General features: G+C 39.0%; 2 protein-coding genes across 2 annotated transcripts in view; both read right to left on the reverse strand.

Annotated features, from left to right (window-relative positions):
- Positions 1 to 1174: 1174 nt before the first annotated feature.
- On the reverse strand, positions 1175 to 87965 carry cachd1 (cache domain containing 1; the record flags this gene model as incomplete). Its single annotated transcript, XM_079245309.1, has 27 exons — positions 1175 to 4944; positions 9273 to 9374; positions 9585 to 9662; positions 10523 to 10684; positions 11179 to 11330; positions 11761 to 11877; positions 12713 to 12799; positions 13179 to 13339; positions 13592 to 13708; positions 14008 to 14107; positions 14638 to 14760; positions 15620 to 15730; positions 16508 to 16689; positions 17539 to 17681; positions 17789 to 17957; positions 20872 to 20989; positions 21103 to 21226; positions 22442 to 22591; positions 22682 to 22966; positions 25076 to 25225; positions 25370 to 25586; positions 25677 to 25821; positions 26960 to 27086; positions 33126 to 33232; positions 46305 to 46453; positions 52791 to 52853; positions 87717 to 87965. The coding sequence occupies 27 exons, from the start codon at positions 87963 to 87965 to the stop codon at positions 4700 to 4702; spliced, it is 3933 nt and encodes a 1310-aa protein (XP_079101435.1). The 3' UTR covers positions 1175 to 4699.
- A 21679-nt stretch (positions 87966 to 109644) lies between these two features.
- The window catches only part of ror1 (receptor tyrosine kinase-like orphan receptor 1), a gene marked incomplete at both ends in the record, with an annotated part of 123310 nt that continues 88775 nt past the window's right edge, over positions 109645 to 144179 (reverse strand). Inside the window, 10 exons of the mRNA XM_079245760.1 lie at positions 109645 to 110344; positions 110699 to 111063; positions 112813 to 113040; positions 113679 to 113858; positions 116957 to 117165; positions 117675 to 117920; positions 118182 to 118499; positions 119492 to 119619; positions 140440 to 140473; positions 140708 to 140998. Of these exons, the coding sequence (XP_079101886.1) occupies positions 109645 to 110344; positions 110699 to 111063; positions 112813 to 113040; positions 113679 to 113858; positions 116957 to 117165; positions 117675 to 117920; positions 118182 to 118499; positions 119492 to 119619; positions 140440 to 140473; positions 140708 to 140998 (2699 nt within the window). The remainder of the gene's footprint in view (positions 110345 to 110698; positions 111064 to 112812; positions 113041 to 113678; positions 113859 to 116956; positions 117166 to 117674; positions 117921 to 118181; positions 118500 to 119491; positions 119620 to 140439; positions 140474 to 140707; positions 140999 to 144179) is intronic.

Raw genomic sequence — 144179 nt, forward strand, 5'->3', positions numbered from 1 at the left:
CTCAAAACAAGGCCAACAGGCCTCTGAAGAGCAGCTCTTTGGAGTGTAGGTGACCTAAATGTCCATGCATGAACCAGAGAGAACAACACAGGCTGGACGTGCATCAGACAATATTACTCTGCAGACAGCGAGCGTGAATAGTGGGCCATGTTTTACAGAAAACATGCACAGTCAAAAAGAAAAACCTCCCTTGCTTACGGCGTGCTTGACAGTTTGTGATCATGTCCACCGAAAACAACAAAATGCTTCTGACGATTCATTAAAGCACAATTTTCCAAATCTGGAACAAAACATAAGTGATTTTTTTTTCTTGTGTGAAATCTTCAACGCTTAGCTCAGATAAAACTACCTGCCTCTTAACTGTCACCTCTCACTAATGACATACTAATCACTGCATTGTCTAGTTATCCAAAATGCTCTTATTTCCTCACAATTAAGTGGCAACTTTCTTTTTAATGACTGTTAATCTCCACAGAAGCAGCTTCATACAGTGTTGTTATTTAAATGAAAAGACCTGCAAACAGCCCCCAGCCTGGAGCAGTTTCATTAAGAGTTGTTTTTCCTATTATCTGGCCTCAGAAGCATTGTCTGCTGTCCAATTCTGCACTCGTCTGATGATGAATGTTTTATGTAGTCATTTTACTCAGAAGACCCCAAGACTACCTGATCGCATGAATAATATATCTGATAACATTCAAACAGCGGTAGCTTATGAAGTTGTTTTTTGTTTTTTTTTTGTGCAGCAGAAGTTCAGATGACTCAGTAGGCAGGTTCAATCTCTAGGCTCTTATCTATACACTAAGCTCCATGTGGAGATGCCACTGAACCCCAAGTTGCACCCAGTGGCTGCTGAAAGAGTGCATGATTGGGTGAACATGAAACAAATTAAGCAAAACTGATGTGCAACATAAGCACAGACCGTTTATTAATGAGTTTGTTCTTCATGTTTATTATGCTGATGATGATGATGATGAGCCGAGTTTGTTGAGAGTGTAACAAATGACTAATTATCTCACATACGGCTGTAGTCAAGTATCTAACATATAATATTTTACTGCAGCAGGGACCATAATCGCCACATAAACACCACACAGTTTAAATGTAAAATGGACTTTTATCACATTCACATCGCAATAAATCTCAATTTGATAACTTTTAAATGATACATGGGGGCTGACATACATATGTACCCTCAGTAAATTGATGGCAATTCAGAATGTCCTGTATACATTTATATATTTGCTTACAACAGCTGGTAAATACTGTTTAAAAGCTCTCCAGGGAAAAAAAAGACCCAACACACACACTGCTGAAAAAATATGCATTAAATCCAACAATCCCTTCAGTTAGATTTCTTCCATGTGAAATTAAACTTACTGAAACTGTGTACCGTTAAGTAAAGAAAACAGATCAGACATCTGATGGGGATGCTAGTAAACATTCCTGTAATGTAAGATATGAGTGGCATATTTAACCCTCTTAGTTCAGCAGTAGTAGTACTTTAACATGAACAAGTACTATGACAAAACTGTTTCGTTATAGTACATTTGATGATGTAGACATTGTGTAGGTTGAATTTTTAAAGAGCTCACAAAGCATCGAGAAGACTACATAGTGTGCATGAACACAGCTGAGAGTTTTTTAAGTAGCAACAAAATCCGAGCGCTGCTTACATCTATAATCCACCACGAGGCTGCTGTTTTGGTCATTCCGGTTATGTTGCAGTTCTAAATGAGCTTGTTGCATTTTCATAAACATCTCAAAGACACAATAGATCTTTAAAAACTAAAATTCTCTTTAACATAAAATTGTGTATTCATTTTTAAGAAGTACTGACTTTCATCCAATATGGACCTAAAGAAAAAATAAGCTTAATAAAAAAACAAAACAAAAAGAAAAAAACATCCAAAAGCTTCAAAAATATAGTGACACCATAAACAGACACGTTAACAACCCGAGTATCTGAGCATCGTGAGCATACATCATGTTTTACCAACTTTTTCTTTTTTTCTTTTAAAAAAAAAGGAGTGTACAGAACATTAATAGCTATCTGTGATCCTGTATTCACACTTCTGATGAATCTCTGTAAAACAATAGAGATTTTGGCATCCAGAGGGAAAAAAATAAAATAAAATTTAAAAAAATGGATGCCACGCTGAACAATCAAACCTATAAAAAGCATGCAGGCACGCACGCACGCACGCACACACACACACACACACACACACACACATTGGGTCAAGTTCAGATTCTTCATTAGAATAAAAATAAGTGGATTTGTCAATCATAATAATTTCCTCTATAATTTTCTAATACTATTATGAAAAATAATGCATTCAATGAAAAGGTTCCAGGTGGATAATCACAGTCTCTCGCTCTGACACACACACACACACACACACACACACACACACACACACACACACACACACACACACACACACACACATACACACACTTACTTTAAACTAGACACATGTAGAAAATACATTTTGAGTGGTTAACCACAGAGGAGCCAACAGACCTCTGTGTGATGACAGCAGCATCTCTACCTCTTTTTCTCTCTCTTTGATGAGCTTGAGACTGCATCACAGGCATTGCTGGAAATTCAACTTGTCGTGCACAAAATCCAGCAAACAGCCTTAACACAAGTACAGCATCAGCTGGACCTCGGAGGCAAAAAGGTTGCACTGTCCAGGTTCTTCTACTCGGGGTGTCACTCTGGATCTGCGAAGCCTCTAGCCCCCCAGTTATTCCTACACACCGTTTACCTGGCAGTGACTTTAGTCAGGATTTTTTTTTTTTTTTTTTGCTGGTGTTAGCTTTAGTCTTCTTTCCTCTATCCACAGGAGGCTGGAAGTTTTCAGTGAGAACAAAGTTTCTGCCTCCTGATGCAGAGGACATTTTTTGTTTGTTTTTTTTGTTTTTCCTTCCAAGTTTTATCTGACATAAACACTTAAAACACAGAGAAAAAAAAACCACATCCTCTCAACTGCTTTGACACAAGATGTTATTAAGGCTCTTAATTTTTACTTTTCTTTGATGTCAAAAAACACCTGGATATTTTTGAAGGGAGACTTAGATTTTAGGTCCCTGCTCATCTCCATGACACTCAGCTGGAATTTTACATTATTCATCAGTAAATATAATGAAATGCAACGCAACAGTCCTGCAATGGGAGATCCTAATATTTATCTTTTAGTGCTATTTAAAGTGTCAACTCAAATATTTATTTATAATTTTTGTTGCTAACCACTATTAGACAGATATGTTTTTTTTTATACATGAGAACGAATGCAGCAGGTTATTATGTTGGTGCTGAAACATATTTAAGTTAACAGCAGTGGCAAAACGGGTTTCATGACATTGTTTATGACAGGACTGTTGGATTGGATTTCACATAATGGAAAGGTGTATCTTAAAAATGGGGTGGTGCACACAGAAGTAAATGGGATCCCATGTAGAAGGTGGACAAGATTCTTTTCTCTTGTGATAACACATTAAAATAAAAGAAGAAATAAAATGCAAAAGGGCTGCTGGTTAAGAGTCTTCTGTCTGATGAAAATGCAGACCCAGCTGCTGTAATACGCATGTTGCTAAAGTCCTAAATGAATAGCATTAGTAGGAAAATAACAACTAAAGTAAAAAATAATGAGCTGGAAAATCTGACGCACTGGTTGCAAAACCTTATTAGCAACAGATGCTAACTTATCTGTCTTGAAGCTGTACCTCTTTAATAAATAGTAGAAAAATAATATCTTCCTCTTAAAAGCATTTCCTCTGGCATTTATGTGATGCATTGAAACTTTTTCTTACATTGAAGTTCACAGACATTCATGAAAATGTCCACATTTCTTCCCACAGCGTGTTGTGTGAGACCAGCAGCCTCTACTGTGGATTAAGGGTGCAACTATCAGAGAGGGGGGGGGACACAACTCCGGAGCGTTTATCTGCAGAGCCAAGTAGAGTCACGCTGAAATAGATTTTACATAAGAATCCCACAAGATCCTTTAAAAATCTGAACTCAAGTATATTTACTCTTCACCAGCAATGCCTGACAATTTTCACAGATATGAGGAGTGCTCCCCTCCCTTCCCACCCTTTTCCACAGGTGGGCTTGGCAGGGAAGCTACCTGTTTTTGTGCTGAAGACTTGGTAAAAAGAGATCCACAAGGAGCTCCAACTCTGATTGAATTATCCACTTTAACAGAAAAACAATGAAGAAGAAAGAACTTTGTCCCTGTTCAAAGCTTTTGGGCTCCAGTTGTGTCTTTTCCTCAACAATGACTGATGAATGGGCTCCAACTGAATCATGTTTGCTTCTAGATGTGCTCTTTACTGGTGAGTTTAAATTCCTTCAAAATAGAATATAAAAAAAGAAAAGAAAAAAAAACAACAACAAAAAAAAGTCCCAACTGGTTTGACACACTGGCCCAAGAATGTTTTTATGGTGTGTATCTCCACCAGATTTCAAGTCAGGGTCAAGGTTAAAAGGTTGCCAAGGAGACATAGCAAGACATCATCCAGTTAGGACATAAATTCTGGTGTCCAGGGGACAGTCCAGCTGGGGCGTCCCCCCTCGCAACTGACAGTACACATTGTGCACTGTAACATTAAGCATACAAGCTGTTTTTTATTTTTTAAGAATAGTTTTAAAAAAGTTTAATCCTCATCAGGAAGCTCAACGGTTCCCTGTGGATCAGCATTCTGCATCCACGCTGTGCACCGTCACCGCAGCCTGCAGATGGTGTGTATGCGTGTGTAAAGGGTGGTGATGCGTGTGCCGATAGGGATGAAACTTGTGGCTGAGCAATGCTGCTGTCTGAGGAGGCGTGTCCAGGTCCATGTCATCGTCATGGTTACCGACGTCAACACCTGCCGAGAGTGGGTCGTTGTTTCCTGGTGGATTCTCGCTGTCCTCTTGTGGACTCATGGTGCTGTAGCCTACACACAGGAAAACGAGCAGAGGTTGAAATGACTGGATTTGTGATTTTATCATTCGAACACATAAAACAGCCGTTTGACCTGAAGCATAAGTCATTTCAGGTTGGAAAGCTGGGCCTCAAAACAAGAGCTACCCTGAAATGCACATGAAGCCACAAAGAACACGTTAAAACTGAAATTTAGTGTTCACTTTTTCCTTAGTTTACCTTCTTACAGTTCGTCCCGATGAGTTGTTGTCTTACAAAGGTTGTACGATATTTTCTGTTTCATTTCTTTTACAGGTAGGGCAGCTGGCTGTCTGGTTTTTCTGTTCTGGTTTTAATGGTACAGTTGTTGCTCTTGTTTTCTATCTTTTGTATCTCGATTTTACATGTTACAGAAATAAGGTGATGCAAAGAAAAGGCAGTCTTTTTGTAAATACAAAGATAACTAAACCCTCAAGCCTAAACATTCTCATTTGTTCAGAATTCACATCTTTGTTTTATTCTATCACAATACACCACAAAACATTTGAAGCTCCAGGACTGGTTGTTTATGCAATTTAACATTTACTGTACATGTGTAGTAATGGATGGGCACCAACTTGAACAGAAATGGAAAATCTTTAAAGCTATGATTAAGCAAAGGACATCCTCCAGTCTTATATATACAGTAGAAAAATATTCATGGAACTACGTGCCAAGTCACAGACAAAAAAAAAAAAAAAAAAAAATCACATACATATTCATAATAACTTTTCACCACATTCCACATATGTGTTTAGCCTAAGGAAACAGACACAAGCCAACATGGCTGTTAGGATATAATAACTAGAGCAGTGGGAGGGAAGTGCTGCTGTCACAGAGAAAACGGATCAGTATGTCAGAGAAAAGTAAATAAATGATGAAAAGATCAACACATAAATACGTGCTACCACAACCTTTAAAGTTAAGCTGTTCATTTTTATGTCTTCTTTAGTTTTAATTATAATTCTAATTAATTTTGCTTTAGTTTTCTGCTTAAATGTATAAACTATTGTACTCCCCATTGTAAACCGTCTTTGTTTCGTCACTTTTAAGTCAATAAACTGAATTTGAAACATACATTGTGGCAAAAAAATTTTCCCGCCAGCCAATCTGAAAATAGACTATCTTCCATAATTCTTTTCCCGCCATCTTCTTCACCTTCAGAAAAAAACAAAACAAAAAAAAAAAAAAAAACCACCAGCACGCTTTGCAGTGGAGCATCAATCTGTTATTACTGTTGGAGCACACAGCTCTGCAAACCCTGACAGCTTCTATAATTGCATTTGAAGAAAAATGGTTGTCACTTTATGTGATGATACATTAAACCTCCACATATACTGAACAATGTGATTTGTGTGCATGTGGTTGTGCATGTGGCATGTAAACTGAGGAAATGACAAACCATTTTAACATTTCATGGTTAGAGCAGATGCAAAGCAGGCAAAAAGAACATTTCAGATATCACATTTAAAAAACTTCTGCTCTTCATCTATGTTGTGCTTTCAGTTAAAATTATTTCCCAATAATGTTGTCTTACTTTACTTAACATCTAACAGCTAAATATCTAGGCAGCGGCATAACTTAATTGAATTTTTCCAGTGATATTTTAAAATCTACAACTCAAACTATGTAAAGCTATAAAAAGTCCCCAAGTGTACTAGTCTGCTAGAAAGTTATGTGCACGGTGCTCTGAGACAAACTTCATTGAGAATACACATTCATGATGGGTCTTTTTAATGATGCACATTCATAATGTGACCAATATGCTAAAGATAGGAAAGTATAAATATAAAGAAAAGTAATGCTAAAGTTTTCTTTAAGTGTTAACACCAAGTATGAAAACAAAAAGTATTGCCCCTTTTTATTTTTGTAATGTTATAAACAGAGCCCTCCTTCAGCTTTTTCCTACTGAATATGAGGAAATCCTCTTTTTGCTATTTAACACTGAAACCATTTTCAAGAGTGATCATGAAAATACAATCATTCAAGAACTTTTTCCAATCACGTGTTCCACAAAGGTGATGTTTCACCGCTGTCCTATTGAGACTTAAGTAAAGTATTAGACTTGCCATCATCCAATTTTAACCATTCGTTGTTTACTTTAATGAATACTAAGACTACTGAAAAAGTAATATCTCTTCTATGACCATCGGATGAGGAAGAATAAAAAGTTACTTACTGCATTGGTAACAGTTTACTGGTATTTAATCATTGTAAAACTTTTCCAGTGGAAGGCTTTCATTATTTGTCCTGTTAAAGCCAAGTCAAGACTTTGTTTTTCTTTTATATTTTCGGCCAGCAAGTGTTTGAGTCTCTAAATATAGTCATACTCAGAGGTTGAGTATCTCCCTAAATGATCCACCAAAGATTCACCAGGCTTTGATACCAAACAACAGAAAGCTGCCACAGAAAAATGCAGGCGAAAGAGGGAATGATAGACAGAAGGGATCAAGATATAAAGAGAGGCAGACAGGGATTACTTGAAAGGGAAGGATATGGAGACTTCAAAGAAGTTCCTAACATGGAGGGTGCCAATTTCTGCCAAGTTTATTCCCGTTTCCCCAAAAGAGCCAGTAATTCAGGTAAATCTATTGCAAACCATGTCCTGCTGAAAATATTCAGCTGCTCCAGGAGAGGAAATGTCAAGCTGTGAGCAAATTAGAATATTTTCCCTCTGAAAGAAGGCTAAAAATGTCCAACAAGTATGACGAAAATATCCTTAAAAAGAATTAAACAAGATAAGCCTAAATACTAGAAACAAATCATAGTGAATAAAGTCCATCTCAGAACTACCTAATGACACACTGAAAAAACTCAAATTAAATGACAAAATGTTCTTTTTCACAGGTTTCTTCCATGTGTAGAATGATACCACATCTTGTTAACATGTTCTAGCTTAGCATCCAGACTGACCAAAGGACAATCTGCATACTAAGCTAACGTTTGAAAAGTCTTGCTGGCTTTGCCTAAATGTTAGGATATTTTATTAGAAAGAACAGAAATTCTTCATTTTAATTTTTCATTTTTAAAAAAAAAATAAAAATCCTGTCATTGTGGCTGTAGTGATTAGCTAAACTAAGCTAGTGGGCTAGCTTCATATTGAATAGCAACTTTGAAGTCTCAACTCATGAATTTGCAGAAGTCCCAAATGGACCTATTTCCTCCCAAATGGACCTATTTCATATCTTCTCATTATTTTACCTGAATTTCCTCCTTTATCCATACATTTACATTTCACTCATCTTTTTTTTTTTTTTAAAAAAAAAAAAAAAAACCTGTCCAGCATCTCAGTATACAGAACAGCAATCTGCGTGCCATATTTTTGCCAAACAGATTTGCTCTGTCAAGGGAGACATCTCATGTATATGGCTGCCCTTGATAATCTGAATATTTTTATTATTTTTATTTTGTTTGATTTTTGTTCATTTCTTATCTTTGCATTTTTTTCAGCTCCACACCTTTTCCACACTTGCACATACTGCACAGCATCCCACCTCCTGTTGCACAACATGCAATTCTGTTCTGTTCACTTATCTGTACTCCTTTAAGCAGTTTCTTATAAATAAAACAAACATGAGAGAAAATGCAGACACCAAACAAGAATGTGTGATGACCTTTCCTAAAAACATTGCTTCTGAAACTATAGTTGCACATACAGCATGTAAGGCAGGAAGTGTGACAGATAAAAGGCATGACTACTGAAGTGAATGCCTTTTTTTTCTATTTTAGTTTCACTTTAGCCCACTCTCCTCTCTTCATATTCGCCCTTATCTCTGAAACATCTGTTACAAAACAAGTAGCAAGGATGCTCATTTAGAGGAAGTAAAGCAATGCCATATGTGGGTGGCTGAGAGCCCGTGTGGGTGAAACTGTCCAACCGCACTGAAAATAAGACGTATGAGCAGCCCATCCAGAGTTGCAGACAAAGAGACAAAAAGACCCAGACCTGAGATATAAAGATAAACAAGGCAGGAGCTGAAGGTGAGAACTGAGAGCAAACTGAATCTGAGGTAAAGTTTAAAAGACTGAAAAATAAAAAAAGATTAATCAAGATTTTAAAACCTAATTGTGACAGTGTTACAAAAAAACAAAACTATCAGAAGTCATTTCAGAAGCTTTAAACTTTCAGACACATGTGAAACTGTAAGGAAGAAGCAGGAACTTTATTAGTACTCAGTTTAGCTTTGAGGAAGCATGACGGACCTTACAGATAAAGCTCACCCAGTTCTTCTTCCCACCCCCCCCGCAATGATGATCTTTTGGACATTTCTTGGTAAAACTTCTGGCTTCTGTTCAGCTCTGTACATATGTGATGTGTCTTACCGTGGTCACTCTCTGTTCCAGATCTCCCCCAGTACCTCCGTCTCCGCTCAGGAGTGTGAGTGTGCCTCTCAATCACCGCAGCTATAAATCTGGTATTACTTACTGAAAGTAAAGAAAGCATACTAGTGAGACTCTTAATCTGCAAAGTTATCAAACACCAGTCAAGCAGTCAGTTCTGGGTAACTGGGTTACCCAGCTGGGTTACTCAGAACTGGGTAACTAAAAAAAAAAAAAAAAAAAAAAAAAAAAAAGAGAGAGAAGAAGACTTCTGACTTCTGCAATGTGGTGTAGCATCTTGTAAAAATAACTTACTGATTCCTCTGTCCTCATGACTGTCTTCATCCCTCTCATCTCTTTCATTGTCAAGGTTGGACATTCTCACTGACATTTCTGCAGCACAGTAAAGAGAAGAAGAAGAGGGTGATACGAAAATAAGAAACTTACAATGTAAGATGTGGCAAAAATCACAAGTAAGCTCGAGTTATATTGAATCAAAAACACAAAGACACGGATAGAAAAAGAGGCGTGATGGCAGGACAATGTTGAGCACGGTTAAAAACCGCTTCATCAATAAAGTATTATCACAGTTTAGAATGAGCAATGAGCAGCAGATATGGGCAAATTCACCGCAGTTATGGCTATTGTGGGGATTGTCAAGAGGAGGAACATCAGCCAAGCCAATTAAAGTAGCATCTGCACCTGCCAGCGGCCATCTCATTAAGTAGGCATAAAATATTCACTCTGCAGTGTGATGTGCTCCTACCAGTGGATACCTGTTAGGAAACTGTACTTAACTTGAGATATTATTTGGTTTCATGCAGATGTGTTAGTTTAAAGTTTAAACATGTTTAGCCTTGCATTTTACTATGTACCAATAAATATATGTACTCAACAACTATTGATCTAATGCTAATTCAATCTATCAGCTTGTAGCTGTTTGGCTAAAAGAAACTTATACCAAAGAATTTTACCAAGACAGTATTTTATAGCCAAGATTTTTGAGTAATTACATAAATGTGTTGATCCCACTGTCAGCTATTTAGCTGCAACATCACATGTGTGTACTTTTACAGTACATGTGGGACTATGTTAAAAGCGACGCAAACATTATGGCTCCCAATGTTTTTATGTGCAAGACAACAAAAGATAATCATGAATAAACACAGGCTGTAACTGCATTTAACGGAAAGTTTTGCCATAGATATATTTTTATGAGACATATACACCTGTCCCATCACTCCCAGTCCCACCTTGTGCAGCCAGCGGTGACATGTGCTGATGTGAACGTCTGTGGATCTGGTGTCTGTATGCATACACAGCCAGCACCAGCACCATGATGCATCCCATGATGCCGCCAGCAACTGGACCCACGGGGGCACTCTTGATCATGTTCAAAGATGCCACCTCCTCATCTGCGGAAGACAGTGACATGGAAAGAGGAAAAGCAAAGGCTGGTGAGGGCTTAAGGAGACACAAAGAGTTGGTATCAAACTGCTCATGCTTCGATCCTAACTCTCACTGTGATTCTGATATGTTTTCTACTTCTATTCTCACATTACTGTGAGAATATATTTTTAAAAAAACTAAACGCAGCTTCAGACAGATCACTAGGTGAAGGCGAAGAACACTAACCAAAACCGTTTGAGAATCATGACAACAATAATTTTTTAGTCTTGTGGACCCTGGCAGTAATCCGACATCTATCATATTTTATTAACGCCTGTACACTTCCTTATTCTGCTGGCTGAGAGGTATGCTGCAGTATATTAATGAGAAATCTTTCATAAAGGTGAAATAAATCTAAAACACTGTAAAGTACGGTATAACAAAAGGATGCAAAAAGACTAAAGGAGACACATTTACAAAGAGGGGGCTCTATCCGATTGGCTTCTTTTTTGTAGCTCACCGAGGAGCCCAAGGCTGTCTGCGTAGGGACTCTTTGCACCGACGATGCCCCCAAAACACTCCTTCTGCAGGGCACAGTATGGCTTGTCCAGGTGAGTTTTGCCATCGCTGTCCACCATGCACCACTCACAGTCCAACACACCAAAACAGTCACTGCAAAATAAAGCCATACAGTAAACGACAAAATATTGAGTTTATGATGGGAGGAAATTAACATCTATTTTACATACTGAACGAGAATAGCTGCAAAAAGCATTTCATTCACAGTGAAAAAGTGTTTTGTGCTGCTTTCTCTCTAATCTCATCTGTATCACTGACAAGCACATCCTCATCATGTCAGTAGGACATCTTTTAAACTCAATTTTCCTCATAAATGTTCAAAATACAGAGCGCAAATTCAATACTTTTTCAGGCTGAATTTATTCTACTCAGACAGGAAACTCTTTATACCTTCATGTTTATGTCCACATGGTGGCAGTGTGCCACTGATGTGCAGCAGTTTCAATGCAGGAAATGCTATGTAACAATGCATACCGTATCTGCTTGTACACAGCTCTGTAAGAGTTTGCATTGGTGTTTATACCTGCTGGTGTATCTCTGGCTACAGTGGGTGTTGATACACTGGAGCAAAGTGTCATGCAGACTGGAATCAATCACATTCAGACTGACAGGCTCTTGATGCATCTCACAACTGGGGTTCCTGCACAACAAACCATGAAAGAACAAAGTGAAAACCAGATATGTGCAGAGACATTTTCCTGGTTAAAAAACAAAAGCAGCAGCAGTGTGAAATAGGAATACACTCCACAAAGGCAAATAAGGTAAAAGTGACCAAAAAGAGGAAAAACAAAAGAAGAAATCAAAGCATTAGCAAACAAAGTTATGTCTTCAGAGTGGCAGTAAAAGCGCAGCAACATTTGCTGACACCAAAAGGGAGAAAAATGACAGTGAAACATGATAATTACATGTCTTTCTGAGATAAAGGAGCACTTTGAAACATTGACATGCTGTCAATGGCAGCTGATGGCTGATGAAAGAAGGTGGGTGAAAAAAGACAGAAAAAGAGACTGCGATGGGGATGGACGCAGAGTTTGGAAAAGACTTCGCATAGGTAGTGAGCTAGAGAAAAAAAAAGAATAAAGAAACTCCCCCAAAGATACACACAGGAAGCATTTTTTTTTTTGTAGAATTGTTTGAAGAGACACACACATACACACACCCACACACAACTCAAATCCTGACAAGTGGAGTATGACAGCTAACAGTAAAACAGCACTTAGGAATATTTTCATGCTTGATACTGAACTGAATAAAGACAGATAGAATTAGAATGGCATCTAAAAGAACTCAGGTTGTTAAAGAACCAACAAATTACAAACCTCTCATTTAATATTAAAAAAAAACCTGCAGATCAATTCAGATTTCAAGCTGCAAATTGTTTGATTACCCAGAAGACACAATCTTGATTTAAACATTTGCTGCCTTCATTGAAAGGTGCTAATGCACTTATAGTATGAAGGAGTAGCGACACTAACCTGTTCTCAGCATTGGTGAGGTTCCCTGTGCACTCATTGACTTCCAGAGGGCACTCGCATGGGCATTCACACTCGTTCTGCTCCATTCTGAACAACACAAAAATGCCAAAAAGAAAATAGATAAGTCAGAGAAAAACACTGATTGTAGTTTGTGCAGTCATACTAGACCTAACTTCTCCATTAAAAAGACATTTTTCGGGCCCTGGACAATGTAGAAATTGCAATCAGCCACATAAATAATAGCTATTTTACTAGTTATCTAGCAAGAATTTGAATGAACGTGCAGTTTAAAACATCTACAGAAGCTCTGTTGTGTTATTAACTTATAAACAAGCTACAGCTTAATCAATTTTTAAAGCTTTGGCCTGTGAAAAATGTATCCTTTTCTGAATTTTCAGTAAAGATAACCATGTTTTTATTGTCTCAAATGCTAAATGCCTCTTGAATGTGCAGTTTTAATAACAACCTGTGGCAGTTCAGACAGAGCCGGTCCACCGTGCTGCAGGCACAAAATGCCAGCGAGTCGCATGTCTCATTGACAATACCAGCAAATGCATTGGTGCCAGGGATTCTGGTCAGGCGGTACTTGGAACAGTGGCTGCCATGGACCAGATTGGTAAGGTCTCCCTGAAAGGGAGATGATCATTAGGAAGATCATTTGAAGCCACACATAATCCATATTATTTAGATTCCAAATAACAATGTAAAGGCAGACAACAGCATATTGGAAAATCTTTAAAAAGGCAAAACACTCAAGGTGCAAGACCACCCATCGCCACAAGGTGGCAGTGTTATACTATAAAATGATGATCTTGCACAGCTATAGCAATCTGAACAAGGCTTTTCAACATACAGTACTCCCATGTTTTTCTAGCATACCAATATGCTGGTGTTGAACTTGTAGAAGCGCTGCACCGTGCGGTCACTGAAGCTGTTACAAAGGTTTTTCTTGACAAAGTTAGGGTGGTTGAGGATGTCGTTGGCCACGAGTGGCTCCTTCCAAGAACAAATAAAAAAAACAAAAAAAACAATGGTGATTATTTTCAAAACCTAAAATAAGAGTTAACAGAGGAGGCAGAAGATATATATATATATATATATATACATATATATATATATATATATATATATATATATATATATATATATATATATATATATATATATATATATATATATATATATATATGTGTGTGTGTGTGTGTGTGTGTATATATTTCATTCCCGCTTTAAAGTCTCTTTGGTACAGATATGCAGCTGAGAATGTAATGTTTATTTCTCACTGCATGTTTTACCTTGTGTGTGATGTGCTGCTGCTCTGCAGGGGCATGACCTTTAGGGTCAATTAGAGTGGGATGAGCAACCAGGTAACCGCGGTCCTCCATTATGAAGCACCTGAGTTTTAAACAAATAGGAAGTGTAAACCTTAGATGAAGATCAGATCAGATGTCATAGATCCCTTTTTTTTTTCTTACACCCAGTACTTCAATCAGCTTCATCTCTGGATATATCATGTAGTATTGAGATAATTCTACATCCCACTGCGCCTTCAGTATTTTGGCAAAAACGGCTTCTTTCAGTCTCAACACTCCTTGCAGCTAATTCAGTTTTATATGGCTCTTGAAAACAACAGAGAGAGCATTAAGGATGTCAACAGACAGATATAAAAAGGTGGGGACTGATTAAAAAAAGAGGTTGTGACTCAGTAACAAGAAAACATCTCCAGCAGGAGAGTCATGATAATCAGCTTATGTCTTCTGCCAACATTTTTTCCCCTTCTCCTAAGTCTCTTAGAAACTGTAGCTCTTGCATAGACATTAAGGAGGAAATGGAAAAAATAAAGAGAATGAAAAGGAAGTGGGAGCACTTATCTGGAATAATAAGCAAAACCAAATTATTAAGAATTCCTTCAATCATCTTCCTACCTGATCTTGTTGCCTTTGTCCTGGTTGCAGATGGGTAGCAGGTCCAGTAAGACCTTATAAAAGTAGCGAAGTGTGAAGTCTATACCCATTACTGCAACTGCATAACCAGGGGCCATCTGAGAGCTACAGACAGAAAGAGGAATCGCATGAAGATTAAAAAGCTGAGAAATTGCAAATCTTCTCGGTTGACCTGTTTGAAATCAGTCACATTGCGAAGTTATCCCATAAATAATCCGACTTGTACACAGAACCTTCAGAAACAAAAAACATAAACGTTGAAACAGAGCAGAAAAAAAAGAATAAAATGCCAAAAAACACAGCCCAAACATTAGTCTGCAGGGTCTTTTGAAATCTGTATTCATTACAGACTGTTTGTTATGCTCACTGAGGCGATGAAGAAAAAAAATCTCGACTTATCACACACACCGACACTGTTGTTTGTGTATACACAGAATTCTTGTGCAAACTCTGGTAAACAGTTTGCATTGTACAGCTGTAAGCAGTGCAGCGGACACTGCGGTGAGTTGCATTTTAAGCTCACCGAGCAAGAAACAAATATTTTGATCTCAGCCCAATACTGGAGAAGAAATGTCTCAATCATCTCACTGGCCACTGACCAAACGGCATCTCCATCTGTCATCTGGGGCTTCTACTATCTCAACCCCAGGAGTTGGCCTTGGAGATGGAGATGACTGTGGCCGAGCAGATCATTTGATGGGAGGACATTACATCGTTGATTAAACAGTACTGAAGTAGTATTGGTAAATGTACTGGACGACATGTTGAGATGTTTTCTATCGACATCCTGGCTCACAACAGTATCTACAAAAGGCCGTCATTAAATGCTTTCTGAAGTTTGAAGGTTACTTCTTTTCTAAGAAGGACACTTGGAGCAAAAAATAAATAAATAAATAAAGATTTTCAATCTGGTTTGACAAAACTTCTTCATCCATTTAGGTAAGTATGTACCCGATCTGTTTACCTGGAGGCATGAATAGTGTGACTGATGGTGACAACGTAGCCGGCCCCGCCAACATCCAGGTATGGCCCCGTGAAGGTGATGAGACCAGGGTTAGCTACAGCATGCTGGTACCTACACACACAGTTAGACAATGGCTTGATGAAGCTGAGACCATTTAACACATTTACCACTTCACATTAAACCTGAAAACACTGTTTGCCAAGACCAGGATTTTTATCCATGTTTAGGATTCATGTTTTCCAAACCTAACAGAGCAACAACGCTCTGCATTTAATTCCAGTCATTTCAATTCACACCTGACCCAATTTACACTGTAAATAATGAGCTTATGTAATGTCAAAGGTAATTTCTCAATGAATGTGGTTTATTTTGTTTTAACCTCAGTTGAACCTAGTTCCTAAAATGAACTAAAATGTACCACAGTCTATCCTGATTACAACCAAGAAACTTTTTTTAAAAAGAAAATCCCAAAGAGGAACAGAATTCAGTACAAGACTTGCAGAAATATTCTAAAATTTCCTCCAAATCTTTGTTGTAGGCTTAAAGATGCTATTTTTTTGTTATAGAAGGCTGAAACTGAAAAAACTTCTATTTTAAACTTTAAGTAATGTTGTTTTAAATAAATGTCTAAATAAAAACTAATCGCATTTTCATTTGAAAACTCTAAGCTGTTCAGAAATAGGTAAAGGATTATCCTTATTGCTTCAAACTCCTATCATTCAAAAACCATCCAAAAGTTTATTTTTTAACTCCTCTCAAACACACAGTTGTGCGCACACACACACACACACACACACACACACACACACACACACACACACACACACACACACACACACCTGCACTCTCATCTTCACTACTCCTCACACCCTCCGAAGAAAGCCTCACCATTGTCTGCGGGTCGGGTCGAATGCTTTGTCCATCAATGATCCTGGGTAAATCCGGAGCACCCCGCTGGGCGTTGCTATGTAACGCCGCACAATGTAGCAGTTGAGGCTACACATTTCCATTAGTGTCATCCACTCATCCGTGACGTGACTGGTCGCCATAACTTCGTTCCTGACAGAGGACTGTGGCGAGGACAAGATGGAGGGATGAGGGGAAGTGTGGAAAGAAGCAGAAATAGAAACAAGTGAAACCATCGAGCGGGGTGAGAAAGCCTGAAAAAGTTGCGTTTGCTGTTGGATTGAATGTAAGCTGGCAAAAACTTTTGGCAAGTTCACGTCTTCAGACGAATGAGCGAATCCATCTTTTTTTTTCTTTTCTTTTTTTTTTAAACAGGGAACAAGAGTTTGATGAAAATCCCAAACAGCCGAGCTGAAAGAAAACTGGAATTAGGGCTCGATTAGCTCTTAAAGCCCTGAAAAATCATGTCCTCCAGCCATTCTCATACAAGCCTCCAAAGTTTGAAAGAGGTGATGAGGTCACTGGAGGGGGTCTTTAAGACTAGCCTGGGAATCTGGGCTGGGACTGGGGTTTTCAAACTCTAACACCCCCCCCCCCCCCCCCCCCCAGGACAAGAATGCACACAGAGTGCCAAAACCCACATGGAGATTTGTCCCTTTCTTAAAGATGCAGAACATCCTTTCACTTTTTGGAGTTTCAGCTGCAGCAGCTGAAGCCTGAAGACCTGGACATACTGGTCAGAAATTAGAGCTAAAAAAAAAAAAACTAAAAAAAAAACAAAAAACAAAACAATCTTTCCAACAACCTGTTATATGAAAGTAAGATGTATTCACTGTGTCTAAAAGAGGAAAAAGTGAACGTGTCTTTAACCTCAGCCCAAAATGTGGTATGTGGCATGTGTTGGAAAAGTAAACAGGATTAACCCTTTGGGTTTGAGAGTGTGTGTGTGCCCTCAGGTTGGTCCTTGCTGTGGGCTACTTTGTGTGTGCTGAAAGACTTTTGTTCTTGTGTACCTTGAGGCCCGGGTTGGCTATGAGCCTAGTGTTATCACTCAGGTAGGCAGTGTAGTGCTCCACCATCCGCTTTGTTTCTGGCTGACTGAGGTGCTCATAGGGAGAGGAGAAGCTCCCAGCTGCCAGCATCACTGTGGGAGATTCTGGGAAACAGGCAGAAAAGAGACTCAGAGGCAGAGACCCTGAAAGCAAAAGTTTTTTGGACTAGGTTTGCATCATGTAGTAACCCCCGTTGGTTGCTTTTTCTCACCAACAGTGGCGAGTTGCTTGAAGTGCAGACAGGAGCTGGGCTGACCCAGCAGATCCAAGCGATGGTAGAGCAGCTTGGAACTGGGAGCTGTGTTCAGATTTTTCAGCTGCTTCACTGGGATCTCTGGTTGCACGTACACAATGCACAAAATGAATGACGTGTCCTGGACCTAGAGGACAAAAAGGAGAAGACAGGAATGAATATAAATTTGATATGAATCTTGTTATTGTCATCAAATTTAATTAAAGGACCCGAACCTCTCAGAGGCTCTCAGCTCTGTGCTTCCCTTGAGAAGAATCAAATGGTCAGGCTCCCCAACATATAATTTCATTTTAGAATAAAAGCTGTGGCTTTCAAACAGAATTTATAAAGGATGAAAAAGGTGAATTCATTAAATGCTATTTTCAACCATGAATGAAGACTTGGGTCAAAAAAGCCTTACAAAACCATGAAAACGTTTGTCTGTCCACCAGCTTTAAGTTTTCAGTCTCTGCAGAAACTAGGAACATTGAAACCATTTGACAAGTTAAACCTCTGTTAACTTCCAAATGACTGGAATTGACTTGTGTTTATTTATTTGTTAACAGGGATAAATGTGCAGCTTTAGGTTCATGTAGCTGGTAGGTGCCGTTTGATTAAATCTGCACTCTTTCTAATGGCCAACAGGGGGCGATATTTATTACTTCATGCATTCCACCAGTAAATCCTGGTTTATTGAATTCATATAGTTTTTTTTGCTTGTTTGTTTGTTTTTAGCTGGCTTAAACTATTCCCAAAGATAATATTATGTTTATTATATTAACTGCACTTACTGGTCAGTTTAATTTAAAAAAAAAAAAAAAAATCAGCCAATCACATGGCAGCAACTCGATGCATTTAGACAACTTTCTGAGGTCCAAAATGATCGTCACCATGGTAAAGAAGAAGGAATTAAGTATTTCAGAACTGATGACCGACTGAGATTTGTACAAACAAACAAAGAGAGAATATCCAGTGAGCAGCAGTTATTGGGGGAAACAACACATCGTTGATGTCAGAGACGAATGGGCAGACTGGCTGAATATGATGAAAAGCAACAGTAACTCAAACCACTGATTGAAACCAAGACACACAAATCACAATCTCTGAATGTACAGCACGTCTGACATTGAAGCAGAATAGAGCAGCAGGAGATGTCACTAGGTGCCACTCCTCTCAGATAAGAAGGAAACTGAGGCTACAGTTCACACAGACTCACTAAAACTGGACAGTTCTTATTTCAGCTGCCACAATCGGATGGGTTGGATCAGAACTCGGTGTGTACAATATAAAACCATGACTCCATCCCTCCTCATAGCAATGTTTCAGGATGCTGATGGTATCATGGTGGTCCTTTTTTCCGCAGGTCTTCCTGATTAAGTGCAGTTGTACATGTTGATCTGTCTTTCCTGTTGTCTCCACCCCAACCAGTCGAGGCAGATGGCTGCGACTCCATGAGCCGGGTTCTGCCGGAGGTTTTCTTCCTGTTAAAGGGGAGCTTTTTTCCGTCCCACTGTTGCCGCGTGCATGCTCAGGATGGGGGATTGGATCGAAGGCATGACTCGATGTAATCAGTTCGTTTCTATTATAGGATATGTACAAATATGCTCAAAATGACGTGTATGTTGATTCGTGTATGTAAAGTCCCCTGTGACAACATTGTTGTGAAGTGGCGCTATACAAATAAAGTTGAATTGAATTGAGTGTTTTCTTGGCACACTTTGGCCCCTTTAGTACCACCTGAGCATGGTTTAACCACCATAGTCTACTGGAGTATTGTTGCTGACCATATCCATCCCTTCAGGACCACAGTGCACCATCTTCGGATGGAAACTTCCACAAAGTTCAAATAATCTCGAACAGGTTTCTTGAACATGACAACGATACCACTGTAGTCATCATGGATATACAGCAGACAAATCCGCAGCAACTGTGTGATGCTATCATATCAAGGACCAGTTCTTGATATGATATGGTAACTCATGTGAGTGCATGATTTTGTTGAAAATAAAGTGGATGATAAAGCGGGGTGTGTTTTAGGACAGTGCGATCATGTGAGTCAACAAGTCTTAATGGGTAAGTAGAGTTCTGCCAATGGGTGAAAATTAATGGATGGTCCAGGATGTCCAGCAGGACAGTGGTCTTGGAGGACCAGGGTTACCCCACTCCAATGTCAAAAACATGCAGAGGATGCAAAACGGAAGAGCTGGGGTCACAGTTTTCAGACAGATCCAGAAAACTCCAGTGACTCAAGAATAAATCCTGAACTCGTGTTTGTCAAGTAAATGTGTGTTCCCATTTCAAAAGCACCAAAATAAACTGGACAGTATTTGTACTATAGAAGTATAGAAGAGCGAAGGATGGAAGGAAGGAAGGAAAGAAAGAAAAATATGCCAAATTTACACCAAAGGTGACATGTTTGAACTCAAGTGTCTGGGAAAAAAAAGTCTAAATGTCAAAAAGAGGTTCAAGTAAAATGTCCTAATTAAATGTGATTTCTGTTCTTCTGCCAAAACATCTAAAAGCAGAAAAAAAAAGGCTCTGACAGATGTGTTGTTTCACGTTCTGTTGCCATTGGCTCCTAAAACACGCCATGTCCGGGCCAAGGATGAAAAAACCAGCTGATGGTTGTGGTTTCTTTTATTCCCAGAACTAGTTTAATGTAGGGAAGGTTTGCTGGACATGTAAAGAAAGGAAGCAGAAATTTTTACACTTTTTTTTTGCAGAGAGGTGCAGTAATGATCAGTAATGAGTGTTAAAAGGACAGAAAAGAGGCAAAGTGAAATAAATGACAGAAACTACGACAAAGGCTGTTCAGGAGTTTAACTATGTGAGAACTCTCTCTACTTCGAAGTTAAAATACTTGTACTACTGCTTACTCTGGTGTGCTTGCAGTGAAATGTGAATATTGAATCCCATTGCATCATTTCTTTGTATCACATAACACCTATTTTTCAAAGAGTGGAATCATGCAGGCAAGATGATAGCGGGTTAAGAACTTCTTTAAAGAAGCATTTTGTGCAAATTCTTTCTTTGATGTCTTTAGAGTTTATAGAAACACTTACCAGTTTCCAGGCATAGCTGACATTGTATGCATCCTTGCTGTTGTCTCTGAGTCGGTTGGTGTGCCAAGACAGAGAGGAGTTAACTGGCACAGCTATGACCTGACTGCCCAAAGGGAGGCTGCAAGACATGCACTTTGAATTACAAACCTCAGCAATCAACTTGTGTGCATTCCAGCTTGGAGGATTTCTTGTTTTAATTGTTTTACAACACATCTCCTCATCTTTTCTCACCTGAGGATGTTCTGTCGGACAACGGGGAATCCTGGAATGTTCTCATAGTGGATGATATCTGTGTGTAGGGGAGGCTCAGTCATGAGGTAGGGCCTCGCCAGTGACGGGTGCATCAAGGTGTAACCTGCAGCAAGGTACATAGTCAATAGCTTTAGTGAAGCAACACACAACATAGAAGGATCAGCTAAGATCAGGTTCTGTATTCATGTTTGAAACATCTGCAGGGCTCTTCTAGCAGAGGACATGTCGACTAATAACTAATCATGGCGGCTATTTAGAACCGATACCAGGTGACAACGCCGGTTTGCTTTACTGTGTGTTGCATGTTTTTTCATTTGAAAGTCAGAGAAACAATGGTGGACATCTAATCTAACCTTCAAACTGTTTCAGAAGACTTTGACACACAAGCCTTAAAACGTCAACAGTACGTTTCAAATGTACTAATTTTTGCCACTTGGTTGCATATTTTAACAGTAATTGGCAGCAGATGATTTTAACGCCAGCTAATAGCTTTAATGGGAGTCATTTGTCCGTGTTTATAGAGCTCCAGGACTAATAGGCATGCTGCAGTAATGAGCTACAATTTGATGGCATTTTTATTATAACAGTAAAATGAAAAAGAGACTCATTGAAAGGTGCAGCGAAGAAGCAAAACACAAACCTGCAGACATTTTCCACCTGAACGATTGACAAGCTGAACATTTATTTCAACCTTTTAGGTGAGTCCAAGTCATTCACAATCAAAAGGTTTTACGATTTTCCTCGAACACATTTTGCCTCGCGTCCCTTCACATCAAGCAAACATTGTTTTATATCAGAGTCTCCTACCTTCATTTTCAGCCCTTTTCTCCTCAAAGCTCCTCAGGAACTTGAGCTGTCTTTCCTTTCAGTTTTAGATTTTTAAGTCCTTCTTGTCTTTACCTCTTACAGCTTTATTTTTCTCCCTCATGCACAAAACTCTTGCAAAAGCATAACCTGCAATGCCACTCCTCTCCATGCTGGCACGGCACAACTCTTCCTGCTTAAAACACGAGCAGTTGAGTCAGAATCCTGCTCAGTCGAGGCCAAAGCAAACCTGAACCGGACATGGCCACTAAATGACGTGCCACACAAACGCCAGTACTACACTATAAGGTGGCAATTAATCCTAACAAGGAATGATGGCTGTAGAGGAAGACGAGACAAACAACATAAACAGCATTTCCACTTTTATCTGGAAGAATACCAAATATTTTAAAGGACAAAAAATCTTTTGTATCATCTGGAAGAAAGTCAGTTAAAGACAGACTGAAAGCCTCCTCAGAGTCGTAATATACCTGTGCGCGCCTCTGTAACTGACCTTTGTTGTCAATGAGGAAGGTGTAGGATGCTAGGGAGTCTTGGTAGTAAGTGACATCCTCCAGGATGTAGGCCAGGTTCACATCCACTCCAACGACACCCAGAAGCAGGTTACCAAAGTAACACGGCCGGCTCACGGTCATAATAAATCCTAGTGATTAAGAAAAATAAGATATTTAAAAATCGTTCCTGTCTGAAACTAAAAGTCATTTGACGCCATCTCTGACTGGATCATGCTCACCATCTCCCATCGGGTCAGCGTAGGGCAGGCTGAAGCGGACCAGGTCGATCATACGGTTGGGCAGGTTGATGTAAAAGCGCCCCACCGTCGTCTCCAGGTTGCTCAACTGGTTTAGAACCATCATGCTGCCTTTCATCACCGGCATCATGAACGTTCCCGCAGATCCGGCCGAGGACGCGGCGGAGGAACGCTCTCGGTCAAACATTCGATCGACGCCATACTTCACCGAATTCTGCTCCGCCAGGTCTCTCAGGAAAGCCAGCTCCTTCAAGCCTGTAACTCCCTCTGAGGGAGGAGATGGGAAGAGCGGTACAGAAACTGAGTTACGAATTTTAAAAAAAAGGAAGTCTACTGTTTGATTGAAGGGGGAACATTGGGAACAAATCTGTAACTGATGGCTTGCCGACAGACCAATTGAAGAGGGTAATTGTGCAAATGAAAAGAGGAGGGAGTGGCTGTAAAGGAGCTGAAAGGAGTAAAGAGCTCTTCACTAAAGACTGCATGACTCAAATTCTGATTATAAAAGGCAATATTTTCTCTTTTTCCTCTGGCTGTAAGAAGAGAACAACTTCAAACAGCTCAGAGACAGAAATTACACCCCTGCCACCAAACAAGGACTCAATTCAAAGCAACTCTTGTGATGAGAAGTTTATTTTCACTATAATTAACCTCATGCGCTTCACATGGTCCAACAGCAAAATACTTGCATTAAATTGGATTATAATAAACGCTGCCACATGAAATTTCCCAAAAAAACATATTTCAGCGGCAAAAGCAGAGGCAGAGATCCGCATGCCGACCCTGGCTTGTGGTCCTCTGTGATGATCTCCATAAGCTTCACCCGTCCAGGCCCATGCTCCTACAGAGCCCAGCTGCCATCTGTCAAGCTCAGAGATCATGACATAAATAAATCTCTCATTGGTTTAAAGAAAATATACAGCTCAAACACAAATGCACACTTCAGACTTCATCTTTCCAGGCATCATAGGGTCTTTTAGAGGAAGGATGGAAAAATAGATGGCAGCTCCCTACAGCTGTCACCTGGAACATTTGGCACCACTCAGCCCGCTGGGAAGGACAGGGCAGACTGTCTGCCAGCGTCCAATCACTGAATGGATTACAGCAGAATTCCTTTTTAATACCAAGGCTCTGCTCTTTTCATCATTACGCTGGGCTGTAGAGTAAAGTCCACATTGCCATGGGCGATAGCGTCAAACAAGCACAAAGAGGAAATTCTGCTGAACCTCCAGGTTTCGATTTACTTTCTTATGCCTTTACTTTCTTACCTTGTAATTTCCTTTCATAAGGGAGAGGACATGCTAGCTGTTTATAATATTGTGATATCTAAAGCTTCTCAATATTTTTTAGGGGATTCTTTGTCTTAAAGTCAAATTCATGTTTCTTACTTCTTATTATCTTAATTATTCTGGGGTATAAGCATCATTCTCAACAGAGTCTCTGTCGCAACTACAAAGCCACCCCTAAAACCTGCCACAGATACAGAAGCGCACGCACTTGCACATGAAAATTGGTGTTGTAGTACTGAGAGACTGCTGATCTCCTTGAACAATCGGCACTTCACATTTGGCAGGAGATGCGGTGAATAAGAGTCCCGCACCCACAGCGGGCCTTTCAGCATTGTGCAAAACCATCGGCAACAAAACAAATGTTTTTTTGAATATGCAATGCTAATAAACTCCGAGAACGGGAGATTTCTGCATCCTTTTCATCATCTCTCTTTAAAGAGCCAAGGTCCTCTGTCAGTCACACACCGAGTGAGCAGCACGCCCTTTGAAGTCTCACTCTCCTCTCTCTTAGATGTACCTCATTTCCATTCTCCAATGCAAAAATGATTTGTATTAATGGTGGACTAATGCATGCTCAGCAGGAGAGTGCATGTGTGTTGCAGAGAGAGGTGGGATTTAAAGGAGGCTGATGGACGGAAAAGGACAATGAAAGAGAAAAATAAGAATACAGACCTCAAATTAACACAGACAGACAAAGAGGAAAAAAAAAACCTTTGAGGTTTCAGAGGGCTTTTGTTGCGGTTAGTTGTCTCTTGAGCAAAATGGACAAAGGAACAGAAAATATCTACTGTCGGGATATGAAATGAGCAGAAACATTTCCCAGATAGGCCAAAAAGGAAAAAAAAACTTTTTATTGTAGGTTTAAAAAAAAAATTAAAATTTAGGCAGGGGTATGAACTACAGGGTTGTACGGCCAGGAGAAGATTTTTAATATGCAAGAGTGTGAGCAAAATGCTTCTCCTCCTTTTAAAGTTAAGGAAAAAAATAACTGCTCCGTTTCTTTATAAGTTTGATAACTCCTGGAATTTGTCAATATTTTTTCAACTACAAAGTAAAAAAGTAAAAAACAAATTTATGAGCATCTTACCATTCATGAGAGCATAAGTGAGGATCATGACAGAGTTGTTGAGGTGTCGGTTCTCCTCTCTGACCACACTGAGAGTGGCTCTCTTCTCCTGCTCGGATGACTCTCGAGACGTGATGCCAGATGACAAATAGATGATCACCATGTCCGTTGCTAATAGAGGACATCAGACACGTCAGGCGATATCAGGCAGAGTAATAAAAGCACACACATCGTGTTATTTTCTGTTAAAGGCAGAAGCAAAGCTTGAACTCATCTGGTAAAACAGTCAAAGCAGAAAGACACAGCTTTTCTTACTGGTGCTCTGTTTGCTGAGGCTGCTGGTGTTGCGGAGCAGCTGGAAGGCCTTCTGGAAGCCTGCTGCATGTTGGGTGGCTACATCGGATGCCTTGATGTTGGAGATGAAGGTGGTCATCTTCCTCTTGGTCTCGCTGGTGGCTGGAGACAGTAAACTCTTATAGCACTGGTCTAGAGAGCAGGAGCGAACCGTCTCTGCCACCGACAGAATGGAGATCTGAGGATGAGGAGAAATAAAAGAAAGTTCACACTTTTTCTACTTGATAAAAAAAAAAAATTAAAAAGGAGGTTGATCATTTCCGCAAACCTTGTCGTGTTCATCTATGGCATTAAGGATGACCAAAGCTGAGTCCCGGGCGATCTGAAGCTGGGTGTCAGTTACAGAGGCTCCATGGTCGACCATCACCACAATGTGCTTCGACTGTGGCCGCACTGCAGAGACGTACACAGGCCTGCCAGGATGCACACACAAATATACAGACATGAGCAGGAAAGCGGATTTGGTGGAGGTTTCAATGACTAGCATGCTCAATAGTTGTATAGTTTTGCCATTTTTTTCATCACACACTAAAAATAAATTACTTTTCGAGCTTCAAAGATCATAATAAAATTAGACAAACCACAATCACCACTATATTTTGATAATATTCAATGTAATTAAGGTCTTATCAGATCAAATCCAGGAATGCAAACAGATTTATCATCAACTTTCTGGGGATTAAAATGTATTCCTGTATATTTTTTTTCACCTAATGTGTTTAAGTAAGCTGAGGAGTCAGCCTGTTGATGTCTGACGCCAGACTTATTTACAAGATGGAAATATTTGTTGCCCCAACTCTTTTACTTACCACATCTTCATTTTTCTAAACAAACACTCCTGATGACAGGATGACATGGATTACTCTAAAAATAACTGAATAAATATATATTATTTTAAATTCAGTTAGGATGATCATATGAAGTGTGTGTCAGTCTGTTTTGAAGCACAATAAAGTGTGTGTGGGTGGTCTGCTGGATGAACGGACATCCACACAAGCATACACTTTAGCCTTATTCACATCAGAAACAAGCTAACTAACATGGATGTTTGCCATGATCCTCTGAACAGAAACTAGATTTTAAAAAGAAAAAAAATCCATAAAACACACACAAAAAAGAGACAATGTAGAGCATGGAAAGAACCAAGAGAAGGAAGTCTTTCAGTCGCGGTTTAAAAGAGAAAAAAAAATTCCTACAACACTGGAGGCGTGAAATTCCAACGGACTTTAGTGGTACAAAGCCACATTCCAGCTGAGGGCATGTGTGGTGGTGGTAGTGTGAGAGCAGCATGCCATGAGCATGTCCTCTGAGCCACCCCACAGCAACTGGCAGGGATGGGGGGAGAGGGGTGGGTGAGGGTGAGGAAGAAGAAGGCAGGAACAACTTATTGTAGCTTCAAGCTCAGCCAGTCTGTCTCAGGAGTCTGCCACATGTATATTTGGTAGCAAACTTCATTATTTTGCATCTGCCTAACAGCTGGATGTTTAAAAAATAAAATAAAATAAAATAAAAAAAATCTCATTTTAACAGAGAGATGTTGTTCTGACGTACCGGCTGCGATGCTCATAGTTTGCTTTGCAGTGAAACTTGTGGGCAGGGAAGACGGTGAAGATGCCCTCCTCCGAGCTGAAATACTGCCACTTTATGCCTGGGTTGGACTTCAGGTTGTCAGCCAGCACTGCAGAAGAGCGTACAAAGAAATACATTCATTTCATTAATAATGACAGAAGACAGACGTGTGTTGATGTTGTGCAGGAACCGACGGCTTTTTAATGGATGTCAATGGAAATATGACACGGGGTCAACGAGTCAACAGTGGCTTCATAGTAATAACGTCAGACATTTCTTTCCTGCTTGCTAAGTGGGAAGACTTATTTCGATATAAATGGAGATTGTGAGTTATTAACTAGGAAAAAACAAGAACACAAGAGGAGCAGTGTGCTTCAAAGTTGGCTTCTATGAAAATATAGCATGTGTAGCTCATTAGACGACTTTTCTTTATACAAAAAACAGGTTAACTGCAGCCAATCCTATCACGTCCAGTCCTAAAATAACAGAAATACCTGCCTTTATATGATGCACATGCTAAAACAGGCTTCACAAACATGCTAGTTATAGTTTACAACAAGTGTTTCATTTCTTTAAACCATGGGAGCAGTCCTTTGGCTTTTAATGTTGTCTCAAGAAAAGACTGTTTGACTTGGCCAAATGTGTCAATGATTAAATTCATGGCACTTGTAATTATTAGGTCACTAGAAGCTTCATTGACACACCTAATACTTTGCCATTTGGCTAAATATGTAACTTTTTTTTTCTGTGGCCAAGGACAGGATTTAAAAATGTCTTCCTAATTACATTTACAGTCCAAGCCAGAGACGCAAACAAAATCCTTGTCTGTCAGCGAAAACCCATGTTGCCTCTAAATGTGGTTGTTGGCATCAGGGCATGCCAAATTAATCACCTGCTAAGGAAAACTTGTTTTTACCTTTTCCAACACTGGACCAGTTTTACAAGCTGTTTTTTTCCCCTCCTTTTGGTTAGCACAGAAAAACCCTCAAATGTTCAACCCCCAAAAAGTCAGTAAGACACAAACTTTTAACTCACACAACTTCCAAGCATTATAAGAAAATCACCACCAAAAAGCTGTACTGGTTACATTTACTCTTTATAGGGACACACGCATCACCCATGCATGGTCACTCCATCCATCTCTGGTTCTCATGTAAACAGGAACCACTCAAGTGCATCAACAGCAGGAGGAGGACTGTATAAACATATGTCAGGATACAATGATCTATTCTATCAACAATGTTTAAATCTCAGAAAGAGATGGACGAGGCAAGCGAGAGTAACCCCATGACACCCATTTTTTTTCCCAACTTTACAAGTAATCTGCTTTCATGTATCAGTATAAACCAAGCGGCAACCTCCGGCGGTTAAAAGTGAAACCTATGCGGAAGTGCATAAAACTGCAGTTGCCCCTTCATCCACTAGGGGCTCCAAAAACAGCGCAAATCCCCATAGACTCCCATGTTAAAAAGGCCAACTTCACGGCAGAAATAAACATGTTTACAGCAGAAATAAACATGTTTACAGCCTGGTTCAAAAATCCATTTTCGGTTTATAGGTCAGGTTTACCTTCATGACAACTGTGGGGGAAGTGAATTTTTTTTTTAACTCGCCTGTTTTAAAGTAATTTAATCTCAAAGTTCGGCAAACTTAGGGTTGTGTCCTTTTGATTGACAGGTACCAATCTCTGGCTTCAAGTAAGAATAACGTAGAACAACCACGGTTTTAAGTCGGTTAACAACGTGACTTAGCTTTAGCCCGCTTACCTCCGTTAGCTGGTTAGCTCCAGTTATCTCTGGGTTAGCTCGCTTAGCTTTTAGCTACAGAAAGCTCGGAGTTCGCTCGATGTCAATCATCAGCCATGACGCTCACGACTGCCCTCTCAGCTCCAGCTCTTTGCCCATATTTGTATTTTCCAGGTGAGATGACACGCATGACGCTGCCAACATGGCGACGGTAGGAACCGCCCACCGAGCTTCAATTCAGCTCTTCAGAAACCTACGGGTGACGTCACAGAGGCTCCATCCATCTCTTTATATACAGTATATGGTATCAACACCATGAAGAACAGCTAGAAAACTGCAAGTGTATCCGTATATTTTCCTGCGATAAATCTTTACTTTTATTAGAACTTTATTGAAATAAGTGGTTATTTCTTTCTTTAATTTGGGTGTCATATAATTCCCGTTGCCTGTATCTGGTTAAAAAAAAAAAAAAATGCAGCAGCATGACTCATAACTTGATCCCAGGAAAAGAGATGGTCATACACCAGTACTTAAATTCTTACACAGCTCAAGCACTTCTCAGGCAGAATATGAGCAGGGCACAGTTGTGCTCTAAAACAAATTATTTCCAGCTCATTGTGCGGGGATGGTTCATTGCTGCTGGATGAGCTTCTTGCACAGCAGATGAAGGCCATCCAGCCAGACGCAACTCCCACGAGACGCGCCCTGAACCCGGCAGTGAGTGCAGCGTAGGTCGCTTTCTGTCAAAAGGCAAAATAACTCCCCGTTTATCAAGCTTCACATAGGTCCACACCCCACTTTCAGCTTTCAGTCTGCTCACCAGATTGACTAATTGTTTGTTGATCAAGTCTAATCAATAAGAGATTTGTTTCTATGCCAGTGCTTTGCTACAGCACTTTTACTCCAGTTGTTGCCCATCCAGCAACACTTCCAACAAACCAAATAAAAACGTACATGCTCTCCAAATTGTTTAAAATCCACCTATAATCTTACAATTATACATTTTCTTTAGCTATTTGCACATAATTCATTGATTTGTATTCCATCACTGCTCTCTATTATTGCTTCCTCTATGCCAGGGGCATCAAACTCCAGTCCTCGAGGGCCGGTATCTGGCAGGTTTTTGTTGCTTCCCTCTACCAACACAGCTGATTCAAATCAAGTGAATCCAGCAGCTTCTCGTCAACCTCTTTATGAATTTTGGTTAGGTGTGTTGGAGCATGGAGACAACAAAAACTTGGAGGATAACGGTCCTTGAGGACTGGAGTTTGTCACCTGGGCTCCATTCCATTTTACATTCTATAGGTAACATATCCTATATTTAGGATATGTTACCTAAATATATCCTAAATATATGATATATTTAGGATATATTTAGGAAGTGATAAACACATACATAGTTTTATCCTTGAGGATTGACACATAAAGCAATCCAACCATCACTATTCCAAGCATCAACCAGAAGGAGTTCAGAGGGTAAGTCATCCTGTTGTATAAAAAAAAAAAAAAAAAAACATGAATCTGTTCAGTAAATTTTGTACCAAACCATTTGGTAGATATAGAGATGTGTTATGATAAGTGCAAACTTAGTTTTGATTCTGAGTCAGAAAATCACTAAAGTCACGATAGTTCCCCCCTCTGAGTGTCATGTCTGTAAAACAAAAACAAACAAACACATCTGTTGATATATTTCAGCTTGAGGATGAAGAAACAGTAAAACAACAGACTGAATAATTAAATAATGAGTCTAGGACCTTTTACTGATATATGATGGCTGAATAATAACCATCTGGATTTATGACTACTTAAACAGGCCACAGTTTGTAAGACTGAAAGGTTTAACAGCCAGCTGGAGGTCACATAACACCTCTTCAATAACAGAAACTGCTAAAAATGTTTGAGGAGGAAAGTCTGGAATAAGGAAGGTCTGAGAGAAGAGTAAAGATGAATTAATCTAGTGCTGTAATCAAACTGCACTCGGGCCATTTTCTCTCCCACCAGCTGGTATCAGTACTGATCCCTCCATCTCCGCCATTTTCCCCGTTCTTCTCCAAAAAAGCAAAATGGGTGATGAAAGGGCAGAAGATGGAAGAAACACAATGCAATCTTGACGAAAATCATTCCATTTCAATCAGCTCTCACCCCTCCGTTCTTTCCCTTCATTTATCATTCTCTCCTTCTCAACTATCCCTCACTCTCCCCCCTCCCTCCCATCTGTAGCAGCGTGTTTAGACTGGGCTGAGACAAATGGGAGAGAATGAATATACTGGGAGTTTGGGGGTCAAGGAGGGCTGAGTGTGAGGGACGAGAAGGGGGGAAAGAAGGCGGAGGGGTAACTTGAACTCGCCACGACTGGCTTGTAAGGAAAATAAAAATCCGCCGATGGTGACGTGTTAAGAATGGCAGTCATTATGAATGGCTTGTAGTGGGGGGGGGATACTGGGGGGAAAAAAAACTATATGGTGGGGGTGACTATGGGATGACAGAGGATGAACTGATGATGATGGAAGCTTCACAAAGAAAGAGGAAATATCTAGAACAATGAAAGAGTACAGTGTTCAGCGCACTTCAGATGTGATGCCTTTCAGCTATTCCACCGGGAACCTGCAGTGTTCCTACGAGATTACTGTGCTAAAAGGTCTCAGGTTTTCTGAAATTGTGAGCTTTTATGTGCAAGCAGATTGAAATATTCCACAGTTCAGATTCTATCCAGGAAGGGAAGCAGATCTAGATACTTTTTTTGGCTAAAACTTTGAGTTCAGCTCAACTTAACACTCTTAAATTGGGGGGGGGGGGGGGGGGGGGGATTAAACAGGTCTTAACATATAGGAAACCTTTAATTTTTAACTTATCTTTTCCATTAATTTTTATTATTTGATTAGGATATTCTCCTAATTTAACACTAGATTCTAATTTTATTTAACTTTTTGAAAAAAAAAAAATTTCTAAATAAATTTACAACTCTAACTTCCACCAGAAATAATCAAAAACATAATGCATTGATTTCAGATTCTCATAAACCCATATTTTAATTTGAAGAAGATAAACAACATATCAGGTGTTGAAACTGAGAAATTTTACTTTTTCATAGATAATATCAGCTTTTATGGCAACAAAAGGTTGGAAAGGCAATAAGGATAAAAAATAAAAAAAAAACTGATCAGGCTGACTGGCAACAGGTCTGTAACTTGTCGGAGTTTGATTTCAAGCTCTGCACAAGTCTGCTTATTAAGTCTGATGTCTGCCATCTGGGTTCCAGCAGGGAAACTCCTAACATTTGCAGGACTGCGGGTCTTGAGGACCGGAGATGGCCACCCCTGCCTTAGACCAATAAAAAAACACCCAGCAATGACAGTTCAGGATGGCTGAGCAGATGGGATGGAACAACCTCTCTCTCCTAAAACCCCAGCAACCAGTCTCCTCACTTTCCAGATAATTAGACAGTAGTTAAAAGATAAGGGGGCACTCCCCAGAGGTAAACATCATCCTGTTAAAATTTCTTTTAGAGATGTGGTGCTGCCATCAAATTATATTTTAGCTAATATTTTCCATGAAATGGTCAAACGTCTTTTCAGCATCTGAAATGTAGATTGTGTTCTACTTGGGATAAAATATGAGTCTATGAGACGTGTAAATCACTGCTATCTGGTTTCATTGATATTCTAACACAGTGTCCCAACTAGCTAAACAATAGCAGCAGAACAGGAAAAACCAACAATGGAAAGTTGGCTTTTGCATTGTCTCAGTCAAGTGTTCCATTTTGTTCTTAATTGGACACAGACAGATGTGAGTTTTACAAGGTAATGCTCTGAAATACGTGCATGCCATCTGGAACTTTAAAAAAGAGAAAGCCACCAAATCGTCTATTGCTCTCTCACATGAATGATGAGGATGCTGAGGTAACACACAGCAGTCAATTTGGATTTGAATGTTTTATTATAGTTTTGTAAACTGTTGCAACTTCCATTTCAGATATTGCAGCCTTTAGAAAAGCAATAATAAAACCTACAGTATTTGAGTAAAACGGGGGGGGGGGGGGGGGGGGGGGGGAGGAGTTAAAAGTCAGACAGACTTCGTTTGATCGCTTGACTGTGAAAAAGGCTGAAAAAGGCAGGAAACAAGAAGAAAAAAGGAAGACAGTACTTGAAAGACTTCCAAAAATGTCTCTTTGGATGCACGGACCTTGTTTTAATCTCACATCAATGTCCTCTACTTCATTAAAATTTCAGGAGAGAGAGAGACGGATGAGATAAAGTTGACGTCAGAACTTCCATTATATTGTTGCTTGTTTCATCAACCGTAGAAAAAGAAAAGAAAATCAAAAGGTTCTTTTGCTTTATTCCCAAGCAAATCTCCCTGCACTCTGTAGTCTGTGTGTGTGGGTTTGTGTGTGTTGAACAAACCTGAGTTGAGGTCTCGTCCGGGGTTGAAAGCTCGGCTGTTGACGGTGGGAGAAAGTCTGTCACAGCAGATGGTCTTGGAGACGTTGGTATTGAAGTTTCCATCGAACCTAAACACACACAAACGGCCAACATTTGAGAATTTATAGAGCATGTCCAGCTCATTTGTTGGAGAAGCGGTGCTGGCTTTCAGATTTACCACTCCACCGCTCACTTCCCGTAAAAACCAACCTTGCAGGTTTTAAGCACACCTTTGACTTTATGGCAATGACGTTTTTTTTTTTTAGTAAAAAAACCTTTTCACTCAGATCGACCTGAATAACACAAAAGCCATGAAGTTAATGTAATAACTTGAACCATCTGCTGAAACTAATGAGCCCTGCTTGTTTCATTACAGCTAAACTGTATTACTAACTGTATCATCGATTGCCCAGACCTCAAATTAAAGCGGAGGTTATGGCTTGTGAATAATACTTTCCATGGAAAAACAGCTTGAATTTCTCTCTTAGTACCCAGCCCGCTGAATACATAGTTTGAACACAGTTAAAACAAGAGGCTGCTCGTTTAATTGGATGATTCAAGTCATGTATTTGAGAGACACGACCTCTATTATCAGTCTCCTCATTCCTTCAGTGTCATTTTAGGAACAAAATATTACAACATCAACCAGGGGTGTGCAGATTTTATCTAGGTTTTGAGTTTGGGAGCTTTTTCTAGGGTTTTTGGGAGAGTCCTCAACCGGAAGCTAAACACACTTTCCAGGCAGCAAGGAGGTTAGAAGGTTGTACATCTGAGATGGCAATGAGATACACACTGTGGCTTCCAGTGCTGAACATTTCTATCCAGTTCAACACCAGCCTTTTATTTCAACCTTTCTGCCTCTGTGATCTTATGTTTAATCTCAACAGCAGTTTGTAAAACTTGCAACCTTAATCTGTATCACAGGAATAAAAATGACAGTCATTAAACACATCGTTCAATACCAATGAATCAGCTCTGCTACAGTTAGGCAGTGTGCAGGTGTGCACCATGAATCAAAACAGAAAGGGAAGTCGGATTTTGTGTTTGTTGTTTGGCAAAGTTAAAATCTTGCATGACCCCTCCAGTGTCTGTACTGGTAGAAGTATGCAACTCAGATGGTGCTACAGTTAGCTCTCAGAGTCGGCACTTTAATATGAGCAGCAGGAACTTCTGCAGGAAATACAGGCTGAATTTTGCGTTCTTCATTCAGAGTTCCCTGATAAAAAGGAGCAGTGTGTGAAATCTTTACCTGTAAGGTTTGCACAATGCAAGTTAAGTTCATCACAGACACCATTAATGTCCTGACACACATCATCTGCCAGCATCCAGAAGTGGAAGAAGCTGAATAAGTTAAAAGTCCAGATGTAACACAGCTAGTGACGGGGAAAAATCAATCTCTACATCGTAGTTAAGGATACTTTAGATTTAGGGTAGAAAATCAAGCCAAAGGAGATCCTTTGTGCATGTTTTTGTAAAAAGACTATACTTGAGGCCCTGCGATGGACTGGCGAGCTGTCCAGGGTGTACCCTGCCTGTCGCCCAATGCCAGCTGGGATAGGCTCCAGCTTCCCCGTGACCCTGAATTGGAGTAAAATGAAAGAATGAATGACTATACTTGAGGTTCACAAAGAACTCTGCTACATTTTTACATAGGAAACAGTGGTTAACTGTTTTAGTCATGTTCAACAGTATTATCATTAATTATCAAATATTATACGCGGCTGTAGCTCAGGAGGAAGAGCAGTTGTCCTCCAACTGGAAAGTTGGGGGATCGATTCCACTGAGCCCAAGCTGCCCCCCGATGTGCCTATCGGGATATAAGTGTGTTGGATGAGTGTGTGTGTGAATGTGACAAGTAGTGTAAAGCGCTTTGAGTGGCCTGCATGACTAGAAAAGCGCTATAGAAGTACAAGTCCATTTACCATTTAATGTTCAAGTTAAAACTTTTTGATAAGTCCTATAGCTAAGGATGGTTGGCATCCATTGGTTATGCTGCTATAGGTTTAGACTGCTGAGGGACATTTCCTGATACACTGAGCTTCTTTGTCTCTCTCTTTTATCCCCCCCCTAATAACAGTGTTGCATCATTAACATGTATGTCTCCTGTCTCAGCAGGTCTCCCTGGCCGGGAGTAGCAGTTCCTGTTGTCTGTTGTCTTTCTGTCCTCTTCCCCCCACACAGCAGAGGGAGATGGCTGCCTGTCTTTGCACCGGGTTCTGCTGGAGGTTTCCTTCCTGTTAAAAGGGAGTTTTTTCCTTCCCACTGTCGCCAGTGTGCTTGCTCAGGATGGGAGATTGAGTCGGATCTTCCAACTCAGTCTGTTGGTTTTCTTATATAGGCTGTTATGAATTGACTTTCATTTTGTTTTTTTTCTCTGTCTGTAAATCGTCTTGAGATGACATTGCCGTAATTTGATGCAATATAAATCAAGTTGAATTGAATTGAAAAAAAAAAAATCATCAATTACAAATTTGAAGATAAAAACTATTCATACCAAGTACAGCCAATGTGCCATTACAGCTGAGACACATTTATTTGTAAAGGATAGACTCAATCAGGAACATGACCACTAAACACGCTGGATCATATTCAGGGGCTCATCTACAGCCAAGTCTAGGATTACAGTCAACATATGGCGTTTGAGAAAATGAAAGCGCAAGGAAAATGGAGGGTGGGATCAAAGATGGAAATGAGATAATTGCTGCAAATATTCGCATCAGCCATTCCAAACCCTAAACCAGTACAGAGTGGAGGTCATGGATGAATCCTTCGCTCACTGAGCTCTATTGTATTCAGGCCTATTTGGCAAAATTTTATTTTACTATGTAATGAGTCACAAATTTTAAATCTTTAATTTAAACGGTTCCTCCTCCACAATGAAAAATAAGTGGCTGATGAAGAGAGATGCAATTAAACGGTGCAGGCAGGAAGATGTTCATATGTGGGTTAGAGCATCTGCAATGAGCGAGCTGTCTGATGTTTATCTGTTGAAGGCCTGAAAGAAGAGAGGCAGAGCACAGATATGATACGGACAGGAGAAGGTCATGGGCGAAGGGACGGGGATTCAAACTCTGGCTAGGATATGCATGTCTGAACAGAAAAAAATAATAATAATAAAGAGACACAAGCAAAAAAACATGAGTGACCTGATTTAAATGTGTGCAGAACATATGGTTGGAGTTAACCAAAGCACTGCTTTTCCGAAAATATTCTGAAGCAAATTCAGGTCAGATGATGCTGAAATGCATGTAAGAGTAGGCAAAGCAAGTCTTGGCTTGGTTTTTCAACCTATTTAAAATAAAAGTATGGAAGAAATGCATCACAATGTTGCGCAGAATCTACTGTTTCCTGAGAAATTAGCTGAATACCTGCAATTCAAGCTGCACTCACTTGCATAAAATGTATGACAATATCGTAGATCTGTGTCTTTGAGATGATTTGCACTTTCAAATCAGCCTAAATACACCAAAAACTGTCGAACAAATTGCACTCTCATTGTAATGAGCCCATCTTTAACAGACTGAGGTTTCTACAAAAATTAGAGATGTGTTTCTACAGAAATGTATTTTTGCAACATCATAAGCAGTACTGTTTTAATATGCATTAAATGTGTGGTGATAGCAGAGCCTAGTTTCCACAATCTGAAAAAAGGGGGGTATGCAGAGGAGCTGAATGTTCTGCACTGCACCAAGCCCGGGTACTTTGATCCTTCCTTCCAACTACATTCCCCACCATATCCTCTGGCTTGGCAACAAACAGACAAACATGTGAACTTGTAAACATGCACACATGCTGCACACTGGCAGACCTGGCGCTCGTCGTTTTGACTGACAGGTGCTGTGATGTACAAACTGCATTTGAACATCACTCATTTAGAGTCCCATAAGGCTAAAGTCATTACTATTCTCCTTCAACCCACTCTGCACAGAGGAAGTGGGCAGGATGCTCAGCAAAATGCATGCCAGATTTAAAAAAAAAAACAAAACAAACACATTTGCAGCCGCTTTGAATCTGACATCAAAAAAACATTATGAGAAAAAAAGAAGAGAGCGAGGAGGAGAGCAGCCAGTCTGATCAAAACATCTCAATGAGGGCAGAAAAATCTTTTCCTGAAAAATAAGGCTCGACTCACCAGAGGCGCAGAAAACACACAAGAAAACGGCATTTGTATATACTAGGTAAAAGGAAAAAGAATAATGCAATTAATCTAAAAGACTCCAAAAACCAATGCTAAGCCTCTTCACAATGCTTCAAATTAGCATTCCAATAGCAGTGATTATTAATAACTTACTGAAGGAAAGCTTGATCGTTACATCCATGAAGCTGGGTGTTCTGCAGTAAAATAGGAAACTGCCAGTTGATAATTCAGTGAATAAAAACCATTAGAAATTAGTAATTTTTTTATGATTCTTTAAGATTTGACTGTGAAAAAAAAAAAAAAACCCATCTCAGATTGAAATTGTGTAGAACTAAAAGGACAAAAGCAGCCTTCCCGATTGTGCAGAGGAATAATCCACTTTGAGAAATACAATAAATCAAATGTTTTAAAGCACAAAGGAAAAATTCCAGTGTTGCAAGCCATGCTATTAAACTAAGCTGCACCCAGGTACAGGAAGGGAGGGTATATCCATCCACACAGCATCCAGCTCTTCACCATCCAAAACACACTGTGAGAACAATTTCCTTGAAGAGGCTGGCTGCTGAGCGAGCTCCAGAGTAATGCCATTTTTAACATGTTTACTTTCCCTTGGTAGCAGAGTGAGCTATGTCTTAGCTGGAGAAAGGAGATGCTCAAAGAAGCTTTTTCATGTATAAAGCTCTGGATAACAGTTCTACCTAAACTGATTTGGTTTTAATCCCAAAATGCATAAGAGACTGGGTAAATGAGATGAAGCTTGAATGCTTTTGATTGCGTGTCATCACATTAAACTCAGAGATATCTCTGGTATTCTGGTCTTTTTTCATGCAGAGATGTAAACAACACACTACAGGTGCTTTTCAAAGCAGCGTTGTCCCAAATACTGCTTCCACTACCAAAACTTCTACATAGTCGGACTGAAATGGTACTAAACAGATTTTTTCCTCCTGAATCAGACTAGTGAGTCTAATTTCTCCTGCATGCTTGTGTTCAGTAAACACACAGCAGCCATCATAGAGAATGAGCGTAAGGCAAGATGTGAGAATTTAAAGATGTACTGCACACATTAAAAGTGTCACAAATTATTGGGGTATTGACTTTTAAATGGTCCAAGTGTTGGTCGCAGTCGACAATGTGCACGGCCACCACATGGTGTCAGGGGGGTTAGGGGGGGTGTCTGTTGTGCAATCAAACTATCCCACATGTCCAGACAGACCATAAATACAGTTTACAAGATCAGCTAAGCTGTTGGCATTCTCATGAACAGCCTGCAGCGTGCAGCAGAGGAGGTTTCCAAAGCCCACAGCTAACCTCAGTTAACAGACATTCATGGGCTTGTAGACAGGAGGACTCTGGGTATCACAAACCAAGCTGTGTGTAGGCAACATAGATATAAGAAATGCTGCAGCAAGAAGTAAATATTTAGGATTATTCTTAGCATTCAAGACGTCGCATGATTATCCAAATGACTTCTTTTATTGCATCAACTTTTCAAGCTCAATCACCACGTTCCTTTACCTGCAGCTTTACGTCTTTAGAATTACTCAGAGTACCGAGGTGTTCCTAATAGCAACCAGTACAGACTCAGCAGTTGTTCTCTCTGACAGGGGTGCCATATTTATGACTCAACACCACTGTCATCCATCCTGTCAACCATTTTAATTGAGAGTCCCAGCTTGGACGACGCACATTTACCCACTACATTTTCAAATAACAAACTCTCATAACATATTAATTGAGAAGTCGCTCCCTGTAGTTCCACATATTTTTGGCAATCTGCTGTGAAACTCAACAGTTGATGGCACAAATAGAAGTTATTGGTATGGGTCCAAAGTCTTAAATATGAGTAGTGAATAAGGGGGAGGTCATACCAGCACTGCCTGGTCCGCTTTGAACAAACTTTAATCGGCTTCCACAAATAGCAAAGCAAGTTTGTAGCAGTGTAAATGTGCATTCGCATTGTGGTACACATCAGAGTGGTTTGCTTAAAAACCATGGGTCTCAGTGCTCTTGCAAGTCAGCCCTGGTGTTTTTCACTTGCAGTGTGAAAGCAAACTGACCCTCTAATGAACCAAGAGGGGAAGCAGTGCAGGGTGAATGCTAAATAACTTCCTGCCTCTCCTGCTGCCCTTACTGGACATATTCTGGTAAAAGCTTTGAACAATGAAATAAAAACAGAAACCCCAATACTGAAATGGAAACTATTTATTTTGTTTACTTGTGAACAAGACATTCTTGGTCCTGAACCAATCAATGAGCTAGTTTTATTTCTTTTTGTTTCTCAGTCAGTGTTAATGTTAGGATAAATTGCCCCCAGGGAGCATTATGGCAGTGTGGTCTGCTTAAATAAAGTGTGTTGTAAAAGTAAACCAAAATTCTGAAATGTTACATAGTCCATGGACAGTTCCCTGGACAACCCCTGCTATGAATGACATTAGTGCGAGTGTGTTTACATGAACAATTATTCTGGTTATAACCGATCTGGTTACTACTGAAGTATAAAGCTTTTGAGATCACTTCTTTTAATACGTTCACACAGCCACAAAGCCAGCAGACAAAAAAATATATATATCTGCAGTAAAAATAACTTTCTGTAACATGAATAACACAACTAAATGTTCCCTTTCATTACAATGAATACACCTGGTCATTTAAAGCGTCTTCAGTTCACAAAGGGAAGCTTACGGGAACAAACAGCGTAAAAAGTTTCCTTGTCATGAAATAAATGTTGGTAAATGAAATGCTTTTGTGTCTCCACTCTATTGGCTGTTGTTCATCGCTAAAGGATTAAGAATGGTATTTTTCTTCAAATGCATCACATTAGAAACCAATTATTTTCACCACACCCCAGTTCCACAGAGCCATCTTCAAACCCTGCTGGAACAGCAGAGCACATGCACCCTTGTAGGTCCATTCTTGATTTTCTTGCACTTGTACCAGCGTTTGCCATGTGTTTAAGAAAAAAGAAGAAAAAAGCCGGGGGAAGGGCTCAAAACCAACTTTCACTGTATTGCATAGAAACATCAAAGATTGAGCATCTTGAAAACAGAACCAAGCCCCACATCTGAAATACTCATGTTGATGTAAACAATCACTGCTGCATAATTCAATTTGTTGTCCTGTTTTTTTCGCGGTTTCACAGTTGCTTCCAGCGAAAACTTCAAAGGCCAATTCCTCTCTTCAGCATTTATTATGACCGTGGTTGAGCTCGCTGCATAGCTGTGCACCGACACGGATGGTGATGGCAGATGACAGACCGCAGCAACTAACAAGGCCTGAATCTTCATTAGCTTGTAGAGTGTTTGAGTCTGTTGCTCCTCCTGGAAATAAACGTTTTGGTTCTGCCTTCAGCTTATTGACCGCACGGGGAAACCAATTAATGTTAAGTAACAAGTTAATACATGAATCAGTATTTTGACGGTTTGATGCAAACATGCTGCATGGCTTCTCTCAGATACTAAGAGACAGAAGACTGATGAGTGACTGATTATTAGAGTGCTTGCCACGTCAACTTTTACACAATGTACAGAAGAGTATTGGGGCCACTGAATAAAAAAAATATTAATTCTGGGGAAAAAAAGTACGAATTCTGTCTTTAATCTCAGAATTCTTAATTTAATCTCAGAATCCTGACTTTTTTCTCAGAATCCTGACTTTAATCTCAGAATTCTGACTTTAATCTCAGAATTCTGACTTTTCTTTTTCAGAATTCTGACTTTTCTTTTTCAGAATTCTGACTTTAATCTCAGAATTCTAACTTTAATCTCAGAATTCTGACTTTTCTTTTTCAGAATTCTGACTTTAATCTCAGAATTCTGACTTTAATCTCAGAGTGTTCCCTACCTCTCGCTTGAAGGCTGCTGGGATAGGCTCCAGTTTCCCCACGACATTTACTTGGATTAAACGGGTTCAAAAAATGAATGAATTAATGACTGAATGACTGAATGAATGATTGTATTATATCGCACACTGTCCAAAAAGATTATGCAAATGAATGAATGAACTTTCAAGAATTTATGAACATACGCACCTGTATTGGTTATTCATAAACACTGGTGTAATTTGTTTTCTGACTTTGATCAGTGTAATATTAAAAGAGATTAGTTACATTTGCCACACGGAGTAAGTCATTATGAGTTAAGGTGCTGTCAACTTTATCCATTTTAGATCTGTGTATTCTTTTGCAGGAAAACGTTAAAATAACTGATTTAGAATTGTTCCTATAGATGTGAAAGTACAACAGTACTGTACTGTATTACTGCAAATCAGAAGACATTTTTGGGGCTACTGCATACACAGCTTGTGTATGTGAAACTTTGAGGATACAGATTCTTATTCACCAGCAAGCAAACTAACCACCTGAAATAGGGGGATTTTCTGAGATTAAAGTCAGAATTCTGAGATCAAAGTCAGAATTCTGAGGGAAAAAAAGTCAGAATTCTGAGGGAAAAAAAGTCAGAATTCTGAGATTAAAGTCAGAATTCTGAGATTAAAGTCAGAATTCTGACTTTTTTCTCAGAATTTTTTTATTTTTTTATTCATTGGCCCTATTACCGTAATTCTGGGACTGAGATCTTTGTTAGAATGTATGCAAGACAGTATTAGAACCACAATTTTCTGAGAACAAGCCTGTATAAAAGGGGAAAACAGAAGTGGAAACAAGCTGGATAAATTAAACCATGATGCCTTACTGCATATCATGCATGTGGGCTTGAAGGAGGAGGAAAATAGTATTGGATTGAAAAGAAGGCAAAGATGACAGAGAAAATAAGATGAAATATCAGAAGGAAGAACATAAACTATATAGATCGAATCAAGTCAGTAAGGGAAAGTTGAAGGAAAGTATGGAAATGGAAACAAAGAAGAGGAAAGCCAAGCAGGAAAGATGAACAGTTTGACATTCATGGAGGTATCTGAAGAGAGGGGAAAAAAGTATTCACACCTGTTAAGTTTGTTTAAAAAAAAAAACAAACCTTCTCTCAATCTTCCTGAGGATTTGCCATCGCCACCCCCTATGCACAAACAGAGATCTCATCGTTAAGCTTTACTACCAGACGACCAGAAGATCAGCTTGACATGAAGTCTGAGTAGCTTCTCATCAGTGCAACATATACTCTTGAACTGAACTGTCAGTCTGCCAGTGACGGATAGTGAGAGTGCTTCTTCAGAAACAGGAGCTAAGTATTAGCACTATGTAAACGTTAACGATTACTGGAAATTCTGCAACACGACCTTTTGCATGGTACGACTACGTTACATATTAAATAGCAATGATGTGATCATTGAAGTGGAAGGTGGGCTTTTTCTGTTTAAATTTCCACATTAAGGAGGAGATAAAGGATTTTTTTTTTTAAAAAACAAAAACAACCTTGTGTGGTTCCGGTTTGAATTGTAAGATAAGGCAAAGACTTTACTTCAACATTATTATAGAAAATGACTGAGATTAATGACCCAAAACTGGGTAAATGGCTGCAAAAAGACTAACATATAAGAATAAATTTATATTTATATACATATTTAAACAGAAATAAATGAAACATTTTACCAAATGTAAAAGCAAAATCCCACGACTAAAATACCACAAAAATCCGAACAAAAGTTGAACATATCACTGTGTTGTGGGTCAGTTGTTTGCAAAACGCTGCCATGTTTTACCTCCATTTAGTTTAGGTAAGTTGTGATTTACCTGTTAAAGGAAGATTAAAGGTCATATGATAAACATACAAAGCTTTTCTGTTCAGCAGCTGCTGGTGAAAAGTGTTATCTGGGCCGTTCCAGAACACACTTCTCACTTTCGCAAGTGCAGTGCAATGCGAAGTGTTGAAATGCGGACCTGGAGATCTCATTTTAAAAACATAAACATGCAGACACCTTGGAGTGGACAAACCAATTCTACAAGCCATATATATTTGCTATTTTAGGGGTCCAGCCTGTTGTTGAGACCAAGCGATGTTTAAAGCATAGCTTGGAGTGTTAAGCACTGCGGCCTCCCTGCGAAATGACAGGCTGCCAGCTTGAAGGCTAGCAGACATGGACACCCTGTGAACCACCTGATCCCCACTAAACCGGATGACCTGACTGAGACCCCTAGAAGCAGCTGATGCCTGAAACTCCTGAGGGACTCTCTGAAGTGATCTACACAGTTTAACTCCTATCACGTGTTTGAGCTCATTCCTGTCCAACCAGTCTGTAGCGTGTAACGTAATTCCACCAACATGATGATGCAGTTCTCCTTCATGTTTACAGAATAAACAGGCCATTTAACAGCTGATAGTTTAGAAAATGTCAAACAATCTTTTTTGTGGGAATGAAAAGAATGATGTTCATTCCCATTTAACTCCAGGATATCTTGGCTTGAAAAAATGGAAACATGAAAACAGCTGAAATGGCTCAGTTTGCAGCCAAAAGCAGCAGCTTAATAAAACTGCAGGGGCATTTTACATTCAGTCTGCATGTTTAAATGCATATTCAAAGTGAGCTGCTGTTATAATTCAACTGAGCCATTTCATTGGACGACTTCTTCCAGCACTCACACATTTTATTTAGTGAATTGTGCCCAATTCTGTTAGAATAAGCAACAATACGCCCCTTTCAGCTTGTTTGTATTGGTATTTATTTCCTAATTTATCCACCAAGTTCGAGACCAAAACAACTAATGTGAATTTGCCAAAAGATAAACTGTCATACTAAACTGTCAATTAACTCCAAACTGGTTCTGAGTCCAATACAAGTACAGATAAACTATTAATCACATTAAACTGCATGTGTCAGTCTGGCTTGGAGAAATTCAACTTCGTATGGTTTCAGTCTAATGAGCTAACAGGTATTTAAACAGTCCAGTTTTTATTCAAACTAATGTAATTGCGCAGTTATTTTTTTTAAATGCTAAACCTTTTGGTTGTTTCTAACAGTTGTGTAATAGTAGAGTTTAAGAAAGTCAAATGAAGTGGATCCAGTTTACCAAGGAATAGTTCTTGTAAAAATCTCTGTGAAACCGCTTTTCGCTCTTTATACGTTTCATTTTCTGTTTGTCAAACATCAGCAACACACAAAATGTAAAGCCAAATTTTCTTTCCTTATTTGTAGTCTTTGGTTTTCAAAAGCATTTTACCTGTTTTAAAAGTTTTATTCTGTTTCTGGGGATCATTTATTTTGTCACTAAGTTATATAAAATGTCTATGCATGTTTTGTTTTTAGCTATGTGATTGCTGTGCAATCTTAGTTTAGCATAAACACCAGAAACAGGGAAAACGTACAGCTCTCCTTTGTCATCAGGGATAAAGATTTGACAGCTAGAACAACTGAACCTTATTAAATAACACTGTGCTGATTAATATACCCTGCGGTTTTAGTCCCATTTCAAGTTCTTCTCCTCCACCATTCCTCTTTATTTTGTAAGGATCAGGTGTCCTCATTTCAATGATCAAAGGGTCGTGGTCATTTGGCTCTCCAGGTTACATATTATGGGGCCATATCTCTGGTTAGAGGCTAAAGCATGTTGCTGTGAGCATCACAATATTTTTAGTCTCCATCGCAAAGTAAAAAACATTGTGCAAAATGTCTGTCTTGACCAGCTCAAAGCATGTTTTAAATGTAGAATAGTTATTATAGAGGACCTTAACTATTCTTTATTAGGGAACTGAAAATATCTCATGATCAAGTACAAATCCAAGTATGAGAGTAAGAGAGCTGCATGCATTTTTCTTCCCCTGAGGAAAATGCTTTGAAGTTCAGAGATCTATCAGAGTCAGCTTCAGTTTGGTATGTCTACCACAAACACCACTGACCCCCCCAGACCCTCCCACAGATCATTTCATCCTTCCTGCCTGAGTCTTATTCAATCATTTTTTTTTTACCCAGTCAAAGTCCTACATTCTTAAATCCACAGTCTAGAGATGCCAGAGTGAGCATATCTGGGCAAAAATACAACATGTTTGTGCGTGAACAAGTGTTGAATGCATTTACGGCAGGTTGTGCACTTGATGTGGCAACAGGTGCCTGGTGGCTCTGAGCCAGATGGCCCCCTCCCCCTCCGCACGACAGGAGGAAAGCCAGGTGACCTTGCAGCCTGTGAAGACTGCAGAGCAAAAACTTCAGAGAGCAGTAACTAGTTGCATCGACAGATAAAGGGCATGGAGATAGACAGAAATGGAGAGAGAGAGAGAGAGAGAGAAAGAGGGGATGAGGGGCAGAGACAGCTGCTGCTCTGTAGATTAGTACTGAAAGCAGCGCCGTCTTTTCCCGAGCTCAGCTTTGAACTGTGTTTTTCCCAGCTGGAGCTGATGAATTGCTGAGAAACTGGGTCTGCAGCAGACTGGACCACTTTTGGTACAAGACTTCAATGTGAAATAATCAATCCCTTGCCCAGTTTCATTAAAATGCACATGACCAACACATGAAAACTCTTCCTCTCGCAAGTCCCCAGTGCTTAATCATATCAGTGCCATTAACTAGGAATTTGTGTTAAATGTTGTATCAGAGTTGATGTCAATACAGCCATCAAATATTTTGATTTTTCTAGAACCATTATGAGCTTCAAAATCTCAGCAATCCTGAGCCAAGAGTGACATCACACCACATCATACCCACAACTGCTGAGGTAACACAACCAATACAGAAACAACTAATGTTTTAACCCTAGAACACTGAGGTTGGGTCATTTTCTACACAGATTTCACAAGCAAATCGTGTCATGTTAGTGTTCTAGGGTGAATAAGGGGAGAGTCTGGCATCAGGCTGGAAGACTAAAAAAAAAAAAAAATGCTGCCAAGTATCAGTTCAAGTGAATGCTGCCTGGGGCTTTAAATGTGATTTATGCACAGCTAAAAGTAATCCCAAAACATGTTTAAACAAGGAAGAAATGGGGTTTAAGAGTGTTCCATAATGGAGCAACGTATGGGGAGCTGAGTGCAGGTGCTGACAGCGGGGAGCAAAACTCCTGCAGAGGTTTCTGTACTACAAGACAAACACAGTAAGAAATATGCGATTGCGTGTCTATGTGTGTTAAGGGCAGCATTACTCACTCCATCATTGATGCTGGTATGGAGCAGCAGTCCTGTATTGCAGTGAGCGGAGAGGTGAGGTGGGCGGTGTACGAAGCCTCCACCACCTGTTTGTTCCTGTTCACCACATCCAGGTAACGGTTAAACTTCTCCCGAATCTTCTTGGCCAGCTGGGAAAAACATAAGCATAGACGTGTCAGTCAGACCAAAAGGGACACTCGGTTGGATTTTCTGCTGATAAGTCGTGACAAAGTAGATAAACTCTCATTTCTAAACCCTTTTCTTTTATTTCCTTTGCTTAAACAGAAATATCTTAATGAGGTAAAATTTAGGTTCTTACAAGAAGTCTAGATCAAGAAGATGGCAAAATAAAAAGTCTACTTGTAGAATTAAAACTACCATTTACACATGTGACAACATTTTTGTCATTTGGCGATGACATTGGATTTAATGTGGCTTAAATTGCTGCAGCTCAAAATCTCATTTGTCAATGTTTGTGGGCTTAAATGCAAAGAGGCGACCATTTTATGCAACGTTGAGGGTTAATATTTGCATTTAAAAAAAAGAATTATTGCAAAAATAAGATTTCTCCCCCAAATAGTCATAATTTTTCAATCTAACCTGCGCAATAAATCACAGAAATACAACGGAATTGAAAATATAACAGCACCAATAACTTCATCACCATTTCAAGTGGCCAACACATTTATCATTTGCAAGTTAATGCAGCTTAATATAAATATCATTGGTTTTTCTCTCTTAAAAAAATAAAAGAAAGGAAAGATAGAAAAACATACACACAGCTAAGGCCCCTTCCCATAATTTAAAATCTCACACAGGTTAAAACGGCTTACTTGCAAATCAAATTTTTTTTTTTTATTATTCTTTCTAATTTATTCTTCTCTGTATGTGTCCATAAGTACTCATCTTTGTTGCATCTTCTGGTTTCTTCTGTTTTAAAATTAGCTTCCTTTAACTGTGATCTTTGACTTTGTCTTCAGTTTTAAATGTAAATAAATTACTTTTACATTCAGCCTGTCATCTACAGAAGTAACCAAGTTAAAAGGGTGAATTTGTATGTGTTCATGTGGACAGAGGTAGGGCATCAGCTTTTCATGCACACACCAACTCAAATCTGTACCCACATAAAGCATCCATGTGAAAAGACTAATTGAATTAAATTTTTACAAAGGAGGCTCACATAAAGTCCATCACAGTACACAGCAGAGCATCATTAGGTTTAAGGACACAACTCTGGCCTATCCGTAATTCTAACATTTAAAAAAAAAAGAAAAAACTATAATACACCTTGGGTCCAATGTAGCTACTACAAACCATTATAAAATATTTACACTAGCAAATTCCTGCATAGACAGATAAAGAGGAAAATGACAAAAGCTGGAGTACAGCAGAGAGAGGAAGTTCCTAAAAGTTAGTATTTTGCTATAAACTCATGTTTCCACAAACACTGTTTCCTTTCTGAACGGCTGTGAGGAAAAAGAAACAAAAGAAGGAAATTCTATTTTTTATTTTAATCACTTACATGTTTACCTAAATTGATTGACACAGCCTGTTGATGCCTCAGTATTAACTTTGTAATATATTTTGTAAACAAGGCAAAAAGCTCGGTCGACCCAGAGGGGCTCAGGGTCGCTGCTTTTTTGCATTGAAAGAAGCCACAGGAAGTGATATGGGCAGATTTCAGGATGCTGCCGAGATGCTTCCCATAAGACAATGTTTTGGACAGGAACCACAGAAATAAGACCTTGGATTAAACTGAAGGATTCTGGTGGAGAGATTGTATTTCTCATATGGGTCCAGGGCAACTTGGTGTGGAAGAGCAGAGGAAATGGATTGAGGTCTGGGAGTCACTGCTTAGCTTCCAGCCCCACTCAGCTGGTCCAGACAGGAAGCAGAAAATGGATGGAGGCATTGATACATTTTCACACATAACTAAGTTTTTGTTACATTACACTTAAAGAAAAGCACCTAAAAACATATTTTTATGGATAACCAACATGTGAACAGTGAATAAAAATGTGCTTACACACACCATTCTTCCAGAGCTCTGAAAGGTATCTTCCTTGGTAACGTAACTTATAGCTTGTTGAAAACTTCCAACCTGTGCATTAATGCAAGAGTCAGAAAGGACCGTGTCTGAAATGTTATACCAGCAGAAGACTTTTGTGTGTGGAAATGTGTGTGTGTGTGTTTCCATGTTCTTTTCTTCTGTAATATGAGGTGGAAGAATCTAGTTTTCTGAACTGGATAAAAGATAAATGAGCTCCAATCACCTTGTAAAAGACTCAGTGGTGAATTGTTGAGAAAAAAAAAAAAACAACACATATGTTTTCAGTATTTTAGAGAGAATATATTCTACATTTCTGTACATCATTTACATTTACATTACATTTCCATACATCTACATATCTGTACATAGGGTGGCTGTAGCTCAGGAGGAAGAGTGGTTGTCTTTCAACTGGAAAGTTGGGAGACAGATTCCAGACTTCCACTGACGATGTGCCGAAGTGTTCCTGGGCAAGACACTGAAAGCCAAGTTGCCCACCTGATGTGCCTATCGGGGTATGAGTGTGTATGTAAGACGTTTTGGGTAAAAGCGACTGTTAAATGACTGTAGAGTAGAATACATCATCACATGAAAGCTCCTTGAATATGCTCATGTTTGTTAGAGAACTAAAAAAAAAGACTTGATTAGAGTATAATGTTCCGCTGTGGTTTTTAAAAAAAAAAATTAAACAGCATGAAGTCCAACCTGTATTTGTATTAAGTCGTGTGCCCCTTTGGACCCAGAGTACAGAACTGGGATGATGCTTTTGACCTCTAATGGCCTGAGTGACCTCCTTTTTGATTTGAACTCCATTGAAATCATTTCTGATTTCATCTTTCTGGGACACAAATCCTGGAAAGAACGTTGCTAACAATAACTGCAAGTTAAGTCACACCAACAGGATGGGTTGCACTGGTGTGAAAGGGTCATGGTTCTGACACAAAACATTACCATTTCTGCAACGGTACACTAGTTACTATCAGTCTACATGAATTCAACTTTGAGCTGGTTCTTTTTAGACCAGTATGGAATGGCAACAGCTCAATAATGTGGAACCTGGGCTGTGTTAACTGGCTGGAAAGTTAGGCTGAGATATTGTTTTTTTAATAGAAAGAAGAACCGGCTTCTTCTGGCCTTCATGTTGGTGGTCCAGCAGTCCATTTCTGTTTATAGTGACTCTTTTGAGAGTTAATGAGCACTGTTTGTGTTTGATTTGCCCATTTTAATTAGAAATAGTTATACTCTTACAGAGAAAATATATTTATGAGCAGGGTAAAAACCTCAAGAAATATCCACCCAAAGAAAGCACATGAATAAATGCATGTATTAATTTTTTAATTTTTTTTTAACATGAAAGAAAAGGAACATCTCAAACAGCTTCCCGCCATGTGTTATAATGTGCAGGGAGGGTAACAAGAACACAAAAAACTGTGGTCTAAATACTTTCCGTAGCCATTGTAAGTCACCTCCTTAGCCTTCTTGAATACAGAAAAGGCTTATTTCCACAGTAACTGGACCCCTTTGTTCACATCCCATAATTACTGCTGCCTGCAAAAAAAAAAAAAAAAGCCGTGATTGAAGCCAGGAACAGGAAAAAGTACCGCGACCCACTGACCGCTTGTACACCTAATCAACCGGCTGCTATTCTTATTAGGATTTTTAACAAGGTCCCGAGGCACAGCCCGCAACTGCTGCTGCCATGCCACAAGTAACACTAACACACACACACACACACACACACACACACACACACACACACACACACACACACACACACACACACACCAAGATACTAAAGTGTACACTGTCCTATCACAATGCTAAATTCCTCCACACACACCACTGTCTATGCATAGCAATTAGTTATATTGAAGTTTGTATTAAATAAGGAAAAATGGGCCAGTGTTCAGCTGAGGGGGCTTACTTTGGTTGGGGGAGGGAGAGAAAGGAAGAGAGAAAATACGGCTCGACTTTTAACAGAGCCACTTCAGAGAAACCAGAAACTTCTAGCAGTGTAAGTTAAAGCTTCGGTTACAGCCCGCCACCGAGCAGCCAAAGCCAACCTGTGCACTGCAGACAAACCACACTCTCCAAAACACAGGGCCCTACTCTGCGTTCCCTGAGCCATCCGACCAGCTCGCTGGGTTTACAGCCCCGTGGTGGGACTGGTTTAGCCACAGAAGTGGAGTGAGTGGAACGGGTGTTGCCTGACGTTTCATCCTGGAGTTGTGAGATTTGCCAGGCAGCCTTCAACAAAGGTCACTGGCAGTCGTGTGTTTCAGGCCAGACTGAGATGTACTTTGGGACACTGGTCTGCTTTGCAGATACCAGTTGTAAACTTGACAATCCGTGTCTCGATTATCCTGGGATGAATATTAAATTAGTGCAAACCCACTGAACTGAAAAGTTGAAATGCTGCTTCCAATAAAGGCTGGAAGGCTCATAAGACTTAACACTGCTGACTTTGTTCAGTCTAGAAGTGGTGACGTAAACATTCTGCAGGATTTGATTAAACGAATGTTTAAGAAAACAATTGTTTTATGTCTACATTGTTTTATGAATGAACATAAAAATGCTAAAATGTGGGGGAAAAAATGAGATTGTGGTTATTTTTTCTTTATAAATGCAAAAAACTGACATTACAGTTGCAGTTATTTTATAAGCAACTGTATTTACTGTGTTGCAAATAGCATTAGTCTTATCTTCCAAATTCTGTTACAGATGCAGGCCTCCATGGAGAGTCAATGAAATGCCAAAAGTGCAGAACAGGAAAACAGAGGAACAATCTAAATCTGATTTTTGACTTGAACTTAATAACTTGTAGCAGACTTGTTCTTTAGATTACTTGAATGTCACCATGTTGAAAAGGCAGTAGCTGGGCTGAGACTGGAAGCTGCAGCACTGACTGCACAGCAACACTGCTGCAAATCTCAGCTATACTGTGACTTAACGGTGCACCCGACCTGCGACCTGCAACATGCTGTGCAACCATGCCGCTGCATTCTCAATTTATCTTTTTTAATTACATTCAACAGATTTGATGCGAGGAGAAACTAAAAAAACTATTTGCTGCTTTGCTAGAACAATGGATGTTCTGATCCAAAGTAAAGACATTCATAAAAGGCAGCCATTTAAATTATTAATAACTACCCAGAGCATGTCAATGAATAAAACAAAGACAGTGAGCTTGTACCTTTAGAGTGAGAGACAGATGTTTGCACATCTCTGCTAATGATTGCTTTTAACAGGAGAATCTGCGAAAGATGGTGACTCCTTGCTGCAGTTTCTTGTCCTCCTCCTCTGCTATTTCCCAGTCTTTCTTTTTTTCCTGTTGATCCTTTCTTAATTGGTCCTAGACTTGGCTTGGGGACATAGACTCTCCAAAAAGAGCAGGTAAACCAGCCGCAGCAGAGCTACAATCGGATGAAGTTGGAGCCTCCATCGGCACATTATAGCTCATGTTTTAGCTCACTGTTTGAGCTGCTAGCTGGAGTAAAATGGTTAATAAGACCAGAGAATGAGTGACCTTCCCCTGGGATTGATGTTAATTAAAATACACTTGTTAAAAAGATGCTGCTTTCAAAGCTCAGGGTTATCATTTTAATAAAATTTCTGTAAAGGAAGCTACTGAAATCCTGCAACTAGGGCATCCAAACTCACTTCCTAGTTGTTTTTTTTATTTTTTATCTTTTTTTTTCCCGTCTGTTTAGGACAATAACATCTGTAGAGACAACAGATACAGTCTGAGCTACCTCTGGAATACTAAAAACCTGTCTGATACTATATTTTGCACACACACAAATGCATGTGCTGACACAGATGGATTCGTCAATGCTCACACCAACACGGTCACAGGAGAAATGCAAACAAACACAAACCTGTCTGTTCTTGCTGGTGGCTGTTTACCAGTCTGGTGTTTGTCACTCTTCCAAGATCCTCGGCGCAGAAGTGCAAACACACACACACACACACACACACACACACACACACACACACACACACACACACACACACACACACACACACACATGTACCAGGCCTGCACACATTTATTAAGACTTTGCACGCAGACTGCAAGAAAATCTGGACTTAGCAGAACCTAAAGTGCCACATATAAATTCTGACTTGGGTTCACTGAAGACAAATCTTTCATTTCTGGCTGCGGTTTGTTCACCTTTCCTCTGAGCCTTTTCACAGAGTCTGACTGAGGCTCCGTGCTCGCATTGTGTGCAGAAGCAGAGGACAAGTGGAAAAGAGACAGAACTTCAAAGCCAATGAGATGGCAGCCATAGAATTGTAATACCCCCTGGTGTATGTGTTCAGTGCTGCTGGATGGAACAGCGCACACGACCGCAGACAGACATCATCCAAGACACATGCAGGCACCAACAGGTAAGAGCATGCACACACAGTGGACAGCCGAGGCTTTTATTACTCACCTGCTGCACTTCTGTCTCCCCGTTTGATGTCTTCTCCGTGTACACGAATGAGTTAAAAATCCTCTGTGGAGAAAAAGAGGAAGAAAGGACACGGAGGTCAGATTAGCGAAGAAGGCTGAAGAGTTAGATTCAACTGAAAACAGTAACCCGAAGATGGGCCTGAAGGTGGAATATGAACATGCACACAAACTGTCATCTTGTTGAAAATTGGAGTTTTGTTGACGGAGGTTTGCAAAGGGATGCAATTATTGCCACACAGCTACTAAAAGTTTAATGTTTTACATCTAAAAACATATTAATGCAGAGACTGTTTATGATCACATTTGTAGAGGAATCCAGTATTTGCATTTAGTTACAACCAAAAACAATACTTGTTATAAGATTAAATATTGCATTAGACATAAAAAAAACATTATCTATTTATTAAAACTGAAAAAAAAGTATTCTAGATTTCCACATTATCATCATGTATATAATTAAAACTTCCACAATTTGTCCAATCATTCGTATTTCTCATTGCCTTTTAGGCAACAATGCAAAAAGGCTCCATAAAACTCAGCCAGTCCTAAACATCAGACATCAGTAGTACAAATATACTCTAAACCCAATGAGACAGCAGTCAATTTGCTTTCATAAATCTGAATAACAATATTAAAGACCAAGACATTAACATATTTTCCTAAGTTGCATTGACAAGTATGACACACACTATACATGACAGGTAAAGGGGGCAAAATTTCCAACATGACCTATCTGTCATGTTGAAAACTGTGTGAGTGCATCTCTAATTCAAGACGCACAAACTCAGTTTTCATTATGGAATAGCCAGTGTGCAGAAATGTAATGGGAAAAGCTGCAAACACTGGAATCCACTCCATGAAAAGTAACTTCATCACAGTACATCCATGGTCCGTAAGAGTTGTAATCAGCAGCAATAACTTTAGCCAAATGTGGCCTGAATGCTCGGGTCTGCATATGATCACACCACTAAAAAATTATACTAATATCACGTTTAAAAACAGCCAGGCTCATTAATGGTCTGTAATGTTTATTGTTTTAGTATCTTGTTTGAGCTTTTTTGCATCAACAAAAGCCAGATTCCATTTCAGTGTTCTGATGCCAGCGGTGCAGAGCTGTATTGTGTACAGTGATGCCAAATGGGCAGATAAAACTGTGCCCTGAATTTGCAACTCTTCCAGAGGGGCTGCATGTCAGACTGTGATGTCAGCTGGCCAACGTTACAGTAGGCTCAGCCTGCTCTTTAAAACGAAGTCTGTCGAATCTCTGAATGAACTTGTGTTAACAAAAAAGGCAATTTCCGGGAGAAATCCCATTAAACGTGTGAATTAATTGGATCCAGCTTCATACTCTGTTCTATTATTACTAAACTATTCAGATTGTCAATGAATATGAATGGCAAAATAGTTTCAGACTCAGCCAAACAAGATCTTGTGTCGTATATCAAAATTGACAGCCTCCAAACCAAGTTCACTACAAAAAAAAAAAAAAGAACCTGAGCGATTATCTTAAATGTCAATCTTGACAACAAACCAAATACATCAGCAGTGATGGAAATCTGCTTCTAATACAAGTGCATAAGGACCCATTTCAGCACTCCAGAGAAAACAATAACCCAAACTATCTGCCAAAACCTGAAACCCACAGACTCAGAGAGCCGACCATGTCCTTTGCATCAGTTTCTTGGTAAAGAGTGGAAATATGTCACCTGAGTGAGGAACCCAGCATCACACAGAACAAGGGCTTTTTTGAGCCAGGTTCACAAGTTAATGTTACATTTCCATGTTCGCCATTCCAGCCGAAACATTTTAGTGGTCTCAGACTTGTACTAAGGAAACAAGCAAGCCGAACGATACATTGAGTCATGGAGTAAATGATGCTGGAGTGACCTCAGTGCTCAGAAAGCCTCTAAGCTGCTTGAATATTCACCTGCTATGACACACAAACACAGGCTGAAAAACACACATTTATTCAGCGGGTCTTTCGAGCCCCATCACCTACACAGTCTCTCTTTGGCGTCGTTATGTGCAGACAGACACACACACACACACACACACACACACACACAGTTGCAGACTTTTCAAACACAGGTTTCCAGTGCAATGTGACGGATACAAACAGAGTAAAACTAATGTTTGCGTTGTGGCAGCAGGTAGGCAGGTGTTTCACTGTAAGCTCCCCCATCACACTCAAAGCCTTAAATTGCCCGGTTTCTCTACTCCAACATTTCCTGCCGTTTGTCTACACCTTTTGTTAACCACATTCCAGAGGCCACCTATATCCCAGAAAGCTGCAGATATATACACCTAGCCTGGTAGTCACTTAATATAGACTTACTGCCTGCCACAGCCATACATGCACACACAAACAGATTTTGTGATAACACAAAATGGTCTCCAAAACACAGTCTGATTTTATTGAAATTAGGCGCTTAATGTGTCTAAATTAATCAGGTAATCTATATAATTTCCCTGAAAAAGACTAGTTTTGTTTGGCTGTTTGCCATTTTTCAAAAAAGATGATTGTGAAGGACAGCACAAATCCAAATATGAACATTTTCTGTGGATCAATAATCTGATTACTCAACTAGTCATTGCAGCCTTTAATTAAAAAACATCTTGTCAGAATAAACTTTGGAAACAATGCATTTTCAGGCCGCTACAAACACAAATGGATGCAACTGTTTGCTGAAATCTCTTTACAATCCCCACATCTTGATCATAATTAGATTGAGTATGAAATGAAATTTCTGAAAATTCTGTTATGTCTGTTATGTCTAATGTGGTCGATAAACAAAGGCTGGCATAAACATTAACACTCAAACATTGACTAAACAAAGTGCTCAGATTTAATCCAGATCGTCCACATTTAGTCACAGTCATCGTTATCGCGGACGTCTGGTTTGTGAATATTCATAACTTTCTAGCCAACGTGCTGTACAAACAGTTTTATTGTGTTATCATTACACTCGCATACACAAACATGCACAGCTGGATATTCCACTACAGAGTTATTTGCAAAGTACAAAACCAAACCTAGACAGTCTACAGTTCCCCACCCTTCTTAGTGGAAAAAAAAAAAGGAGGTCCAAGATGTGAAGCTGTCAAATAAACACGAACAAGGAGACACAAACAGAGCTGCCACCACTTAGCAGGAATCATGTGCTTCTACAAGTTAGGACCACACAAACAAAGTAAAAGAAAAATTAGGGAGAAAGAGTTACTGGAAAGGAGAGCTATATTTTTCCATTGAGCCAGCGATCCTGAAAATTTGGGAAGAAAACCTCCTGAACAGTGAGGAAAAACTCCTGATGCTGATTAGCTACAGGTTAGCTGTCTATCCCCCCGTGCCTTGAGTGTTTGTTGTTGGAGCTGCTTTGCGGTTTTCACAGCTATGGAGCAGTCAGGGAGGAATGCTCAGCTCTGAAACCGGAGAGGCCTGAGGCTGCTTGGGCCACCGTGGGCCTATGGCCTCCTATGACCCATAATCAAACACTCATACATGCATGGGCACACCCTCCGAAACTATACAATATCAGAGCATATTCAGACTTCTCTACACAAGCTCGCTGCTGACCGCTTTCAAGTAACAGAAAACATAACTATTATGGAAAAAAGCTGATCTGAAAATGCTCTAATTATGTCAACCAGAGGTTAAGACAAAGTTGTTGTTTTTTCACTATTCTCATATACTTAAATGTATATGATTTGGGCTGTGACAATATGCTTTCATCCCGATTGGATTTGATTACAATTTTTTTCAGTGCCGATTCAATTTAAATTACGATTCTCACGACTCTTCGATATTGCTGATTTTAGTAAACTAAAACCAAACAAACAAAAAAAAAAAAAAAGTACAAAACTTGTTTTGTACATTTTATTATTCTTCGTTATTTTTCTTCATTTCAATTAGGAAAAAACCAACACAGTTGCCAGACCATCATTCTGCTCCTATAATGCCCGAGAAGACAAGTACAGAGATTAATAAAAATAAATAAATAAAAACAATAAAAGACAAAACAAATTTATAATGGATTGTTTTTATCATGGATTATTTTTTATTTTTTTGAAAAATAAATTTTTTAAATAAAAGCAAAAAAGAATTTTTTTTTATAATGGATTACTTTTATTTATTTGAGAAAAAAACATCTTTTTAAACAAAAGGATTGATTTTAAAATTGAGGGGGAAAAAATCCCAATTTTCGATTTTTTTTTATTCGATTTCCCAACCCTATATATGATTATCGTAATATCTATTTGTATGGGCATGTGTAAAAACTGAACGACAGCTTTATCAAAATTATTCATTCCCCAAACAAAAAATATCAAAAGACATCATTTGCAATCCCCAATGGTAAGATCATCATAACCCACAGACTGTATATAAAAGATGGACGGAGCCTGCGTGACGCTGTCTGTAGGTTTCTAGAGAGCTATATTGAAGCTCACTGGGCGGTTCCCACAATCGCCACCTTGGCAGCGTCCCACGTAGCATCTCTCCTAGAAAATTCAAAAATGGGCAAAGAGGTAGACCCAACCCATAGTGGATGGGGGAGGCGGTGATCACTTTTAATCACCGGAGGTCGCCTCTTGTCATAACACCATCATTCAAAACAAGCCATACAGTCTCCTTCTAAAGAAGACTTCATCTTTTGTTTAACAAACACAATGAAGTAGGCAGATTTCCCTGTGCTTAGTGACAAAACCATGTCAATCTGTGTGTTATATGTGGAAACGATCACATTTTCTTACAGCACAGCTGCAAGACCAAAGCATTTTATACAGGAGCTTGTTGAGGCAAAACCTGCACACAAAACAGAAAATCTCTTCTGAAATATCCGAACTTTGTTTGGTCTCTAATGCCAAGTTAATAGGAGCAAAACACAAAAAGCACACTTACAAAGCTTCTGAATCTTAAATGGGCAGCTTTCTGACAACTAAGCTCCCCAAAAAATGCATTCAAACACTGATCACAGAGGACCAGCCTTTGTCTCATTAGGCTGGTTTTTCAATCCACCCACCTTGGGGTTAATCCTGACCACAGCTGAGTAGTTTGCAGGAATGCCTAAACCTCAGGGGCAGCTGAAACTGTGAGCTATAAAACAAAACTAAAAAATCTGAAGCTTCCAAATACTCCAATACTTTCCTGAGACATGAATGTGCTGGAAGTTGCTACACTCAAAGAATTGCTTCCTCATAATCATTTAAGCTATTTTTTTTTAGCATTTCAACAAAAAAGGATGTAATTACAGTGTTTAAGGAGAGGAGGAATAATGTGAGCTTCACTGCATTCCATTGCATTATTCTGTTGAGTTGCTACCAAAGCAAAAAAAACAGCATCTCCCTTTTTTATGCACCTATTTTTTCCTCTTTGCACCCTGTTACAGCAGTTTATATCAACAGAGAAGATGCTCCATATGTAAACAGCATCCGTATAATTGGTTGTGCCACTTTTTCTGTCAGGCACTCTTGGGATGCCCTAAGCTACGCGAAGAGGCTCCTCTCCTTTTAAGTTACTCTTTTGTTCTCAGTGGAAAAGTGAACAAAATCCAAACAGATGAGCGATAATAGCAGACACAGTGGAAAAGAGATAGTGGAAAGATGGAGAAAAAGAAGAGAATAAATAAAGGTGAACAGACTGTAGGAGAAGGAAGATGGGATTGCAGCAGGTTGACGCTGGGTTGAGTTAGACCTGTACCTATTAGCGATTCACCCATCTTCAAAGGCCAGAGTGGAGCAGCGGTGAGCCAAGCTAATTTGGACTGGACGGAAGAGCCAACACACACACACACCCACACCCACACACCTAGCCAAGAACACACATGCTAATCCTGTCTTTAGGGATTCAGTGGTCCAAGGTTGATCTGTGAACACACTGGAGGGCAAAAATAGAAGCATCTCTTGGGTGGAGCCAAAATCAAACACACAAGTACTGGGGCTATGCAAATGTACATAACTAATGCACATGTGTAGTTCAGTGACTGCTTACCTCATTACAAGAGGGGTTTACGAATGTGAAGGTCACACACACATTTCACATCCTCACATTCGGATGGTGTGTAGATGTTGTGGAGCCGTAGGGCCTGAGAGATTGGTTTCCGCAAAACTGACAGATAAAAGCCTGAAGCCCAAGGGACAGCAACTGCTGCTTCCTCCATGCTGCTGGTGTACAGCTCGGCCCCTCTCCTTCCTCTAGCGCCCCCCCCGGCTTGTCCTCCCTCCCTACCTGCCCCCAGCCAACTATCTGCTCATTGCACTACAAAGGACTGGAAGCCAGGGATGCAGCATTAGAGCTTCACCTCTGATGTGCATGCTGCCCCCACCTCACACACTTTTATTCGAAGATTCTTGCCACATCTTTATCCCCTATCTCCGCCTCCTAGATTTTTTTTTTATTTATATAAATATATACATACATTTTTAGCGCTACAAAGCAGTCAAGAAACAGGGACCTGGGAGAGGAACAGCAACGGGGTGTTTGTGTGTCATTTTGCAACACAACAAAAAAAAGAAGGCTGAAATAATTGCACCTGTGTTTTAAAGCTCTATGACACACAGCACAGAGCAACGGAAAGGAAAAACAACTGTATTCATTAATTTTTCTGTGGGGATGAACCTGCTGTGCTAAACTAGAAGAAAAAGAATCATTTTAACAGGTTAACTCAATTTGTTTCCTATCAATGATAACTTTTTTGTAACACACCCACAACTCACAAGGCTCAGGAGGGCAAATAAAATAGTTTGTAACTCCTTTTAATGAGAAAAACATACAGATGGGATGACTTGTACAGCATGAGTTCACTTATTTCCCAAAGGAAACTGATTCAACTAGACTCTGATGCGAGTAGTGAAATGTCTCAAAGCTACAAAGTTAACTCATTGTTATTGCCGACAGCCTGATGCATCATGGAGCATTTTGGCTCATCTGTCGGGTCTGTGGAATGTAGGAATTGCATCTCTTTTTGTTTCCAAGCTCTGAGTTTGAGAATTTGGTGTGAAACATTTACACCGAGACCTTGTCTTTCCACTGATTCCCAACCACACTGGAGCTAGGTAAAGCCCACTTCTACTGGGACAGAATCTCAACTAAAAAAATTCCTATTGCACTTTAGCTTGTTACTCTGTGCCTAATGAGAACTTTTTTCTTGTTTTCAAGGCCAAGAAAAAAAAAGACATTGTTTTTAATCACGAACATGACTGCAGACAACTTGTGGCTTGGGCTTTGTGGCAAAACTTTTTCCTCACAGAGCTCCAAGCAGTATGATGGGATTAATCAGACATTTGAGGTGGGCTTGATTAGCATTTTTGCTACCGTATGGTTGGATGGATAGTTTCAGTCAACAACTGATGTAGGTGGTGTGAAAGTACAAAAACACATGTGGCACTTTGGGATATGAATCCTGTCACGTGCACAATCCTGTCCTGCAAAGGACAAAGTTTCTCATTCAATTTTAAATAACCTGGTCAATTTTTCATTGTGTATAGAAACACAGGTGGTACCCCCCCACAAAAATCTCCTTGTCACAGACAATGCTTCTCATAGAGTATAAACTGACCAGACCAAAACTAACATTTTTCTTGTGGCTCAAAGCAAGAACAAAATTTATGTTTCTAATTGAGTATGTAACAAGTTTTAGAAGCCAGATGTTAGAAGGTATAAGTAGTTTTTTTGTTTTTGTTTGTTTTGTTTTTTAAAATTGTTTAGAGATTTAAAAACAAGCATAAATTCTTCAAAATGTATTTTAAATTAGTCTGCTTAACTTCATATGCATGGCAGATCATTTCTACACTGATTTCTAAAGCTTTAGATTCCACAGAAGGAATTACAGTTTTTTATGGTTTTAAACGTGATGCCTAAAAGAAGGGAAAAAATAAATAAAAGGGAGGAGTTGAGTAAAAAGATGTATGTGAAAGCTGGTAAAAGCAACTATAAGGGCCATAGAGGAACCAAACTCTTGCTAATTAAATGCATCTCCATTTCAACCCAGTAGAGCAGGTTGGCTAATTAAATGACTGGCTGTCAATGTCTGCCAAATGCTTGCTTCAGTATATAAGAGGGGGCAGGGGTCAATTTAATTTGCTTGAATCTAACTAACGGACAACCTGAGGCAAAAGCCCCAAAGCCCCAGCCCACACACTGTGTCGGACGGGGGGTGGGGTACGGCACACGAGATATATGTGTGTGTGTGTGTGTGTGTGTGTGTGTGTGTGTGCGTGTGTGCGCAGAGCATTTTTTTGTATTCTATCTGATGTTTATCTGCTGTTGGAAAAGTGAGAGAACAGGGTGGACTTTTTCTTCAATGTGCAGCAATGATTCTTAGCCTTTATTGTACACCTAAAAAAAAAAAAAACTACCTTAGTGGTCACAGCAATGTTGCAATGGACAAAACAGTTTCATGTGTTTTTTTTCCTCAAATCCCACGCTGCACTGGATGCTTCAAAGAAAGCCTCAGTGATTCCGCATTTATTCATGATGTGCATAGCGACTAACAACTCAATGTCAAACTGCTTGCGCTGGAGCTGATTTCAGTGAGTGGAGAAAGAAATGACGGGATCTTCTGTGAGCAGTAACAGACTTTAATCGTGACGCACCTACATGGGAGATTTGCAAGGTGATCAAAGGAGACTTTGCAGGGTGTGGTAATGCATTCACTCTGCTGTAAGAGAATCCAGCTTTGGGGACAGGAAGTGGAAACTGGGAATCTATTCAACATCTGACAAGTTTAAGGCCGCATGTGATTGCTTTTCAGTATGGAGCGAAATATAAAAAGAGCAATACACAACAACGGCTTTGAAACTTTCCCTACCAGAGTCCCTGAATTTGAAGAAAACTCTTTATGTCTGAATGGATTACCGCTAACAAAAACTGAAGGCAACAAAGTAACTGGCATTTTCTGAAGTAACACACAATGAAAATGACATGAGGGACAGTGACCACAGTCAATACTTTTTCATCTGCTGATGACCTTGTTACTTTTATCTGAGAACGATAAGAAAACAGTAGTTTGTTTCCATGAGCAAATTTTCAAAAATGTTGTTTTAAAGAAAGTATTAATTTCTAAGATAAATTATCATCTGAAACAGAGAAGACAATTTATCATCTAAACCTATTGTCTTGTACTAGAGAATTAAAAAAAAAAAAAGAAAAGAAAAGTTGTTTCTCTGTTACGTTCTCAAGAGCAGAAACTGGTATTCTCAGTTGTGGTGTCTATAATGGCTTTATTTGCTATTAATGACCAAAATGCTGAAACAAAAATCACAGAGGGCAGAAAAAAGCACAAGCTCTTAAATATCATTACTGACTGGACAGTTTTAGCCAGTGGAAATGCTCTAAAAAATATCTAAAAAATCTAAATAAGTTGAAATCTGAGATAACATGTTGTGTATTAGTTTAGATAAGCTCAAACGTCCCAATAAAAACTGTTTGAGCTCAAAGCCAACCATCTACTCTGGTAAAATATTCAGATTAAAAATCTTGAGATGTCTTTGTAAAGAAATTATGTGCATTTAAAACATATGCTTCATATTTATAACCACCTAAGAAAGTTATTGTTATGAACTTATTATTCATTCCAAATGCACTGGTGTGCAAAGAGGCCCAAGCACACAAAGTACTCTGGTGAACTGGAACTGGACTTTCTTTATCTCTCTTTGCCTCATTCTACCAGGGTCTCCTCCACTCCAATGTGGTGGGAGGGCAAAGCCTGTCAGCTACTGGGCACTGTGGTTTCTAAAATAACAAGACCCTCTTTTGTCCAGGCAGCATCAGAGCCAAGAGAGAGTCACCAGCATGCAGCCACCCCAGTACTCCCTGACGCCTCCCCAGGAGGCTCTCAGTCTCAGACTGGGATGTTTGCTCTCTCTCTCCACCAGACAGGATATAATGCTTTCCACATGTGAGAGAGAAAAAAAAAAAAACAGGGATTGGTGGGATAAGAAAAGTACAGAAAATTGGGATGGGGTCAGAAAAGAGTGGTAAAGGGAGGCTGAAGATATCAGCACTTAAAACGGGCAGAGATAGATCCATAGTAAGGTCAGCCATGTTTACTCAGTGGCATGTCTGTTATTTAGACAAAATCTGAGTATCTGATGGAACTTGGTTTTTATTTGAGGGTTGCTCATGAGAATACATGTTTATTTAGCTCTTGAAATTGTTCTATATAGTTTATTTCAGGCAGCTATGCAAAGATTACAAAGACTTTCACCCATATTTAATATGTCTAACAATACATTAGGTGGTAGAATGCACCTTAGGTTGTAGCCTTGAGAATTCACAGTAATGCCAGAAATAACATGGTTAATTAAAAAATGTTGGAATTAATCCCATGGAAGCTAAAATCAGTAGCACCACACAGATCTGTAAAAGCTCAAAGACTGTCACTTTATCAATCTTGCAGCTAAAAAGCACCAGAGAACATTCATTATACATTGTTGTAGAATTGGCATTCTGCAGTGTTTCTGTGCTATGGCGTACATCTACCAGCAGAGCAATTGGAAACAAACAGACTAATCTATTGATCAATATGTGCTTGTACAGTTCAAAGAAACGTATAAAACATGTCTAAGCAATGGCAGTATAATGAAGTGGATTAAAGCTGATGTGATGCATCAAATCGGTTTGGCATATTACAGCTCCTGCTGTGTAATTCGGCAGCTATCATCAACATACAGTCTGCATGCATCCATGATGTCATAACCAAGTTCAGTAGACTCCTGATGCAGAATGAACTTACAAGACAGCTAAAAATTACACTGTGTGGCCAAATTTAGAATGGGTCAGCTTTAGGTTGCCAGTTTAATTCCTGGCCCCTCCACATTTCAAATACCCCTTGAGAAAGACACTGAGCTGCTAGTTATCACTTACAGTTGGTGAGATTTGCAAAGAAGTTCTGTGTGTTTTGATGAGTGAATAAGAAATGCACTGGAAAGCAGTTTTTGAAAGCCAGCCAAATTTAAAGGTGCATCAGGTTCACCTGCAGGACAAAGGGATGGTGATAAATCAATTAAACTGAGGCTCAGCTGCAGTCCAGATTAAAGCTTTATAAATCTAATACGAGACATCGTCTAAAGTAAGGCAATGGTTTTTATTTCATTTTTCTTTTCTTTGGACCCAAGAAACAAACATGAGTGCGTACGGCACCACATATTGTCAGCTTTGCGTAAGGGAGGAAAACTAAGGATGCTTAATAAATTCTGTCACAAAATCTCTGACAGTCACAATTCAGCAGCGGCAACATGACACACGAAAGTCTTTTGTGAATGACCATACAGGTTCTTCCTCAAATCACAAAATGTCTCCAGGAGCATATGTCAAAGTGCATGTGGTTAGAGGCATCGGGCATAAATCATCACCTTACGGATTTACCGCATAAGGACTTTAAAGTCAAGGCAACTGGGTCATTAAAACAAAGCCTTAAGCCACATACTAATCATGAGTAACTTATAAAACTTCATGAAGATAAATTCTAATACACTAAAACTGACCATTTTAGATCAAAGTTTTAAGTGCTGAATAACATCCATCCAGTATATAGCAATGAAGTTTTTTGTTTTTTAAATCAATAAACATGATTTAAAAGATTCAAATTCTACCTTTCATTGTAAGCAGTCATGTGCATTTGGTTTGTACTAGCAGTAGCGCCAGGCCTGCAGTGCATTATGGGAATAACAACTTGCTGCTAAAGTGGAGCCAATGTGAAAACGTTCCAAAGACTGATCAAAGCTGCATACCTGAGCACCTTCATTAAGGTGATAAAATCTAGCAGTGAAAGAGGACAAAAACAAAACCTCACACATGGCAAATTGGTCCAACAATAGAATGCTCCATAATGAGAAAGTTCTGTGATTTTATAGACACTTTGAATGTTTCTCTGTATCAAAAAGCCCATAAATGCTGGTGTTCGTGTTCAAATAACATGACGCAGCCTGAAATGAATGTAGTTGAACCAGTATTCACTGTGCAGCCACGAACCATGAGCCATCAATGATTTGCATATTTAGTAAATAAACACAAACAAGCTAATCAGCTGTTTACTCAAATGAATGAGAAAGTTTAAAGTAACAATAATAAAACTGGAATAGAGAGGGTGGGAGAAGCTGAATCTAACAAGCATGGGTCAAATCAAGTTTTACTTCAACTCTTTTATATGTGATATTACAAAATAAAAATAAATAAACTTTGGGGTTGGATGTCTTATAAAAAGTTGCTCCAAATGAAAAAACTAATCCGCTGAAGTTCCCCAACACTTAACCTCTGCAGTGGGCTTCTCCCACCTTAAGTAGATTGCCAACAGCCTCTGGCACCACACATCCCAGTCACACGCCAGTGCTCCACCCTGGCAGGAGCAAAAAACTTAAACTGAACTTGGAAATATCAAAGGTACCAGATTGTTTGAAAGTAGTGAGACTCTTATATTGTAACGACGTCTCAGAAAAGGTAGAGAGAAACAGACAGACCAATAAAATCTCAAACCTCGCTTCCTGCCAAGAGAGCTCTCATCTCGACCAAGTGAAAAGACTCTCGGATGGGGCGCCTGCTCTGTCTGCACAAATATCCTGAATTATCTTCACATTCCTATGATGTGGGCTCATCTCAAAGGGCTTTCACGGGTTTTTATCAGACATATGTGTATATAAAGTTTGTAAAATTTTGCAAATATGAAGAGGTTTATAAAAAAAAAAGAAAAAACAACAAATAATGTATTTAATTTTGGACCAGGACTACTAAGATACAAGCGAGTCTATTATGTTTTTTATTAATGAATAAAGCCTGGTAAGTGGATGGTTTGAAAGTTGGCCCTCACACTGTGAGTCAAGGTTGTGAAGACCGATAAAAAAAACTACATAAAGGGTAGGACTTTAATATTTCCTGTAGAAGGTGAATATGAGGGGGGTGGCCAAAAGAAAGTATGCAGTCAGAGCAACAGAACGGAGAGATGGAAAAGATATAAAAGAAGAGCAAAAAAACGAGAGAAGAAAAAAATTCTGGGGTGGTCTCCTTCTCAGGTTTCTGACGAGATGTGAGATCATGTCTGGCCACTGTTATAAGGTCTCTATATAGACAGGGAGCTTTGTTCTAGCTCATGTACTCTTAGGGCAGTTACATGCACTGATTAATAGAGGCAGGGGTCACTCTGCAGAGAGGATTAAGCTAAATATGATACTGCTGTTGACTTTGCAAAGCTAAACTAGTGCAGCACTGTCCAGAAGGACCGTTACTGACCTTTTACTGACCCATGAGAAACAAGTGTCCTACAAAACAACATACTTTAATTCAAACCTCGCCAAAAAAAAAAAAAAAAAGAGACTGGAAATGCTGCGATGCCCGAGAAATGTATGTACATGAAAACGTAGATTGTTCATTTTTGAAATTAACAAGAATTAATTGGTAAAAGTGTGACAAGACACAGATACACACAGATGCTCTTTCGTGTTCAATGTTTGAGATATCAAGTCAGCAACATGAAATTAATTTACTCAAATAATGCTTTATTTCTAAAGGGGAAAAATGTTTTACAAAAAAAAATCCCCAAACAATGCTGGATACCCCTCAATTCATAACAAAAATTAGGCCAAATCAGGACGAAGTGTGACGCACAACTGGTATCCAGGGAACTTGGTGCGGATGCAAATATTTATGGAATTTTAAAATTAATACCCAGCAGCCAGAAGCACTGCAGGCACTGCCTTTCCATTTCTGTTTCCCCACATTTTACCATCTGAGAACATCACTGACTGGCCAAGAAAATGATCTGTCACAATTATTTCTAAGTCATCAGGATATATGATGACAGAATAGCAGGTTATTTATTAACAGATCGCTCTGACATAAACCAAGAGGAATGATGGGAAACGTGACAGTTCTCTGTTTAGCCAACTTAAAATGAGAGTGTGTCAGCGTCAGTGTAGAACATTAAAAGTGATTTATAGACAAAAATGTTGTATAAGTTGATATATTAGGTTTCATATATTTCAAAAAGGACAAAATCAGATATTTGTCCATCAGTCCTGCTGCACTATGACATTATTATGGTTGTCCAGATGAAAACAAACTAAACCATTTTGGAACTAGATGGCATGAAATGTATTTATTATTTCTTAACCAAACATGGTGTGTTATTCTGTAAGACCTGCAGGAAGGTTGGGCCATCAAACCCTGCCCACATGTAAGTCATTTATCGTGTTTCTTTTCCAAGCTATTCCAACTACAATCTAACTCTACCAACTTACCCCAATCCTGACCAGTCAAAGCTGCTAGATGAAACAAACGGAGGCACAGCCAGACATACAAGCTAGAGACATTTAGTCTTCAAAATGCATGAGGATTCAGGCACAGCTACCACCGATGTTGATAACAACTGTCTCAAGGGCATAAAATACAAGACATGGAGAGGAAGAGAAGCTGCACATCCTAATGAGATAATCAATATATCTTCATGTAGTTGTTTTCTACTGAATAGTAATTTATAATATTTGTTATTTGAATTTGTCATGATGAAAATAGCAGTTTTGTAGCTGCTTAACACATACCAGTCTTAAAGTATATCAAGTAAATCTCCAGTCATGCAGGTAGTTTTGATCCGTTTGATCAAACTTAAGATATAGGAGATTCCAGGCAGGGAATTTGGTTTCAGCCTGCTAAAACACCCAAAACAGTTGTATAAATCCTGACAATTATCCAGACAGCTTGTCATTCAGTTTCCAGACAGTTTCTTCTAAAGCTTTAACGTGGTCAATGTAAAAGCAGAATGCACATTCCCGTAGATGCATCTAAGGATGGTGTCATGTGTGAACGACATGTTGCAAAAGAAAGTTCAAAATAAATCAATGTGGATATGAAGTTTAATTACGTAGTTGGTTAATGCACGTCATAGCGCGATACTGACTGCACAGTATTAGTCTTTCTGACATGATGATTAACTGGATGCAGAATTTGTGTTGGCTACTCGGCGTGCAGCGAGAGGCAGCCTGGGAGCTGTGGTGAGGAAGGAAAACATCGGCCCATCCTTGGCAAAATTACAAACATACACATATAAGCGGATTTATGCACATTCATGTACAAACATGGAAAGATGGAACAAATAACACAGCTTGAGAAATCACACACTGGCAAGCTTTTTCGGACTTTGAAAGCGCTGCTAGTGCATGCTTGTAAATGAAAATGTATTCACTTCTATGGTCCGTATTGCTTTGCAGCAAAAAAAGCATGACACCAACGCAAAGTTGAACATCTGTTTGATGAAAAAAAAATAAGCCAAAGAGCAAACCTACAATCAATTATAAGGATGAAAGACATAAAAAGATTGAAAAACAAGGTGGAAAATGAGAAAAATTAAAAAATCTAAAAAGATTCTGTAATTCATGACCAAACTTTTTCAGGCAGTGACCCAACAGTCTGAGAAAAATCCTGAGAACGACTGTCTGGGGCTGTCAGTCTCTGGAGACATCAAAGGAATGGAAAGAAAATGATGAAGAGAAAAGAAATGCAAACAAAAGATTGGAAATGAACACCTGTTGGTTTTGGATCAGCTAAAGCACAGTCAATATTCCCATAACTACCATGCAGAGCTTTAACTGGAAACACAGTCCACAGTGAGTGTGTAGAACTCTTCCATATAAAACCCTACAATATGTTTACATTTTTTTCCTCCATTTTTATTTGATTATAGGATGTGACAAAACATTTCCAATGTCATTTACCACACACTTTAATATATATATATATATATATATATATATATATATATATATATATATATATATATATATATATATAGTTCTCTGTACAACGACATAGCCATACCTTCCCTCGTCACTGTGTTGATGCATGTTCACCGTCATCGTTGCTTTTACTAGTACATTCATTCAGTAAGTTTACATGCTTCGTTGAGTCGACTTTGATCGGACCATTTCATTAGTCATGAATCTTTGTGTCAGTTTTCCTTCCTGTACATCGATGCTGAGTTACTGACTACAACCTATGCTGCTACGTTATGAACCGAATAGGAAACACATTCTGCAGCCTCGAGCTTTCTCTGTGGTAGATCCTTGTACATGTCATTACAGTTGAGCTCACTGCACAAATATTTAAGTCACCTGAATGGTAGGTTTGTCACACAGAATTCCAGCTTGGAAATTTGTGTTTTTTTCAAGGGAAACAACAACAATTGTATAGTGACACATACTTTGAATGGGCTGCTTCTTAGTTACTTTTTCTGACATTTCTGACAAATGACACAAATATATAAATAGGTGGGGGGTTTTTTTATTGGGAATTTTACTTTTGCTATATTGTTTTTTGGTTTTTTTTTTTTTGCTTCTTCTTTTCTTGTTCATTTGTTTTTCCAAAAATAATGCAAAATTATGTTTATATTCCAGCATTTTCTAATAAAATGCGATGCTGGCCCTGCTGAAATAAAATTCTATGAAACTTATAAGCAGAAATGAAAACACAAAAGAACATTGGCAGGAGTATCTGGGACCAAGACGAAGAAAAACTTAGCTGCTTCTACATTTCTGTGTTTGACTAGACATGAACACTTCCTTGCTTTTGGCTATACCACAAATATACAGAATTCCCAGCTCACTGTTAGTTAGAATTTGAAGAATCATGACATGCAAAGGTCAGGTTGAATCTCTGGGGGTCTGTGCAGCTTTGAGCCACAACATGACAGTCAGAAAAGACTTAAAATCCTCTTATGCTCAATCACACACCTCATCAAATACTTCAGAATTTAATGCAAAGCACACAGTATAGTAAAGAGCCCCATACTACAAAGGGCTTTAAGTATAAATTCACATGCACAAAAATAGCTCAGGCAGACTTAAAAATTCTATTTAAAAAAATATACATTTTTCATTTATACTTTGGTAAACTAAATACACACACTGCCATACACACTCATAGGGACTGTTTCATGAACAGCACAACTGTGAGGGATGTCAGTCGAATATGCATCAAATTTTTCCCCCTTTCCTGTGCTGTCTAAACACTGGAATCCTTTCCTATTCAGATTCATGAGTAGATTGCTGCTGTGTGCAGAATCTCAAGCAAGTTCGTTTTTAAAAGAGAGAAAGACAGTTCCCCAAGGACATTCATAAGTTTTTGGTATGTAAATGATGAAGAGCTTTGCTGTCACCAGTGTGAGGAGAGGGGAAGCCGTGCTTTTCTGATGATGTGTGCTGAAGACGTATGACAGCTCATCTCAAAGAAGAGTCTCCCATTTGGCATTCCTGTTGCAGCAGTCGGTCAATCAAACCGCCAAACTTGGCACCTCATTTAACACCAACACAAAACCCCTATTCTAATGGTGGTGTGCAGGAAAGTACGTTATGCTACAGACTCATTTTTATTATTGGATTCCAGTTGGGTTTTGTGCTATTAAATCCACTCGATTGTTCAGCTAAAGTCTTAGCCGTAACACAGAACATGGTGAGTCATTTGGGTGGGTTTGCTTCATTACAACTGTTACAAGGTCACTAGGTAACTGCATGGCACAAACACTCAAAATAAACAATCTTTAGTTTTGCCTACTCAATATTTCAACGCATCTGCTCAAATAGGGATGATTGTGTATTCAATGATGACTTAAGCAAAACTAACATTTCTTCCTGCACTTCTTGGCTGAAATTGTAAAGCTGACATTATATTTTAATATTAAATGAATAAAGTTCAGAACAAATAGATGTTGCATATAGCTAAATTTGTTGGCCAAAGCGTCAACACATCCTGTAGTGACAAAACATTCTTTATACTCCACTATCATTAACCTATGGATAAACAAGTCCATAAACCATAAACACAGAGATAGAAGTTTTCTCTGTGCGACTGCAGTTTTGCACCTGCTGCAGTGATAAAAAGGTGATTCTACCCAAGCTGACGGGGTTACTCTCTGTGCTGGAAAGCATGGAAGAATCACGCTGAGCAGAAATGAACTGCAGGGTTTTGTATCATCGTGAAAATGAAAATTGTCATTTATGACAGTTATGCAAAACTCCTTTTATTCCAGTCAAAGCAACCCTATTGTCTGACATTCAATCAAGCCGAGGCACAATAAAACATGCCCCCTTTAAGAACTGATTCTTTTCCTAAATTTAACATAAAATAATAATTTCAAATAGACATCTTCCACATCCAGTAAAACCAACATCACAAAAGATGATGGGATTAAAAATGAACAAACTACTGAATGTGCATGAAATGGCAAAAGGACACAAAAGAAGCAAGACAGAGCAAATTGTCACAGGTTACCGTTCCCACAGAGCTCAGTATCAGTTTAATAGACCTGTCACACAGAGACACAGTAACACAGACAGATTAACGCTTCTGGAAGAGGTAAGAGATCTGGCTCTGCCTTAGTGATGGGAAGTAGTAAAAAAAAAAAGGCCTCTTTAAGCTTCTTTTACACAACAAGCGAGAGCTCTTCTGACAATTAGTCTGGAGTTTTACATTCAGCTGATTTTTGTTTTAACCATGTCAAATAAGTTTCTCTTTTTTACTCTCTTCCTCTTGCATGAGGTTTATATGGTGAATAATACTTGGTGCATTTCTATGATTCTAATTAAAGCTGGGGTAGGTAATGTTGGGGAGCTAGCAAAGATCTGAAAGTGGCCCCCTGTCTTGGCTCCTCCCCCTCTGGTTTTGCTCCTTGCGTGATCCAAGGCTTTTTTCTTACCTCCTCCAAGGAGGTTATGTTTTTACCGTCGTTTATCTGTTTGTGTTTAAGATAACTCAAAAAGTTATGGACAGATTTTAATTAAATTTTCAAGAGTTGTAGGAAATGTAAAAAGGAGGAACAGATTTAACTTTGGTGATGATCCAGATCACCGTTTGGATCCAGGAATGTTTTAAAGGTTGTGGCAGAGATTTGTGCTCTCCCAGTGATTTTCTAGTCCGCAGCTTTTTCCACAAATAATTTTCTATTTCTCGGTTGTTTAACGGGAGGAGGCAAATAAACTGAGCTGGGTCGGGGAAATCCTTCCTGCATTTTCTGAGATATGAAGAAGCTTACAAAATATAAGAAATGAACAACTTCGATTCGGCACAAACATTTTGATTGGTCAGAGTTTTTACAGATTTACAGTAAACTGAGGGGGCTAACTATATTTCTTATTGTTCATGATTACAAAATGTATAGACTACTATCAGGATGAGGAACCACTTCACTCGGAGTTTAAAAAAGAAAAATGTCTCTGAACAAGAATACCTAACCCAGCTTTAATCTAATCATTTCTTAAACTTCTCCTGGGCCTTTCTGTCAAGTAAACCCAGAGAAAACAGAAGAAATAATCAGTGAAAATAATGTCATAACATAGGAAATATTCGCTACGTGTTACCTGCAAAATTACTTTACATATGTAAATATGTACACATTTAAAACACAGAAAAACAGTTGAATTAAGATGTTCAGAAAAAATAAGAGTGGTTTGTTTCCTGTCCTGCTGTTAAAGGAGGCCAGCAGCTGCTCCAGCTAGCTGACTGTGCCAACACCAGGCCAAGACAGACTGAGAAAAGCTGGCATAGCACCAGGCGGCCAAACCTGGCAACAAGCTGGTCTTTTAGAAAGAAACAGTCCAAGACATGTCTGTTTGGAAGGAACAGAGAAGTGCAGATGAGACTGGATGAAATGTGAATGTAGTGTTCTTGTAGCGAGTTAATGGGAGTAAAATACAAATGAATGCTAAAGCCCAGACAGACCGACTTACCTCCCAGATAGACTTAAGAAAGCTAGTTAATTAAGGATCAGGTTCAGTTTTGACACAGTTGACAACCCATCCTTGAATTTGAATTTTTTTTTCTACATTGATACAAGAGTGTCAAGTGATAAGATAGGAAACTGATAAAGATTAACACAAGATATGTAGGGAAGCCAATAAAGTGGTTCCTTCAAGGAAACTAGAACTGTCCTCCCTCTAAAATCTTATCAGTGCTTTTCATTCATTTTTTGGTCATTTCTATTTATTAGGGGTGGGGAATCCAATTGAGAAAAAAAAAAAATCTAGATTTTTTTTGCTTCATAATTTAAAAATCCATATCTTTGTTTAAAAAATCTTTTTTTTTTCCCAAATAAATAAAAATAATTGTTTTGAATAACTAAATAATTTTTTTGGTCATATTTATTGTTTTTATTTATCTTTTTTTTAACTTGTCTTCTTGGGCATTATAGCAGCAGAATGATGGTGGTAGTGATGAATGATGTGTTGTTTTTTTCCTCATTGAAATGAAGAAAAATGATGAGAAAAATTTAATTTTGTACTTGTCAAAATTTAAATTGAATCGGCCCTAATAATTTCTCAGTTCCTTTGTAGCTTATAGAACAAATGAAGTCACTTGGGAAATTAGCCCCCTTTGTTACCTAAGTGTGATGATTATGAATTTAAAAAAAAAATCTGTTGTGAATCGAATTGTCACCCCAAAAATTGGAATCGAACTGAATCAGATTTACATTCCAACTATTTAGGTTTGGAATACCCTTCTGGCCAGAGTTAACCTCTACACTGTACATAAACACATAAACTTGAGCTTTTAAATAAAATAGCCCATCCGCCACCCCCATTTGCTAGTGGTGGCGATACATTAATAACGGCCGAAGAAGACGAAACACACAAAGAAAAAGAAAACTTGCTTATCTGTTGGATCAGTTGCCGTCACATCAGAACATAACATGAACCTGCAATAGATCCTAGCATGCTTGGGCTGACCATATTTTTAGAAATAAGTGTTTTTCCATATCTGACTGAACCAGTTCCCAGAACTGACCATCCTCCCACATGCGAGTTTAGGTTGTGTATACCGCATCACTTCACTTGAAGTTAACCGAGACCCATATTCATCGGTGGACCAATCACCTGTTCGTTCTACTTTAGAACTCCAACTAAATCACAAATTAATAAATTCTGCTGAATTCAAAATGGTCACTACATAGCAAGAACAATACTGTATTGTATGCAAGTCATCTCTCATCCAGTGAGACCTAAAGGCCTGGAAACCACTTTGAATGAAGAACCATTATACTGACATGGCTGGTTTACCACAAATGGATATTATGTGTAAATACATACAGTGTACTGTTGGCATGCCAGCAGCTGACATTGTTCCACTGTTCCATCTGAACTGGAAGACAATGATAACTAAACACAGCTGTAACCACTCTGGTGTAGTTTCATGTCTGTCTCAGTTTGTATTATGTGCGTTAGTGTGTGTGTCTGTGTGTTGGCAATAACATCAATAATGTAAACCTTGTGACTTTCCATGTTTATAAGAGTTTGGAACATTCAAAGCATCATTTTCAGTCTCACCGTGTTTCATTTCACATTCAAAGCCCCAACACTCCTCCCTGCCTCCTAATTAGCGAGCTGTATCAGGTTTTCCCCCGTGCCATTTCCTCCAGCAGAATAAAAAACACTGCATCTCTTTTCATCTTCCAACCAGCCTTGTCTTACAGAGACAGAGGCAGGGAGACCAAAGTTCATCTCATCAACTCAGGTCACTTCCTGATTCATCTTCAAAGGAGAGCAAACCAGCAGCAAACAAAAAGCACAGGACACTGTTTCACATGCCACCACCCACAGACACAATTACACCGGGAGACAGGAGAAGATGAAGATGGTGGGGAAGATCAACAACAAAAATAAATATATAAATGAAATAATAGAAAAAACAAGGAACAGTGAGGCAGACAGCACCTTGTCAGACTGTTGATGAGCCCTAAGAAACAAAGGTGGACCATCATTTTTGAAGAATTCAACCATTTTTGAGTAAGGCTGCTTGTATGTCAAAGAAACTCCAAAAATGAGGATTGTCTCCTTTTGTTATCCAGTAAAGGTTGAAAGAGGTTCAGTAAAGCTATCATGAGGTACAGGACATCTCCATCACTAAGGGAGGGAATTAATTTCACCCAAGAGCATTTGTATTATTACAATAAATAATTAAAGAAGTAAAAAAAACCTTTTATAAACAGACATAAAAAGTTGACAATGTTATAATTGCCACTTACTTGATCACCCCTGCCCTCTCTTTCTCCCTCACTAGTCAAAAATATAATTTATTTTGCAATAAAAATGGACGTATGTGTGAATGTCTGAAAGTGTTTGTAAGAGTCTTACCCACAGTGCATAAAGGTTGGCAGCACTGACAAGTATAATCCCTTTCATTTGTCTTGAGCCGCTATAAACAGAGGTGTCTTCCATAAGAAGCCAATCTGTTCTTTTCTAAGCATGTATTTGACCGATTTCAGGTAATTTGCTGCAAGGGCTGTTTGTTTGTGTGTGTGTGTGTGTGTGTGTGTGTGTGTTGTATTGATGTCTGTATCACTTCAACAAAAGTAAATTGAATAAGATAAGATTTAATTGTTCCGACTGAGGTTGCTTTGAAAAAATTAGTACAGGTATGTGTCAAATTTAGTACCACTTGCAAAAGTGACCTGCATCAGACTTGGGGGGGGGAAATGAACAGATTGGTGTTGCAATAAAAGTATCAAATATGGGATTATATATTGGGAGGAAAAAAAATTCAGATTTGAGTCATGTTTGCCTGCAGTGTGAGCACATTCAAAGACTTGGGCAAAAAAGGAGCTGGAGGTGTCCACCCTTGAGCTGTTGTTGCTGTGCGACTGGTTATTGCATAGCAAACCAGGTACCAGGGGTGCAAGGCCACAATTCCGCAATTACTAGGGGTGGGAAATTGAATTAAAAAAACCAAATATTTTTTTGCCTCATAGTTTTAAAATCTTTTTTTTTTTTTTTTTTTTTAAATTTCACCAAATGGGATTCAATTTTTTTACTTGTCTTCTTGGGCATTACAACAGCAAAATGATGGTCTGGCTACTGAGTTGTTTTCTCCTAATTGAAAATAAGAAAAACGACTAAAATCAGTTTTGTACATGTTTTTTGTTTGTTTTTGGTGTACAAAATCAGCAACATCAAAGAATCGCAAGAATCTCAATTTAAATCAAATTGGCAGCCAAAAAAATTGGAAACGAATCGGGACAAAAGCATATTGTCACAGCCTTAGCAATTGCCTTCACCAAGTAAAGTCCTCCCACTTTGGTTCCAGTTGAACTGGTGTGAAAAATGGCCAGTTTGTCTGATGTATCTGTCTTACTGTATGTCAATTAACAGTTAGTTTTGTTGTCTTCTATTGAGAAAGTATAGCATTTTTCCAGCATGACCAATTTTTATGTTAGCTATGTCATGGGTTGCCTCTGTGAGTTCTCCAACTCATTTACATTATTGAAGCTATAGTTGGTTACCAGACATAGACTGGGCTGTTTTTTGTTTTTTTTAAAAGATCAATAGCCCAGTGAGGATTTCAAGATTTTCATGATCCAAGACTTCTGTTTTTCAGCAAGCTGATACTTAAGAAGGGCTGTTAAACTAACTGAGCTGACCTCCGTGACCCTGTGACCCAAGAGTTTGAGAAGTCCTAAAATCCCCCACCAACAGACTGCTGTGACTGTGTTCAGTATGTTTGAGTCTCCACAATATGGGAGCCTGCAATTTCTTGGCTGACACTGCTGCACACAGGCTCTTCTAACTTCTCTTTTATTCCAAGCCCATGCATCTAATTTAGCATTTCTTTTGCACTCTGAACTGCTCTCTGCTGTAGTGAAGAATCCCAAAGGCCACAGTTACATGTGAACAAAGATATTCACCCCAGAGAATGCACCTATACAAACACACATACACAAAAATGCAAACAGGCATTAAAAAAAAGAAAAGGAAAAAAAACATTGAGAGAAACTAGAGACAAACTGAAAAACTGTGAAGTCTGAGTTTACTCTGAGTTTGTGTGTGCAACATTGGGCCATGAGGCAGAGAGGAAAAGCAGAGCATCGGAAAAAGGCTTTAAAAACAAAACAAAACAGAAGAAAACGTCTGATCTACTTCTCCACAGTAGGAGTTCCAACCCTCCTCATCGAGAATGCAAAGCCTCTTCAGCAGGAGGGTGGGCATGCATGTGTGTGCATACTGAGGGGGATGGGGGCTTTAAAAATCCAACTTGTCTCGGGGAGCGAGCTAGTCCCTTCATTCTACTTGCCCTCCAAAATGGATATTTTGCTCACTACTGCTTCACCACTAACACCCCCCCTCCCTTTTTCTTTCCCCTATTCTTTCTGTCAGGCAGAGTTCATTTTGAGTCTTTGCCATTGTTGTGCTTGCTAAAGGGTGGCCCTCGGTCTCCTGGCTCACACTGCCAGGTCAGCGCAGTTGGAGCTAGCTAAGCTGCACTGGCAGGAATTTCAGAAAAAACAAAAAAAACACAAATCTTGGATCACCAATAAAGATTATTTCTCGTTCTCTGATTGGATGTATTTCTTATCTTTGAGTGTGTGAGTAGCAGAGAAGCTGTGTGTAGAAAGACAAGTGATATAGAGTAATGGTAAGAGGGAGATAAAGAGGGAGAGGGTAAAAGAAAAGGAAAATCGCCATTAAGGAAAATTAAGAATGAGCTGATTAAATACAGTCTGTTAATTAGTTCTCCTCTTTCGTAAGGAGACGACAGTTAACTAGTTTATATTAATGTGCTTACACAACGGGACTAACTTCGCCAATAAGAAGGAAATAGAACATTTGTTTGAACGTGCACCAGGAGTTTCCAAAGTGGGTCCTCGAAGGCTGCTGTCCTGCAGGTTGTCGATGTATTCCTGCTTCAACACATCTGACTCAAAGTAAATAGAGCTAAGAGCTTATGAACTTCAGCACGAGTCATTATTTTGAGTTAGGTGTGTTTGAGCAGGGATACATAAAAAACCTGCAGGATTATGACCCTTGAGGACCAGAGCTGGACACCGTTGACTTACAGCATAGCATAATACTCTAGATTTAAATAAGTAAATAACAGCATGCGCTTAGTGAGGTGTATGTGTATAAATGGCTATATTATATACTTTGTGAGTTGTTGCCTGTTTTATTTCAATATACATAATTTGTTTTTATTATGTAACACGTTGCGTTACTTTTGGCATAAAAAAGCCCTTTGTAAATAAAATTGGATTTGATTTGTGTTTTACTGTCATTTCATCCAGAGGTGGTGTCAATATCAGTTGAACTTTTGTTTTTTGCAAATGAGCTTGTGCCTGACATGTTAAAGTTAAGCTTGTTACAAACTCCACGAGAAGCAAGAACTGACTTCTTGCTCTCGAAGCTGCAAGAACAAGAAAAAGATTCTTTTTTGTCAGGTCCATACATACTCCACGAGAAGCACGTCTGCAGTGGGGAGGGGTCACTGCAGCTGGGAGGGGTCACTGCAGTGGGCGGTGTCCTCGTTTATGTGCAATGAACCCGGTTGTTACCTCTACTAAAGAGATTATGCATTTCCCGATTAAACTTTGGTGGTGATCTGGATCACCGTTTGGATCGATAAATTTTTTAAAAGGATTCTTTAACATTGTGCTTGGCGGAGGTTTCCGCTCTCCGAGTGCTTTTCTAGTTTCATATTTATCGAGCTACTTCATCGGCGGCAGGGCAGGTTGCGCAAGCAGCTGGGTCTGAGTGTTTTAATGCCACATATAAAAATGTTAATACTGTCTCACCGCCTCGACCAGCTATTTTATCAAAACAATCTGTTTTACAGCAGCAACTCCGCTTCATGCTTTTTCTATGTTAACGACGCCCACTTCAAATGTCCGATCAATCACACGATACTTCTCGGAGCCCCACAAGAAAAAAGTTCTGTCAGCCTGATGTGTCGAGAACTGTCTTCGGACGCAACCGTGAGAACAAAATGGCATAATTTTCTTCTCGGAGCCTCGACAACAAGAAAAAATTTCTCGCTTCTTGTGGAGTATGTAACAAGCTTTAGTCATTAGCTTTTCGCTTTAATGCCTTCTTTTTCCCGCAGTCATTGGTTATGTGGACAGCCAATCAGACTAAGCACTCTTACCGACACTAAATAAAATTATGGGGGAAAGAAAAGAAAAAATGTCCGATCGTGGTAACAAGACCTAAAAACCAAAATGGCAAAAAAAATAAATAAATAAAAACGTTCACTGATGCTTCTGCTACATGCTAAATGAACAGTATTTTTGGGTTGAACATTTTTGGATGAGAAGTTCCTAATGGAGTTTTGGCTTCCAACCCTACATGAGAGTAAGTATGTCTTAAGGTATGTACAGTAACTCTTGCAGAAAACTTACTTATCACCATCAGCAAGACTTCACATGTTCGTTTCAAAAGTCTGTTGTCTGATCTCCATGGCCACAGTACTGGACTTCAAGAGATCATTGTGGAGTTTTTTTTTTTGTTTGTTTTGGTTTGAGATAAACCCAAACATACTACAGCCTACAGAAGAGATCGAAATAATAGCAGGGCAGGATGTTGTATGGAAGAAAAAATATGTTTCACATTGACCGTTTTATCTTGAATACCTTATTTCTTAATTGCTAAAAGCCAAAGCCTTGACCTTATCACAAAACAGATGTGTACACAGATGTGCATGCTACCTGCAAGTGGCACTCTGATGGTAATCGGGAAAAACTGATAGAAACTGTGTTTACATGAGGGAAAAAATGTTTTATTCGATGCAATCAGACCATGATTAACTTTGTTGCACTTTGATGGCAGCCAGGGAAACATGCAATCTAGATTCTTAACAGGTGGTTGGTATTTCAGGGCAGATCAGCATGAGTAGGAAAAGAGTGAACAAAAACCAGACACAAATATGTGAAAGCTTCAGAGACACTGCAAAACCAATTTCAGTCAAGGCCAAAGACAGAGAGGCCTTCGTTCGACTAAAAATTTGTGGGAAAAGGATCAAAAAGCAGTCAGATAAATGATCTGGCCATTTAGAGAAACCACAACAGCTGCAGCAGAAGGAGAACATCAGTTTCATGCTCCATTCCGACCACCATGCAGTTGGAGCCAAAAGATGGCGCATCGGGCTGTACTAACACTAGAAAAGATAGAAGTTTGATTGAAAAGGAAAATAAATAATATCATGCAAATCTCTCAAGCAAAATCTCTAGAAGCATCTCCCAATGTTTTGTGTGTGTGTGTGTGTGTGTGTGTGTGTGTGTAAGATTTCTTTAATTAATTCTTTTGTTTTTTTAAAAAGGGATGTTGAATGACTGCTAGCAGATCAAGTTCGAGTCCAAATAGTGTGTGATGCATGTCTGTAGCTTTGAAATGTTCAGATACAAGATAGTCCAAAGAAAATCTTTTCAGCAAAAAGTTTGTACAATAAAGCTGGGCAGTGGCACACAAATTCTACACGATTCTGTAATTAATTTTGCAAGAACAAAACTTAATTTCAACAAGTCTGGCTGGAATTTTTTAATGGTACTTCATCATATTTCATTCTTGTACCATAAAATTAATACATAAAATAACTCAAACAAACAAATGCATTATTCAGAAATAAAGAAGCCGAGAACTAAAGGACATAGATGCTTGCAAAAAAAGACCCCAACACACTTCATTAAAGCTGGGGTAGGTAGTCTTTTGCAGACATTTTTTTTTTTTTTACTCTGGGTGAAGTGGTTCCTCGTCCTGATAGTAGTCTGTACGTTTTGTAATAATGAACAATAAGAACTATAGTTTGACACCTCAGTTTACCATAAATCTGTAAAAACTCGAACAATCCAAACATTGGACTGAAATGGAGTCGTTCAGTTCTTATAAAAAAAGACTTGGATCACACAAGGAGCAAAACCAGAGTGGGAGGAGCCAATACAGGGTGCTACTTTCAAATCTTGCTAGCTAGCCAACATCACCTACCCCAGCTTTAACTACAAAGTCAATCAATGTTTCTAATATAACTTTTAGTAAATGTACAGATGGTTTTTACAGTCTATAGCACCAACCAAGTTTAGCACTACAAAATACCCTTATGGTGTTTTGAAACCAAATAACAGGACCTCTGTTTCCAGGTCATGAATTAAATAATCGCCATGTTCCACTTCAACTACAGCAAAAAACACAAGAATCACCAAATCCTATCCATGATATAATGATAGACTGACAACCTCATGTACTGCAAGGCACAACAGTTCATAGGGAAGCTGTCAAGATACTTGACAAGACAAGAAATGACAGCCCTGGATATTTAGCAAACCTCTATGAACATATGTGCACAATTCTAGCGATATCTTTCCAACCGTTACCAAATATTTCAGTCTGAACTCAAGTGGCAGAGCGACAGACACTGACATCATCAGAGCAATGTTGCTTTTACTGTTGAGAAACTGTGCCAAAGACATGACAGTCTTTTCAGGGAGAGTAACATTGCTTAAAATGTTAAAAGATAAAAAAAAATTAAGTTATTCATTCATTAATTTCCCCTACTGCTTAGTGCAAGTCAGGATCGATGGTGAACCTGGAGCCTAACCCAGCACTTAACAGGCAAGAAGCAGGTAGACCCTGGACAGGTTGCCAGTCCATTGCAATTGGGTTACAAGAACATAATTCCTTTTAACTTTGGAAGCAGCTAAGTTTCTATCAGACAACACTAATTTAGAGTCTAAAATCTAACAAGTTTGGGGACTTCAACATGTCTGGTGTATAAGTTTGAAGGATAGAGACACTCCTCCCAAAAGCAGTTTGATGTGTGAGGCTCCTTGCTGTCTGGATTCAAGCCAAAGCATACAAGCAGCCCAATATTTAATAAAATTGAAGCTCCGTGTTCTGTTTTCTCCTGCACTGTGACAGAAAGATAAAAGGTAGAGTCAACAGAGCTGGGCCGTTTCCATGGGTCCTTGACAAGCCAAGAATTTTCAAGGCTTATACGGAAGTCATTCCAAGTTTTAAAACAGTGCAGATGTCGCTGTGGGACTCCGCAGCTACAGTATTGGCAGAAAGTCTTGGGTTTTTTCCAGGAAAAGGAACAGCAAAATTGAAATTCGCAATATATACACATATATATATATATATATATATATATATATATATATATATATATAGACCCAAAACCTCCCATAAATTATAGAAAAGCTATAGACAACACAACATATCGTATCAGTGAGCATGTTCATTTACAATACAGCCAAGGAAAAAAGAAGAATAATGAAGTGCAAAAACAATCCAAACAGTCTAGCTTGGATTTATAAAGTATTAATGTTTTAGCATCAACTTGGGAGCAAGAATCCAATAACAGTGTGTGAAAACAAGGAAATTTAAAAAAAAAAAGAAAAAAAACACACCCTGCAATAACAGTTTGAAAAAAAAATGCAACAGTTAAAATGGAAAAAGAACAAAGGTGCAGATACCCTCCAAGGGTTCGTAAATCACTGAGACTCATCACAATTTATGGGAGGCATAAAGGAGAAGATTTCTACTCCTGCACGGTGATGCATGACCAACTAATGCAAAGCACCTGTAGCTTAAAAACACAACACAAGCAAAAACAAGTGCATGGAGAGCTTAAATAAGGCTTTCCCATTACTTTGAAGACATTAAATCTACTAGGACTTCTTATGAACCTGAGCAGAACTAAAGTGTAAAATCAGGTGATGATAAACATGTTTAAAGTAACAATTATTTTCCTGCTTGATAGTCTAATGGAAACCCCAGACGAGATAACAGAGACGATTTCACGCTTGTATTGTCATATATATCTATCATAACTTCCAAAGACATTTGGATCTTTCTCTTTATGTATTTGGGAGGTATCAGTGAAATTTAAGATTATTTGCCTTGTTTTAAGGACACTAATGTAAAGGAAAAATCTATATATTTTAAACTTACTGACTCAGTTGAATCAATGATAAGATGCATTAAATACTATATACAGTAATACGTTTAAAATCTTCATTTACCACATGTCCCATAGTTTATAAATCAATTTTGATCATTTTAACAATTTAAGCACATGCTTGGGCTTGCACAACTATTGAAAAAGAATATCTAAATTCCAAGTCAAATGGTAGCATGAATGAGTAGCGGTGCAAGTCCCAGATGATGCAGTGGGACTATGAAACTAATAGTAACCTTGACTGTGCTTCCAGTCATGCAAGCAGTATGGTAAGAGGCAGGGGGGCTTTGAAGCTTTAAAGCAGAGAGCATTGCAGGACTTCTGATGTCCTGCCGTATAGCCTCAAATCCTCCATAATCATCCCCCTCCGACTCCTCCTCCTCTACAACTGATTCAATATAAAGCTAGGAAAAGAGGAGACATACTGTTAATGCAGAGGAGGGTAAATGAGAAGGAGTTGGGTAAAATAAAGCAGGAGCAGTTTAACTTGAACTTTGTAGTTCAAGTTAAAGAAAACAGCATCAGTGTGGGTTCTGTTGCTTTTGGACACAAACCAGATAACTACACCATATAACCTATTCTCCACATAAATACAATGACCCTTGAATCATTATCAGTGTTTATTTGCAGGACTGAGGGTCCTGGACAAGCTAGCCTCCATACAAAAGCTATTGTATCGATTATCAGTTCTGCCTCCAGTTGTTATTGACGGGCTTGCATCAGAGATGAATGCTTTACAATTGTAATGATACTAAAATTTCAAACGCAACAGCGATACTAAGAATTAGGGCCGGGAGATATGGCCTAAAGATAAATTATTCGATTTTTTAAAATAAATTTGATTTTCCAATTTTAATCATTTCTCTGTTAAATTCACTGATTCACCGTTAAAGAGTAAAATATAAACCACAAACATCAAAAATGTATTGTTTTTCAAACATTTTTTTATTGCAGTCAACTGAGGAGTTCACCTGAATTTAAAATGCAACTAAAGAACCTGTTAAAAAGAAGATGGCAGGCACCGCCACAGTAAACAATGAACATATAACATATAACATGTTTGCACTCAATGCTTTTTCCACAGTGAGCTCGTTTTTAGGTTTTGAGCATACATTTAGGAACAGGCCTCACTTCAATTGTGTAACTTAATTCTAAGATACAAAAAAAGCTAATAAATGAATAAATAAAAGGTACTCCTTTTAAAGTATTTTGAAAAAATATAACCAAAACATCTTCCCACTAAATTCATTATTTTACATTCCTATTAGCTTGCGTGTTTGCTCACAGAAGAGCAAAAAATGTATTCATTTTTTTGCCAAACCCAGTGCAAAAAAAAGAGCGAAGCTAAAAACAAACTAACCACTTGTAAACTAGACTAATTTTTGCCCATAGTCTATATTAATAGGCAATAATATCTAACATTTTTAAACACAAGGCTTGAAAGTTCTCAAAAATCTTCACAAAGGATCAAGCTTCCTGTGGGTGCTTTTTGACAGGGAAAGACCTGCAGCATCACCCGCTGCCCACTGAGTAAAGAAAACAAGTTGTCATGTCGGTCTCTAAAAGTAGCACCTTAAAAAACCTTGCTAGATTAACGCTTGTCACTTACAATAAAATAAAAATAATAATAAAAATCTCTAGAAAGACCTGAAAACTTCATCTAAATCATCAGCTAAACAAATAAATGTTCCAGTCCTGTGCTGAAATGAAATAAAATAGAAATAAATAAATCAACTACTCTAAGACCACAACAATAAATATCACTGCAGTGCCCAATAAATTCTGTTTTTTTCCATTAAGACACTAATTAGAGGCTGATGTGTCCCAGGCCAACTTTACATTAATCAGTGATCAGACTGAAAGCAACTGTAGACAACTGCAGCGGGAAAATGTCTGACAAACAAAAGAACACTTCCCTGGAGATAAGTATTTCAACATGACTGGGAAAAAAAATCATCAGCGTAGGCAAAGTGTCAACTCATGTCCCCTGAGTAACTCAATGACAGACTAAACAAGGCAGAGCCAGTGACTCAGGAGTAGTGACAGGAAAGCTTCAAATTACACATCTGCCAGAGAATGAGGGGTGGAGTGGAAATGACTACAATTACATTTTAAATGAAGAGGCTGGGATTCTCTCTTTCACGGTAAAACCCTCAGACCTGATCCAAACAAAACCATGTGAGCTATGCTTGCTAATAGCTCACTGTCTAAAAAAAGCAAAGAAATTCTCTTACAAGTGCAGTTATGTTACAAAACTGACCCAAATTAATCTGACTAAGATGTTGCCGACAGTTTTTTCCAATCACTTTATTCCAAATAAATTCCTTTTCAGGCGAACCAAATTAAGCCCTAAAGAAGCCAGACGTACACATGTGTACATATATACATATGCATCATTGCATCTGGCAACACGTGCCTTATTCACTTTCACGGTTGCCAGTTCAGCTTTTTACAAGCAACTCTGATCTTCTTTTTGAAGAAACTTTTAACTTGTTGTGAGTCTGTTTTGACAGATGAGGTTGGTCATTTTTGTCACAAGACTGGAGCTGATGCAGAAGAGAATGGCTACAGGTAAAAGGATGACATATTTGACTTAAAGGAGGAAACATTCACATAATGTGGCTGTTACTCATTGTGTAAATATGAATGCAACATCCAAAAAGTGACTCATGTTAATGCTATAATCCGAATATTGTCTGACTTAGAGTCAATGGAAGGTTGGAATATCACTGAGCAAATACATGTAGACCATGTCAGGATATAATCCACCTGAAATCAGCCAAATGAAGCAAAACAATGACTAGTCACAACTGGAGATTTGGTTAAGTTGAAGCTTAGACCACACAAGAGGAAGACATGATGTTATTAGTATGCTGCAGTCACAAGGTCTGTCAGAAATTTGGCATTAAACACCAGAGTCTCATGGCTTGGACAATTGTGGTATCAATCCTCAGAGATAATAGCTTCTTATAGTTTTAGACATTTCTACTGGCAAAAAAGACCCTTTTTCCTCATTATTCTGGTAGTTTTACCCAAGCTGCATGACAATGACATCACCAATCTCTTAGTGAGAATCATCAATCTGACATTACACATTCTTCCCAATGAAGAGCCGGCAGAACAAAGCACTAACCATGTTAAATCTGACTGATACGAGCATTTGCTTTCTCACACACTGCTCCTTGATGTAAGATTTCAGGGCTGTATCACAATGTGATAACAGAGTCAGTTTTCAGATAAACACTTCCAGGGCAACAACAAAAAGTCACGAAAAGCGGAGAAATAAGCCTCCTGTACAACACAACGGAAAGAAACATGAAAATATGAAAGAGCCCAAAGGATTCAGCTTTTGCATGTCTCAAGTCAGTATTCAGGCAAGCTCCACAGCAGATGTCCGCACAGCCAGCGTGGCTAACAGATTCCTGAACTTTGTTTTCATGCTTGGATGCAGAGTGTTTTTACTGGATGGCTATCTCTGGTATTTGCGGAAACCATTCAGACCCATCCAAATCTATTGCTTCCATAATATTCACATCAGCTTCACGCCAAGGCAGATTCTCGCAGCTTGTACAACAACATGACATCAGAGCGGAGCATTCAGACAATGCAACAGAGTGATGTCCAGTGCTGCACTATCACATGAATTTAAAATTAGCCATGAAAATTTAAGCATGACAGAAAAAAAAAAAGAAATTATTTCAAGTTAGTTACATGTTTGTACTTGACAAGGCATTTTATTCTCATTCGAGAGAAAATTTGCAAAACAAGGAAAAAATAGACAGAGAAAGAATAATGCAGAGATAACGAGAGCAGAAACAAGACAACCAGAAACACACAAAGTGGGGCTTAGAGAGGGACGGGCAGTGACAAGAGCGGATCCGGTGGGATCAGAGGAAACCCTCAAAGCTGACTCCCAGTGCTGGGATGAAGGCAGCTCAGTGTGGAGGCAGAGAAGATGAAACACCATTTGGGGCCTGGGGCCCCCTGCTGCCTTGCCTCTGTGTTCAGGGCCTGTGAGCTCCTCTGCCTCTGAAGTGCAAAACACCCCTCTCTCAAATCCCCTGCACCCGCCGTTACTGCACCCCCTGCCATTTGGTGACTCAATACAGCCCTGCCTGGATGGACATGGCAGAGAATGAATTTAAATGTGTTCATATAACCTACTTCCACTCATTCAACACGAGTCTTCCTGATAAAGCTCCCAGTTGTTTTCACACTTAGAAGGTATTTCATCAAGAAAGTATGAAAAGTGCTCATCAACATAAGACTAAGTGAACGCTGTGCAACAATATATATCCAGCAGATTGTGAAAACACAAAACAGTCAGGGAGGGATCACAATAAAAACACAAAAATTTACTGATCTTCTCTGACTTTTTTTTTTTTTTATAACAAAACTTCCCATAAATAGATCCACCTGCCTCTCGTTTTTCAACACACTTCTAAAATTGAATATTCACAAGTTCTGGGAACATTTGGATTAAGATTTTATGCAGTTTGCATGTATAATCATAAAGATAAATCACTTAGGGGAAAAAAGCCAATGTTGTAATATGTTGTGATTTAACTAATGTTACGAAAGCATGAGTCTACACATGGCATGCTGGGAAAATCTGATCACGTATGGGTGGGGTGGGGGTTGAATGATAAAATTGCTGCATTTGAAACTGACTTATAATCCTCTGTCTTTTGCATCATCAGCATGAGGATCATATGAGCTAAAGACACTCAGCATTCCGTAACATCCAGCCCATGCAGACCATGAGGACAGGGGACATTCATATTTTAGTCTGATCATGTCCTCCACATTGATCTCTGTCTGCTTTTCTGCAAACAACACAGAACGTGTTGAGATATCTGATAAGGTGCCTTCAATAAGCAATGCGACTATCAGATAAAGATAAATTCTCTGCTCGTCCAAAGCAGCAAACCTCAAGCGTGTTGATGTCCTAGATTAATGCATCCCAACTTCAAAGCGCCTGTAGTTTTACTGCAACACTAAGCAAAGCAAAACAAGAGCTCGTTGTTTCACAACACTGATCATTTGTACCGACAAAGTTTCTGCTTGTTATAATGACAGGATTTTTGGTTTACGAGCTTGTTTGTCACTTTCAGATGGGATCTTAAAATAAACTCCAACTTCATGTGCCACAACCACTACCCCCAGTTTTACTAAAGACACAATTTAAATATTTATTAAGTCTTTTTTTTTTTTTTTTTTTACCTGCATAGTGAAGACTCCCAGCTCCTGAGCAGACAGTTTTTTCATTTGCTCCGCCAAAACTTGCGCCTCTTCCAGGATTGAAAACTCCGTCTCTGCTCCGCAATATCCACAAGAAAGAACCGAATAGATTAAAACGAGGTTCAATGGGGAAGCCAGCGAGACCCCGTGAAAGCGGAGATGTTTATCCCGGAAAGCAGCGCGCGCAGTCGGCGTGAAAACCAGAGGCTTCTCCGCAGTCCGTCTCGCCATGATGGCAGTAGGTTTAAAGGCTGAGAAAAAGACGAAGTCCAAGCTGGTGGCGGAAAAAACAAGAACTTCAAGGGAACTACTTTTACAACTTTGCGGCGGAGAGTACGTGTGTGCTCTCTCTCTGGTACGAGTCTCCAAAATGTCCAGCAATGCAAATCATCGCCGCTGCTGGAACTACCTGAAGAGAAGGAAACAGATCCATGCGGGAAAGAGGGTTTGGGGGTTTTTTTTCTTTTCTCTCCCCCAACGCTGTCGGCGTTGCCTCTTCGGTTCAACTCCTAGAAGTCTGGCAAAGTGAGTGCGAGCCGGAGATTCACCACAATGGGGGTGAAAGTGGGAGGGAGGCGTGGAAACGGCGAGGAGCCCTACCGGCGCCTGGATCTGCCGATCAATGGATCAGGCTCTTGTGATGCCTTCACTGTAACTGGGAAAAACAACATATAAGGCAGGGTTGACTGTTTTCTTTTCCTTTTCATTTTCATTTAATTTCATTTTCTTTTCTTTTTTCATTTCTTTTCTTTTCTTTTCTTTTCTTTCGTAATCGAACAAATAATTAAAAAAACAAAACAAAACATATTTCCCTTCGATATGTGACTACGATGTCCTAACCACTCAATTTCCAAGCCACCACGAACATCCCACCATCACCCTGACCACATGCCAGGACAATCAAAAATAGCTCCACTTTTTCTCTCTTTTAAAAAAAATAAATAAATAAAAAAAATAAAACATAAACATATACTATATTCTTCGTGATATTACTCCTCTTCTCCCTTGAAGGTCAGAGTGGAAGCTGCTTAATTATTTGATTACTTTTTTAAAATTAGGAACAGTCTTTGGAAAGGGGCTCTTGATATCAAGAATCTTTTGTAAAAAATACATTTGGTCTCACTCTACAAATGTAATACTGAAACTATTACACAAAGGAAAACAGACTTAAATGAATTGACTTTATGTCAGATGTGAGGTAAAAGAGGTTGAAGAACTAATTAGTACTCACGAAGCAACAACTGATACAAAACGTCCACAAAATATATAGGATGGTTTACGGTAATTCAAAACTACAACAATTTTATTTGCAATGTGGTACAAGTTGATTATATGTAACAACTACACTTAAAACCTGCAAATGTTCCTAAATGTGACACAAAGCCTTAAGTTATATGTAAACTGGTGCTCAGAGAAATAAATTATAAATAGAAACATGCCGAATGACTACAAAGAAGATTAATAGCTTAAATGAGACAAAAAAATCTAACAACACAATTTAAGTAACAGAACTTACCAAATCAAGCTACAAAATGACCTCAAAAACAATGTTAACGAAAGATCAAAAGGGGATACAAATGTATAAAAATGAACAATAAAGCACCAATAAAATGCTAATTGTCCACAATGGGTTAAATAATGTAAAATATACAGCTGGAGATACAAAACAATCATAGATCATATTTGCATGGTCTGTGGTAATTTTATGTCTCCTGCAGTCTGTGTGTCTGCCCCATTTGTGGGACAAATGGAAGGCCTTTTACTTGTCTATGTCCAGGGGAGCTGTACTTTATAAGACAGCCAGGATTTTATTTTTTTTTTTTTTTTTAAAGTAACATCTTCGTGAAAAGCCCAAAAGTCCCATTTGTACCTCCAAGGGCATTCACAGAGCCAAAACCAGCCAGTCTGGGGTCTCACTATGGATATGAAAAAAAAACTCAACATAAAAATGTGGTAGAAAAGGGGACACCTTTAATTTAAAAAAAAAAAAAAAAAAAAAAAGGTAAAAGTTGTGTTACTGTGACCTGCAACCCGCCATTCCTGTATGAATCCAGTTCTTGTTTTCAAAGCAGCTTCAAGAGCAGCAAAGATTAGATGGATTTTGGCATTTCCCATTTTGATTGATGACTGCAAAATAAAGATGCATGGCAGATAGTTCCCTCATTACAGAATCTTGTATTGGGGGCAGATGATGCGAGGCTTTGAAGTTTAACAGCACTCCAGCCCATTAAACAGCTGACCTTTAATCAGTGTTCTCTCTGTCTTTCAGTCTGTCTCCACTTCATTGGATTGCAGAGTGTATTTGATTTGCAGCTGCACAACTGGCATATCCTCAGCCATCTCATGGCTTTGTGTAACTTTTTGGAGATTTCCCAGTTAACCAGCATTACATTCAGGCACAAAAAGTCAGGTTCTTTTATTTTTTTTTATTTTTATTTTTTTAAATTTATATTGATTGAATTATTGATTGATTGATTGATTGATTGAATTTAAATTTATGATAAAATTATTCAATAGGCTAATTAAAAAAACAACTTTTACATTTTCTCTTGTTAATACGGAATTAAGTCACTATATTAAACACAATCAGAATGGTCATCTGAGGGAGCTGAATGACGAGAGCGTAGGGTTGGAGGCATGTCTGGGGAGAAAAGCAACGATTGTAGGGAAGAGAAGTGTAATTTATGCATATGAATGAGAGGAAAGAGAGCAGAATGGTGAGGTTGTGAGGAGTAGAGGAGGTCAGGGAAGATGGAAAAGGCTAAACAAAAAAATTAATCAAAGTATTGAGTAAGGTTGTTTAGGTGCCTGGCATGCACATGAAGATGCTGAAGAAGATGGACAAAGATGGATAATTCATCATCATTTCCCTAAAGGCGAGAAGACTGAAAAATAAATAGACCTAAACATAGATATTTAAGAAAAGTGCGTCACTTGATAAAACTAATGAGATGATCATCAGTGTCTAAAGAAGGTATTTGTATGACAACATTTTCAGTAATCATATAAAACATCTCTCACTGTGCTGGATGTTTAATTTTCATTTTTATCAACCAGGGGTAAATGGGATATTTCCTTTTTGTTTTTCCAACTTTATCCATCCTGTTTAACAATGACCAACACTAATGACTGGAATTACTTAACATCTTAATTTCTTTCTTTCCTGCTCTGTTGATCATGTAACAAGTTTTTCTGTGGTGCCGAACCATTTCATATACCTTCTATTACAGAAATAAAACTCTTGCTAACAATCTTGACTTCTCCTCCTCACCATAAACCATTATGAGCTAAAGGAATGATCAGTGGCACACTTTAAACAACCACAACATTAAAAATGTTTCCCTCTGGTGTCATAAGATTGGTTAAAACACCTGAACTCTTAAAAACGTTCTCAGTAAATATCACCATTCTTCCAAATGGAGGAGAATATGTTTCAAGAAGCTTTTCTTTCTACAACACTTATTTGGCATCAGCAGTCAATGTTCTGTTTCAGTTTCTGTGTTGTTTCATGATGAGTCACTTGCAGGGCAGACTTCTTTAAAAAAAAATATATATATGCATTTAATGTTCTAGTCAGTCAGCTATGTTTAGTCATGGTTTTGATCATAGTGAAGACAGACAAGCCTTCCCACTATAATTCTTTCAGAGTGGAGCCAAAATAACTTCAGTTCTTCTCAAATAAAGAAATATTTTTAGTCTGTGGTATTTTTGTATTTTAGGGAAAGGAAATCAAGTCTAACAACACCCAACTGTGACACAAGTAGCAGTGGGTGATGTTTTCACCGATTATCTGTTTTTCAGGACAAGCACTTCTAACATGGGTCTTATTCTTCTTTTTAAACTTTTGGCTTTTTTGTTTCATTACTGATGACTTCATATAAACGGATTGCTCTTTTTTATTAAAAACAAAGTCTGATTGATTCAGTGGTTGAACACATTGCCCTGCATGCTGCAGCGTCCTTCTGAATGGGTCATCTGTTCGTGCCATTGGCTGAAGAACCCATTAGATGTTTACACAGGTTTTAGATGCTGTTGAACAGTTGAAAAACACAAGGATGGTTCTTAGTAGGTTAGATAAATTGCATATGCCACATAGATCCCCAGTTTCCAGCAAAACAAATATTTTTCAGGGGTCAGATGGATTCTGTTTTAGCTCTCAACAAGCAGAATTGTAATCATAGAGCAGTCTAAAGTACTCAAAAATGCATGGGAATATATAATAATAATATAATATGATTACACTCAAATATTCCAAAAAATAATTTGAATTCCAAAACTTTAAAAAAAAATCTTTATTTTCCTTTCAGCTGCTGACAGAGTCAGCTTAATCAAAGCAAGAGAAGCGTTTATGAGTTTGCAGGTTTTGTTTTTTTTCATTTTTTAAACATGCTGAACTCTGCACCTGTTTGTGTTCATGTGTTAATGGTCTTGTACATACATGTGTTCATTGCCGCAGCAGGTGCAGATCTATTCTAAGGGATGGTTCAGACCTATCATATGACCTTCTTGTTCAGACAATAAGACAATGGACTGTTGTTGTTGGATGATAGGATGAAGATTAAGATCTTTCTTCCCTTTCAACCATCTAAACAAATTATTTTTGATGATTTTATCATTGCATATATTATTTCCAAGACTCTAGGTAGGGGATTTTAAAAAAAAAGAAAAAAGTTTAATGTAAAGTCTGTTCAGTCAATTAAGAAGCTGGAACATATTCCAGTCATGATTGGGTGAGAGTCAGGGTGTACCCTGGACAGGTCACCAGTCCATCGCAGGGCCATCACACAAAGAGAAAAACAACCACTCATGCTCACATTTACTCCTAGGGATAATTTAAATAACCAGTTAACCTAACATGCATGTTTTTGGACAGTGAGATAAAGCCAGAGTATGTGGAGTGAATGCACACACAAGGCCGCCATTTAAACATCTGAGGCTCAAACCAGTAACCTTCTTGTGAAGCCACAGTGCTAACCACCACGTCACCTTTCAGCCGGAGCCTATAGTGTTTTTTTTTAGACAGGGCCAGCAGGAGGGATGCTCCTCTGCCTTTGGTTGTCATATATTTACACACTAAAGAGATAATTAGATTAGCAACACTTTCTCCTGTAGTATTTTGTCAGCTGTGGCTCACGCAGTATTCTGGGGTTGTTGAGTGACCCTCGGAGTAATAGGTTGATCCCCAGCCACTCCTATTTAAATGTTTCCATAACTGTCCATTAAAGACAGCAAAATAACAAACTAATGGAAAATGTTTATGAATTGTAACAGAAGAGTGATTTACCAGCTGTAGTTTAAAACGGTGAGCAGCAGTCTGCTTTTAGATACCATTTGCCTGACCCATTGCCATAGCAGCAACCTAAATTTCCAGAACCAAACACATCAAAGCAGAAATGCATAAAAACAATGTCTGCAATCTACCAAGGTGAACTGGATTTAAGTGGACTGCAGTTCAACAAGACAGCAATAGCTGAGCCATGGTACATTGGAAATGCTTGACATTTGTAGTAATTTGCATATGCAATGGTAACCAAAGCTTTTTCTTTTAAAACAGTTATACAATATAATGAGAGATAGGTTAAAAAAGTGGTGAATGATGTAAAAATTTCAAGGTGGTTCATTTAATAAGCAAAATTCTTTGCAAGAGTTTCCAGGAAAATAAATAGTACCTACTAATTATTAACTTATTTTGTATTGAATAATTAATTACTAATGAAGAAGTGAAGCGTAATTTGAATGTATTATTTAAATTTCACGTCTACATTTCTTTTAGATGTTGAGTGCTTATAAAAACATAAACCGGTATTATTAATGCGGTGTGATCAAATGTAAACTTTTTCAGCAGAATAAATGTGACAATATAAAAAGACTTTCGGGTTATCTTTTGGGTCATTTCTGAGTGTAGCTATAAACCAGTTAATCCTGACTGGCTGCCTGATGGGCATCCCTCTTTGATTATTGGTTCAGTTTTAGACACTTATTTCACTACACAAGAAAGCAGTTTGGGGTGTTCATTAACAGAGACAGAAGGATTTGTTTTACAAGATTAGCCCATTTGCATTTTTTTAATTACAGCTCAGACTCACAAAGCCACCTGGTTTGGGATGATAAAGGGGAGAAGAAGAGAGTTTGAGGCTGCTTCGTGCAGAACTCCATTTGTGAATATATTAAATTACATTTGGAATGACTTGCAGTGAGGTCTTAATTAATGCAAGACGGGGAGAGTTTCACATCTGGCCTCAAAGACTATGACTGAGGCTTCTTTTGATGAGAGCACACACACACACACACACACACACACACACACACACACACACACACACACACACACACACACACACAGGCTTGGGACTTTACATAACTTGTTACTTTTGGAAGTGGTCAACCAACATCCTGTGAAGATATACAACTATTAATATAAAATCAGTGTTCTGAGGGGTATGTGTGTGTGTGTGATCGAAAAGTATACATTACAGTTGGATTTTCTCATGTTGGGGAAAAAAGCCAAAACCATATGATACATTACCAACGGACCATGACATCCATACTGACGCATTTCTGCAAACACTAAAAAGCTTGTTACAATCAAAGTCACAAAAATTTTACTCCAAAAGTGCCACTAATTAATTGGTTTAGCAAATGTGGGGGCAACTGCAACAAAAACCTGATTAAATCCTTTACCATTGCCAGAAGTGTTCGATGTCAGTGCACAGAATTAAGAAAAGTAGCTACCGCTATCTCCCACAGTCAAGCCTATAAACTACAACATTAAGGGGATTGCATTGCATTTTATCCTCTGGGCTGCATTAGATCACTAATTTGGATAATCACAGCTTTCTGAGGTAATTAGGCTGGCTTGTTAGTTTTTACTTTACCATGGAGGTCAGCCAGCACAACTAGACGGACACAGAGCTGCCAGCTGCCTTACAGACAGACTAAATCAAATAACTGCATCAGTGTCTGTTGATTGTTGCTGTCATTTACAGAGCTTCCTTTTGAATGCCAGTAAACATGTAAAAGAAAAGTGAGCTGTGCCTTTTTTTTTGTCTCCTTAACACCCTGAGAGAAAATTACGATCCATAACCAGGTGTTGCATCCCCACCAATGCTGATGGGAGCCATGACTGACTGATGACTTTAACTACTGCAGTCATTTGAGGAAGCTCTGAGCACTAATGAAATATGTTCCAAATGCACTCAAAGCCAGAAATTTTTGAATTCTTGAAGTGTTACACAAACAAAAATGGATAATTGTTTCGACAAATTATTTTTTACTTTTATTGTTTCCTCCTAGTTATTACTCCTTGTGGTATATTTCCCGCTGTTCAGAGGAGAGTAATCCAGTCATCAGACTGCGCTGTAAACAAACTCTCCAGACTTTTCTTTCTGCTTATTATGTAGCCAACTCACAAGACCGTGAGCGTGTGCTCTTTGTGAAACCACTATTATGACCCTTTTTGTCTGCATTATTAATTGTGGAATTGCGATTTTTGCACATAAGTACATTTGTTTTTATCAAAATAACAGACCGAAGGCAAAGCAGAAACATATTGTTTTCACAAAAGCCTTATTTTGTGACGTTGCTTAATTTGGATTATCGTAAGCAAATTTTTGACATATTAGGAAATGGGGACTATATCTATCTTCTAACTTGACGTTTACCATTTTAAGCACAAATTGATTTACTTCTACAGCATGTAAGCTACTGTGCCTCAAATCCAGAAGTAGCGTTTAAATATGCTCCTGAAAAACCACTAAGTGTACTTTCAAGTATGATTTAGCAAGGGAGTTTTGCTGAACAAAGACTGCAGTAAAACCAGAATACACTCCTAAAATATAACTATTTTATATTTGTTTGTCTAATCTTGGATTTTTCAAATCTAAAAATAGAAACAGATAATAATAAGCAATAAAACTAACTAGCTGCTGTTGCTCTTAAATATAAAACATATATGTTGACATAGAAGTCAATTTGTATTGATTTATGAGGCTGCATTGTCACAGTTCATGGAAATGGAGAATGTTTGACTCAAATGAGATGAGTGTGAAAGGCAGGTGGGCATGTCAACAACAAAAACTAGATGAGGGTGTTTCGAACTGAAAAGTCAAAACCAACCAACACAGCACATTACATCAAGGAGACAACTAAAGCTAAACAACTAAAAGCTAAAGAACAGACTGTGGCTGAAATCCAACAACAACTAAACCAAGGACAGAGCCAAAGCCCACATGACATGCGTGACACTGATCATGCTACATTGCACCTCAAACAACTCTTTCTGTTTTTTTGTTTCCAGGCTGGTCTTGGGTCATTCTCAATCCATTTGGAGGAAATATTTTAGATACAGCTGCTTCTAATTTTTTTCTTGCTGATTTAGACAATATTATCATCCTGTTAAGAAAGATTGTTCATCTTCCCTTCATGCCCGAGACAAAAATAAAAACAACAGAGTAAACCGTGTGGAGTTGTTCCTGAGGGATTGGAAAACTGTGATTCCTTTGTGTGTTATAAAGCATACATCTTCATCAATAACTACTACAATAGGACCACTGCTGAACAAGACCCCGGTCTAGAACCATAAACACCAATTATATTATAGAGAAGAATCATCCAAACCAAGTGACCAGATTTTCTGCCTTGATGACCATGGCGCCTTGTTGATCTCTCCACAGTGAGACAGAAATCATATCACATGCTAACAGCCTCCTTTTTCCATACTGATGCAAACTCACTGGTCACTTCAACATTTCAGCTTCACAATTTTTGGGCAGTCACCCGTCTGCAGACAGGAAACTGTGGAGACAGACCAATCAAACCAAGTTCTTCTTCACGCATGACAGGCCACCAGACCAGGATAGTATTGCAGCTCCACAGCTCTGTTTTGGGGTCACAGACAAAAAAACTGAAGAACCTGTGTTACTGTGTCATCAATACATTTGTAAGTTTCACACACATATTTTCCTATCTAAATAACTGCAAGTTGAACTTATCCCCTTTATAAGCAGAAGGTGGGACGGGTGTGTTGTTAAGAAGTACCACAAGAGACAAGAGCAACAACCTTGTAAAGGTGTTAAAAAGTTATACTGATGGATCTCCTACACATGCATTTGTTGGAATTTTCTGGAGGGTAAGTTTAAAGATGATCACAGAAATATACTTATTTACTAGACTGAGCAGATTAATTCACAGCTAATTGTCTTGTTACTTACCTGCGGAGGAAAATAGGCCTGGTTTCAGTGCTTGACACAGCCATAAGTTCCTGCATGAAGACTCAGTTACTGTGTAGCACAGGCAGGAGAGACTGTGTGACTGAAGTGGTTTTACAGTCAAATGTAAATTTGTTTACGTTGATAGAGGAGAACGTTATCAGGACAAATTAATAGTAAAGCCATGTTATTTTTAATCAACTCAAGGAAATCTCAAGCTTGAAGGAGTTATGTAACAATTGCACCAAAATCCCTAAGAAGCTCGTCAAGTTTTGATTCTTTGTTTTGTTTGAATGAACACATCATGACTTCCAAAGGCATGCCATTACTGGCATTTCATCTATGTTGTCTTCAGTACAGAGGAATATTTTCCTTTGTCAAAAAGTGAGGACAAAGTAATAACAGCAAGGTTATTTTCACCAAGTTCTATTCTTATTTGGCAACATTTTTAGTGTAAATATGTGTTCAGTCGTGTTTTTGCTGATCCTGAACAAGATTTTTTAAAATACCCTACAACACCTTTCGTACAAATACACAATCAAATAGGTTTGCTTAATTTACTGATACTACAATACTTGAATATACTTACACACATAGTTGGATTAGGTGGTAGTGGCAGTTCTTTTGTGTTGAAGCATTAGGTTTTGTTGTATTTCTCCATCAATTTCTTTCTTTTTTATTTATTTATTTATTTTTTTATAAAAGATGCCTCAGGGTGGTGGATAGTTCAGCTGGTTGAATAGAAGCTCCAAATACAGCCTGCCCAGATTCAAGTACTGGCTTATGTCTCATGTCTTCAAGGACTGGCTCATGTATATTCGAAAATTAAAAAAATATATGGAATGGTGGTATTTGAGTAAAAAAACAAAAAGAAAAACAAAAAAACAAAAGACATGAATAAAAATAAGAAACACTACGACTATCTCTGTTGAAGGTGTTGTTGCAAATGTACCAACACTGCTCTAAAGCAGTATATCATGACTTTGATCATCTTTGACAAGGTCTAAGTCACGCTTAACATTTTGTATCTATGAACTGGGTACTGTATATAAGTCAAAGTTTTCTAATTGAAAACATACAGGTGGCACTATTATTTACTGATCTGTGGTAAAGTACAGGATAGAATTAAATGTTGTCTGTGTTAAAAATTAAAATGAATGGAAATAATCAATGTGTCTTTATTGCTTTGTGAAACAGAAATGGACTAATTCACAGACAAATGATAAAGCTACAACACGAGCACATGAACAGAATCCCATCAAAGCAAATCAAAGGAACTGAAATTAAATTTGAAATTGTTCATATAAAGTTATTTCTCTGAACTTAAAAGGATAAAGATTTTGGCTTGTACTTAAAATTGTTTTTCAGCGAATCATGAAAGAGAAGAAATGACAGAGTGGGAGCTGGATCTGATTGCAAATGCAACTTAGATCTACTGACAATAAAATGATAGCATGTCATAATAATTACAGGGAGCAAGCCCAAAACATCAATGCCGAAAAACATTGCGAATGTTACGCCAGCACTGCCAGATAAGACCAAACCGATCGTTTCACACAGGAAAACTGAGGCATTAACTGCTAATCCTATTGGCTTTTAATTAGCTGCAGCAGAATCCATCACTAAACACAACAGTGTGATCTCTGCTGGATATGGAGAACAGCAGCATCCATGAAAGAGGAGACAGGGATGCTGATAGAGAAATAAGTGATTAAAGAGAAAGTGTGCTTCTGTGTGCTCTCTGCCATCAATTTTTATGAATACTTTTTCTTTATGTATGTGTGTGTTTGAGCAGGAGGTTGTACGGGTGGAGTTTAAAGTAAGCACCATACAGTTACCATGGCAACATGGGTCTTTGAAGTTTTTTGCCCCCTTTTTTCCAGTGAATCTGCTATGTTCACCCCTCTGCTACTACCCCCCCCCCCCCCCCACACACACACACCCCCCTACCCACCATCTCTCCCTCTCACTCCTTTTGCTGCATCAAAAATTTCTCCCTTTGAAGACTTAAGCCGATTCCAAGTCAAACCCTGTGCTATTTTTGACTCCATTCAAGACTGGGGCTGTGGCTTTGTGTAGAGCTGTGTTTAACATCTGTGTGTAGGGAAAGATGGGCGAAATGTATACATCAGTGCACTTTTGTTGAAAAGATATGTGGCAAAGCTAAAGAAGTCAATGCATGTGTTCATGCTGGAAAACACAAACAAACATGGTTACAAAGCTGCCTGCTGCTTGAGACTGATAATGAGTCATGTCTTTGACTATGTGCTGGTGTGCAAACATAGGCCTTCAAAAACTTCTGAAGAGACGGATGGGAGGAGTGGAAAAATAGAAAAGGAGCTAAAAGGACAAAAAAGAAAGAAAGAGGAAAATAGCAATATCCTTGCTTTTGTCTTGCTTCTAATTCTGTCTCAAATGAGTAAAAAATAGAACATAAAGTGAACCAGTGACTTGATGTTCAAGCTTTAATCTAATGAAATCAGTGTTCAGAGTTCAAGGTCTAGTTTTGTGCTGAACTAATTTAATTTTAACAGCAGTTTTCCTGCCTGGATGCTGATGTGAAGAGAAGAAGCCAAACTGGCTTTTCTGGTTCATCAAAATTAAATTAGTATTTTGATTAATTATCTTCTTTGCAGACAGTTAAATATCAGAAGCAGTCATTCCATATGAATTCAGTTTGGATAAACAGTGATGAACAAAAAAAAATGCTTGGTTCAGCCCAGACAGCAGACAGAACAGGCAGAGAAGTGACAATAAATCTTGCGTTAGGTGTACTTGTTTGCTAAAAGACATGGGAGAGGAATTCTCAGAAGAGATGAGCATTGATTTGCCCACAACCTACTTCCCTAACAGGGTGGGTTGTAACAAATAATTGGGAGAGTTATAACAGTTAGACAAACCAAGCAAAAACTGGTGCCACATCTCTGAACATGCTTCAAAAATAGGTGTACTAAAATAAAAGAAACCTGCAGAACAAAGGGCAACATGCTGCTCATACTCATCTGGTTAGAGGCATCTTTGGCATATTTAGCAGCTTTCAGCATTTCTAAAATTTCCAGCAGGCACATTTCTGTCTTTTTTTAAATGGATCAAAATAACTTTATACATTTTCAATTTTTTCTCAGTATAATCTGCATATACCTGTTTTCAGCCCTGAAATGTGATATTGAGAAAGGTGAGGGTAAAGATAGAAATGATCTTATAACTCCTAGCTCATCTGTAAGTGGTGGAAATGGTGGCGTTACAGCTCTCCCCATGTTATAACCATATCTGTTCTCCTCTACTGCAAAATAAAGCTGAAAATCTGCACGTTTTAAGTTTTTTTTTGGTTTTTTTTTTTCCATGAATCGACATGTTGTTTATGAATTCTATCTTTATATTAGTTTCATGGATATGCAAAGTGTAATGGTTGTGAGAACAACTACATGTGTAATGTGAAAAGGTTGTCCATTATTAGCTGAAGCTGACTTTCTGCAGACAAACGTTTCCAATGACAGTGGAAATGATTTACCTAAAACGTATTCATCTCACAATGTAGAATAATACAGGAGAGATGTTCGAGGCTTTATCACCAAGAAAAGGGAGAAAGATACCCATGTGCACACCACGTTTAGAGCTTTTAATGCAAGCAGTTTTGTTGATGGTAGAGTATTTTATTGGTCACACTGTAAGAGGAAATATAAAAGAAGGACAAGACTGCATGCATGTATCACTGCCAGCTATACAAAGCAAAAGCTCCCTCAAACCATTTCTTCCATCAATTTGCCTAAACAAATGTCCCCCTCTCCCCATTCTAAAATATTTGCTTATAAAAGAAAATTCTTCCCAGTGATGCAGCAATTTAGTTACTTTTCATTTATTGTAATATAAAGTTGTAGATCTACATGAACATTTATGGAGCATCTAAGACTAAAATAAAAGCAATTTAAGAATACTTTATTGCAGATTGTGATCAATTAATATTTTCCCTGTTATTTTTACATTATATATTCTTAAAAACATGCCTGTTGTGCATTCCTATCCTTTATTACATTTGTTGGGATATTTTGGCAATTTTTGCTGAACAATTATGAAAACTATTCTTCATCTAGATGAAAGCTAAGGAGGGAATTTAAGGAGAAAAAAAAAAGAAAAAAGAAAAAACTGAAAAAAAAAGCCACTGATTAGGTGCAGCCTTAAAAAATGCCTTAAATAAAGTCAGCAGATGTTTAGATTTTTTGTGCTGCTTTCACACAGAATATTTAGTGCCTTGTTATGAAATCAAGGGCGCATATATGATTAATCAACTCATTTATTCAGCTTGACCTAGAATCTCCAGGATCCATGGAGAAAAGATCCAGAGACCTGGTCCACCTCCCCTCGCTGCCTAAGGCCAGGAGGGGCCCCAGCATGGAGCGAGATCTTAGACTTTAGGGCTGAGTGGAACCAGACTCAGGGGTTTTGTTTGAAATGAGTTGAAGTGGAGAGGGGGAGTGAATAAAGAGTGGCAGGCCTTGCCCTTGGAGCCCCTCCACTGACGCACACACATGGAAAGCATTACACTTCCATTTTACCACAAAGATTGATGGATTATTAGATAGAGAGGCTGAGTGGAGGGGGAGAAAACAGAAAAGAAATGGGAAAGTGTAGGAATGGGATTATGAGAGTAGCGATGGAGGACTTGTGAAGGAGGAAGATAAAAGAATTTACATATTCACTTTTAACACCTTAAATGCAAGTTGATTTTTTTTAGAAACATCATCCTTCTCCGCAAATCTTTGTGTTCAATGCCTAATTCATGCAAGACAATAATAAAACATTTTACTCAAAAAGCCCCTTTTCGAAACACCCAAGGACACTGTGAGGAGGAAACCTTTAAAACAATAAGTACAGAACAACACAGAACAACATTAAGATGGTGAGTGTGTAACTAGATGATATGGGACATTTTGAGCAAGTGTGTTTTGATCGAGCAAAAGTAATACAACAGACCACTCTACATACATTTTCAGCCAGCATATATGAGGGAGCCTGCAGAATAATTACATTATTCTTTTCAGACAATGCCATTTATGCAGTTAGGGTGTAACTCCATTGATACTGAACGTCTGAAATGAACAAAATCTACTTTTAATACATAGTGGATGGAGTTAGAATATCCACCCTGTCTGTAACGGTGCAAATATTTGAGATGTTTCTGGCATCATAAACATGTGAAAGACATTTCTTTAAACATTACAAGTTTCTAATTAACATCCCACAAACAAGACAGTAACTAATGCCTGGGCAAAGTATTTTATTTACGATGGCCTGCTTTGGCTGATGTAGATTGACCTGGGAATATATATTGTTTTGAGAGAATGCAGACATGTATGTACTTTTATAATATTGTCTGGAAGCAGAAACACCTACTTTTTATGTACACGCAGCATTTCAGAGGAAAAAATTCGTACTAAAGCCTGTATATGACCTTGATCCAGGAGCTACACTGCAAGCTTCTGCAAATAGATATGGATTTCTCAAACTCTAACAGAAGTTTGTTCACATGTAAAACACACCCAGTTCAACAAACAATGTCGTCTTTGAAAGCATTTAAATCTAATTGGGTCATTCCGTGTTTGCACACTTCTGTGTTCCCTCTTTTCTGGTTTCACCAACCAATCAGATTTCCCCCAAACATTCAAGGCAATATTGTCAAGAATTAAAGATCTATGTTGATCTGTTTTTAAGCACATCAATAGTATTTATATTTTATTATGTTGAGTATATGTTAAAAGAAATGACAAAACTAGTTTACTCATGTAGTGAACATGTGGTTTAGTCTCTGCCTGAATTGTTTGTCTTGGCACAGGGTTGCCCCGAAGGGAAGCATTTAACATTTACTGCCTGTCTGTTAAGGACAGCATTGTGTAGTTGTGTAGTTTAGTTGACAATGTCAAATAAATCAGAGGACAACACAAACTATTCCGCATAATATACATCTTACACTCATCCCTGTTTGTTACAACCACTCCTCTGTCTGTCTGTCAACTGGACAATGCAGATATCTCATTTACTGCACACCAATCCAGCCAGCCATAACAATATCCTATAGCATTGGACCAGCATGGTTTATAATACGCATTATATCCTATAGAGTAGTGCAGCAGCTCAGGGACACTGCTGTCCACAATTTAGTGCATCAGCCTTTTCTTTTGCTTACCATAGGTCCATATAATCCATTTCACTGCATCATCATAGTGGAGGTTACATTAGGGCACAAATTGCACAGTGGGGAACTAAAATTAGACCAAATAGTTAGGTTTTCTGAAGGTTTGTATATGTGGAGGAATTATTTGTGATACCCTTGAAGTATCCCTGGTCGTGGGGCTTGTAGGGAGTGGGAACATGAGTAACTAGTTCTATGACCACCATTAGTTGCCACATGTATAACAGGGAAAGGTTATACAGCACTTTATTGCTGATTTTGTGCAAGATTGAGCAAGATTGATAAAAAAAAAAAAAAAAAAAAACTAAACCTAAATTAGCTCCAGTTTCCCTGCAACCATTAACTGGACTAAGCAGCATGAATGAATGACTAAACTAAACTAAAGTGCACACATTGAATCAGTTATGAAAATGATGTCATTCCTTTTTCAACATATGGTTTGGTTGCATTCAGTGATATCTTCAGTTGGGCCTTTTTTGGAAGAGGTTATGAGACCTCAAACCTGTAAGACAAAAAAAAGTAATGTGAATCTATCTTTCGCTCTATTGTTCTCCTCCCATCTTCCTCACTCTGAGGCCATGAGTATCTGTCTGAAAAAGAGGAGGACTTTAAGACAGACAAATACGGAGTTGAACAATGAGTTTCAGCTGACATAGACACGTTAGCATGGCACTTCAACGCTGCAGTGGATATAGTTACTGACAGGAAGTCAAGGATTGAATGTGTGATTGGTTTTCTGTCATGCTGACTTCATGGTTACATTATATATAGTACCAGCATTGAGTTAAATCCCATTTCAGTCAAACTTATTACTATTATTATTTAGGAAATCAGCTATTTTCAAAACAAATAGTTTTGCTTCAACAAACACAAGAAAGCAGCTGTTTGCAGGTCAAAAGAAAACAAGATTCAAGATATCATCAGCACGACCCAGGAAAATGACAAAGTTGACTTTACAATACATATCGGCTCTGTCAAGGAGGCCCCAGGGGAAATTAAACTGGGCACTGATAGTTCACTTGACAGCGTTCAAAGGCTTCACTTATTTTCTCCTCTTCAAGGTCAGCATGTAGCAGCACGGACAGCGGAGGTCAAGCGCCTGTCAGCCCTTCAACAAAAACAGCTCATGTTCCCCAACAATCAGCGGCTTGTTAGAGGCTTCCAGCGCTGCCATGACAGACTGAGGGGAGGGTTGAAACTGTATCCCTTTAACTTCTCCCTCCCTGCAGCCCATCTCCTCAGTCATTGCATTGTCAAAGAGGCCTTCATTCATTAAAACCCGGAGTCTGTTGGTGATGTGAATGTAGCACTTCTATTGCGTACTTCATGTGGTTCAGTCATTAAAGTGATGCATTAATCCGCATATATTCGTTGTTGCACTCGCTGATGCTTCAAGTGAGCTCAGATAAATTCAAATCCTACTTAGTCTTACCAGTCAGGTCTTCTGATTCAATGTTTACTCAAGAGTCCTTACACATATGCGCATATATACTTTTAATCATACTGATATATCTACTTTATGCTATTTCTCAGCCACATATACACCCAATCAGACGTTTACTGGATTTTACCTGTGCCCCCCTCTAAACCAAAGGCACATCCATTCTCATCCCCATGCCTATTCTTTACTTTCAAAGCCCATTACAACCCATTACATCCTGAACTCAATAGGCCTAATGAGGCTGTTCTGGCAGAGAGTGCCCTCAAGGCTTGTCTGTCATCTGTGAAGAGGGAGTGGTCGTCCTCAGTTACGCGGTCAGGCCTTAGGAAGTGGCCGCTTCGGCTATGAACCAAAAGCGTTTTATCATTGGGAAAGGACACACCCATCCCCACTCATCATTTAGACAGTGTGTCTGGCATGCTTATGTCTGACCGGTGGTGGTGGAAGGAAGCTTCATCTGTGTTTTAGAGGAAGTTTCATTGACCATATGAACTTATTTGAACTTTTCTCTCAGCGGTTAGTTTTACCAGCTGCTGTGAAGATAAATATTTCAGCTTATTTTTTGGGATGTGAATGCATGTATTATTAAATCTGAATCTATGAAAAATAGATTTGTAAGGATTGGTGATTAGACTCAGCCATATCCATAGAAAGAACCTCTGGTAATACACTGTGAATACAAGAGAGGATGAAACCTCAGAAATATTCTGGTATTAAGCTAAATGCTTCAATATGATATTATCATCTTGTGCTAGTCTTACTCATATAATAAAAAGATGATCAATTTGATCAAAAATGGCTAAACTTCAATCCAACTTCTTTTAGAAAGAATGAGTGACTAATCCAATAGCAAGACACCATTTCAGTGAGTCCAAATACAAAAGCTCAACATTTCAGTTTTAGGCTCACAGAAACAACAATCAACAGGACATTCATTTATTATCCGAACTGCTTAGTCAGATTAAGGGTCAAGTGGAAGTTGGAGCCTATCCCAGCAGTCGTGTCTAAAGGTATTATGGTGAATTAGTGACAGACACCGCTTATGACGGTCATTTCCTCACATCTGTAGATGACAGGTGGTGTAACCTCAAAACTAGACTTAAGATCAGTGGAGAGATACTTCTTTGTGTAACACTGTGATGGAGATGCAGGAGGGCTGAAATATTGGTATAGTGTGATGAATGGTGATGCTTAGTAGGATAAGTATGTGTGTGTGTGTTTCTTCTTAACTTTGTCGTTTCAAAAATAGCGTTACCAAATAGTGAACATATCTACCTTGCACTCAGGAAGTTTTCACAATTAAATAAATATAAACAACTGAATTGATAAAGAAAAGTCGTCCGTTGTATCCCTTTAACAGTCATTTGGAAAGCCGGAAGGGTGGGTCTCATATTCTCATGAACTACGGATTTTTTTGACCAACAAAAGATCCACAACCAAGGCAACAAAGAAGCAGTACACACATGAGTGCAAGCATCAGTGCTAAATGTAAAAGTAAAAAAAAACAAAAAAAACCCCCACCATCCATGAGGTCAGCCACACTGTCGCTGACAGGATCTTGGCCTCTCACATCAGCACAGATGATTTCTCTCAGCTGCCTTCTGTCTTCCCCTTCATCTCCCTTGCCCTCCTCCTTTTGCTTTCTGTCTGGCAGCACTTGCAAGAATGGCAAATGGCTTTGTCCTTGCCTTGGGAGAAATTGCATCCAAAATTTCCAGTGCACTGAGCCTCTAATGAAGAAGTCACAGAGATTTATTGCTCTGCTACTGTTAACCACAGAAAAAAATTAGGAAAACAAGGAAATGTTTTCAAGACACATCTATATCACAGCTGACATTTTTAAAAAACTTAATGCACACACAAATTAAAGAGTAAAACATAAAACAAGAGTGAAAAATATCAAAATGTGCCTTTTCTAGAATGCAAAATAGGGCTAAATCGATCAATTTCAAAGCCTGGTAAAAATCTGTTCAAACTTCATACGTGATAAGTCGTAATATAAAAAAAGGATGAGTATCTTTACTGGTTCATGAAGTAACACATAAATAATCTAATGCTTTATCGGAACATAGACATTTATGATCAACCTGTTTCTTTCCAGGAACTTTCCGTTTGTAAAATGTGCTGAAAATGAAAGAAAACACAAAAAGGTAAAGCACAGCAAAACACTACAGACATTTTCCCTTCTCTGGCTAGACTCATTTCCAAGTTTGTGTTCCTCTAAAGCTAAATGGCGCCATCACGTGGTCAAAAACTATAATTGCATCCTTAATTTTGGATTTAAAAGTTTGGTGGCACCCAGTGGATTTCTATAGTTATCACAAATCCGTGTCTTCCTACTTAAGAAAAGACAATGATCAGATAATTGGAAAGAAATGAACCAAACATCATCATTTATTAAATGATTTTTGCAATACAAAACATCTGTGCAAAAATATTCTGACAAAATACAAAGACAAAGCCTCTCTTGGTCAAAATGCATGTAAACCTGTCATGGGTACTCTCCTCTTGAATTATAAATGTACTTGAACATTGTCTTGATAAAAAGATAAAAAATAAAACAAAAAATTAATTTTAATGTCAAATACATGAATACCTAGTACATGATTAAGATTCACAGTCTTGTGTACAAGTGGTTTTTGCTTAGCTGTTTTAGCATCTGTACATCTTTTATGTGCTGGAGGTCACATGATAAAAAAAAGGTATAGGTAGCGCTTTAAAAAAAAATTGGAAGAACAGGGAGAAAAGGCACCTGTAACATAAAATGTCTATTAAAAACAATGCACTTCGGCTGTTTAAAATGATTCAATTTCATTCTAGAAACAAGATGGAAACATCCCCTTCATCTCCTTCAGCTTTTCCAATAATACTAAACAATACTCAGCCAAAGTGTTAAGCATTTAGCAAAAAAACCAGATTCATAAAGAGAAGGTGAGGATTTGAGCTGCTGTGTTCATCCACTGACAACAGGTAGATCTTTACAGATAGACCATCTACATTCCACCACATGCTCACAGTGAAAGACTGATGGGAATCTTGTGTGTTACAGGCTACCAGATGTGTGTGAGAAATACAGCTGAATGACAGCATTATAGTCGGTGACAACACGGTGCAACACATACATTCATGCACAATTGGAGCACTTGTGTGACCATTAAAATCTTGATTGTTCATTACACAAGTGCTGAACTGTTTTACTTGACAGGTTTTCTTTTTTTTTTTTTACAATTCAAATTTTAACATCAAAATTGAGATCATAAAACATACTTTCACCCCTGTAAAGAAGACCCTTTTAAAATACATACATATGTCAATAAAATTTAAAATATATATATATATGTATCGTATTAAGAATCCAATCAATGTCATGACCAAAAACTAACTGAGAAGGCAGTTTATCTTTTACCAGGCACACATTTCTTCATCATTAAGGAAAGGAGTCAACACAACCAATTTAGACTGATTGCTTTGCTGCTTTATGCTATACAAGTTAACGAATAAATATTACGGTATGTAAAGACTTGCAGAGACGAACTATGCAGGTTGGTTTTGTACCATTTTCTCTGCTACTTGTCTACACTTCCTACATATTAATAGAGTTGCTTGCAGGTGTTAATGAAATATCAATGGAGCCGAGTAAATGCAACATCCACAAATCTCTCAGCACATATTACAATCTCTTTCAGGCAAAACCTTCTTCTCTTCAGACACAAAACAAATACATTTAAGGGCAGTCAACAAGACTTTCTACTGTACACGGCGGAAACTACTAAGTGGTAACCATATCTACCACAAGAAACTGTGTTTTTTGTATGATAATGATGGAAATAGCAGGAAAGGACACAACCACATACAAACAAGCCGTCAGTACAAAATCATTTAAGTCTTCCTTCAAATAAAACACAAAAAAAACCCCCATATCCAATCAATAATGTAATTTAAAAAAAGTTTTTGAGACTTAAAATGAAAGCTTCGGTCACCAACAGTAAAACTGACTCCAGATCTTATGTGGTGGATGAAATACTTTTCCTGAGACCTGTTCAGTTTTGAAGTTAAATGGTGAATCTGAGGCACAGTAAAAGCTGTTAGAAAATTATGAGGAGCTTATTGTCCAATGAGATAAAGTCCAGGCTTCTGTGATTGGCCAGCTTTGAGGCTAGTCTGAACACAGGGAAGATGCTTGTGTACCAGTTGGAGAACTCTCAAGACAGTCATGTAGAGGTTGCAGAAAACAACAACCACCAAACAAAACTAAAATTAAATTTAAAAAAAAAAACCCCAAAAAACATTCAGCTGTCATTTTCAAATGGATTTTGTATAAAAAATGAAGATGCACTCTCCCAGATCTCAGCATATGCTGCAACCCATCTGAGTTCATATGAAATGATGGCATTTAGTTGTTAGCTGTCAGACTAAAAAGCTAAATCAAACATAGTAAAGAACAATTCTTGAGTTTAAAGGGCAGAATATCACACCTGCATGCTTTAAGAAGGTGAGAGCCAATCTTCAAATACAAGTCATATGGTGCTCCCATTTCTGCTTGGGTGGCTATTTTACTTTTTTGTTAGTACATCTATAAATGAGCAAGTCACCGCATTGCTGAAAGGCACCGAAAGGTGGTCACACAGATGAAGAGTCCCCTGTTTTAACAGTCTAATAACAGACGCAGCAAGTCTTCATCTGGAAACCATTTTATAAGGACACAAGGTGGCATTGCTACTTCTTCACCTTTACTTCTTTATTCTTTAAAAAGTTCTTTTGAATATATATTTATGTATTTAATTCATTCACTTAGGACTTAGGTACCGTATTTACAGAGGTTAAAATAACATTTCAAACCGTGATAGTACGTAAGTACATTTGCTTGAAAAAGTAAGGCATTAAAAAGTCAGACAGCTGTTTATAATACTTGTGTAGACGTGACAGAGGTCTTGCATACCTACATGTATATACAAGCCTGCTTCTGTTGGGTCTCAATCGGACCAAAGTACAACTGCGATATTGGCTCCCCGGCTTACAGGCTAAACTTGTCAGATAAGCGTCCAGAGAAGGAAAAGTGAGCATTCTGCCGTCCATCTACAGATCTGCGGTGATCACCGAGTCGTTGTACATCAGTGTGTCAGAATCAGGAGTAAGCAGCGCCGATGTTTGTGACACATGGTCCAGCGGTGCCCCCCCTTTCTGGCAGAGTTGTCCGTACATCTGAGCCTGCCCTCCTCCGCTCCCTGGCATGATGCAGTGGGAGAGCAGCGGCGTGTTGGCCTCATGGTTGGAGCCTGAGGTGGAGGGCACACCACTGACGTGACCCGTGCTGGTGGAGCCGCTAGCACTGCTGGGGGAGCGGCTTTTGGGAGGCGGCAGGTGATGCTGGATTACTCTAGTGGGTGGAGCAGGAGGTGCAAAATGAGCTGGAAAAGCTGCGTATCCTGGTGGGATGGGGTATCCATTGACGGGGATAAAGCGCTGGTGGGTTTGGGTCACAGCCATCTGCGTCCAGGCTGGAATTGGAGCCATTTGCCCCGGTGCAGGAATGGCCTGAGCTGGATAGAGGTATCCTGCAGCAGCGGCGGCAGCGTAACGAGGGTTGCTGAGGTTGCTAACAGGGCTGGCGCTGAGGGAGGTGGTCTGAGTGGTGGCGTTGCCTCCTCCAGAGGGTGTGCTGGAGCTGGCGTGGGACGACAGTCCTTCCCAAGCTCGCAGGCGGGCGTGGATGTCCTTGAAGCGCGGTCGACGTGCTGGTCCCTCCTGCCAGCACTCAGTCATCAAAACATAAAATCTGGAAGATGGGAAAAAGATCATCATCTATAGCAGCTCTGATGGTCTACCAAATTAGACTAGATCATAAAGATCATTTAAAAAATATAACATTTGGGGTTTTCCATCTCCAAATATTCTCAGTATTTATAAAAATGAATCAAAATACACATTTAGGGGTGACATCAGTAACAATTTAAACACAGATAGCACTTTATTTGTTGGTTTGACAAAGAAGAGACTGTTTGAATCACTTTTTCAGATGATAAGCAAGATGTGAACATTTTGAATGTGTCTCCACAACACAACATGAAGACACAGTAGCTGATGACTTTTCATCGCCAGGGGAGAAGTAAGAAACTCGGCTGCAACATACCTCGGTGGGCAGTCCTCTGGGCAAGGCAGCAGTTGCCTCTTTCTCACCATCTCCATAACTTCCTGGTTGGAAAATCCGTAGTAGGGCTGCAAACCGTAGCTGAAGACCTCCCACAGCACGACTCCAAACGACCATATGTCCGAGTCTGTGGTGAACTTGCCGTAGGTGATGGCCTCAGGCGGCATCCAGCGGATAGGCAGCAGAGTTTTAGGCTGGATGCAGTAGTAGTCAGAGGAGTAGATCTCTCTTGAGAGACCCAGGTCCGAAATCTTTACGTGAAGCTGTTCACCCACTAAAATGTTCCGAGCTGCGAGGTCTTTATGTATGTAGAAGTGACTCGCCAAATACTCCATTCCTGCAGCCACCTGTTTAAGATTATGAGAAGGAAATAACCAAAATGAAGGAAATTAAGGGAAAGGAGTTTTGAGAAGGAGTTTTGAAGCAATCACCATAATTACAGTTGAGTCAAGACGTTCATTTGTCTCTTATTCCTTAATATTGTGTTTATAACATATATGTATGGTGTAGTATAGTATAGTATCTTAAATGTTAAACTGAGACAAGTTTCCAGTCATTTTAAAAAAGGAACATGAACACAATGGAAACTAAAACTGTAGTAAAACAGTTGCAGGAGAACTTAAATGTGAATGTTTCAGAGTTCACACTACATTAAACTTAACTGTCTGAAGACCAGGATTGTTTTGAAGAAATTGAAACATTGAGGGGAAATTTAAGCATTGTTCATCATGCAATCTTAAATGCATGGTGAACAAGATGTCTAGTACCAGTTATTTACATGTGCTTTTCTAAACCAAAATCACAATAAAATGATAACAATCTGAGCTCTTATTCATCATTCAATAACTTTTTTTGTTGTTTTTTCTTGCAGCAAAACACTGCGAAGAAATTAGAGCTTTAATGTAAAATAATAAGGTTTTCTAAAAAGGCAAAAACTAAACTAAATATGTACAACAAATCAATCTTTTGTGTTCTTGGAAAGATGTCAAAAAAAAAAAAAGACTTTGGGAATTATTTTAAGAGGGTGATGATATATTTAATTTGTCCCTGAGGGAAATGATAATTTCATCACTAACTTTCCTCATTTTCTCAATTTAACAACTCACATATGATAGTTTTATCTACTGCACAAGAAAACTCTGATAAACCTTTAAATCTGCTTCTTGCTCATCCCATTTTCTTCCCCTGTTCAATTCTGATAGTGTTTTCTCTCTCCTTTACATCTTCATTTCCTCTGAATATCCTGTTAACTTCTTTCCCTGTACTGCTTGTACAAAGTCCTGCTACCAACGGTACAAACCACCACACCACTATAAAGCCATATATGTGCTCAGACAACCATTACATTTATTGTTTTTTTCCTCTTAAAACAAAAACAAAAACTATCACTCAGAGTAGTTGTGTAAAGATCTGTCCTTTCCTTCAACTTAGCTTGCAGATGAAGCTGCACCACTCCATTGCTGAAAATGTAACAGCTCTGTAGGAGTGGCTGCACAAAATACACACATAGCAGGAATATAGTCTATGACCAGGTAATGTGAAGCATCTGCTGTTTGTATCAAATGCAAAGAAACTTAAACGGAGCCTTTTTGTGTTTTAGAGCATACATATAATGTCATTGTTTCTGGGGTTTAAGGTTTTACTGGTGCTATTAAGAAAATCTTCAGGGCTGCAGATGGATCAGGTTAAAAAAAAACAGTGTTGTGCGTCAAAGACTTTCTTTTCAAGACAGAAAAAAAAGTACATGAAACTGTGTTTCAAATGATGTAAACACACCTCTTCTCATGCTGCACCCTGGAGATCATCATGTGAGCAGTGAATATTTTGACAAAACACTGAAACCATGCATGATGTAGCCTCATGTAGCCAATTTAGCATAATTTCATATGAAGAAATATTTTCTACTCACATGAAAATGTTTTTCTGAAAATTGCACACGAAAGCCTTGAAAGTCTCTCAGAAGGTTCTCTACTAGCTTGCAGTGTATACCGCTGTATTTTTCTAGCTTAGCATTAATGGTTGCCATCGGTGACATGTATGTAACGTCAGTATGTGTGTAAATAGAAATCTTTTCTTCAGCAGATTTCAGCTCCTACCTGTGTGGCCATGTGCAGAAAGTCTCCATGATCCAAGGTGGATTTTACCGTGCCATCTTCATCACTGCTGCAGCCAACATCAGAGTGAGGCGAACGCATGATGAGGAACTCGTGCAGATCTCCTTGTGGCAGAAACTCAAAGAGCATACACACCGGCTGCTCCTGGGTCACCACACCCAGCAGGCACACCACGTTGGCATGCTGAAGCTCAGTGAGCACCGTTATCTCCTGTAATGAAAGCAGGATAAATCCTGGTGAGTTTTAAGCTTCATTTGACTAAATGTTCCAGAGGCTCAAGTAGTAAATGGAGCTTCTTAAAGTTGATCTGCAATGGCTTATCATCACTTTTTCAAAACCCCCCATTGAAAAGATTTTAGCTGCAGTGTCACTTTAAGAGTCAGCACCTCAGGTCTACCTTGTTTTAGTTTTAAATGGAAAGTGAGAATTATGTTTTAAACATCTGTTCAATCATCCTGAACATCTAAATTTATCAGTACAACTTGTCAGCAGTTACTGTTAAAGCTACAGTCCAGTGATGTCTCACCATATGCAGTCTCCAGCCATCCACCACGTTTACAGATGGTGGAAATATAACAACACATGCCCCAAATCTAACTGAAAAAGCGCTCTTTCCATTCAGAATTAAGTTGCTTCGTCTAAGCAAGTGGGTTATTTAGGTAAATCACACTAAATCAACAAAATAGTTCCCCAGAAATGACATAACATCACAGCTACTGTACAGGTTGTCATTTATTATTATTTTTAACATGTATGGACTATCTACCAATCAGATATTGCCTACTTAGCAAGGATATTAAGTTCAAGTAAATTAATAACATGGTCTGAGGCTTTGATTCAGTCTGTACCTGTTGGAAGTCTCCCCACTTCTGGACGTTTGAAATGTCTTTCAGTGTCTTTATAGCCACAAGCTGGGCCTGGTCCATACCCGGCAGGTACAGGTGACCCTTATAGATTTTCCCCAAAGTGCACTCTCCAAGTTCCTCCATGAAACGTACCGCTGACAGGGGAAGCTCTTTGGCTTTACTCTGCGGAGGGAAAAGTAGAAGAAAGAAAAGTAGTGACATTTAATGGGCAGAAAATATGGGTCAGAAAATTTTGATGACTTCCTTTTCTGGCCCAGTGCTCTTTTCTCTCAACTGTCCTTGTATAGACCGGAGAAATGAAGAGAAAAGGTTAGTTTGCTTCCAGTTCAATGCAGGCACACTGCCTAATATAACACCAGTACAAATTATATAAAGAAAAAACTAGAGTCTAGAGAATTGATAATTGTCACAATCAAACTCCGTCCATTACATCAGCTCGGAATAACTCCATTTACAGCTTTGGAAAGCGATGGAGGAAAAAAAAAAAGTGGCGACTTTTAAAAACATTTGGCCCTCAGGTTAAGCAGCATTTAGGATCAGTTCATTCTCCAGTGAAATGTAGCATCAGCGTCTGAATTTTACGTCTGTGTACATATATTTTAAGCTCAACACTACATTTATATCTAGCATCCACGAGTGACTTGTCCAAAAAATAAATAAAAATCCAGTTTTGAGACAAAAACAGAGACAGAAAGCTACTTTTCCTTTATGATAGAGTTTCATTATTCAGTGTCCTGCCATGATTCACCGTGATGTCTCATCATATAACCCTTACTGTATAAAAATAAGACATAAGTTTTGAACACAAATGGATGACTCAGCAGATTTGACCCACCTTGTCATCCATACTAACACCTACTGCTTTGCTAAATTCCACATTTGATTATATTACCATCTTCACTTGCATGGGAGGCAAACCTGTTTAAAGGCAAATACGACAATGTCTGCGATGGCAAACGGTCCCATGAGTTTAGTTTAGAGTTTGGATACTCAACTGAACAGCTTTGCAGAATGGATGCTTCCTTTGTTTTGAAGGTCTTTGACGCCTGCTGAGAAGGACTCAAACAGGGAGGAAGGTTCGTTTCACACAAACAATTTCATCAAGACTCAAATGATTTCAAACTGAAACCTTTTATTTCTGTACTTAAAGATCTGTTATAATGAACACTAATGGAGTCTCAGATGTGTGTGTGTGTGTGTGTGTGTGTGTGTGTGTACAGTTCATGTGTGGATGTGGTTGGGAGAAGATAAAAAGCCAGGAGAGGCTGGCAGAGATTTTCAGATTCCAGGAACTCGGCGATGAATAATGAAATTCTTCTGCGAGTGGGACATGCACACACACACACACACACACACACACACACACACACACACACACACACACACACACACACACACACACACACACACACACACACACATCCACATACACCCCGGTCGGTCAGCACTGAGGGGGGCGTGAGTGTGTGCAGACTATAATGAGAAACACAGATGTTTTCAGTTATGGGTTTGTTTTACCCTCTTCTTTCCTCCCCACACCCAAAAGCCCTCAGATCCTCTTCACACCACTGCAGGTTTCTGTGCATGTACACACACATGTGTGTCTAAGCGGGTTGTTACAGACTGTGGCCCCTCTGTGACCCTGAAGAAAGGCCTGCTGGGCAGCAGCGTAATCCTAACCCCAGACAAAGTTGTAGATAATGGGAATAGGAAAAGAAAGACACTGCCACAACTTGGGGAAAAAAAAACTCCTAAATATGAGGATTTATTTCTCATTGCAAGGAGGTTTAAAAGATTGGAAATCTTAATTTATTTCAAATTGTTTTGTAGATTATTACCATTTAGCTACAAGGTTTGATTCCACATACTGTAAAGCCAGCTGCAAAGGCATTTCCAGTTTTTAGGAGTGCTTGTGTGCTTTGATATGTCTGGACCACATTTCAGGCTCTGTGTAATTCCGTGACGGCATGCTTGTCATTCTGAAAAGCTGGCCTGGATCTCCTGTAAGCTTGACTTATTACAGATACATATTCATCATGTAAACACGACGAGGAAAGACTCCCTTTTTAGGTCAGAGAAACCCATGTTCCCATCCCAAAAAAAAAAATCCTAAATAAACCAGCAATATTAATGGATTCTGACATTCTTCTGACATTTTGCGGTTCTCCCTAAAGTTGTTGATGGTAATATTATACACAGCACCGTGAGCTTCAGCTCTGCTATGCCCAAGCAGACATGCTGAGATAATCCTACAGCCTCTACCTCAACCGCTAAAAGTTATGTGGAAAAAGATAAACAGACGTGATACAACCGAGTGTGCAACCTTGAGGGAAACATGATACAGATTCTGATGTGAGCTATGTGTTGGCTGGGAGAGCAGGAGCCCAATAATCTGCATTACAAAGAGGCTCTGTGAAGAGGGTGAGGATGAGGATGGAGAATAAGAAGGTCCAGAACTGCAAGGATAGAGCGAGAGACATAAGTTGAGGAACCCAAAAAAACAAAAAAAAAAAAAAATGGATTAAGTGAAAGCAGGAGTGCTAGGGAAAGGTGTGGGGAAAAAAGTTATGGTGGGAAAGAAATAAACAGAGGAAAAGAGCTGCAGCCGAACATTCCTGATCCTGCTGAGCCCTAATGATAGAGATCTGAAGCTTTGCCTGAGACAGGTCACTTCCACACACTCGACCCTGCAACCCCAGCATGCTGCGACGTATCTCAGTTAACACACAGCGTGCTGTTTCAGTGTTTTGACTCCTGCAGTCTGCTCTCAGGACTTGTACAGACAAACACAGAAAAGGGATGCTTATTTAAGAGCTGACCTGACTGAAACTAAAGCTGCATTTTGTCCAAAAGCAGCAGGCACTTCCAAGGAACCAAAAGATTATTATAAGGAAGGCTGTGATGTGTCCAATCTGAACAACCAGAACATTCAGTGCTGAAAGCCCCGTGCTTAAAAGTACTCTCAAAAGTAATACACGGCGGGCTTTTTGGGGAAAAACAGAAAAAAAATGCACAACTCTCAGGATGTCGGATTGGCTTCTGGTTCCTGTAAAGGACACACAAAGGCTGCAGGGAGAGAATCCTCCCAAAGTCTCTTTTATGCTCAGAAAAGTCTTTTTTGCTTCAACAAACTAATGAAGGCACTGCATTGAATTTTCTGGTATTTTATCACTCTAGTGTTCCTTTTTTAATTAATCACAGCAAAAAAATCTCTACTTCTATCCACAGTATAGTTTATAGTGACTGAGTTGCATGCTAACCTTTGGTTTGTATGCCGTTGTGAGCATGGACATCTCCACGTTTTGTCCTCGGACCAGTTTGGGCTGCCGTGGCGTCGGAGGCCTGGAGGACTTCTGGTTGTTACGGCACACACAAATGAAGAAGAAAAGCAAAGCGATGGCTAAGGGGATCGTCACACTGGGAACCAGGATGTACAAGATCTCCATGTTGCTGCCACCAGACTTATGGTCTATGGAGGAAAAGAAATCATACAAGCATTTCAGGTCAATGTACCATTACACTTTAGAAATGCCAATTAACAAAAAACTAAACCAACTACAAGCCCAAGTATTACAAATATAGCATTATACTAAACAACTCTCATTTGTACAGTCTATAAGAGGTGATCTTTAAAGTTTTGGGTTTCCCTTGTCTGTCCTCGTGGCCTAGACTTCTGTACATAGAAGGTTTTATGGCCAAATTGTGCAAAAAAATATTCTCTCCTACAAAAAAAAGGGAAATTATTTAGCATCCTGAAAGGCCTCATTTGTAGTTCAGAATTTTCATCAATTACTTGATTACATCTAAGTAGAATGGGCTTGTAAGAAACCCGTAAAGGGGGGCTTAAAAGACTCAGGAGCTAAGAGAAATCTCACAAAATGCTTTCAAATCAAAGCACTTAAAACTATCCAAGTAGACGCAAAATAAAATGATGCATGTCTAGTTTTATAAAATATTTTAAAATGTTCAAGTGTGTACCACAGATGGGAATGTCGCAGAGCTCCATTTGGACTCTTTCGTCCAGTGTGAAGCACCAGGGCGCTTTGTGTTCGTTCCCTGGGTTTCGGCAGTATGAGTGACCACCGTTCAGCTCTGGGTAGCGGACGGCCAGAAAGGTGTGGCTGTGAGGATACTGGGAGTTCCACGGCTGACACTGACGCCCCGACTTAGTCATACTGACCGTCCCTCTGTAGTCTGTCCCACTGTTGTTGTAACACTTGTGATCTGTGGGGGATAAATGGGAGATGTATGTTACTTTTGCAGAGCCAAATGTGGGTCATTTAGCTGCTCATTAGGCAGATGTTTCCCATCAGGACATTAAAGATTTTTCTGCTGTGCCAAGATGGTAAAAAATGATTTAATCAGGGTTAAACTGTGAGGTTTGAGATGGATCTTAAGAGTTAATGTAGAAGAGGTTTTTTTTTTCTAAACACCAATGATGTTAAACAGCAGCAGTAATCTACTGAGCAAGATAACAGGCCTTACTCTTGTTAATGGGCTCGGCCATGGGAATCCCGATCCTCAAACAGTTGGCAGCCTCCGGGCTGTCGGAGGCGGCCAAGTCCTCACAATTTGGCAGTTTCAGTCTCTTCAGTATAAGTGGGTTTGAGCGGGCGATGATGTACTCCGTCTTGCAGAGATCATTCTCCAGGATCTCGCATTCATCTTTACAAAGCTCCCGTGGTTTGTCGGTGCCCGAGCTGCGGTCGCATGTTGGAAAGGCGAAATGGCAAAGAGATGGGATGGCGAACTGGGAGCAACGGTCAGATAAATGATTGGATGTCCCAATCATTGTGAAGGCAGCTGGGAACATCGAAAAAGAATGTTTTCAGCAACAGAAAGAGAGGAAAAAACACACACAAGATTTCCTCATCTAAATATTCTCTGGTGGAAAAGCTTTAAAATGTTACGAGGGCGTCTTCCATTTGCAAGAAATGTTTTTTTTTCTCCCCCACTTCAACTACCCACATTCTCAATTAATCAGATACAAGCTGATAGTGAAAATGCATGACTCATAGCTGTGCAGTTATTGCAAACACATGTTTGTCTTTGGTTGTCATTATGACTGAGACAGCTGAGCACATCTTGTATAAATAAAACCATCATAAAGATCAATAAAGGTAACATTAAATTCAATATACTGAATGTGATGCCTAAAACAATCATGATTTACAATCCTCCTGTAAGAATATTATGGTTCGGTGGCAGCATAAACCTTCAAAACCCCGCGTCCTTGATTTCTCAGATTGGAGTTTGGGTTCACGGGGGTCTTTGTCCCTGAACTGTTCAGGGGAGAAGCCGACAGCTGCATGGATGTCATCAATAATGTTCACATTAAGCTGACCTCTGACGACATGCACATGCAAATACACAAAATAAAAACAGAAGCAGAGACGCGCTCATTTATAACAGAAGGAAAGTGTGTGGGCCATGTGTGCTCCGCGCAGATTTGAAAGCATGCTGAACCTGCTTTGAACTCTGATGTTCAACTTCATTTCTTGTGCATGATGATAAAGGATGATGAAAAAAATTTGGAGAAGATTTTTTAAAAATTATTTAGCAAAAAGTAGAGCAACTGCAAGCGCTTCATCGGTAAAATAAGCCAGTGAAAGGATGCTGGAGACGGTTGAACTGGTGGTTTCATTTGATAAAAGCTGAATGTTTTTAACACTGTCTATGAATTACATCTGCATGCAGAATGTAAGTCGGAAACTGACCAGTTTAAACAAATAATTTGTGTTTTCAGTGAGAAAATTTAATCCACTCAAACTGCAGTGCAAGACCATTTTTCTCACCTGTGATCTGGGTTTCAATCTCCCCCTGCATCTGTAGCGAGTCGACGAAGATGCTGCGGTTACCGATGAAGCGGGCGCAGGCTATCCCTCTGTATGGCTGACAAAATCCCTCCTCATCAAATTCCTCTCTGGGAAGAAAATGGGGACAAGAGAAGGAAAAAGTTTGAACAATATCTACACATTAAACCCATCCTTCAGTGCTACTTGTTCTATTGGAAGAATATCTGCAGTACACAAAAATCACCACTAGATGTTAGTCTGTGTTAAATCATCACACAAAACCACTTGGTTAGGATTTGACTGTGCTGCTTTCTTTGTTCGGCCAAAGACGCAAAACACACACAAACACAAGAGTTCACAGCACTGATATAAACCACATTAAGAATTACATTTGGCTAAATGTGAGGTTTTTCCTTACATGGCAGAGAAACGTCACCGTGTGCCGTTTACACCAGTATTTAACTTTTACTCCATTCACAGAATTCCTTTGATAGTACAACCAGATTTGTATCCATTTTAAAAACCCATGTAGCTAGTCCCCATTATTACTTTTTGTGCCTCAATCTCTCACCTCTCTTGTTCTATATATACGCACACACACACACACACATTCGCACACAAACCACACGCCCACTGGCAGGGTATTTGCTCAGTGTGAGATCACTCAGTCATGTGCTTTAAGTCATGCCATATGGGGACTTTAAGACCAAGCAAAACCACAATATATAGTACAGGAGAGTACATGATGCCACTTCACTTAGACACGTTATTGGCTGACGTAAAGTCCTCACGCTTTAGACACCACAGCCTGAATAATAGCAAACTGAAGCATACCCTTTGAAAGTGACCAGATTGTAAAGTTTTGGAAAATACATTAAATTATATTGTGGATAGATGTAGTCTTCAGCTGTAATGGTTGGAGTTCAATTAAAAAGAAATACCTATTAAACGTTTGGACTGCAATAAAATTCTATTCTAACTAATATTGCAGTGGAAACTTCTTGTTAATTCAACCAAGACGGCTTTTTCATTTCTGTGATTTACTATTGCTTCCACATTGCAAACCCACTGCTTTACTTCTTGCATCTAAAAGCTTTATCTTCCACTCAGTCCTGCTGCCTCTGCTGGGGAAGCTCACCTGGTTTACAAGAAATGTAACAATGTGTGAATTATACCAATTACTACTCCACAAAAAGGTAAAACTGCACTTAAATGCTTTAAAGATGTATCTGCAAACAAGGTGACAAAGCTCCAGGCATACACATGCAAATGCATGACTGTTCATGTGAGTGCAATAACACAAAACACACACACACACACACACACAAAGCCCTGGTCACATCAAGGTGGTGTAAGTTTGGTGCGAGTCAGGGGTCATTAGGTTCCCTTTCTCTAAGGAGTGTTAAGTGACTGAAGGGCCAAGGTCAGCTGCCCCCTACCCCTGACTGTGCATGCCTAAATGGACTTTCCAGACACACTAATGCACACACACAAGGCTACGCATATTGCGACTTCCAGAGATATTGTAAGTTAGATTAAGTGCAGGTTTAAGCAGATGTTTTGTTTAGAATGGGTCATTTACAACTAAAATATGGATATCAGTAAAAGTCATTTCATGTTGTGGCGTGCCTACAGGAGGATTAGCGGCTCTTCATCAAGCCACAAACTCAGAAACTGCTTAAGCTTAAAATATTTTCCATTTGCTGAAAGGCTCAGACTCTTTAAAGGTGGAGTATGTAAGATTTTCAATATTTAAAAAAAAATTAACTAATAAAATAACTTCAATCATAATTAGATAGTTTTTTTAAACATGTAAGTTCCAGTCTGTCCATATTCGATGCGTTATTAAATTACAAGTTTAATTCATGACAAATGACAAAAAACACTTTTTTTTTACTGGTAGGCAAACATTTAGGAAGGGTCTTTGTCATTAATTAAACTTGTAATTTAATACAAATCAAATATGGACAGACTGGAACCTACATGTTTTAAAAAACTATTTAATTATGATTGTAGTTATTTTTTTAAGTTTTTTTTTTTTTTTTAAACATTGACAATTTTACCTACTCCACCTTTAAGTGAAAATATAACTTGAACTTAAAGCTATAAGGATAAGTCCTGTAATAACCTACATGTTTTAAAAAACTATCTAATTATGATTGTAGTTATTTTTTTAGTTTTTTTTTTTAAAATATTGAAAATCTTACATACTCCACCTTTTAGTGAAAATATAACTTGAACTTAAAGCTATAAGGATACGTCCTGTATTAATAATCCTAAAAAAAAAAGTACCACTGTGAGAACCAACAGAATAATTTTAGGGATTGATGATCGATTGGACTGTTACCATTCCCAACGTGATGAGCCAGAATATGGAAGGAAAAAAAAAAAAAAAAGACAGCTGAAGCATGAAAAAACACAAACAAATACAGTATAAAGAGTGAGGACTGGAGTGTGTCCAGGCAGCTCAGAGGTTAGTGCGTCACAGAGAATGGTGGACACATACATCCACACTAACATGAAGCCACACACAGACAAGTAAATGACAAGGGAGAGAAGACGATCCACCACAATTCAGCCAGATCGCTGTGGGTAAATTATAACCGTCCGAACGCCCTCAACCGAACCAGCTCAGCCCAAATCACCATTTTATTTCTTCCCTCTTTTTTTTCCAAATGAGCTTAGATTCATAGGTCTGCCTAAAGGGCCCATTAAAGTGTCTTTGAATGACTTATAACATATAAAAAGAGGAAAAGAAAAAATTAAGAATCACTAAGAGACGGCCAAGGTTTTCCAAAACTTTTTCTTAAGTCTTCTATCAGTTTATTTTTGTTTGAGAGTATGCATGCAAGCTGTCCCGCGCAAGGAGAGCCAAGTTCAGTTGCTATTTGTGTAAACTGTGCATAGCTGCTTGGGCCTTTTATTTTATACACCAACACCACCAGCCTTCTGTGTAATGTTTTAGAACATTTAATTACAAGGAAGATTTCTCCACCAAGACTCCATCTATAATGCAGATATAAAAAGAAAGGTAAGCCTCCAAAAAGAACTTATGTCAACAAGATACCAAGGAGACTGATTACCCGAGTACATTTTCCACTCTTCTTATGTATACAGGGATGAGCTTGTTATGCAGCCCTGCTCTTTTGAACTGCACCAGCTGGTGGTGAGACTGTAGTAAGCATTTGCTCTGCAGTGAAACAAGTAAGACTGGTATGTTTCATCAAAAGGGTTTAACCATTAAATCAACAACACAAGGCAGAAGGAAGATGGTCAGAAAAACTGGAAGTTAATTAAAGGAAATTAAAGATACTGCAAAAGAAGGAGAAAGTTCATAACTCAAAGCTACTGAGACCCAAATTCAGTGATGATGTCATACTTTACCCAAAAATGTGAATCAATGTTGTGAAAGAGAAATTTTGCATGAACAAGTTGGGCTTATTAATGTCTCAAAGCTTTAAACATGGTCTCAGTTCCAGCTTTAATAATACAGTCAATCCCTTTTGTCCTTCTTTTCCTATTTAAAAACACTTTATCAGGTGCAAAGTTTACACAAAAAATATTAAATGAGACAAAGACTCAACCTGAACAAAGAGTTGACATGGTGAACGCACACAAACAAATCTAAACCAAAACCCAACAACCATGTCAGTGTTAATGCCTTAACAAGATGGTTTAGATGCCTCAATGTAAGAAAACGGCAATAAATACAAAAGTAGTTAAATATTAAACAAAGTATATTATATATACTAAGTGAGCCTCCAAACGCCAACTTTATTGATACTCAATACTCATCTTCGAACACTTTGATTAAATGTGTTGAAGTAGTCTGAGTAAGCCCTGAGATAGACTGGTGACTTGTACAGGGTGTACTCTGCCCCTTGCTGGGATAGGCTCCAGCTTCCCCACAACCCTGAATTGGACTAAATAGTAAAAAAAAATGGATGGATGGATGGATGGATGGATGGGTGGGTGAATGGATGGATGATGGATGGGTGAATTGATGGATGGATGGATGGGTGGGTGAATGGATGGATGATGGATGGGTGAATTGATGGATGGATGGATGGGTGATCTTGGTACCAATTTTTGTTATTTCAAAGGAAGTAAAAGGCTTCTCCAAAAGCACAAATTCATTTTATATTCTATATTATATACATTTCATATTATATACATTTTATAGTCATTTCACCACTGACATGAAACTGGCTGACTCTTTACATCAGGAAATATGTGCACATGCCTGAACATAAAAGCGTTTGTGCCAGAAACTGATCAGAGGATTTAAAGGACCAATGTTAGGTGTTCTTTGATGGACGCTAGGCAAAAATATTTCGGACTGTATAAACACAGATGTATCAAGATAATGACACAGGCAAAGCTTTGATCTGCGAGACGAGGGTTAATGGTTGATGACAAATGTAATGTTGGCAGCACAGAGAGTTTACAGTGGAGAATGTAACTGGAAGAGTCGACTCTGCACTTGATCATCTTCAAGGAGAAGTCGAACTCTGCATCAAAGCCACAAAAACTGGATTCCTTTAAACTCATAATCGATCAAAATGTCAGGTCTTCCTTTTTTCACTCTCCCTAAAGGAGTAGCCTAAACTTACATGACACTTCTGCTTTTAACATCACATTCCACTTATAGCCGTAAAAAAGAATAAAAAGAAAAACAGCTGGAAAGTAAATTTTTCTAATTGATCTGTTGTCTTTTTTAAATCCTTATTAGCTGATTTTCAGTTCTTTTTGCTGATCGAACAGACCATGACAATCAGCTTATTGGTAGAGCGAGAGGCATTAGGAAGTTCTGCAGCTGAACTTGAGTCTGTTTATGTAATGTTGCTGTGAAACTTGAAAGTGTGTGAGTGAGGCAAATTTGAAACATTTTAAACAGTGAAGACACACACCCACATACAAAAAACCCCCCATAATCATATATTTTTAAAAAAAAATTCCTTGAAAAAGAGTGTGTGAGACTCCTGTAGTGTCCTCCCTGCTTATGACATAAAAAAACAGCTATAAGCTTTGTCGAGTCTCTACTTGGTCTTAGGTTTTGATTATGGATGACAGCTTTAGGAAGTCAACTTTCTCATCAAGGATGTGTGGGCTGTGATGATGGGTTTGTATTTTGGGCTTTAAGGGATGTGAAACTCAATGCTCTTTGTTGGAGGGAAATATAGAAAGGATGGGATTTAAGAGTGAGGACGCAAGGGGGTGGATCCTGATGACATTTTAGATTTCAGGGTTTCATTTCCAGGAGCTGCTGTGGGTGTTGAGTGAAAAGGAGATGAGCTGCCGGCAGCATGAGCTCATAGCCTTTGGATCCTGATTGGGGATGCCCCTCAACATGTGCAAAAATACTTTACGATTTCAAACATTCTCAACAGTTTTAGTAAATTACAGATGAATACGTTCCATCTCCAGGAGCTGTGAAACACAATGAGCTTTAAAAGGACTTTTCAACACTTTAACAGAATTTTGAAAGTGAATCTTGACCAGAAAGGCAAATGTGAGCCTGAAAACTCACCCCATTGTTTCTATGTTGTGAGTTTCTCTTAATTGTCAAGTGGGGCGAAATGTTCTATCTCACTTCTATTAAATCATTTTGGGGTGAAATCATTACAGAATTAGCACTGATTGTTGTTGTTTTTTTTTTAAATGAATTGCCTAAACTTGTATTCACATTTTACAATAACCAACAATTGCAGGGCAGTGATTCATATTTGGCTGCTAGTGTGGTTGCACTGCGTAAAGATCTCTCACTGACAGGGAGCCAAAATGGCCACCAGAGGCTGAGGTTGACTGGGATCTGTGGCTGCCGGTGGCCCATGACCACATTCGGTATGAAGAGCGAGCAAGGGCAAATGAGGTTTTGCATTAGGATACAATGGAGAAAGAGAAGGCCCTCCGGGTCCTCATGTTACTGCAGCTCACTGACAGCAACAATGGAGTCTTCTGTCAGAGAAAAGGAGCAAACTAAGAAACCAGGGAAGCAAGAAGAGGCATAAGGGATGGATTTGAGGAGGAGTGTTTTCTTCTTATTTCAATTTGGGGAAAAAGTTCATGTGTGACGGACAGCTGAGGTGGGAATCCTTCAGAGACCAGTTTTAGTTTTATTCTTGCCATAAGAATATCCAGTTTGATAAGTATTTATCAGTTTAGCAGGTGCTAAAACTTTGCAGTTTAATAAGACTCTGAGGAAAGAATGCCACTGGAAAGTTATTGCAGCATCAAATGTATGAAAAATTAATGAGAAGAGACATGGATTGATGATATGAGTAAGACTGATATCCTTCAAATGAATGAGCAGGATAAATTTTAAAACTATAATAAGTCTTGTCAAGGAAAATCTTTATGGTGCTAATCTCTGATCTGGATAAATATGAAATTCGTTACATTCTTTTCAAATAAGCAAATGTTCTGTTTTGACATCTGTCAATGCAAAATGTGTCAGTAAAGGGTAAACCTTTGTTTAAACAACCTTTGGTAGGGCTACTATGTTGAATGCTGATCTCATCTAAAATATGGCGCAAAATGACTTTCAGATATAGATAGTGCTGTTTGATGTGTTAAACTGAAGAAGTTGTTTGTACACCATGACTTTTCCAATGCAGCCAGGAAATTATGAGTGTGGATGAAGCTGAAGACTTTTAATAACCGGGTTACCACATGCATGGCAATGCTACATCAGTCCTGTCAATCCTGACCTGGTGACATCACTTTTCCTGGTGACTGCAGGGAATCAGTGTGGTTTTGGGTGGGTTTGGGGAGTAAAGGTGTCAGTCAGCCTGTCAATTAGGAAAGCAGGCGATGTGTTGCTTTAAAAGAAAAAAAAAAAAAAAGGAAAAAGTAACATAAACCCAGATGAGATTAGACATGTACAAACAAATAGAACACAGAGGTCACACAGTACAATCCATTTCTGAAGAGCTAAATAAGACGATGAAGGTGGCAAGCTTTCTTTTGACTGATTGCATTACCAGCATGAACTAGAAGTGGAAAATAAGACAAACTTTACTAATTTTCCGCTTTTGCAGCCATAAAAATTCCTTTGTCTAAGCATTCCTTGCACCGTCTCCAGGCTGCCTGCAAACATCAGTGTGGAAATAATAACAGGAAAAGCAAAGACACTAGAAAAGAAAGAACAGGGGACCAGAATTGCCAAGAGCAAAGCTACTTCTGGGATTTACACAGTGTTTGTACACCCCCTCTACGCATACGCACATTTTCCTGCGTGATTTACAACAGCTCACTGGAGAGATCACAGATCTCAATCTGAACACACAAAGGCAGACACTTAAAGAAGACAGGAGGACACATGTTTTGGTTGACTGGCAACTGAACACGCTTCAGGACCAAGAACACACAGGTTCAAACATGAGCAAGGCTTCCTGAGGAAAGTCAAGTAATCCTTGATGAGAGTGATTAAGAGTTGCTAAAGACATGTACTGCGGGGGAGGGAAAATATTATTATACCGAGAAGCCCATAAATAATCCCTCTTTACACACACTGCTGTCGAAGGTGGATGTAGGACTCAGAAAACAAACAGAAGGGGCTTAAAAGTTTACAAGTTTAAAATACATTTGTAGAACAGCTGAACAGAAGTACTAATGAACTGTTGACAGTAAAAGTTGACTTTGGACATCTGATTCTTCCACAAAATTCTTTCACTTTTTTTTGTTTGACAAATTCATATTAGACCAGAGCAGACATGAGCTAATAATAGTCACGTTTCTGTGAACTGTGATCTCTTCAAAAGCAAAAAGCAGAAAAAATAAACTAAACTAAAAAGGGGTGTAAAACCATTCTGTTCACTGGTTTAAGGAGAATAATGTGCTGTTGCCAGAAGGTGGCAATATAAACTATTACTCATGTTCAGAATTCAATTAAAAAAAAAAAAAGAATAAAAAAGCAACAACAACCACAATGGACATCAAACACTTATTTCTAGGATTTTTTTAGGGTATTATTAAAGACTGAGAATGGAATCGTGTGAATTTATTGTACTGGGGACAGCTGGTTAATCATATTGTAATTTTTGCCAGGTCAGACGGGATATGCAAAGTAATTTCCATGCAACTTAACGCACAACAGCACTTGACACATAACAGACAAAAACCTTTTCAAGTGACCAAGTAGACTTATTTTTCACATAAATTAAAGTTTTTCCATTTTTTCTGTTCTCTTTACCAATTCTAACAACACGTGTTCTGAATGTGAAATGAAAAGAGCATGGAAAACCTGGCTAATGATTACTGATGACTTTCTCTTGACTGGAAAACCTTCTCCTGAGAAATATAAATTGAGTTTAGAGCATACTGTCTGAGGTTTCTATGGGTTTTGGTCAAGTACTTAATCTCTGCATAACCCTCGAGCAGACAACTAAAAGACTGTGGGCACAACAAAGAGGTAAATCACACACCTCATCAAAAAATCTCCCAGTCAGCCATAGCAGTGACATTATTCCTCTGGATGAGCAACGCCTTGGTGGAAGGACTGAAGGCACAACTACACAAAGCATACACAAACAGATTGTTTCTCAGTATTGCATTTTAAAGATAAACTGTACACACAAATACACATAAACACCCAATAATTTGGCAGTTTTTAAAGAATTGGAACACTGTGCAGCTGTCATATGGAGGATTTTTATGTAACTTTACAACAGCTTATACCTCCAAACTTTATACAAAGGGTTAAAAATATGCGAGCATATCAAACTTAAACATACTGTTTTGTGCTACTTTATTTGACTTATCCACCATTAATGGTCAACTGACCACAATAACTGTTGATTTACATGCCAGGGATGGACATTTAACTTAAGTATATATTAAAAGAGTTATGAAACACAATAAGATACAGTAATGAACTGCTGTAACGCTGCAGTAAATCTACAGCAGTGTCTTAGAGAAGGCTCTAGTAATATATTATTATAAACAAACGGGACTAACCAGCACATTTTTTGCTTTGCTCAAGGGCCAGAAAAGCACTCTCACAAGCTTGTCACCAATATTTACAATGTGGTCCCCATAATATGTGTGTTAGCTCTTATGTATGTTCAAAGGAATACATATTTTAACTTCTCGAATGCTTTCCAGGGCACAGCTATAATTTCTAAATGCCTGTGTCTTGTTAGTGTCTTAAAGCATCTCTGAAAGAAATTCCTCTTCTCTTCCTTTTAAGTTAAACCCACTACTCTACACACACATCTCACAACAGTAAAGCCCACCCACATATTTCCTTTTGGGACCAATTCAGGTTACACTGGCAACACATATTTATGTAAATGAACACTGAGACTTTCCCTTTAAAAACAACATCTATGGGTAAAAACCCATTCAAAAAGTATATTTATTCCAGTTTGATACTAAAATCTGGCAGATCATATAGTATCTCATCGTGACCATGTAGTTCAGCCTCTGGTCATCAAATGTGACTTCATGTGACTGCTGAAATGGTCTCAGGTGGATCATGGACACATATAGGTTTAGTATTTACATTTACATTAAACAGTGACAAATTATCATGAAATATAGGTCATAAAAGCGAGTTTGTTTCAACGCATCTGTGTTTATATACTCTAACCTGGTAGTTGTACTTTGACCAGTTCACTGTTGCTGAAACTTGTTGACTTTGTTTTTAAAAAAAAAACAAACAAACAACGGAGATACATGAAAAGAAAGTTTTTGATCACAAAAATCCCTGCAGTCATATGCATGCAATTTGGCAGGCGCCAGGACTAATAAATACAAAGCTGATTGATAAACTGACCTTCACTGATAGAGGAAAAGGCCATCCTTTATCAACTTTCTGAACATCAAACTCCAATGATCCTGTTAAGCCCTACAAATTACTAAATATCCTCTAGCTGCGGCACGCAGGTTAGAGATCCCAACTGCTAACAAAAGCCTCTATTTATACCTAGAAATACTCAAGGTACACTGTGGCTGACTGTTTCTGTCACACACCACCACTAAGGGGAAAGAAAGAACACTTTCTGTGCATATATGTCTCCGTGTGTATGCCTCCCCTTTTCTGTGCTGGAGTGTGTGTGTGTTTGTGTGTTCATTAGAGGTTTAGATCAGAGTTCAGGGAAACCCCAAATACCCAGTCTAGGCCTGAAGCCCTCAGGGAGAAACCATGATTCACAAAAACACACACATGCACACACTCTCTTAAACCACAGACTTTACCAGACCTGACCTTGACCAGACCTGCCAACAGGATCACCAACAGACTGACACGAGGGAATCTGGGAAACAGGAAACAGGAAGTGGGCCATGTCCAAGCTGAGTGTGAAAGCTCTGTTCATAATGAGTTGTGTAAGAAACTCGCCGTGTGTGGCAAAGCATGTAAACGCCTTTACTAACGGCTAATAATGTAAATTGCTTTAATGGTTTAAGCAGTCTACACATCATGACAGTCTAAGAGTTCATGTGTGTGTATGTTTGCATGCAATGGACTAAGTATGTGAAGATCCCCCCTACCCACCCCTGAGATCCCCACTGCTCTTAGCAGCATTTAGCAGAAAGGCAAGCAATCTTGTGGGAGGGAGCTGCAGTGTGATCTCTGGTTTCAAACAGCACAGATGCCCTGGGACCAGGCCATGTCAAAGGGCCTGTCCCCGATGAGCCATATTAGGACCCTGATCCCCAATCAATCAACACCACCCTAAAAAGAATCCACAACAAGATGGCAATTAAGCCCCACTGAGGACTTAACTAAACATGTGTGAGAGAAAGCGTTTGTAAGAGGAACTGTGTGCAGCTCTTTGTATAACAGCTTGTGGGTAGACGTTACGGTCTACTCCGGATGTGCAAAGAAAAGGACAGAGAGGAAAGAAGTGGCAGAAGGATGTCTTTGCCTTTCAGAACTGCAGCGTATACACACATTTTACAACCCAAAACTCTGCATGAAATGAATGCAAGCATGAATGGAATGCTATATTTCAGATTTTCAGAGAAAGCTTCATCACTTTACTCTGCATGTTTGGCAGTCAAGTACTTGGTAATATGTGGATATCGCAATAGCTGCTACTCTTACTCTTAGTCAAACTATGGGTTGAGAGTCTGTTGTTGGCAGTAACAGCTTTAGAGTGAAAGACATATGCATTCAACTGGAACCCAAAAGTTAAATAACTTTGGAGACCCCTCATCTTTTAGGTTGATGCTTTAAAGCAGTGCTGAAGTGGACCATCACGTTGCAGCAAAGTGCATTCTGAAACTTAGTGTGCCTGTCATCCCCCTCAGTCTGATGGGTGCTGTGCTTGCGGTGTGGAAGAAATCATCATTGGTCCTGGCCAACATCTGAGAGCCACAGCAGTGTTGACACTGGTGCTGTGGTAAGCAGGAGTGAAACCAAAATCCAGAGTTTCTCAGTAAAGCACACACACAAGCTCTAGGGCTGAGTTAAGAGTCTATTGTGACAAAAACAGCACACACTCTATGCTGTGGGCTGAGGGGTTGTCGAGTGGGTGAAGAGGCTGGTTTGTAAGAGGTGGACTTGAATTTCAGATGGGTCCTCTTTCTGGCTAAAGTGTCCCAAAAGGACACTTTTGTGCCCCATCTTAAATTCTGCTTACATAGGGGGGCCCAGGAAGCCCAGGAAGCCCAGGAAGTTGACTTGCAGTAAAGCAAAGTGACTTCTGGAAGTCCTGGAAGCAAATAAGATTTGACATATCTCTTTGTGAGAACTAGAGAAATTTAGCATTTGGTATTTATTCATTTATTTCAAACAAATAGCAACACAAATTATTCAGAAGAATAGATACTTTAAAAAAAAAAAAAAAGTCACAAAAGAAGCACAACAAACTAATAAAAATCAAGCAAAGAAATCCCAGTAAGAACTGCCATCTCCCAAACAAACAAAAACAAGCAATACTGAATTTGGGGAATAAACAGTCAATGCTGCACAAGATACTGCAGTGGAGACGTTGTAACACGAGAAACAAAATAAAAAGAACAGAGCAGCTTAATATCTAAAAGCGACTTCATGGTATTGTTAAAAACACGGACTGTGATGAGCTGCACTCTCCCAAGTAAAGTTGTTGGTTTGTGTGTAAATGTTGAAAGGAATATTACAGCTTGGAGCAAAGCTTGATTTTGGCGTAAGTTTGGATGCTTCATAGACATTTGCCAAATAAACTAACTGTATCTCCTCAAAATACAGTTTAACAACACACCTAGAAGGCTGATCCATGATTAAATGACTAGTCTTCATAAATCACACACTTCAGCACTGTAGGTAGAAGCCTGTCATGACAGAAGCTGGATAGGGAAGAAAAAAAGGGGGGTTGGGAGAATAAATCACTCTATAAATATTATGATAACCTTCCATGTGTATTTTGAATATCTTTAAGCAAGCCTGAGCAAGATGAAAGATCAACTATGTGTGATATTTTCAAGTCATTACACTTTTGGGGAACTACTTCCTGAAGCTAATTTGTCAGCCAACACCCGCATCACAACTGGGTGAGATGAACACGCTACAGTCCTGTTCGTAAAATTCAAATCACTCCTTTATTTGATACTTTTTACTTTGTACAATGTCTAACTGGACCATCAGCACAGTTACACACATCTGCGCCAAGGTCGATTTAATCCGGTGTGTTGACAGCTGGCTAATTACAGAGCCATCTGCAGTCAGTTGGCTGTTTTCTTGCCACACAGTCACATATCTGCAGGGTCCATATTCACCATTCATACGGTTGAGGAAGAGGTTTTATTCAAGGTGTGTTTATACTATGCTGAAGTTAAACACACCTGATTGGAATAATCGCTCCAAGTCTTCAAGTTACACCCAAACATGATCTCAACTGGCAAATTAATTGGCAAACTTATAAAAACTAAATACAAGGTCTTTCTGCACTACATAGATGTTAACACACATTATCAAAGACACTGAAAACACTACCTTATGCTAAATTATTAGGTAGATATTCCCATGAATGAGAACTTCTGTCAAATGCTGTAAACCTCCCACAAAGTGATAAAAAGATCAAGGATGAGCAGGGAGTGTAGACAGAGACGAATCCAGTAAAAACAGCAAAGCAAGGCTGTCCTTTCTTAAACCTGGTGAGTCTTTACTCTTCAGTACAGGGTCGACTGAAGGAGAAGAGGCACAGTGGAGGGAAAAACCCAAAAAAAAAGGAGCTATTTTTGTATTTGCTTCTTTTTCTTTTACCAGTGCTGAGAGAAAAGTTGCAGGGAAAGTTTAGAAACTTGAACAGCTTCGACAGCCAGGGTGTAACGGTATTAATCTTTTCAAACATGGAGAGAGCCCCTCTATTATAAACACAGACAGAGACTCCAGGATCAGCGGCTGTGTTGCATAAAATCTGTTTATGGCTGCTGTCAGATTAGAACTTCTATATTCAGTAAGTCATCATTTTTTGTAATATAAAGCAATGAAATTACACCAAACAGAAACAAAACTGTTAACAAAACGCCATCAGCACCTTTAAACTGGACATGTCTATTTATTTAATGGTAAATGTGAGATGGGCATGTAGCGTATATATTTATATAAACTGAAAACAGATATCCAGTGTAAATAGTATGTACATTGTCATTCATCTGGATATTTTTAACTGGCCATGCAATTTGCTCTCAAACAGCTGAGGGAAATATGTATGTGGCTGTTCAGCTGCTAAATTCTTCACATTGCTCACCAGCTAGCTGCTAACTTTTGGATTTTTATTGAGGTCAACAAAACAAGAACAACAACAAAAAAATCATCAAATTGTGGACCAAAGCTCTGAAAAGAGGAAATGCCCAGATGAATGATCCTTCTTTGTGTGTGGCACTTACCTATGGAATCAACTGAATGAAACGCTGTAAATAAACATGAGAAAAGTGTTTAAAAGGGCCCGTTTTAGGCAGTTCTGTCACACTGTGGCAGTTATTAGCTGCCTCTGATCTGACCTTACAGCTAAACCTCCCGGCAGCTTACACAGCTAATCACACCTGAGCGCCGCCGACCCCACAGGACCCGGGAATCAAAGAAAAACAAGCTGCCTCGAGTGTTAATGGTACCATCCTCCTCCTACTCTGCTAACACTGTTTTTCTTTCACTCCCTGCACCCTCCCACTGTCTCAATCGCAACCCTTTTCCCTGAAAATGAAGGAAGTATTGAAACATGAGAGAAAGAAAAAAAATGAGGAAAGTCGTGGTGTGTAGTCTGGCGGGGGAGACTTTTTCCACCTTACCCTGTACTTAGTTTGGTTCGAAGAAAATCTTCCAGGAGGTAAGGAAAGGGAGGTGAGAAGATGCTCATATATCTCCGTGGAGTCATCTAACATGTCTTTACATGTTAACATTAATTCAAGTTAACATAAAATTGCAACTTCATATTTAATCCAGTTCAGAGTAGAGGAGTGTTTGCAGATAAAGGAAGGTACACAGGCTCTGTCTAATAATAATGGAATTAGATGTTTACAACAGCAGCTGCAGAGAAATACAAGACATGCAAACATCACCCGAGGGGTTGTGTGCAGGATTCTTCCAGTCTGGACTGATTTCTTGGCAAACTCAGCGTAACAACAAATGAAGTGCTAATTAGCTGAACTGCGCCCCTACTTCCTTTTTTTTCTTTTAAAGTCTGCATCTTTCCTGAGTGTCAAAATGTACATTAAGTGCCATAAACCGTTCTGAAAGTGTACCCCAGTGTTTATACCACATCCTCTTCTGTACCCCGTCTCCATAGCCTTGGTTACTTACCAACCCTGCTCTGGCAAACCACTCATTGCTGGGTAGAGTAAAACGCATTGCTGCCGGTGTGACAGACGGCGATATCATTACAAACACAGGATTAAAAACTTAAGTTCACTGAATAGGACCCATAATTACCAGTTGGTCATTCAGCTGAACAGCATTGTGTGCCCGGTTTCCCAAGTCTGCAACCTCTATGCTCAGCTTTCTATCACCAAACTTCTTCCATCCACCCTTCTATATTTGTTGGTCAACTCAGGAGCTGGTGAGCGAAGTAGGAAGGAAGACTAAATCATTGGAAGTTGTTCACCTGGATAATTTGTGCGTGACCCCATTTTCACTGGTTTTATCGCTAACCTTCTGTCTTCCATGAATAACACATTTATCTGTGCATAACCTTTAGTCAGGTGTGATTCCCATCTTTGTAATGAACCTTAGGCTTGTTTGTGACAAATATACTTCCTAAAATGTCAAACCATTTCCTTAAATTAAGACCTGACTTCAGTGGAATGTTTTGGATTTAAAGCCTTGAAGCGTTGCCCTTTTGAAATCTTTCAACAAAACAAATAGAGGGACAGCAGCAACATACTTACATACCTTTTATATCCAATTATATGGCCTCTATGTTGATTTCATTGTATTGATTTCAGATTGCCCCAAAATCTGAAGCTAATGCAAAAGGTTCGTGCTTAAAACTCTTCACACAATTATCCTTCTTTTGTGTCTGTTCAATCACCTCTCCTCTCTGCTCTCTGCGTGCAAGCTGTGTGGATCATCAGCTGAACCCTGCAGGCTGGCTGTCAGCTTTTCAGGTAGGTTTTGGCAGCTCTTAAAACTCTAACGTCTGCGATATATGTGAACACACACTGTAACGTTTTGCACACCACAGAGTGTACACTTTAACACAGCGTGGAAGTGATGGAAATCAGAGCACAGACCGAAACAAAGACAACACAGAGGACCTGAACTTCATCCTGTGTGCAGGTTCCACAAGGTGGGTGGCAAGAAATCCCCCCCCCCAAAATTTGCAAGAGCTATTTGTGGATAAGGTTTCCCAAGAAAATGGAAGTTACTTTGTTTGCTAGTTTGGGATTGGGAAGAAAAATAACAAACGGATTGTAAGGCAAAAGTATATACTTCATGTTAACTGACAAACATCTGCACCAGATGTCTTTCCAAAAAACTTGGAGTCAAGTAGGATAAGTTGGGATGCTTGAACAGCTGCCATATGAGGTAAGCAGGCAGAGGTCATCACTTGTCATCATTAGGTGACCCTGTCTTTTTGACGGCTGCCACCTTAACTTTACAGTTAATAACTCAGGCGTGATGCTAACAATGACCAGCAGTGACAATCAGCCTATTGCTGCCACAGTTCCACCTTTGTCAAAAGAGGCCCCCTGTCTATTTACATGAACTCTTTAATGACTGTAATGGTTTCAGAGCTCAGTGTCTTTAAAAACCTGACAGGAAACAAAGAACAAGGAAACGTTATGTTATTACAATTCCTCATCTGGGAAGTTCAAGGTATATATTGGAGTTTAATTCTTAAACTTCCAAAATGTATAAAATGCTGTTGGATTACATGAGCCTGTACAGATAATCACATAAATTTTTATAGTAGTTATTTATAGTTATTTATCAGAATGACACCACATAACATAACTCTGTTATAAACACTAATCGTTTTGATCAGCCTAAAAATGACCTAAAAAAGATTGTGGCTTTGATTCAAGACAGGAAAAGGTTTGGTTTTTTTCCATATCCAGAAATACGTGAATCTCAAACATGACCTTCCTTCGTTCCATCCATCCATCCATGTTTATCCAGTGTTGGGTCTCTGGGTCAGCGGTTTAAGCAGAGAAGCCCCGACTTCTCTGTCTCCTTTCAGCTCATCCAGGGGGATCCTGAGGGAGGATCCGACTGGAGGGATAGTCAGGCAAGAGACATAGTCTCCCAAGCATATTGTGGGTCTTCCCCTGGGACATGCCTGGAACACTGCACCATGGAGCTGTCCAGGAAGCAATCTAACTGGATGCCTGAGCCACCACATCAGGCTTCCTTTCGATGCCGAAAGGAACCACAACTATTGTGAGGTAAAAATTCTCTGTGATTTTTCCTTGGGTTGATATTTTTCCCTGTAACTTTCTTCTGTAACCGTCTCATTGACAAAATGTGCAGTAACATGGATTGAATAAATAAATAAATAAAACCATGTAAACAAAAGAGTTTGAATAGAAACCTCCTCCAGTGCATGTACGCACATATGCATTTAGTCACCCCGGACTAAGTGGTTGCAGAAAGTGTGCGCTATCTGCTCAGCGCCAGCAGTTTGACTCACAGAAAGCAGCATGGAACATGGCACCAAGCCTTGACATAAAGTCACTGGGAAAAATCATCCCTTAAATCTTTTAATCCTCTAAGAATCAAACAGACAGAGTGAGTTCATAGAGTTTCATCCAATACCACGGTGGAGGCATCAAAACAAAGCCAGGAAAGCTTTCCAAACTCAAACTTAACTTTGATACGGAAAGCAATGTTTCTATCACCACAAAAAATGAAATTATTATGGTGGAATGTAATTATTTTATTTTTCAAAAAAGCTTTCAGCACAGCTTGGTTTTATTGCTGCCCTAAAGGATTTGCTTCCTTCAGTGTTCATAGAATGTTACGAGATCAGTATCTGGTGTGGTTTTGCTGTATTTTCAGACAGCTGGCAGCTAATTGGTTTGCTATTAAAGGTTATATAACAGAAACCACACAGACACATGTGGGTAATTTAGTCTTTTTATTGCTCATTTCAGAGAGCAATATTTTAAGAAGACTTTAGGGTAGCAGACTTTTTTAATTATAATAACTTCATTACAGCCTTGATGGCAGATAAATGTTTCATTATTGCTCTGAAATTAAACTAATGGAACACATTGTTTAATATTTTGAGCATAGACCGTATATGAAAGATGGACGGACCCTTCAGCGGTAAAAAGTGAAGCCTATGTGGAAGTGCATAAAACTGCAGTTCCCCCTGCATCCACTAGGGGCTGGCTGCAAAACAGAGCAAATCCTCATAGACTCCCATGTTAAAAAGACCAACTTCACAGCAGAAATAAACATGTTTACAGCCTGGTTCAAAAATCCATTTTCAGTTTAATAGGTCAGGTTTACCTTCATGACAACTGTGGGGGGAGTGAATTTTTTTCTAACCGCCCGTTCAAAAGTAATTTAATCTTGAAGTTCGGCATATTTAGGGGCATGTCCTTTTGATTGACAGGTACCCATTCTCCCGCTTCAAGTAAGAAGAACGCAGAACCGTGGTTTTTAGCCGGCTAACAACGTGACTTAGCTTTAGCCCGCTTACCTGTGTTGGCTGGTTAGCTTCTGTTATCTCCGGGTTAGCTCGGTTAGCTCTTAGCTACAGAAAGCTCGGAGTTCGCTCGATGCCAATCATCCACGATGACGCTCACAGCCCCCCTCTCAGCTCTACCTCTTTGCCCATGATTGTATTTTCTGGGCGAGACGACGCGCATATCCCTGCAAGATGGCGATGGTAGGAACCACCCACCGAGCTTCAATTCAGCTCTTCAGAAACCTATGGGTGACGTCACGGAGGCTACGTCCATCTTTTCATATACAGTCTATGATTTTGAGTCATATCGCATCTCCTAAGTGATCACAGTTTTAATAAAACAATAAAGATAAGTGTGCAAGACAGTAAAGAGATGTCGTGCTTGTGTAGCTTTGTCATGATGAGGGTGTGGATCAGTTTTTACCTCCTCCGTACATACTTGCTCCGTATTTCAACTGTAGCCGAGTCTAAAATATGAACCATGTGAGCTTCAGTGTCTGAGTAGGCGAACTTCTTCCTGCTTCTATTTGTACTTGCTTAGAAAACTGTAACAAGCAGCTCACAGGGATGTCCAAAAAGCCTCCCCAGGATGTGGAGTTGGAATTAAGATCTAGAAACAAAACTAAAAAAGTTGCCGAGAACATCCCACTGACTTCCAGTCAGTCTTAGTCTTAATATCAGAATTTTAATGCTTGATTTCATGGCCACACACAGTCTTTCTTTTGGACACGGCTGTGAGCTTTAAACCAACTGGACTACTTGGGTCAGCTGAAAAAGCCACCTGGCTCAACCACAGGCCTGCATGACCAGCAGCCTGTAGAATTTATATTCCACACTGCTGGATTAACCCACGTAATCACAATACGCAGCATCTCTATAGTATGCTCATTTTCTTATAATTATTTGATTTCTACTGCTGAACTCATTGGCTGCCACAGACGTTTTTTGTGTTTTCTGTGTATGGAAAGCCGATTTGACCAGGTGCGTGTCAAACCGCCTCCCCGAGCGCGCACCCAACATGTTGTAAAAGCTCTTGGAGTGCGTCTCCCGAAGACGCCTTTACACACGCACCTGGACATATCGACCTCCCACATTCTGCAGTTCCCAAAGAGGAGCCAAAATGCTCCAACACGCACAGGGCTCTCTGCTACAACAATGCCTGGCAGCCAATTAACTAATAATTTTATCTTTAGTTGTGTTTTTGCATCTACAGGACCTAACTGTAGTGTTGATTTGAAGAAAAATTATTATTCATTGTTTGTGCCTGACATTAACTCTTTTAACACATTTTTGACTACACATGTGAGGGGAAAATATTAGCAAATTGTTGTCAAAGAAGAGTTAATAAGAGTACACATGAGAAAAGGAATGCAAGCCACATTATTTACTAATATGTTAGGATTAGATTTCCTCATGGCTTTGGTTTTACCATTGCACTGTTGACTACAGTAGTTTTTATGCATGCAGAATCTGTCAGGGCTTTGTGTAAGAGATTATGCTTCCATTTAGAGCAGGATAAGTTTAGATTGCTTTCTTCTTATTGCTTTTTTAACCTCATCTTGTCCAGAATTGAAGCAAGCAGAAAGATGGTCTGGGTGCTGTGTTCTGCTGAGCAAATTTACTTTTACCAAGAGACACTTTATACATATAATAATCCCTTTGAAAATCTGAATTCTTATTTTATTTGTCTGTTTACTTTGAATAAGTATTTGTTTAACATAGTTAGCATTATATTGCTGGACCTGACTGGAAATGATAGAAAAAGGATTGAAATAGAACAGAAAAAGGGGAAAGGAAAGTAGTCAGAGAACAAGGAGGAGACAGAAAAACAAACATAGAAAATAAAATAAGCCGACCACAGATCTGCTTCACCTGTACCAAAACCCAACATGGAGCCTCAAGGTTCCCCCGCAGGAAGACAAAATCAACAACTGTCAAACACACCAGAGATGAACAAGCTAAATTTAAACCATGTAGTTTAGCTAAAGCCAGAAACACACACAAAGAATACAAAGTGCTGTTAGGGAATAAACCTGCAGGACAACACAGCGACTGTCTGTGTGCAGAATAAAGAGAGTGAAAAGTGTTCAAGTGTTAGAGTCAAGTGTTGGAACCGACAACAGACTAACTCACAGTCCCAACAAACAGACTCCAACACAACTAATTCATTTTATCACCTGAGCAAGAATCAGAATAAAGAATACAGAATAAAGAATAGAGTCAACAAGCAAACTCCACAAAAGCAGCATCAAATGGTGGCGAAAGCGCTCATAATAAACTCCAGACGCAAACACTGCACAAGGCATTTACCCATGAAACGTCCTACAGCCATAGTTCCGCCAGATGGAAGGAGATCACTGTTGCCGTTGCCAAGCACATCTGACTAATAACTGATGACTAACACAAGATACACAAACAATTTTATATCTTAATGTATCTTGTTATAGGATATAAAATGAGCTAAGCTATATTGGTATAAAAGATTTTGGTGATATCACCCAGCCCTAAGAGAATCTCACAGAAGAATTATTTAACCACAAAGACACTTTAACTAGTAAAATGGAAAACTACAGACCTGTGTTTTTAGAAGTGACTGACATCTCTACGAATAGTTTTGTTTTGAAACCATTTTACAAGGCATCCAACAATATGTAAACATGACATTATACTATTACAGCTTTTGGGAAGATCTTAATGATTTTTACATTATATTCTAATCTCAAAAACATAAGCAAAGAATTGCAAAATCGGCTGAATGAAATGCTGTTGCCATTCGCAGTCTTGAGATTTCCTCGCTAATCTCTCCACTTAAAGTTTCCGGTATTCTGTTGTATCAGTACAATATGAATAGACTGACAGAGAAAAATGGATAAAGGAAAAGCAACTTACGTGGGCTTTCCTGGCTGAGGTGTGGGGAGTGGATCTGGAGAAGAAGACAAGGGGATTTTTTTTACTACAGGATAAACAATATTATTCCCAGATTTTTCTCTGTGCAAGCTGCCAGGTACAAGACAAATCAGCTGGGACGAGTGCTGCTGTTAGGAGCCAAAATCTCTCGTAGAATTAGAAGAGGAATAGAAATGTGTTTGCCAGAGTAACATGATATCTGCACGTTAGTGAGATTCTAAATGATAGATTAGACCTAAAATGTTCTTACCAAATTTGACAAAAAGCACTCCTGTTGTGGACACAGTGCCCATAGTATTGGTGGCCACACACTGGAAGTACCCTGTGTCGGTTGTGTCCAGGTTGCGGATACGAAGACGTGATCCATATGGCATTGCCCGAAAGGAGACCCGCCTTGGCTCCGGCACTACAGGAGCGTCGTTCTTCAGCCAGCGGATTGTAGGCAGCGGATTGCCAGACACATGGCAGAAAAGCTCGGCTGAGTGGCCCAAAGACGTGGTAATGTTGTTCATGGGCTTATCAATGTGGATAAAAATATGCCCTGGAAGACAGAGAAACCATGTGTAAGATGAAAGGCAGAAACATGAGGGTAAAAAAGAAATATAATAAGAAAATTGAGTGCTACAAAAGACAGGAAACGTGTTGTGTTACACAAGGATATGCGAATAAATCAAACAACACTTATTGTACTACATAAGGGCCAGATTTCATCCTGCCGAGTGAAAAAAATGTGGTAAAACAACATCATGTTTTCAGATACACATATAGTAATCTGGTTTTACAAGTTATTCTGTGGTTGCCACATTTGTGACACCTAATTCAGCTTTTCACTGTGGCTGCATGAAGCCAGAAGGTTTTCATTTAACCCATAAGAGCCCAGCATGATGTATACGATCCATACAGTTGCTGAGAAATTTAGCATTACTTTATGGTAAAAAGTTTGATTGAAGTATTGTTTAACACATCTGACTTTTGTATTTTTCCTCTTAACGAACAACAGAAAGCAGAAGATTACAAAATGTAAAAATGCTATCACCTCACTTGGTAATAAATGATGACGATCCCTATAAAAGTTTATTACTTTTTTATTTCACATTTGGTTAAAAGGAACAAATAAAGCCCTCACATTTAAAAACTTGCACTTGTCTGATTTTTTTTTCATGGATTGTGTCTTTATGGGTTAAAACTTGTGTAAGAGAAATGCACCTATTTCAGTAACTCCGGTACTCTATGGACGCGGCCCTGCAAGTGTTCGAGTTTCCCTGCTGCAACACCTGACACATCAGAATTAATAAGCAGACTTGTGTAGAGCTCAACATCAAACTCTACACAAGTCTGCCAACTATCCACTCATTTCATTTAGCTATGTCGGAGCAGGGAAACTCCCAACACTTGCAGAACTGTGGCTGTCGAGGACCATAGTTGCCCACCCCTGATCTAGGGTTGCAGGTGAAGATATCAACAAGGACAAAAAAAAAAACAGTATTTCACATTTGCATTGGTCTTACATCAACTAAATTTACAGAGTGATTGAAAAACAGACTTTGAAATGGCCAGGAGAGATGATAAAGGCAAGTAAACTTGCCAAATTGCAGGCCCCTTGCTTGGGTTTTTGAAGTTTAAACACAAATTATGATCTTACTCTGTAGAGGCAAAACTTTCAGAACCCACTGTAAAACCTCAGAATGACGCTATCGGATTGCACAGTGTAGGAAAAAACAAAGAAAAACACTTGTGCAATGTTAACTCCAGTATCTTTTCTCAAGGCGGTCAGAAAAAAAAGCATCCTGGTGGGCCACCTAAGAGTTTAATGTGCAGGAAAACACTGGCGTTAATGTCATGAAAAAAAAACTTCTGGAAAGTTCCCTCAACCCCAAAACCCATCTTAGGTATGCAGAAATGCTTTTGGTTACACAAACCATCCAAAACACACAAGAGAGGGGGGAAAGAAAAGCATATGGAAGGGAATCTCAAAAACTCTTGAGAGGATTTGTGAATAGAGAGGTTGATGAGCAGAAAAATAAAGGAGTGCACACCGACTCCTGCTAGAACTGACACACATTTACATTTGTATTACTATATCACATGCAACTTGCACACCCTGCAGGGTTAGAAAGATGTTGAGAGATTTATAACTACTAAAACATTGAAAGGCAGCTAATTTTACTTTCTAAAATGACTTTTCCAGTTTGAGCTGCTTTCCTCATCATTGCTTTCACTTCACCTTGAGCAATAAAACCATTTAGCCTAAACTGTTGTCATCACCTGTTTAACTTTTCACACCCCACCAACAATTGAACTGAAATGCCTACTCGGTTTACAATCCTTTCCATTTTAAGTATTTTTCCAACTTTTTCGCTTGAAACATTTCTGCCCAAACAACAGATCATAAGCAGGTAAATCGTCTTGAGCCAAAAGACAGAATTTTATTTGGCTTTAAGGTCTAAGGAGATGAAATCAGCAAAATACTGGCAGAATGGACGAAGACACACCAAGAGCAATTCAAAGACCTTGATGGATTGGCACCAAAGATGGATTAGATACCTTGTCTTGTAAAATAGGCAGATCGGGGAGGGGTCCACAATGATCCAGGCTCAACAAAAGTCCATTAGGTTAGGGAAAGGTCTGGATTTACAAGTTGATCTACTTTCCTACTCTCCCTTCTGGTTACAGGCTGTGTGGAGCACACGAAAGAACAAGATTTAGGGGGCAAAATCATGGTCCTCCACTGGCTCAAAGTAGAGCCACCTCTCCTTTGGATTGAGAGGAATCAGATGGGTGTTTGGTACGGATGCCTCCTGGATGCCCTCATGGGAGGTGATCCAGATACATTCCATCAGGAGGAGGCACCGTAGAACACCCAGGACATGCTGGAGGGCCTATGTGGCTTTGCTGGCCCAGGAAACCAGTTCTGCACATCATGCAGACAACATTGACTTGCAGAAAACTGTCAACTCTCTTTTCGGATGTTTTGCTATACAGCTCACTTAAAGCGGCGGCAGCCTGGGGAGACAGACTGAAACAAGAAAAATAATTGCGTGCATCAGTTTCTAAAATTGTCATTGGTTTGTTTTCACAGCATGTTTACTCAGCTGTGTTGCCATTTTCAGTTTTGTTTTGATATGTCTCAATTTAAATCATCTTTTTAATGATGTTACCATTTGCAATAACTTCAAAAGTCAGAACGCGAGAATATGGAGAAATCCAGGCAAACACCGGAATTAGACCCTTCGCTATTGCTGACGTGGCACTTCTGTGCATGTTAAAGCAGAAGAGATGAGAACTGCACTATTCTTTTAATGCCATTAAAATCTGGAAGTACTTGGTCTGTTCATGACTGTTTGAACTGCAGTGGAAATTTTAATTGTGGTGCAAAGGAAAAATAGAAGTGAATTTGAAGAAAATGGACCTTTACTTCATGATGACTGTTTGACACTGACAAGGGTGATGGTTGCCATTGTCTGTTCGCTGATGTCAGCTTGTGGGCAGCGGGGCAGAAAACTGAACAAATATGGCAGAGGAATTCTTGGAATTTTATTCCCAAAAACAGGATGAAGGATTCTTTATTTAAGCTGTAGTTCAGCATAATGTATCAGAATAGGTTTATCATACTAGTTCAGGGCTGCTCGGTTCAGTTCTAAGAGATGCAGTCCTTGCAGTCCAAACTTGAGTCTCCAGAAGGTTAAAATATGACATGATCTTAAGAATGTAGTGGTGCACAA

The sequence above is a fragment of the Telmatherina bonti genome, assembly GCF_933228915.1.
Source record: "Telmatherina bonti genome assembly, chromosome: 8".
Classification (NCBI taxonomy): Eukaryota; Metazoa; Chordata; class Actinopteri; order Atheriniformes; family Telmatherinidae; genus Telmatherina; species Telmatherina bonti.